This window comes from Rutilus rutilus, assembly GCF_951802725.1.
Source record: "Rutilus rutilus genome assembly, chromosome: 4".
NCBI lineage: Eukaryota > Metazoa > Chordata > Actinopteri > Cypriniformes > Leuciscidae > Rutilus > Rutilus rutilus.
In genome coordinates, this window is record NC_140212.1 from 30,298,295 (window position 1) to 30,442,473 (window position 144,179).

The 144,179-nt window shown below is 39.3% G+C and overlaps 4 protein-coding genes and 1 long non-coding RNA gene across 9 annotated transcripts; 2 read left to right on the plus strand and 3 right to left on the minus strand.

The window, feature by feature from the left end:
* The first annotated feature begins 1,236 nt into the window (after positions 1 to 1,236).
* Positions 1,237 to 120,194, plus strand: LOC311289728 (uncharacterized protein). Of its 4 annotated transcripts, none has more exons than XM_084407965.1 (3): positions 1,237 to 1,293; positions 111,610 to 111,755; positions 119,042 to 120,194. In XM_084407965.1, the coding sequence occupies exons 2-3, from the start codon at positions 111,671 to 111,673 to the stop codon at positions 119,959 to 119,961; spliced, it is 1,005 nt and encodes a 334-aa protein (XP_084264091.1). In that variant the 5' UTR covers positions 1,237 to 1,293; positions 111,610 to 111,670; the 3' UTR covers positions 119,962 to 120,194. The 4 variants fall into 4 exon arrangements, with proteins under 4 accessions (XP_084264091.1, XP_084264092.1, XP_084264090.1 ...); XM_084407966.1 differs by lacking the exons at positions 111,610 to 111,755; positions 119,042 to 120,194 and adding exons at positions 1,959 to 2,101; positions 9,813 to 10,933 and having other exon boundaries at positions 1,266 to 1,293; XM_084407964.1 differs by lacking the exon at positions 1,237 to 1,293 and adding an exon at positions 108,926 to 108,993.
* LOC311289190 (uncharacterized protein) lies at positions 38,005 to 40,560 on the plus strand. The gene is made up of 2 exons (XM_084406994.1): positions 38,005 to 38,371; positions 38,914 to 40,560. The coding sequence occupies exons 1-2, from the start codon at positions 38,131 to 38,133 to the stop codon at positions 40,248 to 40,250; spliced, it is 1,578 nt and encodes a 525-aa protein (XP_084263120.1). The 5' UTR covers positions 38,005 to 38,130; the 3' UTR covers positions 40,251 to 40,560.
* Positions 40,663 to 43,830, minus strand: LOC311289963 (uncharacterized protein). The gene is made up of 2 exons (XM_084408237.1): positions 43,400 to 43,830; positions 40,663 to 42,690 (listed from the first exon to the last, which is right to left on the minus strand). The coding sequence occupies exons 1-2, from the start codon at positions 43,721 to 43,723 to the stop codon at positions 41,167 to 41,169; spliced, it is 1,848 nt and encodes a 615-aa protein (XP_084264363.1). The 5' UTR covers positions 43,724 to 43,830; the 3' UTR covers positions 40,663 to 41,166.
* On the minus strand, positions 71,245 to 73,046 carry LOC311289880 (uncharacterized protein). Its single transcript, XM_084408136.1, has 2 exons — positions 73,035 to 73,046; positions 71,245 to 72,637 (listed from the first exon to the last, which is right to left on the minus strand). Coding segments are annotated over exons 1-2 (1,035 nt in total). The 5' UTR covers positions 73,036 to 73,046; the 3' UTR covers positions 71,245 to 71,603.
* Positions 120,195 to 139,523: 19,329 nt separating the features above from the next.
* LOC311289766 lies at positions 139,524 to 144,054 on the minus strand. 2 transcript variants are annotated; one of them, XR_014627224.1, is made up of 3 exons: positions 143,998 to 144,054; positions 142,348 to 142,504; positions 139,524 to 140,352 (listed from the first exon to the last, which is right to left on the minus strand). It is a non-coding gene; the product is annotated as an uncharacterized lncRNA (long non-coding RNA). The 2 variants fall into 2 exon arrangements; XR_014627225.1 differs by lacking the exon at positions 143,998 to 144,054 and adding an exon at positions 142,615 to 142,745.
* Positions 144,055 to 144,179: the final 125 nt, after the last annotated feature.

Here is a 144,179-nt window from a genome sequence, read left to right on the forward strand (position 1 = left end):
TTAAAATGGAGTTTAGGAAGATGTATGTAACCACAGTCGTTAGCTTCGGTTAACTATTAAAGCCTTTTCTCTTGTCAAAAGGCTCAACGCGACCGCCGACTTTGTTTGCAGATTAATTTCTGCCTATTAGACAGCCAAGTCAGCTTATCGTTTTATTTTGGTATTGCATCACTCATAGCTCTTAAACGTTTAAAATGGAGTTTAGGAAGATGTATGTAACCACACTCATTAGCTTTGATTAGCTCTTAAAGCCTCGTCTCTTGTCAAAAGGCTCAACGTGACCGCAGACTTTGATGAACACTGCCGGCAGCAGCGACGTCTGTGTCGTACCATTCTTATCAATGACAGCGTAACCTCGTATCTCCCTGCTCCCAAGTCATAAATCTCGTATCTCCGATTTAACATGATTTTGGGGAAATGTTGTGTTAATGTTGGTACACAACAGTATATGATAGCAATATAAGGTATAATATCAACTTTAATGATACAATGTTTAATAACTCAAAAAATATGCCGTTTTTTTAATTTCCTGAAAAATGATGGTTTTGGAGATGCGAGGATTCCGCCCGACAGCGACGATTTGTAGGTATGTAATATGTGATCATAACCAGTATGATTAATTATTAATTATATATTCCCTTTTTTGAGCTAATTCGCTACACTAGGTTAGGTTACAGTTAAATTGATTATTTATTTAAATGGGTAGAAAGGCTTCCCATGATGTTTAATCCTGGCTTGAACATAACTGTAGATGAATACTTGCTTGGGGTTGGAAAACCTGCCAGTTGTGCCATCACTAGTACCTTGATAGAGGATCTTAAATTTGCTGAGAACCCCTAGTATTTTATTTCTTTATTCAATATTTACTTAAATGTATTTAATTGTATTTCTTTATATTTTCTTTATTCTTGTGCTATGATGCTTTTCTATTGTCTAATTAAGACATTTCATATTTTATACCAGGACATGTATGGTTGTTTATTTTGTTCAATAAAGTACTTTTATTGATACTGTTAAAAAATACTGTTTTGCTTTTTAGACAAATCTCACACTTTTTTATTTTTCATTAGAGGTTCTTAATATTTTCAACACATCATTGGATAACATTAATTTATGTATTTCACAAATAATTTAACTAAAACATTCTGATATCTCTTTAATTATTTGTTTATTGTATATTAATTTTTTTTTAGATTTTAGACAGCAGCGTCTGAACGGGACTTTTATTTTGGCGATGTGACGTCATAAGTATGCGCCACGCTCCTGTATCTGTTGGGATTCGGCTGAAGAAAGGTTTGTGTTCTTAAACATTCCAAGTGTTTAAATCAGTTCAACCCGTTCAGGCAATCTTAGATTTTATGTAGATTTATTTATTTAGATTTTAGATTTATTTTTTGTAAAATGTAGCAATACTTTATTTACCATTAATGAACGTTATTCTTTATGAGTAAAGTGAATGCACACATGAGTAACAGAAAATGTGCGGCTCATTTAGCTCTCTATGTCAGTTTATGGTAAGCACGAATTCTCTCAATGGCAAGTAGTGATGGAGAAACTGAGCCTTTTGAAACTCCGAGTCAATTGAACCAAATACAATGAAATGATTCATTGATTCAAAGCGCTCGAACTACCGCCGTCTGACGTCACGTGCTGGTCAAAACAGTGTAAATGCAACAAGAAACAAAGCATAATGACAACTGTGATTATTAAAATAGTGTAATATATTAAATGTATTTATTAAAATACCAAATATAAATAATAAATATCAAGTGCCTGTTTAATATAATTCTATAATTTTATTACATTTTAGTGCTAGTAAGTTTTTTTTAGTCTAATCTCTGACTGACTCTCTTACCAGTGCACTGAATTAACTGAACTAGAGCTGATTGAGACACACACACACAGAGATTTAGTTTGGGTTTATTTTTATTTCTGTTACTTATTCTCATCTTAAACAGGACAAACACACAGAAAAACTGATGAAGCGACTGAGATCCACATGCCACTATTATAAAGATGGCGTTTATTAAAGAGGAGAGTGAAGACATTAGGATTGAAGAAGTATTCAGTGTGAAACAAGAAGAAAATGAGGAACAAACAGGTTGGTTTTCTTTTGAACATTTCTTTTGAATAAAGTAAATGTTAGTGATAAACTTTTCAGTTGTTGTCTATAAGGACATTTTTTCTTCTCATTTTTATCAAACCAGTGTTGAAGCACTTGTTATTCATTGAATCAAGCTATAATTTAGTCATATGTCAAAAACATTTGCACACAAACAAAATAATAAAATATTTTTCCCGCTGACACAGCTTGGTAGAGTTAACTTTACAACAAACATAATAACAAACTTCAACATTGTAGATGTTTTAAATCAAACTGTTTGAATTAGGGCTGGGAATCGATTAAAACAAATGAGCTAATTAATCACACAATTTGCTGTGATTAATCGCAATAAATTGCATTTCCCCCAAACTTGTAATCATCAATTTAAACGTAGAATCACTAATTAAATTAAACAACACAAGAAAGAAAAATGTCCACACAAATTGGACAGAAAATAGCCCTAGATTAAAATATTAAACATCAATATATCAATATATTATTCTTCATTCAGTTCTATACAACATACTCAGATTTAACAGATTTATTTTTTGACTAATTATCAAAATAAAGTATAGTCATACAAAGCTATTATTACCAGAGCATGTGATCAGAGCAGGTAATATTACCATTGTTGGCCAGCATGACTATACCAGCTCAGCAAACAGAAGTCTACTACTGAGAAATTTCACGTTATTTGAGCGGACTTTGCTTTTCCAGTGCGTGATCGGCACATGATTGGAGCTTTTGGGCCGTTAACGACAGAGCAGAACGTGCAGCGCAAACATGGAGCGGAACATTGAGCATTGAGCGCAGCGCGCCGACACACACGCACACACACACACAGAACAGAAAAGACCCGCTCGTGAAGTTACTAAACAAGCTGCGCGAGAATGAAACCTTGATCGCCGAACACGGAGGGGCGGGACGTCATATTTTCGTCCTTTTCAATAGCAGCCGCAAAAGGAAGTCATTAAAACGAGGCAAAAAAACATCACAAATTAATCGCAAAGATTAACGCGTTAATTCCCCCAGCCCTAGTTTGAATATTTCAAGGCAACACAAACAGTTCCGATTAAAAACACAAATTGTGCACTAAATAAACATCTGTTGTGACTTTCACATCTTCCGTTAAGCTCAATTGTAAATGTAGCATCTTAAAGGGGACCTGTTATGCTCTCTTTTACAAGATGCAGTATAAGTCTCAGGTGTTCCCAGAATGTGTCTGTGAAGTTTCAGCTCTAAATACCCCATAGATTATTTATTATACCATGCTGTAATTGCTTATTTTTAAGTGGAAGGAAAAACATGCTGTTTTCGCTCATGTAGCTGCTACTCCCTACCCCACTTTTCCAGAAGAGGGCTGTGCCTTTACAGCTCGTGATACTCTGACAAAAACTAACAAAACATCTGTTTGGTTTTAATTATCACCTCTACTACGTTCACGTTGCATTGCAGCTCTTCATCATCATGAAAGTTTATTATATGCATGTGTTTTAAAACCATATCAGTCTAAACTTCGGATATATGGTTTTCTGAGCACATCCGAAGCACGCGCACAGAAAGCTGGATGTCAAACTCTAAGTTAATTGTTGATAACAGTACTGTAAAGTCCTCAGCAAAGACTGGAGAGTATTTTGGAGACCTGTTAATAATAATAAGTAAAATGGGTGGAGCACCTTTTAACACAATACCCAGATATTCGAAAGACGGGTAATTCCCAAATGATATTTGCTTGCATTGATAGACATCTTTAAATAGAGCAGCTACACCCCCATCTCTCCTACCTGCTCTGCAGACACTCATAAAAGTAAAGTAAGGAGGGGATGTTTCATTGAGGACTGTTGCACTGCAGCTGTCTTCTAGCCAGGTTTCATTTAGAAGCATAAAATCCAGGTTGTGGTTATTAAGTCGTTGACTAGAAGTGATTTATTTTTAAGTGAGCGGATGTTTAAAAGTGCTAACTTAACAGTCTTAATTTTTGTCCCCACAGCAATCTTAGTTTGACGTGTAATAGGCACCAGATTGCTATACGGCTATTGAAGGCCTTAGACTTTCTATCATGTAATAGAACATCAATAGAGAAAGATACAGGCACACTGGGTTCCCGCTTGTTCTGTAAACATTTGAGAAAGTTACCGGTATCATAGCGGGGACCCGACACATATCACTGAGAGCTAGTATCAGTTGTTTTTGGTTCACCTCGAGCAGATGGAGGGTGTGGTCCCTGGCGTTGTGGCAGAGGCTTGGGGCTCGCAGCAATAGAGTGGGATAGTTTGGTTCCAGCATACACCAGTTACACACCAGTTCTTCCATTTTCTCTTTGAAATGTAGATGCTGGAGAGAGGAATAACATGTCTGGTGAGAGGGGCTGTTGCTCTGGTGTTATCGGAGGCTGTAATATGCTGTCCTGGTTTTCCTGGCTGTTTTCCAGGAAGTCGTCCTTGGGTGCTGAATCTTGGAGCAGTTCTAATGTGTCACAGTCTGTCGGTGTTGAGCTCTGTGGGCAGGGCTCAGCTGAGATTGTGTCTGTGAGCAGAGGTTGTTGTGGCTGAGTGGTGTTATCATTGTCCTTGTGTCATATGTCAACCGCATGTCTATTCAGGTGCTGAAGTGAAGTCCTGTGGTCATTCATACTGTGTCCAGGTGTGTGTGTGCCATTCAGGTTGAGTGGATTGGCACACACTGCAGAAGGATGATTGAGGGAGAAGTAGATATTGTCCTTTAGCACTCTTGAACCAAGTTTGTTTGGGTGACGGCCATCCCGATGAAACAGTTGTCTCTGACTCCAGAAAAGATTGAAGTTGTCATTGAAGTTCACTACTTTTACTTTTGCAGCCATGTATTAAGCCCAAGTAACCGTGAAAACCAGTTTTTTCCTCTTGCTGGGAGTGGTCCACTGATGAATGTCTGAACTTTCAGTTTAAGTGTTTCAAAAAGTTGTGACTGCTCTTTATGAATATCATTCTTACCCACATGAATAAGTCAATTTGCAGTCTTATGTTTCAACAGAATGTTCTAAAGTTCCCTGTTTACATCAGAAGTTGTTTATTAAAAATTATTATTGTGTACATAAAGATATGGTGGAATCCGGCTTGTGCCGTAGATGGTCTGCTTGCGCGCTTTAACCTCGTGCATGAGCAGATCCATTTCCTCTCTGGAGAAGTTTTCAGTCTTTCCACTTGCAAATTCAGGATTGGCACACACTGCACTGTTGCATGTGGAAGGCAGCACATAGTTGTATCCCTGCTGCTAATGTTTCTGATTATGGAGTCCCCCACTATCAGAGTCCTGTGCTCGGCTGTGCTCTGAGCTGAGTGCCGCTGTTGGCTCGACCTTGAGCACCAGTTAGCATCAGAGTTAGCTACTGGCTGATTCGATCTTTGTTTGATCACATTCATCACGTTTGGGGATTCCTCATCTACATTCATTAATACTTCAAATCTGTTCTCAAGATGTATAGGCGGTGGTAGGAAACCAGTGTTTGCAATCCTTGTCAGAGCCGTACCTGGGGTAGAGGATGCTACTGCGGCAATATGTGATGCTCGTGACAATCTGATGCCTCGAGTGCCTTTGGGTCTTGCTCCCTGTTTGTACCATCAATTTGTATGTCGATCAGTTACGGCTTGTTTCTCTACACTCAGTATGGCCTGTTGAGGAGCACTAGATTCATGGGACTCACCGGCTGTATTCTGAGGGCGTCCATGACGAAGCTCTGTTGTGTGTTCCGTCTGGTTTGGTGGTCCCACAAGTAACTTTGTTCCTAGAACTGCAATCCTTTGTAAAAGTCTGTGGCAGAAGAGGAATTTTCTCTCTTATCCTTTTGAATGTAGGCAGTTGTGTTTTCCCTTCCCCGGAATGTAAGCTGATGGCTTTCAGTGGGAGGCTGGTTGGATAAAATAATTCTGCTTTTTTGTAGTAATAGCATAGCGCGGAGCAGTAAGCAAGAATGTCCGAACAGTAGCTGAGCAGGAAGTCTAAAGGTTCCAAGGTCTAAGCTACGTCCTTGCTTCAGGTTGAATGATTCTCATTGGCTAAAAAATAGATAAACATAGTAATTTCCCACACATAAACAGAAAGACTGAAGCATATCTCTATTGATTATGCAGCTGACACTCGGACCCTGAAGTTAGGCACATCATGACCTTCCAGATCACAAATCCAGTGCCAGCCTGTCCAGAACAACAACTCAGTCAATCTCTAATAATGTCAGTGGTTCCTTAACCTGCAACCAAAAGGACTAACACACACACACACACACACACACACACACACACACACACACACACACACACACACACACACACACACACACACACACACACACACACACAGCTTCTTCCAAGGTTGGATTTGGACAGGCTCTAACTATAAACAGGAGAGTTTACTCAAAACATCAAGATAATACGTTCTTTCTCTCAAGGAGAGCTACACTTTAGTTTAACTGGAAAGCAAGACTTTAACAAAGAGACTGTCATTGACTTCATTGACTCCTGTGACCATAGCTGTCAGAGTACCCTAGAAAAACAGATGTATTTATTGACACATGTTGAAGACATATTTCATTTCTGGAAGCCGGGCTAAATGACCAAACACTGTTACTGCATTCATACGAAATACAGACATTAGAGAATACATGAAAAGAACATTTCAGTGATCACACTGGTAACTTCTATAACAAATTAAAATATCTCAAGCCTAGAGAAGTCATTCAACTCATGTGATATTTAGGAGGAGAAATATTGATTAATACCTTGATTATAATCACTTATTACATGGCTTGGTTGAATTCCAATGTAGAATGCGGTCTGTTATTTCTTGATAACAGACCGCTGCGAAGTATAACACACCGTTGCAATGAAAAACAGAGCGTTGCTATGGACGTGTAACAAACTATTTTCTTTAGCGGAAGCAATACAATCGTTTTTAAATCAATAAACTCCTTTTTAAATCAATATTTTGTCAAATTATTTATTTATTTTGTAGGTAGCCATGTAATAAGCGGGATAATGTATAGCGAGGCGGTTGTTATAGCGAATAACAACCCCTTCAGGCTGATTCAAGACCCGTTCAGCCTGTCGGGGTTGTTATTCGCTCTAACAACCGCCTTGGCTATATATTATCCCTTACTCATTGCATATACATTGAAGTAGCAGTTTATTCCAAAATCCACCCTGTCAGTATTTAATGGAAACTTATTTTACCGTTAGTTATTTAAGGCAAAAGAATGAAGGCTAAACCGAAAGTCACAGCATTTCAACACAACTTCTTCTCACATATTTGAAGGCTTTCCAATTTAAGTAAGAACTTACAAATGGCTGGCATAACGTAGTACTCCAAAGGTGCTAAACAGTTTGTGATCACACCAAGAAAGGTGGACAAGGACTTTTACTTTAAGAAAAGACATTGTGTCTGGTCTGATCTGCAGGTGCAAGTCTGTGTCCATCCTTGTGGCATTGCAACCACTAAAAACGGAGACAACAGTCACGCTTGCCCAGTACAAAGGTGTCCAAAAGCCTGACAAAGCTCACTTAGGCATCTGAGGAGATTTGCAACTCACTGTAAAAGATAACTAATTTTAAAAAAACATAGCCATGCAGTTTATCATTGTTGTCAAAATATACACTCCATAAACAGGGTAAACTTGCAGACACTTTTTGTAGAACTAAGTATTTTGAATAACACCTTAAACTAAAGCTTTCCAGTGTCTTATTTTGTAATCTATCTCAAAGACGTGTGGTCCACGTTATATTTGTATTAGTCTGGTATGTCTTATATGCCTACCACTGCTAGCTAGAACAAGCTTGTAAGGACTACTAGCTTACAAAATTAACTGCTTTTATCAGCCAGATGGTGACTGGTGGATGGTGGATATTAAAGTCAACTTTAATTATTGACTTGGTGAAATGCAGAAGGTTTAATTCATAAAGCTGTTTCAAAAATTACTCTGTCCCGTTATACATGCTAAATAGCTATCGTTAGTTAAGTTACGCTGTTTAATGTTCCCTTTAAAAATTTAGGAGTCAGGCAGGAAAACAAATGAAAATGTTCCTCAAGGAAAGTGTATTTAAGGAGAAAAGCAGAGCACCCAGTACTGAGCCTTGTGGCACTCCACACTTGTTTGATGAGACATCTTCATTGAGACAAATGTATTTAAGGAGAAAAGCAGAGCACCCAGTACTGAGCCTTGTGGCACTCCACACTTGTTTGATGAGACATCTTCATTGAGACAAATGTATTTAAGGAGAAAAGCAGAGCACCCAGTACTGAGCCTTGTGGCACTCCACACTTGTTTGATGAGACATCTTCATTGGGACAAATGTGGTAGCAGTAGAGATGCACCGATTACAATTTTCTAGGCCGATTCCGATTTCCGATTTTTCATTGAGTTTGACCTGCCAATACCAATTTTAGCCGATTCCGATTTAATTTTTTTCTAACCACTTTACAGCACACACAAATATTTATTTTCGATCTTTTCTTTAACCCTTTCACAACCCTTCTTCAAGCCTTTTAAAATATTCTAACTGACCCCCCCACCCCCAGAGTGAGTTTTTTCAAGGCGAACGTTCCCTTTAATGTTTCCATGGCGACGCGTCACGCAATACACCGCAGCCACAATAATACTGTATGACAGATGTGTCGCTTTTATTTCGCTTTTCCTTTTTTATTCAAAATATTCACAAACTTGCTTACCATGTCATCAACTAGCCTATCTGATATTCCGATTCTCAAATACGTGTAAGTGAGTGTGTTTGGTCGTTTAAAAACCTTTATAAATAATCTTGATCTATAACATGAGATGGGCGCCGCAATGTTGTCCTGTCAGTCGGATTTACAGCACGTGAATTCATCAGTTTCTCCCGAAATAAATGCAAGAAAGTGGCCGGTGAACTGAGAAGAATAGAGTAAACTTTATAGTTACTTCCACTATGTTTGTCTGATATGAATAACACATCCGACTCTGGCTCAGCAACAGCCAACGCGCGAAAGCACAGTTTGAATCTGGCAGTTATGTCGTCACTGAACATTCTAAATGTGTCACCGTACTCTCAGGGGCACAGAAATAAAAATCCCATATATGAGACCGTACCGCTCAAAAGGTTAATCATGTGGCGCCCGAGTGCATTTGACTGGCATAAAATCAGCAAATGTCAGACTTTCCGGCCGGTCGTCGTTCATGGCCGATCATGTGAAAATCGGCCAATTCCGGTCACCAGCCGATCAATCGGTGCATCTCTAGGTAGCAGTCAGGCAGATAAGACCTAAACCATGCTAATACTTGTCCACTAATGCCAACATAATTATCAAGGTAAGCAAGAGAATGTTGTGGTCCTGACTGAAGAACAGTTTCTCTTTAAAACTGAACATAGTTGAGAGGACACTATTTTGCGACTATTTTAGACATGAATGGCAGATTGGCCAATAATAAACCAGTTCTATTGGGTTAAGTTGTAAAGGGTTTGATAACCGCCAGCTTTCTTAGACTGTCTTGCTTTTTAGGATGTGTCCTAAAGAAAGCAAACAGTTAACAAATTGAGAAGAGATTCTGAGATAAGATAACTCCACTTTTAGTAGCTTATTAGGTATAGGATCTAGCATTCATGTTGTTGACTTTGATGCTTTAATGCAATATTTTGATGTCTGTTCTTTTGTGCTATTAAACTGGTGTTAATTTGCGTGTTTTTTTTTTTTTTTTTTTTTGCTTTAGACCTAATGGCACTAAAAGAAGAAAGTCAAGAATTGAATGAAAATGATGAGAAAGATCGGTGTGATGAACATCGTGTCATGACTGGAGAAAAATCCACAGAGACTGAAAAGACTTCATCACAAAAAAGAAAAGCTCAGAAAAACATATCTAACAATTTCATCTGCCATCAGTGTGGAAAGAGTTTTACTCAAAAAGCAAATCTTAAAAAACACATGAGAATTCACACTGGAATAAAGGCTTATACCTGCCAACAGTGTGGACAGAGTTTTGGACGCAAAGAAAACCTTAAAGCCCACATGAGAATTCACACTGGAGAGAAGCCTTTCATATGCTCTCAGTGTGGAAAGAGTTTCACTCAAAGAGGAAGCCTTAAAAAACACATGACAATTCACACTGGAGTAAAGGCTTACACCTGCCAACAGTGTGGACAGGGTTTTGTACGCAAAGAAAACCTTAAATCCCACATGAGAATTCACACTGGTGAGAAGCCTTACACCTGCCAACAGTGTGGACAGAGTTTTGCACATAAAGGAAACCTTAATTCCCATATGAGGCTTCACAGTGGAGAGAAGCCTCACACCTGCAAACTGTGTGGGAAGAGCTACTCACAAAAATATCTTAAGAATCACATGAGAGTTCACACTGGAGAGAAGCCTTTCATATGCTCTCAGTGTGGAAAGAGTTTCAGATGTAAAGTAAACCTTAATCAGCACATGCAGATTCACTTGAGAGTAAACAGTTTTACATGCCATCAGTGTGGAAGGAATTTCACAGACAGCAATCGCCTTAAGAATCATGTAATAACTCACACTAGAAAGAAGCCTCACGTGCAATCACTGTGGAAAGACTTTCATAACCGAATCAATCCTTGAGGTTCACATAAGAACTCACACTGGAAAGAAGCCTTTCGCCTGTCCTTATACATGCCTTCAGTGTGAGAAGAGTTTCACAAATCAAAGAGACCTGATACAGCATTTGCAAACTCATTCCTGAAATCAACTGTATAGTTTTATGTATGTGGTAAGATGTTTACTAAATACAGCAGTTTAAAAAAAATCACTTGCATATTCACGCTGGATGATGACTTTTAATTTAGTAAAAAGTGTAATAAAAATCATCAAACTTACAGATTTTGTCATCTCACTTAAATCAAAAGTTATGCAGATGTGAGACCCTTTAATTTACTACATTTTTGATGCTGATAGAATCCCGTAACAAGTCTAACTTTATAGGCACTTTATAGTCCCCCTGTAGTGAATTTTATCCCTTAAAACTCATTTTGATCACCAAAATTACATATTTAAACAATTCCTTGAGAAAAATTCTTCATGCCTTAAAACAGCTTGAATGTTACTCTACTACACTCTTGCCTCATTTTGTATATGTGGTTCTATGAATATGAAAATTAGTCCCACCTCCGCTCACTCACAGCAGCTCAGAGATCCACTTGTTGCAAACACACGTTGACTGATTGATTACATGGTAGTTTGTGATGTCAAAAACACCAGCGATTTCAACCAGTGTTTTTGAGGGGCCGTTTACACGACACCATTTTCAATTAAAAAAGTAAAAAAAAAATTACTTAAAACTTAAAACACTGCAGTTTTAAGGAGAAAATACTCAGCAATGGTGTTGACTTATGACTTTACTCATGGTTTGTCTGAAAGCAAATTAAAAATACCCCATAGATATATAAACAACATTAAAAACTTTATTTTCACTACAGGCGGACTTTAAACATATTTCTGTCATTACAGGTAATAAAATCCCTGTTTTATTTTTTACAAATTACCAATTTTGTTTTTTCATAATACCAAACTCATGTAGTATGAAAGTTACATTGTAAAAGACATTGCGCAGGCTTTCAGAATTGCATAGAAGTCACAACTTAACATGGGCATGATACAAGACAAGAAGTTAATATAAGTGACTTTTATTATTAATATTATTATATAAGTTATTATTATTGTTATTTGCTGCCACCTACTGGCGGTGTTAGTTTAAAAGGATAGTTCACCCAAAACTTGTCCTCATTTACTCAAACTCAAAGGTTTGGAACAAGTGGAAACATTTCTTTCAAATTTTGGTGCTTTCTTAAAAATGTGTCGCTCAAATACACAAGAGAAATATATATATATATAAAAAAACATTTAAAAATATATTAAACTATTTTAAATTGTAATAATCTTAGAATTTTGGATCAAATTATTACAGCATTGGTTAGCATAAGAGACATTTTTGAAAAAGCGTGAAAAAAATAAAAGAATATTCTACATTTTGGCAGCTAGTATATAGCATTAAGGTTTAAGTTTTTGAACCCGTCTGTGGGGCGGTGAAGTTTAAGTATACAGACAACCGCCTTAATGATTGTGTAATAAAATTTATAAAACAATATATACTCATAAAACAATTTTAATATAATGAGCAAATATGAACAATAATGAACATACTTTAAAGGTGAACTAAGTAACTTTTTTTACCTTAACTGAACAGCTTCGGAGTCATTGGAATGGTTATATTACTTATTTCGGGTTGAATGGTGGTCGTTTCGCACCCCCCTGGTGCCCGTGAGCGGAAAATTCGCACTTGCAACTTTGAGCCGGCGTCAGGAAGTATCGCGTGATATCAGGTCTCGCGATGTAAACAATTGCTTTACGGTCAAAAGAAATCTGCTAAAATGCTGTCATTATTGCGCTCCCTCACGCTGTTCGAACCCGAATGAAGAAGACGTTTTAAAGAATGTCCCATCTGCTTTGATGTCGTTGATCTGCTAGCCTCTGGTGTCTGAGAATCGCCAACGAGTTTTTACAACAGTGTTGTCAAATATATATTCCGAAGCTGTGGGGGAGCTCTAGAGAGAAACCTGCGAGCAAAAAGCGAGAATACAGCGAAGAAATCCCGAAACTACTGAGCCCCGCTTTAACATACACAAGAACAAATAACTGCAAAAATGTCAAACAACCATAACTATATACATTTTCAAAACTTAATATTAAACTTATAAATACTTATAATATAAAGCTTAATATTCTGCTTTAAAGCTGACCACTCTACCACTCTATGGTTTATATGAAGCAGGACGACTTTCATTGGCAGCTCCTTGATAATGTCTTCAATGGTACAGCTGCGAGGGAACCCTGTAAGTTTCATCATTGCTGCTTAGTATGTGGCATTTCTGTAACCCCCACAACCTCAATTTTCCCCTCTACAGGCTCAACCTCCTCACTCTGGATTTATAAATAAATAAAATAATATTAACAGATTACTAGTGTGTGTGTGTGTGTGTGTAAGTGTTATCTACAGTGCATCCGGAAAATATTCACAGCGCTTTACTTTTTCCACATTTTGTTATGTTACAGCCTTATTCCAAAATGGATTAAACTAATTATTTTCCTCAAAATTCTACAAATAATACCTCATAATGACAACGTGAAAAATCTCTTGAAAGATATAAGTAAAATACTTATTCCAAGCAGAATAAGTGGAATTTCAATACTTATTCATGTTGTGAAATTAACTTAAAAATAGCTTGCTAATTATTTTTTAACTGTAATCTTCTTTCTTCATTTGTGTGAAAAGATCTTAAAACCAAAGCTACTAAACAAGAGAATCCTTTTTTAATTTAAAATTGTCATCATTAGTTTTTTGTCTTAAAATGAGACTAAGCATTTAGATTTAAAATAAGATTAGTGAACTCTTAAAATCATTGACTTCCTTAAAACTGTATCCAAGCTCCGCCTCCTTAAACACATCCCTAAGTGCCCTAGTATGGCGTTATTTTCCTGTCAAATGTCGAGAGCGCATTATTGTAGCGCGCGGAATATAATGCGCGAGCGCGAATCTCTCTGCTCGCGCGCGGAATATAAATCCTTGAAAAATGACGTAATTGCTCGTTGTTGTGCGCGTTGGGTTCGCAAGACCCAATTTCGCCTGGAGGTGTGCGCGACATTTTTTGTAACAACGCGCGCGGCGCCGCATCCTAAGATGAACGACTTCGAGCCGAATCTGGCCGAGCTCGAACTTCTCACCACACCGGCACCCAGTTTGCACGTCTAAATGAGTTGCTTACATTTAAAAAATGAGCAGACAATAGCATAAAAAAGTATTTTTAATGAACATAAAGGTCCATGTTTAATAAAAATGTTCACGAAACTTAATGAAATGTTTAGTGAAATTAGAAAATATAAGAGATTGTTAATTTATTTATATTGTATACACATTCTCATATCCATATATTTTGTTTTATTGTCACTAGTAATAATCTCAGGGTTTACTGGGTTTTACACAATTCTTTTTTGTAGTGTGGTTTTGGTGGCGGTGTACTAAAATAAACATTGTCACGTGTGTATAGCTTCTTCTTCTAACCGCTGATTCCTGATGGTTTAGAGGACAATTACTCGAGTCGCCCCATATCGTTTCAAAGAATAGTACAACGGCGAGCGCGTCAAGTATAAACGCCTCGTCCGTTTGGGGAGGTGCGCGCGCAGTCTGCGGAGACTCGCTCTGCGGAGCCAGGCGAAAGTATAAACAAGGCTTAATGCATAAAATATATATGTGTATATATGTATGTGTATATGTATATGTATACTGTATATATGTATATGTATATGCTGCTTTGCTTTCTTTATTCCGTTGTATGTAATTTGTACATTTTTGCTATGTAAGTTATATTTTTGATACCTTGGCATTAATAAAAAATAATAATAATAAAAAAAAAGAAATTGAAGAGAAGAGTACTTAGGCATGCGCTAACGCACGGGACACAGTCTAAGCACATACACGCTTACTTTAAGCGAAGAGGAGAGATTCGCGATTGAACTGAACACGTTTTAAGTGCAGGCATATTCTCGAGCGAGCCCAGAGAAAATTCTTACAAGAGCAGCGTGTATCTGAGAGCGCATGCCCAGTTCTCACGCGCGAGCAGAGAGATTCGCACTCGGCACATTACATTCCGCACTCGCGCAGAGAGATTCGCGCTCGCGCATTATATTAATGTACTTTCGCGCTACAATAATGCGCTCTCGACATTTGACAGGAAAATAACGCCATACCCTAGAGACATCCATCTCACGATGGCCCAGATTGGAGAAGTTCAGTTTCATTCATACTCAGAGCAGAGAAAACCTCATGTACACCATAATGTAGCCACATCACATGCAGTGTGCAAGGACACACACTTTTGTCCAAACTGGGTCAGTGTTAAGACAATTTTAATGCTGAGACCTTGCCTGACCTCATCAAAAGTTCTTCTGAAGCAGCATAAATAAAAAGCCCTGGTCACCATCAACAACATTTAGTCTTGACAAATCATAAAGTTTGCCTTCTGGATAGAAGGCCTCTCCATATTCCTGGGTGCCAGGTCACGCAGCAAACGCTTGAACTCTGTGACAACTGAGTTCAATATTTCTGCTGTCTTCACCTGTGCGCATATCGTATTAATGAACATGTCATTCATTTCACAGATGTTTGCGCCAAGGGAGCGCCTTACAGGCTGAGCGACCTGTCAATCTCGCACCTCGGTTTTCGGCTGGATAAAGCCAGCCAGTGTCTAATCAGCAAAGTTTTGATGGATGGGAGTATTAACCAACTAAAACACGATTGCAGTGATTGTCAGTTTGCTTAGTTTACACAAGCAGATTTGTCAAATACAAGTGCGCAAAGTTGTCGCTCGCTCGTGCGCTTTCGCCATTTTACGCACAGAGTGCTCAGGTTAAGCCGCCTTTCCACTACACACGACAGCCGTCGGACCGGAAGTCATTAATTTCCAATGGAGAGTAGTACGGGAGCTGCGTGGAGTTCCGATCATGTGCGGAAATGAAATATCTGAACTTCTGCGGCTAGACCGTATGCGACCGGTCGACCGGATGTGATGTATTCTAATCAAAACTATGAACGCGAAGCTAGAATTATCAATATTTTTATTTTCTGCAAAATGGCTGTTATTAATAATTATGGCAGAAAAAATATTTTATAATTATTAAATCAATATTTATATTGATTAGCTCTATAAAATCGACTGTTTTTATTTTAGATGTATTGAGGGTCATTTGTTTTGTGTGGATATATTCATGCATGCATTACATTCATTAAAATCATACATTTTACCATTGTGAATAGCCGAGGGTAACGGTTGCGGTAACCCTTTATTTTACAGTCCCCTAATTACTAGGTATTTACCTAGTAAATACATGGTAAGTTATCGTTGGTTATTGGTAATTACCACAGGTAACAAGTATGTAAATGCAGAGAAACTACAAACTAATTACTAGGTATTTACCTGGTAAATACATGGTAAGTTATAGTTGGTTATTGGTAATTACCACAGGTAACAAGTATGTAAATGCAGAGAAACTACAAACTAACTACTAAGTATTTACCTGGTAAGCATATGGTAAATTATAGTATTTTAGTGTGTAATTACTTAAGGTGATTAGTATGCAATTAAAGAGAAAAAATACCACTGTTAAATATCAACTCAACAAAGTCCTGTGTACTTGTTACCTGTTTAGGTTGGTAATAACTCCGATTTAATTGTGTACTTCCTCAGAATGTAGGCAGACTATTTTTAGAAACACCTCCAGTATTACCCATCAATTCAAGTTAGGTTTGTAGTTATCCTAGGGTTATGTTGGTAACAGTCCATGTTTATTTATTACTATCTTGAAATTAAGACGTAGTTTCCAATAAATTACCTTGTCTTACATAGTTGTTGTTCATTGCTACACCCATTTATAGAGGGTTTATCAAATAATTTACCTTACACTTACCTGGTAACTACCCCGAAGGAACAGTTTTTCATAATGTCATGGCACATCTTAAATACTGGGTATGTTCTTGCAGATGTTTTTACAATTTACTCAGTAAGTAAAGTGCAACTGTACTGTAAAATGAAGCCTTGTTTATTTCCATGGTATTACCGGAGTTGTACCATATAACTTGATCATTCCCTTTTCCATATAGTCACACTTTTTTTACCTCATATGTCCTGCAACGTTACCAAGGAAAACATGACAATTTACTCAGTAAGTAAAGTGAAACTGTACTGTAAAATGAAGCCTTGTTTATTTCCATGGTATTACCGGAATTGTACCATATCATTCCCTTTTCCATAGTCACATTTTTATTTATTTGTTTTCCTAGTGTGTCCTGCAACGTTACCAAGGAAAACATGACAATTTTCTTGTTAAGTAAAGTGTAACTGTACTGTAAAATGAAGCCTTGTTTATTTCCATGGTATTACCAGAATTGTATAACCTGATCATTCCCCTTTTCCATATAGTCACAATTTTTTACCTCGTATGTCCTGCAACGTTACCAAGGAAAACATGACAATTTACTCAGTAAGTAAAGTGAAACTGTACTGTAAAAGGAAGCCTTTTTATTTCCATGGAATTACTGGGATCTTACCCTATAATCTGTTATAGCTACGTAACTGTACCTATTACAGATTATAGGGTAAGATCCCAGTAATTCCATGGAAATAAAAAGGCTTCCTTTTACAGTAACGTTCCAGTTTCACTTTACTTACGTAAACGTGATCTCATGAGAATACGTGTGTATTTTTATGTAAAGTGTAATTCTACCATACGTACATTTACTTACGTTTTATACACACAGAAACGTATAGTATTTACAGCACTAAAACGTAAAATGTTTGCATTAACAGCACAAAAACATAAATTATTTACGTATGAACAACTCTATACCGACGTATTTGTACGCATTCTTATTTATGCATATTAAAATCGTGGCATTAATGTTTTGACTCTATTGCATTCAAATGTCTTATCAATTACGTTTTCAGTCGCATTTATGCAGTTTACTCAAGAAATAGACTAATAACATTTCGCTCTGTTCGTGCCTTCTGCTGCAAACTTGTTTCGGAGGATTAGCATACATGCAGTTAAACAAGAATACACTTTAAAACCTTAAAAGTACCTTATTTAATCGTTTAACCATTTTAATATTTAGTTTATTTACAGTGAGACACAAAATGCGTTTTTTCCAATAGAACAATAATACACCAAAACCCAACATAAATTCACAAAAGACATCAATTTTATTATAGCCTACTTGATATAATCCAAATCTTTAGAATCCATACGTTTGCAAGAAAGAGATCCAAATTCAGCCCTTTATCCAGTGAGTGATCTTCATCTTCATTCCACAGGCTTTAACAACAGCGCAGTCTGTAACTGTCAAATCCCGCGGACCCGCGCTCGTTGATGAATTCAAATTCAAAAATTGCGCCCTCAAGAAGCGTTACGACATGTTTTACGGCAGTGATATCAAACGCTCATTGGCTCTCGCCTGTTCGTCTATGTTCGTCACAGATTGCGACATGTCGTATTTCAGTCGGTAAACTATATTTGAAATGGAGAAGCGCGCCTTCACACAGAGCGAAGCCGGATTAACATTTTCATGGATTAATCATTTAAATTCTGCTCTGTACCTCATTCAAAACTATTATATACTGAAAGAGAGGACTGTGACTGCAGCACATCGTCATGTGAACGACTTTTGGTACCGGTTTTGACATTTTCGCAATAAATAAATTATTACACGTATGTTGTTTTTCTTCATAACTGTAGCCTATGTAGTTTTCTATCTTTGAAAATGACGTGTTAATACTACGTATTAACAATGAGACCAGGCTGGAATGTTTTAGTTAAGTTGCAGAACACACGGTAAAAGTTTGTGATTTCAAAAATGTTTAAGCAGTAGCAAAGGATGTGGTAAGAGTCTGGTAATACCATGGAAATAAACAAGGCTTCCTTTTACAGTACAGTTGCACTTTACTTACTGAGTAAATTGTCATGTTTTCCTTGGTAACGTTGCAGGACATATGAGGTAAAATAAAAAAAATATGTGACTATGGAAAAGGGAATGATATGGTACAATTCCGGTAATACCATGGAAATAAACAAGGCTTCATTTTACAGTACAGTTTCACTTTACTTACTGAGTAAATTGTCATGTTTTCCTTGGTAACGTTGCAGGACATATGAGGTAAAATAAAAATGTGACTATGGAAAAGGGAATGATATGGTACAATTCCGGTAATACCATGGAAATAAACAAGGCTTCATTTTACAGTACAGTTGCACTTTACTTACTGAGTAAATTGTCATGTTTTCCTTGGTAACGTTGCAGGACATATGAGGTAAAATAAAAATAAAAATGTGACTGGAAAAGGGAATGATATGGTACAATTCCGGTAATACCATGGAAATAAACAAGGCTTCATTTTACAGTACAGTTTCACTTTACTTACTGAGTAAATTGTCATGTTTTCCTTGGTAATGTTGCAGGACATACGAGGTAAAAAAATGTGACTATATGGAAAAGGGAATGATCAAGTTATATGGTACAATTCCGGTAATACCATGGAAGGCTTCATTTTACAGTACAGTTGCACTTTACTTACTGAGTAAATTGTAAAAACATCTGCAAGAACATACCCAGTATTTAAGATGTGCCATGACATTATGAAAAACTGTTCCTGCGGGGTAGTTACCAGGTAAGTGTAAGGTAAATGATTTGATAAACCCTCTATAAATGGGTGTAGCAATGAACAACAACTATGTAAGACAAGGTAATTTATTGGAAACTACGTCTTAATTTCAAGATAGTAATAAATAAACATGGACTGTTACCACCAACATAACCCTAGGATAACTACAAACCTAACTTGAATTGATGGGTAATACTGGAGGTGTTTCTAAAAATTGGCTGCCTACATTCTGAGGAAGTACACAATTAAATCGGAGTTATTACCAACCTAAACAGGTAACAAGTACACAGGACTTTGTTGAGTTGATATTTAACAGTGGTGTTTTTTTCCCTGGTAGTTTCTCTGTAATTGCATACTAATCACCTTAAGTAATTACACACTAAAATACTATAATTTACCATATGCTTACCAGGAAAATACCTAGTAATTAGTTTGTAGTTTCTCTGCATTTACATACTTGTTACCTGTGGTAATTACCAATAAACAACTATAACTTACCATGTATTTACTAGGTAAATACCTAGTAATTAGGGGACTGTAAAATAAAGGGTTACCACGGTTGCTTCACGACCAATTTCAAAGTTCCGTGCGACTGACACTAGAGGGCGAAATGCGACAATTGTATGCGAATGTCATGTGCAGTGGAAAGGGGGCTTAATGGTGCGTTCTATTATTTATCCATGTCAGAGTTCAGACTAGGAAGACAGACGTTGCCTAGCAACACGCACCAACACGCCCCCTTTCCTCGGAAGTCGGACAACCGTGAGGACACCGAGCAAGAATTCCAATACGGAATCCAAGATGGCTGCGCCCTGTGTGACTTCTAAGTATGAATTGTTTTCATTGTTTTTGGACCGCTTTGGTTGTTTAAATGACGATTTTAATTACTCCTATTACTGCAATACCTTACTGCGTCCATATCACTGCCTGTGGGTATGGGAATCGGTCTTGTTGTGAGTGCAGTATTGAATGAAGCCTTGTTTCAAATGGGTGTTACTAATGTGGCCAGCGTTGCTAACAGAAGATAAACTAAAACATGAAATAAAGTGAAAATTTTAGAAGTTCAAATGGCTGCGTTTTGATAAGGTGTAGTCTTATCACAGATTGGCTTGCACCAACTGACAACTTGGAATTTACCTCGGAAGTTGACTCTTCTAGAGTCCACTTCCTAGATATGTGGATAGAGAAGAATGAAGGAAATTTGATTACTACCTTGTTTACGAAAGAGACCGATCGTAACATACTCTTACTCGCTACCAGTGATATTGAATTGCTTTTACAGAGACGTGAACTGTTGTGGATTTTTACCCTTCAGACTTTATCACCTAGGGGTATGAATGATGAAGCATTATTTAATGTGACGTTATGAAGTGCAGATATATTATTTACAATTGTCTGTGCCTGTCTATGATGATGATGTGGTGCTAATTATGTATTTAATCACTGAGCCTAATTGGGTGCAAATTGATCTTTACATTGGTCATGTGATTAGTTTAAATGTGATTGAGTTTGTAATGTTTGTATATATGCCTGAGGAACGTTGCTAATTAAGATTTTTTGATACTTTTTTGCAAGTACGGATAGTGTGCGGGAGTTCCTTTTTTTGTTTATTACTTGACCTACCCACATGGTCTTTTTTCCCACACACCTATTACCTGCAAGTGTGCGATGGTGTTTGCGCTTTGATAGTGTTTATTGATGGAAAGATGGATCTGTACTGGGACCAGAAGACCCTGGGACCCTTTCATGGGCCCTTGTTTCAACAACAAGCCAACCCAGCGGCTGGTTATTACTTGGACCAGGGGCTCATGACCTCGGTTAACTTGGTTAACATTATTCCTAATTGACCTCATGCGGCTGCAAATAGAGGCAGAGGGTAAGGGCCCTCCAAGGTCCCTCCATGACCTGAACCAGCGCCTGAAGCTGGCCAGAAAGTCCAAGAAGCTGCTGTGGGAGTATATTACTGGCAAGCTGAGCCACCATTTCAAGCAGACCTTTGTGCAAGACAAGGTGGCTAGCAAATGGAACACGTTGGTGGAGGCCTACAAAAAAGTAAAGGACAACAATTCGTCCACAGGGAGCGGCCCTAGTAAATTTCAGTTTTTTGCTGAGATGGATGACCTCTTGGGAAGTCACCATGATATTGTCTTCCCTGTTGTGGGAACAACCACAAGCTTGGATGTGCGCAGGCCAGATGCACTACAGACCAGGGATTGATGCCGGCATCGATGCCGGGTTGGAGACCTAGTAACATTGCCGTGTTCAGTCCCAGAAACGTGTGCTGTGTGAACAAAAGCCGTAATAATGCCGTGTCGTAGTGATGACGCTGAAGCCGGGATCGTTCGCCAGCTAGTGAAACGGTACGTAATGCGCAAGTTTATGATCAAATCAGAGAAAAAAAATGCACAAGCGTGGTTTAAGCAAACTTAAGACGCTGCTGAGACATTATAAGTCACATCGATGTTGAGTGTCTTTACGGGATTTTTACGGGTTGTGTCTGAACGCACTCACTGATTCCGGAAAATCACTGGCAGTGTGAATGAACCAAAATCAAACGAACCCGGGTCAAATCCCGGGTCACTTTATCCGTGTATTTTCCGGAATCTCTGTGTGAAAATGGCTTTAGGGAGTCCGAGGCAGCCTCCCAAAAACGCCACGCTGAGACCCTGGCACAAATGAAGGAATCCCAGGAGGGATTCCAGAGGTTGCTTGCCCAGATGGTGGAGAAGATGTAAAATTATTATTTTTATTCTCATGTTAATGTTAATGTATGTTGGTATGGGTTGAATTGTTTACATGCCGTTATACAGTTTATTTATTTATACATTTTTGTCAGTGGCACAGACTACCAGGATGGTGTTTGTGAATGACCACAAAAAAAGGAAACAAAGCACAGTTCTGTGCAATTTAAATTATTTCAATAAAATATTGTTTTAATATTGACCAAGCCTTGTCGTGGTTGAATGTTACCAGTCTTTTCAGCTACAAAAAACACCTCACTGGCCTGTGAAGCATTAAATTAAGGTTTAACACTTTGTATTACAACACCTGGAAATACATGAACATTACATCACATGATGTAGCACCACTTTACTCTACTAATAAAAAATATAAAGTTATGTTAGGAGAGTGTTATCTATCTAGTCTAACGCTGTGGGTTTTAGGTTTAGGACAGTTCTAGGTACGACTTAAAGGGGGAGAAAATTGACACTGAAACTGTTTAAAAGGTGTAAAAAGACAATAGATATTTATTAGATGACAATAGTCACAACTAATCATTGCCATCCTCCTCTCTTGGACATCCCTCTGGGTGTTCATCACAGCCATTCACAGCTCCAAGAGCAAAGTTGTGCAAGAAGCATGCAGCCATGATAATCATTACCACAATGTCCATCCTGGTGTTCTGCAGGTCTCTTAAGCACTTACACTTCATCCTGCCAAATGCCTGCTCAACGATGACCCTCCCCCGACTGATGTTGTAATTTTGCTGGTGGTCAGCATCGGTGAGGGCTCCGTTGTCATGCTTAGGTGTTACAATGAAGGGGAAGGCCTGACCAATATAGGCACTGTCCCTGAGCAGATGATAGTCCCCCATCTTCTCCTGCTATTCAGTGTAAAAAGTGGAGCCCCGCAGCATCCTGGCATCGTGCACCCTGCCTGGTGGTCCAGCAAAGATGTCAATGAAGCGGCCTTCATCATTGACAATTCCCTGGAGGAGGACAGAGTAGTAGGACCTCCTGTTGATGTAATCCCCTCCTCTGATGGGTGGCCTCTGGACCCTGATGTGGCAACCATCTATCGCCCCAATGACTCCATCGAGGGAGCAAGTCAGTACCTACTGTGTCTCTTATCACCTCACAGGAAAGATGACACAATGTGGATGAGGAGGATATTGGACCTTCACAGCCTGTGTTTAGGTCTGCTCGTACACCTGAGCCACAGTTGGTGACAACTGCATCGTACACAGCACTGCAGTTGTTTCATTTTTTTTTTCAATGTCTGTGCTGCAGACCATCGTTCAGCACACCAATGTCTATGGGGGCAAAAATCAGCAAGGAAGAGAAAAGCCATGGAACAACATCTCGGTTGAAGACTTCATGTCCTACCTGGCACTTGTTGTTTACATGGGTCTCGTGAAGGCCTCTGCCCTGACTGATTATTGGAGGAGGTCCCGAATCTACAGTGTTCCCCTTCCTGCTGAGATCATGTCCTGTAGTAAGTTTCTTACCATCACAAACACTCTTCATCTTAGTGATCCTCAGAATGATGAAGAAAACGAAAAGAAGAAGGGAACGACCGCTTGGGGAAGATCAAGCCTCTCTATGACAACATTAGGGATGCCTGCAGGACATTTTCATCCAAATCAGAACATCTCCATAGATTAGAGGATGGTGGCATCCAAGGTGAGGTCTGGACTCAAGCAGTACATGAAGAACAAACCCACTAAATGGGGCTACAAGCTTTTTGTCTTGGCAGACTCCCTGTGTGGCTACACCTGTGAGTTCTTTGTGTATAAGGGTAAGTCCATTCCATCTCTGAATGGGCTGAGCTATGAGTCTGTCATGGCGCTCGTAGATGAAAAGATGTTGGGCACTGGTTACAAGCTATACGTCGACAACCTTTACACTACTTTTCAGAGACCTCCTCTATAAGAAGATTTGGGCATGTGGCACCATTGGTCCGAACAGGATTGGTTTCCCAAAGACGATCACCAACAGACTACCACGGAATGCTCCACGAGGGTCCATGCAAGCTCAGAGAGGATGAGCTGCTGTTTGTGGAATGGAAAGACACCGGGAAGTGCTGATGTGCTCCACATTCCACAAAGCATATAAAGGTGACACAGTGCAAAGGAGGTTGAAGAACAAAGATGGGCAGTGGTCTCAAGTGCATGTGCCTTTTCCTGGTGGTGTGCTGGACTACAACAGGTTAATGGGGGGAGTGGACCTGTCGGATGCCCTCTTTGGATACTACAAAGTGCTCCACAAGACAAGGAAGTGGTACCGAACCTTCTTTTCCACTTTGTGGATATTGCTGTGGTCAATGCCTTCATTTTGCATTACGTTAGCCTCATAGCATAATTGCCTAAGTCATATTTCAATGTCTTTGGAAAACAAGAAGAAACAAAAAATGACTTAGACTAAAAATGAATTGCTATGACTTAGCAATTATGCTATGAGGCTAACGATTAGCATCTGGCCAGAGCTAGGAATGAAAAACCCCTGACCCAGAAAGAATTCAGGGAAACGCTTGTTCTGGAACTCGCAGGCTTAGAATCAAGGACAGCTGCTTCTCGGGCTTCAAATTATGCTTGCCACAACCTGACATACATTACAGACGACAGCACTGCTGGACAGAGAAAGTTTTCCTTCAGAAAACACCAGTCATGTGTGCAACGTGTGAGGTGCCACTGTGCTTTCTGTCTAAGCAAGAGAAGCCATCGCTGGTGTGAGACATTAGCAGTCAGAGGTACACACACACCTACATGACCAAGTTCTCATATTCTATTTGAACTTTGAGTTTGTTCTGCTTGTTTGCTCGCTCTCGCGCTCTCTCTCTCTCTCGCAGTGGGTGTCTTCTGAGTCAGTGCAATTGGAGCAAATGTGACATGCTGGCGTGAGGCAGTACTAGGTAAGTAGGTTCTCACACATACACACATGCATACACAGTGCTGCAAATTTTATTTGTTCTGCTTAGACTCTTTTTTTTTTTTTTTTCCCCTCTTATTTGCAGCGGGTTCTTCTGAGCCGGCACAATTGGAGCAAATGTGACATAATGGCGTGAGGCAGTACTAGGTAAGTACTCACACATACACATATGCAAACACAGTGTTGTGCTTCCACACTTTATCTCTCCTGTCTTTCAGTGGCTTTGGTTTCCAGTTGGTTAGAGAACAAACCTTGGTAGTGACTGTCTTGATCAACATGTTTTCCTACACTTTGTAAACACTGTAAGCGGTTGCTTTCTTTTTGTAATTGGATATTCATTATAATTATCAGTTTATTGTAATTTATTTGAGTAAAAAAACACTGTTGCAATGTTTTTTTTTAAATATATTTTATTCATTAGTTGTAAAACAATCACTTTTGGAATGTATACATGAAGTGAGTTTTTTTTTGTTTCACTGTTTTTGCTATTAGAATTGTTCAAAATAAAGAGTATTTTGTTAAAATGTTGTGCTGAAATCGTTTTTTCTTGTGTGGTTTGATGGGCAGAATAGTTCTGAATTGATATACATGTATGTAGTATGTAGTGTACTCCTTACTGTCTTGATTATTAAATCAATAATCATGTCTTTCGTTTTTAACACATTTATTTGCAGGAACGCATCGTTGCACCAATGAACAAAATCATCTACCACAGGGCCATGGTCACATTCACCAACACCAAGAAGGCTGACAATCGCTGAATCATCTGCAAATTTTACAATAAATCTATTGTCATGCCTGCTTCTACAATCATCAGTGTATAGAATATACAGGAGTGGAGAAAGGACACATACCTGAGGGGACCCTGTGGATGAAAACAATACCTCTGAAAAATATCAGAGTTATGAATGTGGACCATAGGGTTTAAGAGCTACAGACATTTGTATTTGGGTATGTCATTTTCAGAAAATTCTCAACAATACCATTTTTCAAGTTCAAGTCCACCGACGTTAATCTACTGACTGCTTTATTGTCGGATAAAATTGCGGACTCGCCGTTATGATTTGTCAGATCGCCTGTCAATCAAACCCCTGTGGGCAACAAGGCAGGGTGAATTGAAACGTCACGTTTGAATTTGGTATACCAATCTAATGCATTTATTCTATATTTAACCTGTGAACGACCGACCTGCTGCTGCACGTAGGCCTATCAGGTGATCACTGTCTGCGCCTGATTAGAATATAGCATCCACCAATCAATCGCCTCAACTCTTCTTCACTTCATTCTAGTCTATTCTGAAAACTGCCACACAAAAAACAGTCATCATCTTCGATAGGTAAAAATGTCATCTATTCAAAAAAAAAAATGTGAGAGTGGGGCTCAAAAAAGGAAGAATTTTCCTCAGAAACATGAGCTACTCAGTAAAATCCCCAAGCTATCGGGTTATTTTACTAAAGCTGATGATCACGGAGTGGTGGAACAGAAAGTGGGCCATGATGGAGCAGCTAAAATCAGCGTCATCGACCCCACCAATTTTCGGTTAGTTTGATTATTAACTTGATGGATGTACTATATTGCTTTTTGATGAACACCACGGGGCCCTTAATGCAGCCCTGGCTGTAATAGTAAAATCGTGCTAAAAGTTTTCAAGAGAGTTCCATGTGTAATACTAGCTATTTCATATGCAATGATGTAAGCCAATCACAGCAGTGGGTGTTTACATTGAAGTCTCACAGCAGACACGCCCCTTCAAAGAGCGTTCAGAGGTTAAAATCAGGGTAGGAGAAATGCCTTTTATTATTTTTATGTAAAAATCATACTAACATTATAAGGGCACCCCAGGCAACATTATACAATAATCCAGTTCATGACCCCTTTAAAGTGGTGGTATAAGCCCCTTTTTACAAGATGTAAAATAAGTCTCTGATGTCCCCAGAGTATGTGAAGTTTTTGCTCAAAATACCCCACAGATAATTTTTATAGCATGTTAAAATTGTCCCTTTTTAATGGTGAGCAAAAATGTGTCGTTTTGTGTGTCACTTTAAATGCAAATGAGCTGCTGTTGATGAATTTATGTAGTTGATGTGGAGTTGACTATCTTCAAGTCTTAGCATATTCTGTCATGATAATCTATAAAATCGCTCGTGTGGGAACTGTTGTAAGATGCCTACAGAGTGACATGCTGTTGCATTTGTGTTACTTATTGCACGTGAAAAGACGGATGCGACAGCTTCAGCAGACTCTCACAAATGTGCTCTACTACAACTCTTCTTCTTCTCATGGACTCACCCCCTTTGTTGCGTGTTCCAGGGGGTGGGGTAGGGCTGCAGCTATCGATTCTTTTTGTAATCGATTAATCTAGCACTTTATCGATCGATTAATCGAGTAATCGGATAAAAAAAATTAGCGTGTTTTTAAACAACCAAAACAAATAATGCATAACGAAAATGATGTGGCTGTAAAATAATCAAGCATTTGGCTTTTATTTGTCAAAAAAAAAAAAAAAAAAAAACACAACAGAGCTATTTATTCCAACTCCAACATTTGGCTCCAAAACTAAGCCTATTTATTGTACTTTTTACCCATTTAGTGTTTATAAGTGCCAGTGCCAACAATTATATAACAATACAGTTAAGTCAACTTTATACTGTAAAACATGTAACATGTAAAACTATGAATACAAACTTAAATAGTAAAGGCCATTTTGCCTTAGTTTTGTCTTCTTAATACAACATTACAAAAAAAGGATTGCACCTTCTGCAAATTACCCACTGGAGAACAAAAATAAATTAAATGAATATAAAATATCAAGCCAAACAGGTACACAATGTATACAATTTATAAAAAAATAAGTGTAGCTTTAAAAAGGGGAATGTTTTATTGCAAATATGTTAAAAAGAACAGCATTTTGTTTCTCGCTTAGGCTATTTGAAGTATATTAGCACGTTTTGTAGTATTATATTTTTTTGTTAACTGAAAATGTTCTATGCTCAATTACTTTGGTAGCCGATTATGTCTTCCCCAAAAGTACGAGTGGATTTGGAGAAGCAGGCTGGGGAGTTTCATTTTTTGTTGTTGTCTGTAACTATTTGGCAGACGTAACAAACAAGGTCTCGCAAAGACTGCAATGCAATATTTGTTCCTCCATCACGTCCCGGTGTATACAGTGAATGCATGCTGAAATTATTGTTGCGTGGCTACAAAAAGTTTGAGCAAATGTGATGCATTGCCGCAATTGGTCTGACTGGCGCGTGAGAGAGTGTGTGTGTGTGAAGGGGTTCTTTTTTAGGCTATACTCTCTTGCAGTTGTAAAATCAGCGAACATCAATGTATAGGCTTCGGCACGGGCGAAAATATTGGCGCTGGGTTAAAAAAAATGCGGGGGACAGAATCATTACCTTGTTTCAGCGACGCTGGAAGGAAGCGATCCCAAACTTTATGGACATCTTTACTCTCCGCCATCGCGCCAACTAAATTCAAAATGTATCACGCGCTATTGTGCTTCCTGAACACTGAACAACGGTCCGTGTGAAATCAGATCCCTGCGCGTATAGTGCGCGTCATAGGAATTAAACGAGGCTTCGAGGCAGAGTTTTTGCCTCGAGGAATTTTTGTAATCGAGTAAATCGAGTAACTCGATGAATCGTTGCAGCCCTAGGGTGGGGTTTATGTAAATTTTAGGGTTAGTGATGTCACTAACCCGGGAAGAAGCTTGTGTAGTCCCTATCAGCCGTTTGTTGTAGTCCTTAAAAAGCGATTTCTTTTAAAAGAAAACATCTTCCTTTGCTTTGAATTTTGTTGTAATTTTGCAGATGTTGTTTATGTTCAAACAGCAACATTACATACTAACTAAAGTTAGAAAAGTGAAATCATAATCAACCACCCCTTTAAAAACAATAAAAAAAACACTGCATAAAATTATTTGCAAATACATAAATCTAATGTTACACATCCATTCAGTGCCTATCCACCCAGTAACCTATTTTCTTTGAATGTGCAAGACTTCTTATTCATTACTGCCATTATGAGTAAAACATCAGGCTATTCTATGTCCTGCTGTGTTGTATAGTAAGGCTGACTTGAGATTAAGGCTCAATCCAAATTCACCCCTTTCCCTTACCCCCAAGGCATTTCTTGCGCGTTCACGTCTAGGGGTAGGGTGTCCCGATTCTTGTTGCGATAGAGGGGTAGGGCTACATAGCCCTCGAAACGGGAGATTTTTCAGAGGCACACTCCGAACAGAGGGCTAAGAGAAAGTTCCCAGAATGCATAGCGAATCACCGGCGAGATGGCTTCACAAACGGCTAAAGAAAGTCACACATATCACACAATCTAGCTAGGCTAACTGCAACAAAAAATTTTAATATGTTTGCTGTCCATCCTACATACCACAGACGTATCCATCAGCATTCGCAGGCGTTGAAGACGTCTCCGTTTTCTTGTCTGAGTTGCGGCAGACAAGTGTAGAAAGATGCATACAGCCCATACGACAGAGATTGCCACAGCGGAGGACGGCATATTGGTATCGTTGTCAGTCGTTGTCATGGAGAAATCCTGTAAAAACTTGTCGCTTCCGTAACGTCAGAGTCATCGTCGACGACCAGGGCCTGACGTTAACTTTTTTGACCACCAGCCACTGTGGCGGGTGGATTTAAAAATCCACCTGCCACAGTAACTTTTTACCAGCCAGTTTTTTTTTTTTTTTTTTTTCTCATAAAGGTGAAAAATAGAAATCACACAAACATTTTTCTTTAACTTGTAAGAATACATTTAAGTGCTGTCAAGTTATTAACGAAATCATTTTAAGTAATAACAACTCTTAGACTATAATTTTTTTAAATCTTTTTTTTCATTGATTTGCTGTGTCACAGACAGTCATAAATACTGACTGCTGCTAATCTGGCACGCACATACACACACACACACACACACACACACACACACACACACACACACACACACACACACACACACACCGTGCTAACTCAACAGATATAGACCTAAGTTACCCCAGCTCATATGTAAACAAATCACATAGGCTACTGTGTTGATGGCTGATTTATTCAGTAGACAGTTCCTGGCAACTGTTAATTACAGCCTTCAGGAACCGTTAAGCAGAACTAAATTAATATTAATATTACTGATAAAGTTACCAGGTACCGGACATTTTCTCACTGGTTCCCAACTCCCAACATACATTTGCACACACATCTGTGTAACTGTCATTGTACCATAACCAACGTCAGATTTGCTTTATCTATTCTCATCCCATCTCACCAACAGTTTAATACTTAACGTTACTCGCACATCCAAACGTAGAAGGGCCTCATGTTCTTTCCGATCGCGCGAACGTTCCGAAACAGGAGTCGCATCTTCTCAAACTGCGCTGCTTTCATGGACGTCAGTGCCTTGACCGCCTCGTTACATCAGTAATGAAACAAACGAAACGAAACGAACGAAACGAAATTACAAACGAAATGGCGGACAAAAAAAAAAAAAAACAGGCAGGTAGATTGACAGTTTTACCCGCCAATTGCAAAATTCACCCGCATTTGGCGCGTGGTCGGGTGTTAATTTCAGGCCCTGTCGACGACTGATGACGTATCGGGTTCATGAAGGGTTGTTCCATTTCGTAGGGGAATATTTCAACCCCTTGGCCATTGTAACTCTGTTTTAAGGGCCAAGGGGTACACTCGAAAACAAGGGGTAGGGGCAAGGGGTGAATTGGGATTGAGCCTAAAAGTAAGTAAATTTCATGATGGTTCACGTGACAACTGATTTTACATGAGCAGGCTGAAATTTACCCTATAAATGTTTCCATATAAATTTGAAGGTTACACTTTTAATCCATATATTACTCTATTAAGCAAAGAAAACAAATATGTAGTTAATATGCTAACTTTGACAGCCTCAATTATATTGTAACAGTTAATATATTAATAATTAGGATTAACAATTTTAAATTTAACATAGGTTACAGTTAAATGTTTAATCCTGCCTTGAACATAACTGTAGATGAATGCTTGCTTGGGCTCAGGGGCCGGTGCCCGTTCAAGCAAAATATGCAGAGCAAACTAGCTAAACATGGTCTCAAAATCTGGGTAACCTGTGATGTCAAAAGCCGCTACAGCTGGAATATGCAGGTGTACAATGGAAAACCTGCAGAAGCACAACACGAGCAAACATGTAGTGCTTGAAATACTACGTGATCACATATGACAATTTTTTCACCTCTTTATGCTCTTGGCACAAGAGCTCTTACAAAGAAAAATAAGAATGATAGGAACTTTGCAAAAAAATCAAGCCAGAGCTCCCAAGAGCATTGGTCACGAGAAGAAACAGGGCTCGTTTTTCATCTCTGTTTGCATGCACAGAGACACACACCATCGACACGACTACTGCCAAATAAAGAACAAGAATGTGATTGTTATGAGCACCGCACATAAGGTTGCCAACTGTCCCGAATTAGGCGGGACGTCCCGTATTTTGGGCCTAATTTATTTGTCCCGTGCGTGACCTCCCGTGTCCCGTTTTTTGACAAGCTGATAAACCACTGACTGATACAACAGCAACAGCAGCAGTGCTGACCACGACACTTGAGAATGATCACCGACACCTGTCATCATCCAATCACAGCTTTTTTTAATCACTGTTTTGAGACAAATCATTGTTTGATTTGCGAACATCCTCTGCCGTCTGGTCGCTTCCGCTTCAAGCCGGACTCGTCTCGCGCTAACGGTAATTTCCTTTCACTGTCCACGTTTTGATTTCGGCTAATCAATTTTGGCGAATGCAAACAACGTGATTATTGTTCATGAGTCTAACATCCAGCCACGCAAGAAAACATGTAATCTACCTGAGGGAATAATATGCTCAAAAAACATTTCTGATTATTATTAATGTTTTAAAGCTTTTAGAAAGTACATAGGAAGCTTTTGTAACATTATCTTAACTGTCACTTTTGATTAATGTAATGCATCCTTGCTGAATAAAAGTAGGCAATTACTTTCTTTATTTTTTTTTCCCAAAAAATAATCTTACTAACCCCAAACTTTTGAACTGTAAGCCTAGTGTATAATGTTAAAAAAGCTTTCTATTTTAGATAAATGCTGTTATTTTGAACTATGGTTTGTTTGTAATGTGACTTTTTTCATGTATGACATTAAAATTATTTTTAGAATTAAATACATAAATAGGTTAAGCAATACAAATGTGTTTATGTCTGATAACCTTTTAAACACAAACTTAACTGCAGACACTGAAATGACGTACACTGTGTGATACAGTACAAATATTTTGAGTGTCCCTCATTTTCCTATAAATAACCACGATTGTCCCGCATTTTCCTTTTCTGAAGTTGGCAACCCTAACCGCACACAAGTATACAAAAAACTTGTGTTCTTAAAAAACAAAAAGTTATTTAAAAGTCATGTCATCTTAAATAATCTTCTGTGATCTAATTTGGCTTCAGATAAAAAAAATCAGACAGAAAATATATTATTTTATAGTATTCTGCACGATGATAAAGTCTATATCAATTAGCATTACATTATAAATATAATCTATTATTATGAAAATACCTGACATGGCTCGAAGAACACAGGTATATCAAATATCATTGCAATCATGTTTATTGTCTTCAAAACGTCGTTATCTGCATGTTACAGAGATCTCTGTTAGCTTTGTATGTGTCAGGGAGTTCCTGGAATGTCACATGATTATGGCTCTTCTTCATATGTTCCATATGGAATATACTGTGCACATATAGCGCCCTCAGGCTGCTGGTATGAATTGAAAACACAGTACATCAGAGTTTTAAGCGCTCATGATTACATCAACGCATTTGGGTATAAATTCAATAAATATTATTCCTGTCTATAGAAATCTGATGTAAACCCATGAGAATCTATCAATATTTCTCCAAATCTGCACATTTTTGAGCTAAAAGCCCTGAGGGATGTTGTTTTGTCAAGCGCTGTCATGACGACAGCACAGGAGTTTATGAATGAAAGCGGCTGACGGTCATAATTCATATTAAAGGTATCGACGCATTTTTTCATTTCATAACTCCTGACACAAATTAAGACATAACTGTCACTATGAGTTTCTCAGAATACAATAGTGGTCAAATACTGAAACTTGAGTCTTATATCTTTTTAATGATGTATAGTTTGTCAAGGTATAACATTAAATCTGATAGTAACTTTGAACAAAAAAAAAAAAAAAAAAAACGCTTCAGTGCCCTAGTTCCCGCGGCCATGGGTTTCACCGTCGTTGTTTCCTGTTTTCATCTGAGTTCCAGTCTTCACGTCAGAGTATGTGAGCGGTGCAGAGCGAGGAGCGGATTTTTTTTATGTCGGAGCGTTGTGATTTTCTCTCGCTCTGAAAACGCTCCACTATCGCTCAATTTGCTCCGTGCACAAAATGGCGACCGTTGATGTTTCGAACTTGAGTGTGTGGGCCAGTACTTCCGGTGAAAACTTCCGGTGATCTGACAGCGAGAGCGGGAGACAACAGCGACCGAGTTCCATTACCACAGCGATATTTTTCACATTGAGTGTTTTTAGGATTCAAGAGAGGTGACTTGCCTTTCAGAGGGTGACAGCCTCAGCACTTCATTGTTGTGTGCCGTTATGTACCATGTCGTCACGTTATAACAGAGAAGTCAGTTTTCATGCATTCCCCGTTGACGCTGCGGTACGGGCTGAGTGGATACAGAAGATCCGGAGGGAGGACTTCAACCCGACCAAATTTTTAAATGCATATCATTTTCAGTGTATTTCACCTGTGCGTTTCTATGCTTTTTATTACTGCATTTATTTTGTGCAAGTGAGATGAGTTAAGACCATCTGTTTAATAAATAATTATCTGTCTGGTGTTTATATGCAGCACATACAGTACTACGTGTAAAATATACACAAACTTACCCATATTAAATTGTTTGTGGTACCTACAGTTAAAAATGTAAAATATGTGATAATAATATTGATCGAGCAATTGATGTAAGTAAGTAAAAATATATGCGCAGAATTGAGAAAATAGTATTTATGGAGATAAATTGTAGGCAGCCTATCTCAGGGCAAACATCCCAGATAGCACACGCACGTCGCGCAGACATCTGTGTGACGTCGTCGTTTTCATCTGGAAGACGTTTATATTAGGGCGTGTGCTCATATGCTTAACGTCGCCGCGACGTCCTTGCCAGCTGTTAGAACGACGTCTAGGCTATGTAAATAAGACGTAAATAATTTAGAACGTCGGCAATCCGCTCTTTTAAAGATGTTCATCAGATGTCCATACATCTCCAAGACATCTGATTTATGTAGCCCAGACATCATTTACAGATATAATTCCTTCCATTAACAAAATTAATTCCCATAAAACACAGCCACTACAAATTTTCACGCTGTACGAGAACAAACGCAACTTCAGAAGGCGCATACTATGAAGGTAAAATTATGCCATAAAGTATTGCATGCGCAGGGTAAGATTTGTGAAAGTGTACATAAGTTTGCAAGCGTAAATTAAATTTGCATGCGCAAGAGAAGATTTGTAAAGGTGTAAATCGCCTTTCAAGTGTAAGAAAAAAATATTTGCAGCATTTCACTGTTACTCGTAAGTGTAATTCATGTATTGTGAAGCTGCAGCTTCATGCTAACGCAAAATAAATATGATCTGTATTCCTCTGACTTCCATTTTTCCGCGCTTACACTTTTGGCACGGTTTTTACGCTCAAATACGGCCAAAAGTATTGCAGGCCCGTGAACAGCAATTTGCGACCGAAAACAACAGAGTTAGGAACTGCAAAACAGATTCACTGCATAAAATCAAACTTTGTGTAAAAAATAAACTGTTGCAAATGTCTAAATGTGTGCATAGGGCAACAAAGTTCCTGAAATAACCCGATTTGTACAGTTACGTCTTTCTTTTACCTGCGCTTCCAGTTTTGGCACGATTCTCTCACTCACTGAGTTTTGCAAGCGCGAAGAGGAGGGCGGGACCACCTTCATCATTTAGCCAATCAGATGAGCTTCTCGCTGACTCTAGGTTTACTCTTATCTGATTGGTTCAATAAACACGCCAGTCACCAGAACACATCTTTATCTTCATTTGGCTCAGAAACCTTCTGGTTGCCGAAATGGTACTTTTAATGCACACATACATGTTAAATAAATAAATAAATAAATAAATAAATAAATAAGTCATGATTGCTTAATAAGCTGTGCACCATTAGGCTGATTAAAGCTGACTAACATTCATACTGAATTTCAAGCTGGTGTTAACGTTACTGGATTGAAATGTGATATATTATATAGGCTAATCTGTTACACCACTGAGCAGATGTTAAACTTTACAATCAAAACATTTAATACCCATTCTTTATGTAATAATACAATTCTGATGCAGTGTTTTTCACATCATGTCTCTGTTCGTGGGCATTTAACACTCAATTACATATTTAGAAATATTGTCTTGGTAGCACTGTCAATATTGATTCTGACTTAGTGATTACTTTCGTGTGACTGATCAAGCTATTATATGTAGCTAGTATAAATAACAAAATGCTTTCTCTGTGTCCAGATTTGACTGTAATGAAAAACTGATACTAAATCAACATAAACTCAACTTTGACAAAAAGTAACTAATTATGTCTGAATAAAAACCCAGCAACCAGGGAATATACAGCATCTTGATACTTTCATATATAGGGCTATACAGCCATCTAGTGGTTACACGATGTCATTGCAGGTGATAAATGGTGCATAATTTAGAGATGCTCTTAAATACACGAAAAAAATATAATTGTAACATAATAATAGTGGAATCCTCCCAATCAGTAGACAGGTGAAATTATGCATGCAGTAGTTCAGATAAAACATTTTTTTTCTTAACACACCAGCTCGAAATTCATTATGGACTCATATAGTCATCCTAATGGTGCACAGCTTATTAAGCAATCATGACTTATTTGTTTATTTATTTGTTTATCTATTTATTTAACATGTATGTGTGCATTAAAAGTACCATTTCGGCAACCAGAAGGTTTCTGAGCCAAATGAAGATAAAGATGTGTTCTGGTGACTGGCGTGTTTATTGAACCAATCAGATAAGAGTAAACCTAGAGTCAGCGAGAAGCTCATCTGATTGGCTAAATGATGAAGGTGGTCCCGCCCTCCTCTTCGCGCTTGCAAAACTCAGTGAGTGAGAGAATCGTGCCAAAACTGGAAGCGCAGGTAAAAGAAAGACGTAACTGTACAAATCGGGTTATTTCAGGAACTTTGTTGCCCTATGCACACATTTAGACATTTGCAACAGTTTATTTTTTACACAAAGTTTGATTTTATGCAGTGAATCTGTTTTGCAGTTCCTAACTCTGTTGTTTTCGGTCGCAAATTGCTGTTCACGGGCCTGCAATACTTTTGGCCGTATTTGAGCGTAAAAACCGTGCCAAAAGTGTAAGCGCGGAAAAATGGAAGTCAGAGGAATACAGATCATATTTATTTTGCGTTAGCATGAAGCTGCAGCTTCACAATACATGAATTACACTTACGAGTAACAGTGAAATGCTGCAAATATTTTTTTTCTTACACTTGAAAGGCGATTTACACCTTTACAAATCTTCTCTTGCGCATGCAAATTTAATTTAGGTTTGCAAACTTATGTACACTTTCACAAATCTTACCCTGCGCATGCAATTCATTATGGCATAATTTTACCTTCATACTAACCACGTTAAACACTGCAAACAAAACAATGTTTCCTAGCAACGGCAAACAGCGCTAAAATCTAATGAGAAAACAAAACTTACAATCTGCTGTCCTCTTCTGTTGCTCGACTGCTTCTTCTAAAAAAATACTTGCAAACACGGTAAATATGTACTTTTACCTGGCTTGGAAAATACTCTTCCTGCGTGAGTCTACATTAAACCATGTGCTGCTGATGCTGCGTGGAGAAGACGTGCTGACGAGTTGTGAGGAAACATGTGCTTGAGGTAACTGTTATGTATAAAACAAATATATTTTTAATACTAATTTTGTGTGACGTTTGTGATCGGTTATATCTTTAAAATTACGTTATGTTGATTGGGTTAGATATGATAATCACCTGTTAATTATAGCAAGTTGTTTTGTGTAGCTACGTGAAGTAACCACGCTTTCCTGAACCTAGAATAAAACACGCAATTTGCTGTCGTTTTTAGAAATACATTTATTATAGGCAACATATTTATAATTAATCATTTATATTCATTTTTAATTAATTATAAAAGGCCACATTAACAGAACGCCATATTAACGTAGGCCATTCAAATAAAACAATACACTCTATATTCCTACAATACACAAATATTAATAACATAAATTACACCCTCCCTGGGGCCAAGCGTAGGAAATCTTTCTCTGCCTCTGCTTCCGTTGGCGACAGCAGGACGGGATTCCTCATGGCTGAAGCTGCATAAAAAAGAAAAAAGACACTTTAATTATTTTTTTATCCAATATCCAATAGCCTATCCAATAAATTGGTCAAAGATATCAAACGTGCAGATCGAGTTCATGCGTCAAGCTCTTCCTGAGTGAGTCTACGTAAAACTGCTGAAGCTGCGTGGAGAATGTCCTGACGAGTTGTGAGGAAAGAATTGGCTTATAAATCAAATATTTTTTTATACTAATTGCGTTTGTGGTCGGTTATGTAATAACTTTGAAATTACGTTATGTTAATTTAAATCACCTGTTAGGTAGTGAGCACGTTGTTTCGTGCACGTTTCTGTGGTTGGCCAATAGGCTACTTATTTAACTGAACGTTTAAACCTCATTAAAGTTCTTAACAAGCTATTATAATTGCTAACTATTTTTGAAAACGGCACGATGCTGTTGGTATTACATGTTTGATTACCTCATATGAACATGTTAGCAAGTAACTACCTGACTGACTAACTTCCCGCCATCAAATCTAATGCATATCTGTACAACATTTGAACTTGCCTATAGAGCGCGGGATCGTGACGTCAGCGCGTCACAGTCACGCAAGGCATTGTGGGACTTTAGGACACGGAGGTTACGGGAGAACTTGAAGCGTAGAGTAGCAGTAATATTAGTATTTGCGGTAGTATATTGGTATATTTTAGAAGTAGGCTAATTCAGTTTAGAAAAACGACAGAATGGTGAACGCATGTTGCATTGTAAACTGTCATAATCGTTCTCACGATCGGCGTGGGAAACGTACAACAAATGGAGTACGATTTTTCAGCGTTCCCGCTTGGAAGAAAAACAATGGAAATCAAGTCGCAGAGCTAACAAAAAGGCGTCGTATGGCATGGGTAGCGGCTGTAAGACGGACAAACATCACCTTCACCAACATTTCCCGACACATGTTTGTGTGTTCACGGCATTTTCACACAGGTAAGTTATCATTACAACACCAACTGTTATGTGGTTACCGCTAGCTGCCCATAAAAACTTATTTTTGTAGCTAACGTTATGCAGCCAGCACTCGGTTGTGCAAAGTTAGCTAGTTAAACTAGTTACAACCCAACAACCGTACAAGGTAGGGCTGTAACCATAGACAGTATATGAAGGCTGTAACTATAACTACTTTAGCTTAGTTGAGTTTAATTTTATAGTTATGCAGCCAGCTAACTTAATGTTAGTTGTGCAAATTTAGCTAACAACGTTAGTTAAAACTAGTAACAACACAACAACCGTAACATTAACTTAAATTACGAAAGAGTAACTAGATAACTTTGCAAAACTAAGTTAGCTGGCTGCATAGCTATAAAATTAAGCTATAAAGGAAGGAATCTCTATAACGTATGTAACTGTTACATTATGTATCTGTAACCGTTCATCCAATCAACTTTACGATTGAATGTGGAGTTATGTGGATGAGCAGGTATTCAGACAACTGCAAGCACAGACTAAGAAATTCTGTTTTGTTTTTTCAGGCAAACCAGCCTATGAAATGCTGGAGTGTCATCCCGACTGGGTACCGTCATTACACCTTGGCCACACAGAAGTCAAAACAACACACACACAGCGTTTCAACCGGAGGACGAAGAGACAGCAAGCTGCACAGAGGTCACAGGAGGATGAAGCTGCACCTCCAGATGAAGCTGCACAGAGGTCACAAGAGGATGAAGCTGCACAGAGGTCACAGGAGGATGAAGCTGCACAGAGGTCACAGGAGGATGAAGCTGCACAGAGGTCACAGGAGGATGAAGCTGCACAGAGGTCACAGGAGGATGAAGCTGCACAGAGGTCACAGGAGGATGACAACAGAGAACAACAGGAATGCAGTTTTTGTAGCCACAGGCGTGCTGAAATTAACCGCTTGCTGAAGGAGAACAGGATACTGAAGAAAGAGCTCTCCCAAAAGAAGATGGATGAGCATTTCTTTAAAGATGATGATGTGAAGGTAAAGTACTACACTGGGCTTCCATGTTTTGCTGTTTTGATGGGCGTTCTGCAGCAGCTTCTTCTTTGCCTGCCACAGACTGTCCGAAAACTTTCGCCTTTTCAGATGCTCGTCTTAACTCTGATGCGCCTGAGGCTGAATCTGCCAATCCAGCACATTGCACACATCTTCTGCATAGACCGAAAGACTGTTTCCACCACGTTCAGAGACACCATAGCTACAATGTTTACACACCTTAGCCCTTTGGTGCACTGGCCTGAGCGACATTGCTTGCAAGGTAGTATGCCACATCAGTTTGTTGAGGCTTTTGGCAGTCGTGTTTCAGTTATTGTGGACTGCTTTGAAATTAACATTGAGAGAGCATCAAATCTGAAAGCTAGAGCACAGACATTTTCTCATTACAAACACAGGCACACCCTCAAGTATCTTATTGGCATTACACCACAGGGAGCTATCTCTTTCATTTCCAAAGGATGGGGAGGTCGTGTCAGTGACAAGCATGTGACTGAGAACAGTGGCCTTCTAAATAAATTATTACCCGGAGACTTGGTGTTGGCGGATCGGGGATTTGACATCAGGGACAGCGTCGGATTTATGTGTGCAGAAGTGAAAGTCCCTGCATTCACAAGAGGACGCTGCCAGTTGGATGCAAAAGATGTAGAGGAGACAAGGCAGATAGCTCACCTCAGGGTCCATGTGGAGAGGGTGATTGGATGTGTACGCAACAAGTACACCATACTAAATGAGACCATACCTGTGAGCATGGTGCTCCCATGTGAAGACGAGGACATTATTTTCCTTGACAAGATTGTGACTGTGTGCTGTGCCTTGACTAATATGTGCCCTAGTGTTGTCATGAAACCATAAAACATGCCATAAACCTTATGAACTGCATATGTTAATAAAGTTAACCATGTGTTATTAAAGTTAATAGTTATTTAGCCTACCCCACATAACTTCACCTTCAAACGGCTTCATGTTTAACTGCTTCTTTTTTCTCTATTTTATTTTTTCTTATTCTTTACAGAGTCTTGTTTTTTTTATTGTATTGCCTCCTTGAAATGTATTTTAACTTTTAATTCAAGGTGTCCTTGAGTGCTAAGAAAGGCGCCCACAAATAAAATGTATTATTATTATTATTATTATTATAAATGATGGAATAAATGATGGAAAACTATGTCAATTCTAAATCTTTTTATTTGTGTCACATAACATGAACTTAGTGCAATGCTGAAGTAAATATGGTAAGTAAATAAGTACTTATAACATGACCTGCACGGTAACAATGTAGTGCAAATATAACAGGTAAAATAAATAACAGGCACTTATAACAGGACCTGCACGGTAACAATGTAGTGCAAATATAACAGGTAAAATAAATAACAGGCACTTATAACAGGACCTGCACGGTAACAATGTAGTGCAAATATAACAGGTAAAATAAATAACAGGCACTTATAACAGGACCTGCACGGTAACAATGTAGTGCAAATATAACAGGTAAAATAAATAACAGCCACTTATAACAGGACCTGCACGGTAACAATGTAGTGCAAATATAACAGGTAAAATAAATAACAACTTGAGCTTAGTGCAATGCTGAAGTAAATATGGTAAGTAAATAAGTAATTATAACAGGACCTGCACAGTAACAATGTAGTGCAAATATAACAGTATATAACAAATATAACTTCAAGAAATGACAACATGTCATAATAAAAAAGGCACTATGTACAAACTATTCACAATCTATTGAACAACGAAGTGTTTGTTCAGTATTCAATCAGTTCTGTGTGCATGAGGCACAGAGCCACGGCTCACTAGCTGAAGGGGCCTGACTGAGTCCGACGCAGCTGAGGTGGAACCACTTTATTGCACAGTTTTCATTGTCGCAAGCCACCATGTCGTCCTGGTCTTCAGGGCCTCTGCAAACGCACCAGAGTTGGTTTGTATTCTGCAGTGTCTGTGTTCTTGCCCTTTTTGTGTGAGCTTGCTGTAACACGGTTGAAGGATGCAGAGTTGTGGAGGCTGCTCGGGTGTAGTGGCAAGCCACAAGCTCAGGTAGAGAAACCTTGAGGAAAAACTCCTGTGCCTTTGCCAGAAGTGTTGTCCAGAACTCCACATCTGGTAAGATCCGAACCACAGCACAGTCTCGCTGCGTCCACACAACAAAGTCACAAAACCCTGACTCAGTGACGAAAATCTGAGTTTGCACCTGACTGTAGTACTTGTGTGTCTTCTTCAAGTTTAACTTCCCATCAGTTAGCTGAAGACAAAAGTCGCTGTCATCTGTACAGGCCTGCAGGATGGAGTTGTTTTGGTGCTTATATGTGCATTTGATTTCCAGACAGCCTTTCCCACAACATGTGCAGTGAATGAGCCCATCAGGTGATGCCCCAACCTCCGGAAATGATGGATTTATGATAAACCCACATTGCTCCACTTTCTGGTTATCATGCTGGGAAGCTGTCAGTGTGATATAGGTCTGCCTTGCTTCTTCCTCATGGTCTATCCCCCATCTGATGGCAGCAGTGGATGCTGTTTTTCTGGGGCAGCACACCCTCCTCACAGTTGACAAAGCTGGTCTGGCAACACTGGTGGACACAACAGCATGGATGTTGGAAGCTGTTATTCTTCCTGCTCTTGATGTGAACCAGGCAGGGGATCGATGCTGCTGTCTTGTCAGAGCTTCCACCGCAACCACCTGTGCCTCTGTTACCGCTGCCATGTGTGTGAGGCCCTCACAATGCTGCTGCAGGACAGACAGTTCAGATCCATCCTTCCCCGGGTCACGAAGGTGCTGTAGGGACTTTGGGACTACACATGGCTTAACAGGGTCTGCATAATTTTGGTAGTAGCCCTCCATTCCAGAAAGGCAAACAGCCTTACTTTTAGTATGTAAAATTTCAAGTAGAGGTGACAAGTCTGAAAGTGTTGTTGTGTGTCCACACGGACTTGTGCAGCCAATACGAGTCCGTATCCCTGGCATTGTGCTCTCTCCACTGATACACTTGTCGAGTGCCCTCTTCTTAGCTGCGCCAGAGGAGAAGTCAATCTTGTAGCCCACCTCTGCTTGGACCTTGTCGACACTACTTGGCATCATCCAGTAGGCTGGAACATCAGTGACTGTCTTGGTACCCCGTATCCGCACTGCTACTTCAATCTTAAACAGAAGGGCCCCGACATGTGTGCAAGACTCCGCTATGCCAGCCATGCATGTGCAGTGTGCACACTCCACTTGCCCACTGGTATTGAGGATCACCCATGGCTTGAGTGGAGGTTCATTGAGGCGTTGAGAGTGCAAAACCTAAGACATAAATAACACTGATAAGCATAAAATGAATTATATGTATGTATATGTATGTATATATATATATATGAAGAGTTCAGATGCAAAAGCCTCTAAATGCCATCTGAAATTTTCTTCTAGAATGATCATTTTTATCAAGCTCATATATTTAAGTTCAGTAATTTCACTTAAATGCCAATGCAAATTACCTATTAATTGTCATTTAAGTGAAATTACTGAACTTAAATATACAAGCTTGATAAAAATGATCATTCTAGAAGAAAATTTCAGATGGCATTTAGAGGCTTTTGCATCTGAACTCTTCATATATAGCCTATATATATATATTAAAATAGCCTTCACTTAACATTTACACACCAGTGAAAAATTCAGTTAAACACAGTTGTAAATTCATAGTCAAATCTCCAGTGTATTTTTTGTAGATATGTATTTTTGATCTCTTTACTAGTTCTTTATTTGTGTTTATATAATAAACCTGATTCTGATTTAATACAGAAACTAGTCTAGAACAGTGCAAAAACAACAACAACGACAACAACAACAGCGTTTCGCCTGTAAATTACATTTAATAAAAGTAAACAACTTAACCAAAATGTTTGCTAAGTAAAAAAAGAAAATATATACGATACAGAATTTAACTTGCAGTGTTGTTGTTACGTTTAGTATGGTGACAGAGAGGTGTGTCTGGTGCGTGGTGATTACCTACCTTTGTGCGAACGACGATTTTCTGGTCGTTGAGTTTGTAAATCTCCAGGTCCTGAACCCAACCATTAGTAAACTGGTGATGGGCCTCAAGAGATTTATAATTTCGGAACTGCTCAAATGTGTATGCGCTCACACCACAAACGAGGTAAGAAAACACGTCAGGAAATGTTGTCTGAGGTAGCTTGTTCAGATCAGTCGACCACTCTTTGTGTTCGTACGGATCGAGCCCGTTAATTGCCTTTATTTTCTCTAAGTATCGCTCCTTTGCTTCCTTGTTCAGTTTCTCTCGGTAGATAACCTTGAGCTTGATCTTCGCACGGTCCATGTGTGTTTGTTTACGTTTTTTCTTCTACTCTAGACAACCTCGTTTGGAAAACTAAGAATTACCGCCACCAACTGCCTCTTGGAGTTACAACAGCCGTGTCCTAAAAGATGGCCGCCGCTACTCAGAATGCACTGCGCTATGACGTATTGCCCATTCTCTATTAAGAGTGAGCCGACGTTTGATGACTTTATTCCCCGCTTGTCTCCTCTCCCGCACCAGTTCAGTTCCCGGGCGACGTTCGTGGTGAAAACCTTGAAGCAGATTCTCCACACGGTCTTCTTCATTGTTGGCCCGCCACTGATGGATAATCTGCTCACCTTCAACAGGTACATTTTAAGTAATATTAGAGAGCATAAGATGGACCTCTTCTGCACTTTTCTTAGTATCCGTCAAAAGTTTGGAATAATTCTTATTTTGTAATGTTTTTGAAAGTCTGTTCATTGACTATAAGAACTCCCTGCAAACATGCCCCTGTGGGGCCCATGCTGGCTTTTTGCGGGCACAGTGGGCTAGGGCCAGCCCACACCAAACCTAAACAGGCCCAGTGCGGGCTTGCCCAGGCGAGGCCCACAGCTTTGGGCTCACCGCGGGCTATCTGTGAGCAGCCCACACTAGCGGGCTGCCCACATTAAGCCCATGATGGCCCATTGTGGGCCAGCCCGTTCGGGCCCATAGCAGATTTTGTACCTTTGGGCCAATGCAGGTTTTGTTTAGGTAGGCCACTTTCATTACGTTTTGGCTGCTTTTAAAAATTGAATGTGAAATTCAATAACACCTAACATTTATAACTCTGCTCAGAAGGAATAAAAAGAAAAAAATCCATTATTTGCATTGGATTGTGTCTACAAGACAACACATGATCCCTTTAAAAACTCTAAGAACAAATCTACTATTTTTACTAGATATGATGATTTTAATGTAATCCAAAATTAACAGTGTACATTTGGTGGTAAAAAATCTGGCTGCCTCGTAATTTAAAAAAAAATCTACCAACCTAGTTCATTTTGAATTTTATAACACAGTATATTATATTTATAACACATTATATAACAAGTAATAACACAGGATTTTTATTTTTGTCATCTTAATTCATTAAATCTCTTAGGGTATAAAAAGGATGTGCACATTTTATTACTATTTTATTTTATTTTATTACGAGTGTGAGAATTAAACAAATAATAATAATAATACATACGTTATTTAGGCTTTTCAAAACACTTTGCCCTCGTTGTTTAAATAAAGTTTAAATACGCTATCTACTGATTTAAAATCACAGAATAATTTGTCTAATGAAATATCTATTTAAGTATCTATTTTTCTATCCTTAACTTGGCATTACAGTTTAAATTATTAAATAAAAGATTAATACATGCGTGTTAAAAGTATCCAATTACGCGCATGCGTCGAACGTATTTGATTAATCAACGTCATCGCGCTACAGGCTGCAGTCGTCACTTGCCGCCTTCCCGCCTTCATAACGGTTGTTTCTGCCTTCACAGTGGAATACTCCTGATGCTGAGGTGAGTTTTAACTGTAAATTGAGTATTATCTTTAACAGTAAATATTTGCCATAGTGTGTGTGTTCTGCTCTTATTGTATTTCAGTACCATATTGTTTTTGTTTTTTGTTAATCCAGACCATATGTTTTTGTCGAACGACAACGGAGTAACGTTAGTTAGCTTATATAGGCTAATTATGGTCCTTTTCACCCCGTTTACCATATTATGTATGTTGCCACGTCAGATTGTCACAGTAAACTGCTAAAGTCTAAGGAAAAAAGTTATAACTACGTTCGTCTAACGGCGATTTGATTGTGCACGATTAAAATGGCTCCACGATCTGCTTTTGAAGAAATATCGTAGTATCCTGCTACAGTGCATTCAGTAGTTGGTTATGTGTTGGTTATGTGATATGTCTAAAGTGAAATTAAACATTTGAGAGAAAACTACTCGGTTACTATCGTCACCTCAGTTCCCTGTGAGTAGGGAACAGCAGTGGGGAAACTCCTTTTCCTCGATTTACTGAAGCCTGTTATAATGTAAAACGCAGTGAACGTCTGGCTCACTCATTGGCTGTGCTGCGGCAACTGCACATCCAATGGCGCGGGCGCCTCTGACGTGTGCGCCAATGAGCTAGCATCACGCCATTACACGTCAGAGCCCGCCAAGAGGCCTTAGCCTATATTAGTCATAGACAGGGCTTGACATTAACACCCGCCAAATGCGGGTGGATTTTGCTCGTGGCGGGTAACACAGTCACTCCAACTAGCCACTTTGGCGGGTTGAATAATTGTAGTCTTTTCAAAAGGCATCTGAAATAAGTGTGACACTACGACACTACAACTCCCATAGGGCTGTCAACGAATATTCTAAATTCGAATATATATTCGAATAGTTTTAAAAAACAGAATTTCGAAGGTGAAAATTAATATTCGAATGTGGAAAAACGCCCGCGGTAGCAGAGGCGCGGCTGTCTGCTTTGCGAGTTGGCGCGCTGCCTGAGGGGTCATTTTATTTAACGTTAAACAGAAACATTTCTGAAGTGTAGGCTACTGTACTGACTGAATAGATATTGCATGAATAAGGTAGATACAGCAGTTTCATGCACTGCAGGCTTCCACTGGTTTGATTATTTACCGTTTCATGTCAAGGAAAAGTTCCATGTTTACCACAGCACAGCTCGCTCGGAGCGTTCAATGTCGGTTCTATCTACTGTAAAACTTCAATTAATGTTAATAATATTTGTTTCAATCAGGCTTGTGCACAATTCAGAATTGAATTGAGAATGACTCCTTAATTCCAATTCAATTCTTGAATTTGAATTGAATTTGAATTGATGTCAAAAACAGGATCTAGAATTACAATTCGAATTTGAATTAAAGGAAGCAGAATTGCAATTCAACAAAAATTCAAAGAAATTCATATACATATTTTAAGTGAAGTGTTTAACAATGAAGCTTTACAGTATATGTCAGATATGATTGCATTATAAATTATATTAGTTTGTACAGATTACTTTAAAAGGATATGTTTTCCCCTAGCAATGAATGTTAAAAGCACTAGTCACAGAACAAATAATTAAGTTTGATTTATTGTAATTGTAATTTTGTGGAACATGATGGAACATGACTCCATTTCCCAGAATGCTTTACTTTAACCAAATATTTAAAATGGTTGCTAAATAATTTGAGGTGGACATTTGTTTGAAAGCACAATTTGATGGGCAACACTGGACTTTTTAAGTTTCAGAAGTCCCTTACAACTTCACTCTGCACCTGTTGAGAGAATCTTTAGTGTTGCAGGAAAGATATTCAGACCAGAACGGTGCAGACTCAATGAAAAAACATTTGAGGAGCTATTGAGAATGAGATGCAACAGTGTTGCTCAGTAATTTTTTTGCATTTGGAATAAATGATAACTGCATTTACAACAACTTTGTGTTTGTGTGATTACTTTGAAATGAAATGAAAATTACATTGGAACAAAACTAATTAAACAACATTGAGGGGGTAATTTATTTCAAGAATTTGATCAATATCTATTTTAGAACAAAATGTATGCAGGGTTGAGGAGTAAATAGTTACGTGAAATGAAATTTCTGTTATTAAATTACAAAATTAATGTAATTGTATTTAGTTGTATTACTGACGTAAAATGTTTAATTCAATTAGTTACTAATCAACTTAAAACGAAATTGCTTTGCATTGATAAAGTTGTCCAAATAAAGTAATCCAAACCACATCTATAATGGGTAACTAATAACAGTAAGCAATAACATTTCCAGAGTAACCTTCCTAACACTGAATGCATGCAAGACTCAATACATTCTTTCTGTTGTGTGACTGTGTGGAATTGCTTTGAATTGCCATGAATTTAATTCCACTTCCTGTCATTCCAATTCAAATTCAATTCAATGTCCTGTGGGGCGGAGTAAATTCAATTCAAATTCCAATTCATGAATTGAATGGAGGCCAATTCTGAAATTCTGAATTTTGCACAAGCCTGGTTTCAATCACTGAATGAAGCCTGCTATATAAGAGTCGCGACCTTAAATTGCTTGCACAAAACTCTTGATCAGCACTCAACATTTGCTTATTGTAGTTGTTCATTTAAACTGTTATGCATAGAGCGCGTGACGTCTCATTCACGCCGCAAGACCTCCAGACGCGCGTAAACGCGTCTTTACACTCGCGCCAGACGCTCTATTCGCGTTTGGTGCTGAGGGTGAGGGCGAGAGAGAGAAAGAGTGCCTGCGAGTGAGCGAGCGAGAGTGAGTGAGGTCTGTGGTCTTGGCCATTAGTTGATTTACTTGTTTTCGTGTAGGTAATACGTTGTCAAATATGTTTAAACTTAAATAAACTACCTATACAAGTAGTTATGTCTCTTTGTATTAATTTGTCCTGTTATTGACGTAATGCGCGTCATTGACAAAATGCGCAACCAGATGTTCGAATAGTTCGAATATAAGCTATGTGTTTTTTTTAGAGGGAATATTCGAAGGTCATTTTTGAGCAATTTTGACAGCCCTAATGAGTATTGTCGCTAGTGACCGACAACAAAGAATCGAAGAGACAGCTAGCTGCCCTGCTGGAGTTATGTCGTATGCCGGTGGAGCAATGTGGCGACATATCATACATAATACATGGTTTTATTTAAAAAAAGGAGCTTTACACACAACCTTATCAGAGCTAATGAAAATGACCTGTATTGTTATATATTTATGTAGTCTTGATTTGGGTGTGTACAGTGGTTTTACATTTAAAAGGGTTGTAAATCTAGTTCAAGTAAATTTTAGCACGCCATAGTCCACTTTTATCAGGTAATTTCTCAACAACAAAAATGTGGCTAGTAAAAATGCTGTGTGGCTAGTAACTTTGGAAAACCACTAGCCACATTGGCTAGTGAGCAAAAAAGTTAATGTCAAGCCCTGGTCATAGATATTAGTCCCCGAAAAACGCCATTTTAGCAGAAAACATTTGAGAGAAAACGGGATGCGTGGCTGTATATAGAGCAGCATACAGGTCTTAAAATGACAGCATCCTAATATTATACATGCTGCCGCTTGTCCTTAAAGGGATAGTTCACCCCAAAAAAGTCAAATGTCATTATTTACTCACTGTAATGTTGTTTCAAACCTGTATTCATTTCTTTATTGTGCAGAACACAAAATAAGATATTTTGAAGAATGTGGATAACCAAACAGTTGCTGGTCCCCATTGACTTCCAATGTAGAAAAAACATACTAGTCACTGTGGACCAGCAACTGTCTGGTTACCCACATTCTTCAAAATAACTTTTTTTTCAACAGAAGAAAATCATTAGGGTTTAAAACAACTTTAGAGAGTAAATGATAACAGATGTTTTGGGGTAACAGTTAACTATCCCTAATATAACAAAACACAAAGAGAAAAATCACCCACTGCTCTTGACTAAGAAATTAGTAGCTTTATTAAGAATCAATGTATAATTTATCCAGTGAAGTTTTTTGTTTTATTGTTATATTTGTTCATTTAATTTTGTACTTGAATGCTACTGTTAAATACACATAAGGTAGCTGAAAAAAATAAAGCACTGTTGATTTCAGTTGTATAATGTGTAGCCAGGGTTTTATAATTATAGAGGTCCCAAATTTGAGGTGGTTGGAGGGTTTTTAAGACATTTGAAGGCCACAATTTTTTTTAAGAAATAGCTTCAAAACCATGTCAGTTGGGAGTAGAGTTTTGTCAATATCTGCTTTCTCATCTCCACCACACTTTACAAGAATCGTGTATTTGACAGTTTAGAAACAACAAAAAATGTGATCGAAGTTACTCACAATGACAGCCAGTTTTTTTGTGTGTGTGTGCGTGCGTGCATGCGTGTGCATGCTTCAGATAAGTGCACTCAGAAAACGATCTATTAGAAGTTTAAACGTAGCTTTAAAACGTGTGAATATAATAAACTTTAATGATGAAAGAAGAACTATGAAAATAATAATTGAGACGCAATATTATTATTATTATTATTATTATTATTTTGTCAGCTTTTTATGAATAGCCTATTCATGTTTTAACCAAGAGAGATAAAGAGCTTACACTGAGACATCTATTGTTTGAATTTTGTTATAAAATAGACTGAATTAGAAAGTTAAGACCTTTTTCATATTAAAACTAACAAATCACAAAGATTATTGCGGTCATGATTTATGAGGTGTCTGTAACGGTTACGCCAGGGCTCCAGACTAACTTTTTTCACCGCCGTCCTGGAACCGTCCTGAAAAACGATTTGAACCGTCCTAAAGTGAATGTCAACCGTCTCAAAATAAACATGTTGTCTCTTTACTTTGTTATTTTCATCTATAGTTGTTAGCTGTTAGTCACATAATAAAAACACCATTAAAATGTTTGATATATATTATTATATTTATTTAGCTCCATTCAAAGTAGTTATCTGTAAACAGGTAAAAAACAGATTTTATAAAAAATAACAGGAGTTAAATGCTTTTTTTGTATTCATGCAGAACAAATCTCTTTTTTTTCCTTTTTCTTTTTTCACATATACGAATATAAGATAAAAATACATACAGCTCAAAACGTTTTTTTTTGAGTTGGTTGGATTAAAAAATAACAAATAAATACTGGTGACTTGCCTACATATCTCAAAAATATCATCATTCTTTATTCTTTCAAGCAGCAGACATATTTATTTGTATGAATTAAATATAATGAATCATTATTAAAGCTATTAACGAGCAGTGAATGCTTTTCTCTTTTTCTTTTGTTGCTTGATCAATATTAAGGACACAGACCGCATTAGGTTTATTACCCACTGTCACTTTAAGACATCGGATCATGTCCATGACATGCGGATCCAATTTCACTGATGCACATCCAATACACTCAAAACTGTTAAGACATAACCGACATAGTTTACGTGAATACTCTCCAAAACGGACATTTCGACATAATGTTGTGTGTATTTGTCCATTCAGACACGAAAGAGAGCTCAATTCAGTACTCGTGCGCTGTATAACTTAGGTGTCTATGTGCATGGCTGCACGCTTCGGGTCGGGTGTGTGTGCACAGAAAACCGTACCGAATAGAGCTCTTATTTTGCGTCGTCACTCTTATTCAGATCTATATCTGTCTGCTCGACTCATTCTCCCAGACGTTTACATTTTTTAACGTTTTATGAGACATGCAGCGCATGTCAACCCGTGTGCCGCTGCACGTTACAGTACAAATGTGCGCATCTACTACAAACGCAGGACATCAGTTCTGACTGGATCGCTTCCCAAATCGTCACTATCTAACATTTTTGTCTAGTTTTTATTCGCTGACGAAAATGTCAATAGATTTTCGTCATGGTTTTTGTCATTCAAAACTAGTTTTTATTTAGTTATCGTCTCGTTTTTGTCTGTGAAAATAAGCCATGTGATAGATGTACCGCGAAACAAGTCTCCGGGTGAGTAGCCGGCCAGTGATAGTAACTATAGTAACAGCATGAGAAGACGCGCTCCGTTGTAGTCAGCGCTTGGTCAGTTAGTTTTTACATTTAAGTAAGATTACCCTAATGGTAATAAATGAACACACATACAAAAATGTCTTTCGTCCTGTAGGCGTCCTGGAGAATATTTCTGTTCGTCCTAAACACATTTTCTGTCGTCCCCAGGACGATAGGACGCCGTTAGTCTCGAGCCCTGGGTTACGTCCATAACGCATTATTATGGTTGTTCAGCGCAAGTAGTGAGATGAATTGTCGATCCTAATATGCATTTAAACATAATTTAGCTTTGTATGTAAAGTTTCAAGTTATTTCAATTTGTAATTGTTATATTATATAAACTTATATAAAACTTATATTGTGATCTCTTTATTATAGCCCTTATTAATTGCTAAAAAAAAAACAGGCAGTGCTGTTATGACAAAATTTGTCTATTTTCATTTTAAAATGGAAAAATTAGACAAAAGTTTATTAGTTTGCCTGATTATTTTAACAGATTTATTTGACTCGGCAAGCGAATGTCTGCCCAAGAAAGTGAAAGTCCTATATATTTTATCACAGGTTACGAGGATATGGCTTCCAGGAGTTATTGGACTAAACGCCGGCAGACATTAAGAATCCTGAATTCTTTTGATTCATCATCTTCAGTTCAGGAGATTAATGGAGGTGAAAGTTTGGGAGAAGTAAATCCTGAATCCCAATCTGGATGTCAATGATGAGGAAGATGATATTTTCATGGATTGCCTAAATTCATTTGATGACTGTGGCAACAGTAGTGATGAGAGTGATGCAGTTGAAGATGGTGATACAGACTGTAGTGATGAGAGTGAAACAGTGGAAGATGTTGACAGTAGTGATGAGGGTGATACAGTGGAAGATGAATGTGCAAAACTATCAAAGGTGCTGTGTGAGTGGGCTCTGAGGAATGATGTGCCACAGAACACCCTCTCAGACCTTCTTTGTGCACTACAGGAGTTCCATCCAAATTTACCAAAGCAAGCTCGCACCCTGCTACAAACCGCAAAAATAGCAGCCAGTGTTAAAAATATAAAAGGAGGTGAATATATACATTTTGGCATTCTCACTTACCTGCGGACAATTTCAACTCTCATCAACGATGTTATCAACACTATTGGCCTCCAAATTAATGTTGATGGCTTGCCCTTGTACAAGAGCTCTGCTTTGCAGTTGTGGCCAATTTTGGGCAAAGTGTCATTTGCAGACGAACCTTTTGTTATTGGAATTTTTTGTGGCAATAGCAAGCCTCTGGATTTGGAGCAGTATTTGTCTGACTTTGTGCAGGAGGTAGCTAGCCTTGAGCAAGGCTTTGAGGTAGCAGGAAAGAACTTTACTTTAAAGATTGACTGCTTCATTTGCGATGCTCCTGCAAGATCGTTTGTTAAAAACATTAAGGGACACAATGGGTACTTTGGGTGTGAGCGCTGCAATCAAGAAGGAGTCTATGTTAAGAACCACATGACTTTCCCAGAGAAGACGGCTACACTCCGCACAGATGATCAGTTCTCTAGACAGGAGAATGAGGATCACCACAGGGGCAACTCTCCCCTTGCACGGATTAACATAGGCATGGTTACAATGTTCATTCTGGACTACATGCACCTTGTTTGCCTCGGAGTGACTCGAAAATTGACACGTTTTTGGATGAAGAGGGATTTTTCTTGTAGGTTGGGCTCTCATTCAGTGATGGCTATCTCTGCGAGATTGCAGCAGCTAAGGCAGTATATGCCAATTGAGTTTCAGAGAAAGCCAAGAAGATTAGCAGACATTGACCGGTGGAAAGCCACTGAATTCCGCCAGTTCTTACTTTATACGGGTCCAATTGTTTTACAAGACATCCTTTCCTCTTCCCACTACAGAAATTTCATGAATCTCTCAATTGCCATGTACTTGATGCTCTGTCCTGCCTTGTGTAATTATTACTGTGACTACGCTGATGCTCTCATTAAACATTTCTTAAGCGAATTTGAGCAGTTGTATGGTGCTGATGAATTGGTGTATATTGTGCACAGTTTGACTCATTTGGCTGATGATGTTAGGAGGTATGGAGCTTTAGATGGAGTGTCAGCTTTTCCATTCGAAAACTATATGAGGAAATTAAAAAAAGCTTCCCGGAAACCACAGTTTGTTCTTAAACAAATATTTAACCAAATTACACTTGAAAGGACATTTATTACATCAAAAAAAGCAAAGCAGACAGACAGCAAGACACCTTTGCTGAAAATGAAACACTCATGTGGTCCATCAATACCTAACCTGCCTCACTGCACCCAGTATAAAAAGGCAATCTTTCAACAGTTCTGCGTTGCCACAACTACTGGGGACAACTGCGTGATGGTTCAAGGGAATTTGGGACTGGTACAGAACATACTATGTGATGAAAAGACCAACACAAAGTACATCATTTTCAAGAGGTTTTCGAAGCTAGATTCCCTTTACTCCAGTCCTCTAGATTCAAAAGACATCGGTGTTTATAAAGCAAGTCATCTAGAAAGTACAGACCAAATAAACTACCTGTCAGATATAACAAGAAAATATGTTTTGATCCACACAGACACAGAATGGGCAGCCATTCCATTTCTCCACAGCTACTGAGTTTTTTTTTCTTCTTTCTTTTTTTGTATATGTAAATGTCTTCCACCAGCGAACCACCCTCCATCAGCGAACTACCCTCCACCAGCGAGCCACCTTGCACAAGCGAGCCACCTTCCACCAGCGAACCACCTTCCACCAGCGAGCCACCCTCCACCAGCGAGCCACCCTCCACCAGCGAGCCACCCTCCACCAGCGAGCCACCCTCCACCAGCGAGCCACCCTCCACCAGCGAGCCACCTTCCACCAGAGAGTCACTTTCCACCAGCGAGCCGCCTTCCACCAGCGAGCCACCTTCCACCAGAGAGTCACTTTCAACAAGTGAGTCACCTTCCACCAGCGAGTCAACTTTCACCTGAGGGCCACCTTCCACCTGCAAGCCGCCCTTCAACTGCAGCATTCCCCCTTCCTGTGAGGCACTCTCTATCAGCAGGTATGTTTAGATGTGAAGATGATCAATCTAGAGTGATGTCAGTGTCGCATTAATTCCAATTCGACTGTCCAGACTGAGGTCGCTTTTTTTTTAAATCTGAACTGTAACGGAATTGGACCTCATATGTAAGTGGCCCAAATCCGACCTGGAAAAGAGTGTATTCCATGTGACTAGTGCTGTTCGGATTTGGATCACTTTGACCTGCAATCTGAACGTAGCCAAAATGCTGTACAATACTGGACTCTAGGGGCACACTGTTTTTTAGACCCCTATTGTGAGTTTATAGTTGGCCTATTATTCTGCTAAAACGGTCTCTGTGCTCAGTTTTAATTGTTTTCTTCCTTTTCAGGTATAGATAGATATTTAGTCAGTACACTAGAGGAGATTAAGGACAGGCTGACTACTTTGGAGAGAACAGTAGCAAATATCTCTCGATCGAGCACAAAAGAGGTCACGTTGCCTGATGACGTCATATTACCCCTCCAAAGCTACCAGGACATGGATAACTTGGAGCAAAAAATGGAAGATCATCAATGTCGGAAAGATTTGGTATGTCAACAGTAGCTCTTCTCAAGACACAAATTACATACACTATATGGACAAAAGTATGCTATTACACCCTCAAGAACTTCAATGGCATGCAATTAAAATCCATATGCATTAACATGGACTTGGTCCCCCCTTTGCAGTTGCAACAACTTTCACTCTTCTGGGAAGGATTTTCACAAGATTGATCAACCATCCACAAGAGTATTTGTGAAAGTTGTTGCAACTGCAAAGGGGGAACCAAGTCAATTGTCCACATACTTTGTCCTGATCAACTAGTGGCGCTGTTCTACAGGGTAGCCGCGGGGTCTTGAAGGAGAACTCCGGTCAATTTTAACATTGAGCTAATTTTTTTGTAAATTTGGAGTGCTGTCAGTACAGAGAACAACGACAAAAATCGGTGTTGCTTACACCGTGTTATCCTCTTTTTAAAATTTGCACCCTGTTGACATCAATGGGCAAGTTTTAAACCTGCTTTTAGCCTCTTAACATCCTTGATTCTTGATATGTCATTACAAGTGCACAGGTCATGTGAGTGATTCCTTCGGAGTGAACGCGGGTGAATCTGACTGCAGTAGATGTGAAAGATATGAATAAAAATTGTTAATTCAGCCAGCGCACATACCTGTATTTACTTCCTGTTTTCGGTCGAAGTCCACAGTAGTCGATTGTGGAGTTCACACGCATAGGTTATCACGCGCGTGAACTCGACAATCGAGAAATAGTCACCAGGGGGTCCTGAAGTAAGAGAACCAAACTGGCAACAGTGCAATTTCACCTGACTTTCTGCCATAACTAGAACTGTACTTTTCACTGACTGAAAGCTTTTAAATGGGTGGTTGATTATGATTTCTCTTTTCTAACTTTAGTTAGTGTGTAATGTTGTTTGAGCATAAAGAACATCTGCAAAGTTACAACGCTCAAAGCAAATAAAGATATTTGCTTTTAAAGAAATCATTTTTTAAGGACTACAGCAAACGGCTGGTAGGGACTACACGAGCTTCCTCCTAGTGACATCACTAACCCTGTAATTTACATAAACCCCGCCCCCAGGAATGAGATTTATAGATTATCATGACAGAATATGCTAATCAGTGACTAGAATATACACATAAGCTACCTAAATTCATCAACTAACCATTCAGAAAGGTCCTGTTGCATTCTACATATTGTCACTTCTTCTTGAGTCTCCATCATTGTCTGACTCCACTTTGAACATAAACATTGACATTTCCAGTGCATGTGTGTGTGAGGTAAAAGGACACAAGCTCCGCCCCCTGTGCTGAGAGCAGTAGCTCATTTGCATTTAAAGGGACACACACAAAAATGGTGCGTTTTTGCTCACCCTCAAAAAGTGACAATTTTAACATATTTTGAGCTAAAACTTCACACACACACTCTGAGGACATCAGAGACTTATTTTACATCTTGTGAAAAAGGCATTATACCACCCCTTTAAAAATGTTTTGTCCTGAACCTAATTTATTACCAATGCAAATCACTTTTTAATTTGTGTATTTTCCTTCCTGTTAGACTGCCTATCTAGGAACCGTTGGTGGGTGTAATGTCCAAGTTGCAACAAGGAGAATACTGACAACATTGATTGGCCATTCTTTAGCCACTCAATTGAACTGGAATGGCTCAAACCAAAAGAGACCTTTTCAGAACCTAAGGCTAAGGAGGGTTGTAACAGGTAAGCTAGCATGTGGTATTAGAAATGGCATATATTAATTACTTCCCACACACTGTGTTGTTTCATGCCTATTTGCTTTTCAGAGGCTGTAAGAAAATGTTCATTTCATCCAAGTCCTCCTGATTCTGAAATTGAGAGTGAAATAAAGGTGTGGCTGCGGAATTCAAGAGACAGAGCGGGTGGACGAAAGGAGCGCTACCACCGTCTGCTGACTAGTCAAGAGACTTCGGGGGAAGAGTGACCTTCATTGTCAAAGCTCAAAGTAATATTTAAAAAATTTTTTTTTTTTTTAATGTTTATTTGAATTAATTTTATATTTGTATAGAGAATTTTTTGTCCCTTTCAGAGTGATTAGTTCACTTCAAAATGAACATTTCCTGATAATTCACTCACCCCAATGCCATCCAAGATGTTCATGTCTTTCTTTCTTCAGTGGAAAAGAAATTAAGTTTGAGGAAAACATTTCAGGATCTTTCTCCACACAATTGGCTTCAACGACAACCAGAATGTTGAAGTTCAAATCAATGCAGTTTCAAAGGGCTCTGAAGTGCTTCAAAGGGCTCTGCATGATCCCAGCTGAGGAAAACGATCGGATGTACATACACATCATATATATATATATATATATACTTTTTAACCACAATTGTTCGTCTTGTGCTGGTCTGCGATGCGCCACGTATTACGTCATCACGTTGGAAAGGTAAAAAAAAAAAGAAGAAAATAATAATAAATTAAAACAAAGATGTCGGACGATTTTGAAGTTGGAAGAGAAAATGAGATAGAATTTTTCGTCCTTCCCTACCTTTTTGAACCGGAGTACACAGACAAATAACTTAGATGATGTAACGCGTGATCTTTACAACGTGATGATGGTGGCCAATATGTGGCGCATCGCAGACCAGCACAAGACGAACAATTGTGGTTAAAAGTGTGTATATATATATATATATGTGTGTATTTTTTTGTTGTTGAAAATGTCCGATCGTTTCGCCAGATAAGACCCCATTCCTCAGCTGGGATCATGCAGAGCCCTTTGAAGCACTTCAGAGCCCTTTGAAACAGCATTGGTTTGAACTTCAACATTCTGGTTGTCGTTGAAGCCAATTGTGTGGAGAAAGATCCTGAAATGTTTTCCTCAAACTTAATTTCTTTTCCACTGAAGAAAGAAAGACATGAACATCTTGGATGGCATTGGGGTGAGTGAATTATCAGGAAATGTTCATTTTGAGGTGAACTAATCCTTTAACCTTTAACCTGAATCGAATGTTTTATATTTTGGAATTAATAAATACATTCATTTGAAATCCCTTTGACTACTGTACATTTTTGACAATAAAGACATTAGTTAAGTGGTATATAATAATTGTTTTTCCCAAAGATAGTTATAGTAGCTAAAAAGTATATATAGTGAAACAGATTTATTGTTGTAGATTAATAGTGCGGGCCCTGTGTGGGCTTAGTGAGGGCTTCCTGGGGGCTAAGTGAGGGCTGCCCGTGCAGGGCCAGCGCTAAGGGGCCAACGTTTTGCCAATGAGCAAATTCTCATGGGCCCTGCGCTGGCAGCCCGCTGGGGGCCCTTAGGCTAGCCCTAAGGGCCAGTGCAGGCTTGTTTGCAGGGCTGTTTTCTATTTTGAAAAGCAATTCCTGCTTTGCAAAGCTGAATTTTCAGCAGCACTTGAAATCATTATGCTGATTTGTTGCTCAATAAACCTTTCTGATTATTATCAATATTGAAAACAGTTATGCTGTTTCATAGTTTTGTGGAAACTGTGATGAACTACCATTCAAAAGTTTAGGTAAGTAACCATTTTAATCAGCAATGTTAAAAAATGACAAACACATTTATTACATTTCAGAAGATTCACATTTCAAATAAATTGAACTTTCATTTGAACTTTCTGTTCATTAAATAATGACCTGTTCATCAAATAATCCTAAAAACAGGATTTAACTGTTTCCTCAAAAATATGAAGCAGCAAAAACTATTTTAACATTGATAATAACCATTATCAATGATTGAGCACCAATAATAATGGCTATTAACCAATGAGAAAAACAGAATATTAGAATATAATGTAACACTGAAGACTGGAGTAATGATGCTGAAAATTCAGATTTGATGAGAAAAAAATACATTTGACAATATATTAAAATGGAAAGGTTTAATCATATTTAACTGTTACTGGTTTCACTGCATTTCTGATCAAGTAAATTGCAGCCTTGCTGAGCAGAAGAAACTTCTTTTATTATTATTTTTTTTTTTTTACAATCTTGATCTTAATCTTGATAATCTCAGACTTTTGACAAGCGTGTAAACATGCACAGTACATTTCATTATTAGTTGTAGGTTGAAAATTCAGTTGAAAACCCTCTGTCAACTAAACTTTGTTCCAGCCGGTCTAGGTCTTCAATAGATGTGAGTGGAAAGACGTCATCCTCTTCATCATTCTGCATCTGCGGAAGAATGCGTCTGTTTCCCACTAGAGACTGGACGGTTGTGAAGTCAGGTGGTTGATCTTCATGTCCATTTTCTCTAGTGTTTCCAGAATTGCCCTTGCTGCAATACAGAAGATCATTTAAATTGATAAATGACGTACATGGTACGGTCTAGATTTTGGTAACTAAAAACTTAAATGCTGCTGATGATTTTAATAACAGCATAAAACAATATACGTATATAATTTGTAGGAAACATACTCTCCTCTCTTCCTTGGTGGTTCCCTGAAGGTCTCAGGACAGAAAAGGTTTGCACTATTGATTGAACAGATAATGTAATTATATGTATGTACATATGTGTGTGTGTATGTATGTATATATATTGTTTTTAAAGGGATACTTCACTTTAAAATGAAAATTCTGTCATCATTTACTCACCTTCAAGTTGTTTCAAACCTGTATGAGTTTCTTTCTTCTGCTGCACAGAAAGATAGATATTTTGAAGAATGTCAGTAACCAAACAGTTTCTGGGTCCCAGAAACACGCCGACATCCGGGTACTTTAGCCAATAGAAAAAAAAATGTACTATGGAAGTCAATGGTTCCAGTTAACTGTTTGGTTAGTTACTGACATTCTTCAAAATATCTTCCTTTCTGTGCAGCAGAAGAAAGAAATTCATACAGGTTTGAAACAACTTGAAGGTGAGTAAATGATGACAGAATTTTCATTTTAAAGTGAAGTATCCCTTTAAATGTTGTGAATGTGTTGATTTCCTCATGCCTGATGAATGCTCTTGTACCTAGTGTGTTCGGTGGATCAACACCCCAGCCGGCCCCATGATGCTCTGCCTGAGAGCTGAGGAAGGTGGAGTAGGTAAGATTCACTTGTTACCAACCATCAATATAATATCGAAAAGCATAAAACAGATTTTTGTTCACTTCTTATAAGAACAGTATGGTTAATTTATTCATTATTACACTGGCATTACCAACAATCTCCAGTCAGTACATCAGTGCTCTTTTGAGTACAGTTAGGACTCTAATATTTCCAAATTTGAGTGTGACTATTCCTGGCACCCCCTGCAGCATTGGTCTGGTCACTTGATTCTGTCAAATCCATTTGAAACAAGTATAATGTTTATACTTTTACCTGGCTCTTCACTGCTGACTGCGCACGCACCTCCCAAAATGGATGAGGCGTTTCTACTTGACATACTCTCTATTGTACAAATCTTTGAAATTACAGGGGGTGACTTGGAGTAGTTGCTCTCCAAAATAGGGATAAACTGATATGAAAATTTTGTCCGAAACCGATAACCATTAATTCTTTATATCTGAAAGCCGATAACGATATATTGGACGATAAATCTAAATCCAAAATTTGATATACTTAGAGAGCCTAATTATAAAAACAAAATGCTCTTCATTAAAAGCTTTGTCCCAAACACAACATAAATCAAACATATACAGTACAGAAGCTTAGTTTGAACCAGTGTAAGATTCCTTCACATAAATTTTACACTCATATGGCCAACAAAAAATTGACAACACTTTAGAAATCCAATCAGTTATCCAGATACAGTGGCCACTTAATGTGAACAAATGTAAATGTGCCATGTCCTAATTGGCTAATGATCCAATCTGCTTGATCGGATCACTGTGAAAGCATGTTAAAGGGATAGTTCACCCAAAAATGAAAATGCTGTCATCATTTACTCTCCCTCAAGTTGTTCCAAACCTGTATGACTTTCTTTCTTCTGCTGAACAAAAAAGAAGATATTTTAAAGAAGGTTGGTAATTAAACAGTTGCTGGTCCCCATTGACTTCCATAGTATATATTTTTTTCCTACTATGGAAGTCAATGGGGTCCATCAGTTGTTTGGTTACAGACTTTCTTCAAAATATCTTCTTTTGTGTTCAGCAGAAGAAAGAAAGTCATACAGGTTTGGAACAACTTGAAGAAGAGTAAATGATGACAGCATTTTCATTTTTGGGTGAACTATCCCTTTAATGCCAAGTGTAAACGCAGCCTGTGTCTGACACTGTCAGTTATTTGTTGTTTTTATTTATTTTCATTATTTCTTATCTTACTCTGTGATCTTCCTTGGCGGTCACAATCACCTGAGGGTCTCAGGACAGAGAATGTGTGCTCTATGGAATGGAAAGGATCATGAAATATACCGTTTTAGATTTTGTGCTGTGCTGTGAATAAGATTTTTTTTTCCCTTTTCTATTGTAATTAATGCAATTTTACCTTGTGTGTTCGGTGGATCAACACCCCAGCCGGCTCCATGATGCTCTGCCTGAGAGACACCCACTGGAGCTGAGAAAGGTGGAGTAGTTAAGATTCACTTGTTTCTAACACAAGTTAACACACACTAAAATGTGTAAATGTGTAGTTAATTTAAGTATCAGAAAATAATAAAATAATAAAACACTGGAGTTGGACAATGATGGAGAGATTCAAAAAGAAGTGACAACATGTAGAGCAACAGGACTTTTCTGAATGGTCACAGTTGATTCATTTATGTTGCTGATGTGGAGTTAACTATCTTCAATAAGCATATTCTGTCATGATAATCTATAAATCGGTTGTGTGGGAACTGTTGTAAGATGCCTACAGAGTGACATGCTATTGCATTTGTGTTATGTACTGTATTGCATGTGAAAAGACGAATGCGACAGCTTGAGCAGACTCACAAATGTGCTCTACTACAACAACTTTCCTATTCTCAACATGGACTGTGTGTTCCCGGGATCAGGGTTTATGTCGTTTTTAGGGTTAGTGATGTCACTAACCCAGGAGGAAGCTTGTGTATTGCCTACCAGCCGTTTTTTACAAGCCTGTCTTGTTTCCTCCTACTTATTGTAACTAATGCTCTTTTACCTAGTGTGTTCGGTGGATCAACACCCCAGCCGGCTCCATGATGCTCTGCCTGAGAGACGCCCACTGGAGCTGAGAAAGGTGGAGTAGTTAAGATTCACTTGTTAAATTTGCAAAATAACACACTAAGGCCTGCTTCACACTCAGCGGGAGTTGAGAATTCATTTCAGAATCTATCTTAACAAGGGTGGATAATGTTGAGTCGTCCCAGTGCCTTGAGTCTGGCTACATTTGTCCAAAAATAATTTTGCAGTTATTTTAAAGTGCATTTCAATTGCAATTTGAACTGTGATCTGTTAACTGACTCTATTTGGGTGAGGGGTGTCAGATTGTAAAATGTACTTAAGTGGGACTTATGTGCAGTAATCTTACTCCGTGTTCTTCCTTGGTTGTCCCCTGATGTTCTCAGGACAGAAAATGTGTGCTCTATGGATTGAACAAAAATATGATGTTATTCAGTTTTATATTGCATTTAAATTCTGTGAATGTGTTTCTGATTTACTCATCGCTGATTATGCTCTTGTACCTTGTGTGTTCGGTGGATCATCACTCCAGCCGTCTCCGTAATGCTCTGCCTCAGACACACACACTGGAGCTGAGAAAGGTAGAGTGGGTAGGTTGCACTTGTAATATGTGTAATTGCGACAGGGCATAACTTACAAACTTCAAAAAAGCATTTTCACTTGAGCATACCCAACAGCCAGATACAACTAATAATGTACCTTGAAAGCTGGGGAGACTCTCACCCCAGGTCTGCTGTTGCTCTTCCGTTTCCCTTTGTTGCTGATTGACAAATACTGTTGACAGTTTATTTGGTCATTAGCAATGTTCATTTTGATATATTTGTGCAGCTGCATGTTTCAACAATTACATAGTTCCAAGGAACAGGATGAAGAACCGCTGACATAGTTGTAGCTTTGAGTAATCATTGTAGATTTGGATAAAAAAAATGTAAAAAGATAAAAGAGAAACTTAAGACTTACAGTTGCTTAAAGGGTTAACAGCTTTGCTCTGGAAAACCTCAGTTTGCACAACAGGACCTAATAATAAGGACATTTCGTTTATTGTAATCTGGCTGTTATGCACTTTTAATCTTACTTATTTCATCAATCATCAAATCAACCAAATTTCAGAAAATAAAAAAATAGTATAATATTGAATGTCATGGATGAATTTGTTTTGGAACTGTCACCATTGACACATGCAGCAAAAGATTGCTGAAGTCAACAGATTTTTACTAATAGACTACAAATCTCTCTGTAAAAATAAATACATTATCTTTCTAAACCCAAAGATTTTGTTTTGGCCCAAAATCTCAGGTCAAAATCATAATTTTAACCCCCCTACCCCCACACACCCTCTGCAGAATCGTAGATATATTTTTTCGACCTTTGGTTGAGTCGACATGAAAAGTGTATTGTTATTCATAGCATTCATTTCATTAACATTCATTTTTTTAAAGTTATTTTCCATTACCTTTTTTTTGGTGCGTTTTGGAAGTGCTGGAGGTTTCGGTGCTGGAGGAACACTTTCTTTGTCTGCGGTTTTTCTTTTTTTAAGGGGTGGTGGTTCTGGTGCCTCATCATCTGATGAGTAGATGCTATCAAAACATGTTTTCTTTCTAGGGAAACAAAGAAAAAGTACAATTGGATGCTCTTCACTGTTTAAAGTCATGTGAATGGCCAGAAAGCTCAGAGATTTCATCAAAAATATCTTAATTATTGGATTTTCATGTGTTGAACCATTTATTTTGTCTTGTTACTTACTTGGGAATCCTTTTTCTGGCAATTTCAGGCTCTGAATTTATGTCAGATGTGTAGCTGGCCTTCTTCCAGTTTTTTGCCACATTTTGAAAAGATGCTGACAAATGAAATACAGTTTTGGAGCTTTTACATGTTGTTTATTAGAGCTATGTGAGATCACATTTTACAGTATAGAAAAAAAAAATATTAAGATTCTGAACAATGAAATACAGGTATTGTATTCTTGCTGTACTTGCAAGTCTGTACAGCAATACTTGCTGGGCAAGATCATGTTTAATTTACAGTATAATCTCCTCTTACCTGACTCATGCAGGATTCTGGTTCTGTGACGGGTCCACCCTTTCTCTGGCTGTGGTTCCTCCATGGTTCTGACGCTCTTCAACACCTTGTCAAGGTCTTTATATGGAGGCCACCAGGAGTAGCCGTCTGCGTACCATGACTTGGCAATTGGTCCAGTTGTACCTTCTCCCTCAAACTCCACTATTAGGTACATTTTTTTTTTGTCTTTTTTTTTTTTTGAAACCAATTTTATTTTATTACTCCGATAAAATTTTCAACTATGTAATTCAAATGCATAAACTATGTAACAAAAAGCACTGATAAAGAATTAATTTGTATGTAAAAGAGGAATTGCAACAAAATGATGTTGGTATGGGATAAGAAAAATTTTGTTCTCTATTTCCTCAAACTCAAAGAAAGATTCCTGGTTGTTGAAGGTACTGTAGGCAACATAAACTTCATCCTTGAATGAAATTATGTTCTGGAGCTTAGAAGCTTTGCCGCCGATGTAGACGTGACTGTTTGCCTGGTCTAGTTTAAGAGTGTAAGGGCTTGTCCTCAACTCTTTATATTGTGTCGCCTCATGAAAGGATGCAGGGAGAGGACCATTCACATGCTGTTTTTTGAGCAGATGTGGCCTGGTTTTCTCCGTTTTTTTGCCGCTTCTTCGCATCTCTGAGAATCTTTTTATTATTTGACTCAGAGGGCATGTTGGTTTCCTCAGAAGTCTTGATTTTGTTCAGGTGATTCTCATACTTAAAAGCACTGAAGTTGTCAAGAATGCCATGCTTTTTTGCATCATCTGCAAGATGTACGAGGGAGTGTGCATTATACGACAAGAACTGTGGACCATACAGTTGCCCAAAGTGATTGACAAAAAGAACTAGCATTTCATTTGCATAATCACCGTAATCTTCTATGAAACTGTTGTTGCACAGGATGAAGATTCCCACAAAAAGCAGCATGAAGTTTTTGTACACCCCTGTGGTGAGGAGATCCTTCATCATGACCGGTCCCGTATACAGTAAAAACTGCCTGAACTCTGTTGCCTTCCACCTATCAATTTCCCTCAGTGCCCTTGGTTTCCGTGCAAACTCCATGGGCACATATCTTCGCGCATTCACCAACCTTTCTGATAATGTGTTTATGTGAAAACCCGACAGTCTACAAGTGAGAGGACCCAACTTCAGCCACAAGTGGAGAAGCCGTCTCATGACTCCGAGGCACACGAGGTGCATGTAGTCGAGGGGGAAGCCAGACACCATATCCAGGGATGTTTCTTCAAGGGGTGAGATACCACGGTGATGATCAGAATCGGTCTTGTTTCTGAAGCTCTCATTGGTTCTTCGAGGCAAGTCACTTCTTGGAAATGTCATCCTGTTTTCCAGGTACACGCCATCCTCTGTGCATTTTTCACATCCATGATAGCCCGTGTGACCTTTAACATTTTTCAGGAATGCACGAGCAGGTGCGTCGCAAACCATTGATGACAGATGTAAAGTTAACCTCACTCCTTCAAATTCGAATCCATTGGCCAATTCATTTACTTCAGCGATGAAGTCTTCAAGATACTCAGTTAGCGAGGTAGGTTTACATGTGCCACAAAATAAACCTATTGTCACTGGTTCCTCTTGTCTGATATTTTGCAGTGTTCCTAGAATGGGCCAGAACTGTGTTGCTGAGCTCTTGAAGAGGGGCAAACCATCAATGCTGGCCTGAAGCTCCAGTGTGTGAATGCTGCTCAGAATGTCGATGTTCTGATGTAGCACCTCTGTAATGGATTTCAGCAATCCGAAATGGTAATATTGACCACCAGCCTTGACTTGTATTTCAGGGTTCAAACGCATTGTTCCCAGCAATGTCCTTGAGTCTTTTGGCAGATTTAAACTGTGCTGACGCAGTATATCTAATAATGCATTCAATGCAACATGTGTGATTTTTTTTGTTGCCAAATCGTCTTCCAGGGAAGTTGGATCAGATTCGGACTCTGTGTCTGATTCACTGTCGTCAAGAGCACTTGCCATATTGACACCTTCATTCTCATCAATATGAGAGACACAGTCCATAAATGTGTCTTCATCTTCAGTTTGACATTGACAGGTATTGTCACTGTGCGTGCAGCCCAACTCCTCTCCCCAAGCTGTAGTTTGTATTGTCCGCAGTTGTTGATCCACCTTGTCCTTTGCTCTTCTTCTCAGTGTCCAATAGGATGGTTCATTGCAAGCCATAGTTTTAAGACCTTAACAGAAACAAACCCTTTTTTGTAGTTTGTTTACTGGCCTACCAAGACTAGACTAATTAACACAATTGATGTCTGAATTGAAATGTCTGATAAAAATGCTTTTTTTATAAGAAATTGTCAGACGGCCCTTAGAGGCTTTTGCATATAAAGTCTACACAGGCACAAAAGTTTAAGACTGGTAAGAAGGATGTGTATATAGCGTTTGAAATAAGTATCTTATAACATTTTTTATTTTTTTTACAATTTAAAATAATTGTATGTAAATATCTAAAAAAAAATATTTATTCCAGGGATGATGGTGATAATCCTTTGATAATAAAAAATGTTACTTGGGCATTTAATCATATTAGAATGATTTCCAAAGAATAATGTGACACTGGAGCAATGATGCTGAAAATTCAGCTTTGCGTCCCAGGAGTAAATAGCATTTTAAAATTAAAAGTTATTTTAATTTGTTATACATTTTTACGTTTTTACTGCATTTGTTTATTTTTATTTTTTATATAATTTTTTTATTATAGTCTTTAGTTAGTTTATGTTGAGTATAAATAAGACAAACAAATATTCTTGTTATAGCAAGATATTTTCTTCTTGCTGTCTAAATGCGTTTATTAATACTACAAAAAACAGCTGCGAAACCTTTTGTTAGAATTTTTTAGGGTTAGGTGTTTTTTTTCCATATATGCAGCCGCCTATATGTATTTTATATTCTTCACTCGAATCTTCAGATGAGAGTATTGAATAGCGCTTAAGTCTCTCGCGAGAAGTGAATAGGCTCCGTGCACAAAATGGCGACCGTTGACGTTTCGAACTTGAGTGTGTGGGCCAGTACTTCCGGTGAAAACTTCCGGTGATCTGACAACTAGAGCGGGAGACTAGACAACTAGAGCGGGAGACAACGAAACAACAGCGATTTTTTTTTTTATTATTTTTATTTTTATTTTTTCAGAATGAGTGTTTTCAGTATTCAAAAGAGGCAGCTTACAACAAAGAGGTCAGCTTTCATGCGTTCCCCGTTGACGCTGCGATACGGGCTGAGTGGATGCAGAAGATCCGGAGGGATGACTTCAACCCGACCAAAAACAACCGTGTCTGTAGTCGGCATTTTAAGCAGACTGATCATAATGTGACTGCCGGGGGGTTGAGGAGGCTGAAGAAGGGAGCCGTACCGGTTTACTTTTCATGGAATGGGTACAAACTACCTGTGCCCAGACCGAGCGTCTGGGAACGGCGTCCGCGACCTGAGAGTCCCGCACCAGAGTCAGACTCGGACTCGGACTCGGAGATGGAGACCGAAATGGCTCTAGATCACGACTACTGTGTACTCCCTCAAACAGGAGCGAGGGCGAGTAATTTGGCCGATGAGAACGAAGCTCTACGTCGCCATATTAGGGAGCTACAACAGCAGTTGGAAGTCTTCAAACTTCGCCAGCGTTTTGGGATAGATCGCCTGTCTGCATCAGATGAGGACGTGCGCTTTTATACCAGGTTTGCGTCCTACAGGAGTTTCAAGGCTTTTTGGAGTTTAATTGAACCTGCTGTGATCAACAAGATGGTGCGTATAACCAGCGCCAAGACAGCCTCTGCCAGCATCAGCACAGTCCATCACCCAACAACGGTAGGTAACATGATGTGCATAGAGTTGTAGGCCTAATGTAACTGAAATTGGATACAAACTGTTTTATTCTGTAATTGCCCCTGTTGGTTTGTGGAGTTAATTACATCTAACTAAAAAGTAAAAGCTAAAAAGCTGATGTTGATATTATTTTCTGATTTATTCTTTGTAATAACGATATTAATGTCAAGGTAACTAAACAGAGACTTTTGTTTATATATCTCAACAGAAACTGAGACCCATTGACGAGTTTCTGCTGTTCCTGATGTACCTGTCAGTGGGTTTTCCTCTCAGGGACCTTGCAGAGAGGTTCAGCATTCACCGCACTACTGCAAGTCGGATCATCTCCACGTGGACTCATTTCCTGTACTGCCTACTGGGAAGCCAGCGCCTTTGGATTCCTCCAGAGATAGTGAGAGCTCACCTGCCACCTGAGTTTGCAGCTTTTTCTGATACACAGGTGGTCCTTGATTGTACAGAGATATTCTGTCAGACGCCATCCTCTCTGCTCCTTCAGAGTGAGGTTTTCTCAACCTACAAATCACACACTACATTCAAGGCCATGATTGGCATGGCGCCCCATGGTGCTGTCACCTTTGTGTCTGGACTGTATGCAGGCTCTATGAGTGATCGTGAGATCTTCAAGCAGTCCGGGATTGTAAAGCTTCTGAAGCCAGGTATGGCGATCATGGTGGACAAAGGGTTTGTTGTGGACAACCTTGCTCCTTGTAAGGTGTACCGGCCAGCCTTTCTCAGCAACAAACGACAAATGAGTCGAGAGGATGTCAGACAGACACAGTCAATTGCACGTCTGAGAGTGCATGTGGAGAGGTGCATAAGGAGAGTGAAAGAGAACAAACTGTTCGACAAGGACATACCACTGTCTATATGTGGGAACATTGATGAATTGTTCAGTGTGGCCTGCTTCCTGGTCAATTATCAGAATGGGCCATTAGTGAAGGCATGGGCAACTCAGCAATGAATTAAAGATCCATCTTGTTTCTTAAAAAGATTATTTGTGTCATTGTCTTCATTACATTAGCTTTGTGTTTTTACTGCCTTGAAATGAAAATAAAAACGCAACAGAAATTACATTAGAATGTAGAATTTAATAAGAAAATATTGAACAACACTTATTCAACAATCCAATATCAACAATCCACATAGCTTTTTACACTCTGGCTCTCATTTCAATCAGTACAAAAGGTATGGTTTTGTATAGATTTAATATATAATTTAATATAGATTTTGTATAGATTTGTAAAGATGAACAATAAAACCTAATATTAGTTCAGGCTTTGTATAGATTTGTAAAGATATATATATTTTGTATAGATTTGTAAAGATGAACAATAAAACCTAATATTAGTTCAGGCTTTGTATAGATTTGTAAAGATATATATATTTTGTATAGAAACCTTTATGAACAATAAAACCTAATGTAAAAGATGAACAAATGAAACCAGAACAAGAACATTTATCAACTGATTGAAACAGAACTGATTGAACGAACCATTGATTTTTAAAAGATCTGGGGCCGTATTCACAAAGAATTTTAAGGCTAAAAGTAGCTCCTAACTGGCGAATTTAGGAGCAACTCCTAAAAATAATGGGCGTGTCACTCGTAACTTTAGGACTCCTAATTTTTTTGACTAAGAGTAATTAACGAAGCATTTTAGCCCTAAAAGTAGCACCTAAGCCTGGGACAGCTTAAAAGAAGTCGAGAGGACTCCTAACTCACTAAGACCTATTCACAAACCGCTTTTTGTGGCATTTCACGTCGCGATGTTTTGAAATGCGTACGCAGCGGCTACAGGAGCTTCCAATCGCGAGGGAACAATTTTGCATTGTAGGCATAACTAGGGATGCAATAACGCCACCAACAACAACCAAAACTAGGCTACTCATTGCATGTAAACTAATTGTAATGTTGCATTGTGAATCAAATTAAAATGTTCTTCTCTTTGCAAACGTAGGCAGAGGCATATAGTGACAGATTAATTCAATAATGTTGCAAAGATATTGCATCAATCCATATGTTTCATTAGGCTACTAGGCTATTTGTTTTGCCTTACTCTTTGTTCATTTAGGCTATTTATTCAGTTATTCATCATCTTCCGTCATTCGCACTACTTGTGTAGCGCACGCATTCTCAGACCTGTCACCTGTCACTCATCATCGTAGGGGAGGTGTTTGGCATCATTCCCGCGTTACAATCATCAGCCAATCAAGGTGGTCACTTCAGTCAAGCTCGTGCATGAGTACTGACGTCATCCATAGCAACGAAGACTCACTCTTAGTTTAGGAGTTGTCATTTTTCTTTACTAAGAGTAGGTCTGAAAGGCGTTGTGAATAACTTTTAAGAGAAAACTCCTAGCTAAAATCTTTTAGTGCGATTTAGGAGTACTCCTAGTGGTAAGATAAAATGCTTTGTGAATACGGCCCCAGATCAAGTAATGATAGAAAAAGAAATAATCACCCCTCTCCCTTATAACCCTAGCGACCTCCGCATCCTTGTAAATTCTTTGCACAAGAAGGTCCTCCTCTGCAAAAACCACAAAATCGCACCACTGCATTCCGGTGATGAGCAGCTGGCCTTGCACCTGCCAATTGTAGCTGTGGCCTGACTTCAGGCGCAAGGCGCCATTCTGCATGTGCAGGTACCTGCAGTTCACATAGCTCTTCACGTTGGGGCACTTCACCTCCACCAGCCCGAATGGGGGTGCCTCCGTCGGATCAAAAACGACACCATCTGGAGAGGATCCGAGCCAGGGAGCATCTGGATGGATGACAAATCCTGATGGCCAGTAGTTGACATTTTTAATGTGGGTATATTCCTGAATAGCTACTGGCTCCAGTGCCAGCCCCCTCTTCATCAAGGCTGTCTGAACCCCACCTTTGCGGATGCGTTCTGCAAGGTTCTCTGCAGAGCTGTGACCTCGGACATGGCACACCTCCCGGAACCTGGAGGAGGTGAGCCTCATCTTCCTCAGGCTGTGCCACTCTGCGCTGCCACTCTGTTCCCTCGTGGACATCTCGATGGATCTTGCCATGTCGAAAGTGATGTTAAGCGACATTACATTTAGGTGTTGTTGGTGAGTGCACACAAAGGAACATGTGGTTGGGTCCAGCCTGTGACCATCTAACAGCAGGGGTGGTGGAGGGGGTGCGTCTGGGTGGTGGATGATTACCCTACTCACTGGCACTGGGTGCTGGTATGAAATAGGGCTGCCTTCTTGAACGGTCCCAAAGGCTGAATCGACGAGGGGGACATCACTACTTATGGAGAGTGTGGTAATTAATGGAGCAAGGTCTGCCGTGAAGTCCTGGTATGCCTCGTCGACCTTCAGGACATCTGGGTCTGGCAAGTCCCCCCGCACTGCTTTGTAGCGCTTGCTCCTTTGAAAACAGTTAAGTCATAATTAGAAAAAAATAAACAATAACTCAAAACAAAAAGAATCTGACAAGACTGCAGAATACATTATTACTTGACAGTAGTGTCACGATCCGCTCAAGAAAGACAGCGAGGAGGATCCAAGTGCAGTTGAGGTGAGGTTTATTAAAAGGGTAATCCAAAGAATGGTCAAAACAGGCAGAGTTCAAAATCCAGTGAAGCAATCCAAAACAGTAAACAATAAACAGGCTCAGGGAACACGGGAAACCAAACGCGGTGTGACAACAACAACGATACACACAGGACATGGAACAAACAGGGCTTTAAATACAGGAACAAACTAGATGACAACGAGAGACAGCTGGAAACAGATAACAAACACCTGTGCAATCACACAGACTGGAATTGTGGGAAAGGTAGTTCCTGTGAATGACACCGTGGGGAAATGAGGACATCTAGTGGATACCAGGGGAACACAACCAGACACTGTGACATAACCCCCCCTCTACGGAGTGGCTCCCAGACACTCCAAGACCAGACACGGAACAAAACAAAAACTCAGGAGGGAGGTGGCAAGGTGGAGGATCAGGGGGAGGGACGGGGGGCCAGGTCCATGAAGGGAAACAGAAACAGGGGGTAACAGACTCAAAGGGAGCCAGGGTGACACAGACAGTACATTGGGGAAACAGTGCGAAGCAAACAGTTCATCCGGTGGCCGGGGCGAAGCGAACAGTCCCTCGGGCGGCCGGGGCGAAGCGAACAGTCCCTCGGGCGGCCGGGACGGAGACGACAGTCCCTCGGGCGGCCGGGACGGAGACGACAGTCCCTCGGGCGGCCGGGACGGAGACGACAGTCCATTGGGCGGCCACGGCGGTGAAGACCCCTCGGGCGGCCAGGGCGGTGAAGACCCCTCGGGCGGCCAGGGCGGTGAAGACCCCTCGGGCGGCCAGGGCGGAGAAGACCCCTTGGGCGGCCAGGGCGGAGAAGACCCCTCGGGCGGCCAGGGCGGAGAAGACCCCTCGGGTGGCCAGGGCGGAGAAGACCCCTCGGGCGGCCAGGGCAGACACTTTCCCTCGGGCGGCCAGGGCGGAGACTCTCCCTCGGGCGGCCAGGACGGAGACTTTCCCTCGGGCGGCCAGGGCGGAGACATTCCCTCGGGCGGCCAGGGCGGAGACGACCCCTCGGGCGGCCAGGGCGGAGACGACCCCTCGGATGGTGGAACTGGCACCACCGGCTCAAGCACTGGAACTGGCACCACCGGCTCAAGCACTGGAACTGGCACCACCGGAACTGGCACTGGAACTGGCACCACCGGCTCGGGCACTGGAACTGGCACCACCGGCTCGGGCACTGGAACTGGCACCACCGGCTCAGGCACTGGAACTGGCACCACCGGAACTGGCACTGGAACTGGCACCACCGGCTCGGGCACTGGAACTGGCACCACCGGCTCAAGCACTGGAACTGGCACCACCAGAACTGGCACTGGAACTGGCACCACCGGCTCGGGCACTGGAACTGGCACCACCGGCTCGGGCACTGGAACTGGCACCACCGGCTCAGGCACTGGAACTGGCACCACCGACTCAGGCACTGGAACTGGCACCACCGGCTCGGGCACTGGAACCACCGGCTCAGGCACCATCGGCTCGGGCATTGGAACTGGCACCACCGGCTCGGGCACTGGAACTGGCACCACCGGCCCTGGAACAGACACCACCGGTCCAAGCGTGCGCGCAGCCCACACACACCACATGGCTGTGGCCATAATGGCCAGTGTCGCGGTCACTGAGGGCTCAGGAATAGATGTCACCGGCTCTGGAACAGGAACAGACACAGACACAGGAACCGACACAGGAACAGAGACTGGCTCCGACTCAGGAACAGACACTGGCTCCGGCCCAGAGACTGGAACAGACACCACTGGCTTAGGAACTGGAACAGACACAGACACAGGAACAGACACTGGCTCCGGCACAGGAACTGGCACCACCGGCTCAGGCACTGGAACTGGCACCACCGGCTCGGGCTCAGGCACTGGAACTGGCACCACCGGCTCGGACACTGGAACTGGCACCACCGGCTCGGACACTGGAACTGGCACCACTGGAACTGAGACCACCGGCACTGGGACCACCGGCTCGGACACTGGAACTGGCACCACTGGAACTGAGACCATCGGCACTGGGACCACCGGCACTGGGACCACCGGCACTGGGACCACCGGAACAGTCATGGAGGGAGTCTTCCTTCTCCTCCGTTTAGGGACCACCAGACTCGGAATCACCGTACTCGGGACCACCGGACTCGGGCTGGGCAGCGGCGATGCATTCTCTCGGCTGGGCAGCGGCGATGCATTCTCTCGGCTGGGCAGCGGCGATGCATTGTCTCGGCTGGGCAGCGGTGATGCATTGTCTCGGCTGGGCAGCGGTGAAGCATTCTCACGGCCGGCAGACTTGCGTCTCCTATCCCCTCTCTGTCCACGACGGCGAGATGGGGGCTCCGACCCGTCCCTCAGCAACCCGAATTCGAAGAGGGGGCATGGTGGAGGGTATTGTTGGATTCCCTCTCGACCCACCATTCCTCTGCGAGCTCCCCGGGTCCCACGGAAAATGACCAGACGGGTACCCTCGAAACACTCTCTCCTCTCCCGCTCAGTGGTAGGAGGAGGGATACGAAACCCCAAATTGCTAGATCCATACATTGGTGTATCGTTCTGTCACGATCCGCTCAAGAAAGACAGCGAGGAGGATCCAAGTGCAGTTGAGGTGAGGTTTATTAAAAGGGTAATCCAAAGAATGGTCAAAACAGGCAGGGTTCAAAATCCAGTGAAGCAATCCAAAACAGTAAACAATAAACAGGCTCAGGGAACACGGGAAACCAAACGCGGTGTGACAACAACAACGATACACACAGGACATGGAACAAACAGGGCTTTAAATACAGGAACAAACTAGATGACAACGAGAGACAGCTGGAAACAGATAACAAACACCTGTGCAATCACACAGACTGGAATTGTGGGAAAGGTAGTTCCTGTGAATGACACCGTGGGGAAATGAGGACATCTAGTGGATACCAGGGGAACACAACCAGACACTGTGACAAGTAGTACATTAATATTGACGATAATCGTCTAGAAACAGACTGTTATAATCGACATCGTGATACTGGTGAGACAACGTCTATATTCGATAATATCGTCACATTGCCCAGCCTTGACAGTGAATATTACCTTACACCATCAGCAGCTGTGTACTGTCTTGACTTGGGTTTTGTTGAGATGAATACCATGTTACCCACTCTGCCTGGTTTCACACCCTATCAAGTAAACAAACAAATAAACAAACAAATAATGTAATGATGCGCTTGTTTTGTTTTCATTGTGCTTTTTAAACAAGGTGGGTAGAGTTTATATCCAATTTCAAAAATAGATGAAACATCAACAATTTGTGATTAGCCTAAGTTCTTAATACTTACCAGTCTTCGTGGTTTATGCCATCGCTGCTCAGTTTCTGTGCAGCTGAGGACAGGCGGTACTGCTTTCAGTTGCAACGTAGAGTATTTTGTAGTCTGATACAGTAGTGCAACACTGTGGTTGCAGAGAGCGGTTCCAGCCACACAGGAACACTCAGCCAAAGCAATTTGAATTGGTGAGCTGTCCTCAAAAGTAATCTATGAATAAAACACAATTTTAGTATTAAAATTAGACTAAGTCTGTCATTAGATAACAACTATAAAAAACAACAACAACAAACCAGAACAAATAAGCCAGCCTCACTAATCTCTTAAAAGATTTTCTTGGTATTATAATACAGTTTGAATAACAGCGTTAGTAAAGCGTTAAACAGGTTAGTATAGCCCAGATTGAGGGTACAAAATCAGCTCTTACCTCACACTGAATAATGTACCCATAATGAACAGGCCTACTTAAACTTATGCTCCAAAGAACGGGAGCAGTAACAACCAGTTTCTGGGGTGTCCATGAAAGTATAGTTCAGGTTTAAATCAAATAAAGAGACTTAAGTTTTATTATTGTTATACTACACCACCAACTATAGCCACATAAATACCCCAGAATCTGACTTGAACTGGTTTAACACATTTTTCCCCCCTACTCGGTCGTGAGGTCGTGAGGCTTCTCATGCTTCCTCATGGACCTATAACAAACAGCCCTGACGGTCACCCTCCCTGCAGGGTCTTTGTTTGACACTGTGGGAATTCAACATCATTCATGTAATGTTAGACAAAACACACTGGACTTCTTTTCAACATTGTACAGATTTTTTTTTGGTAATTGTTCTACACATTGTCAAATAAATAGCCTGAAAATACTGTAGTTTATTAAAGTTGAATATTGCTAACTTATCTTCCTAAAAAAAAAATGGGGTAAACACGCTTACATTCTCATTTTAAGAGGTGTTCTGAGTAAATGTGATTTGATATGTTTACATTAGTTAATATATTAGGCTAACTAACATGAACCATGAGCAATAGGCCTACATTTGTTACTGTGTTTATTAATCTGTGTTAATCTTAGTTCATAAAAATACAGCTGTTCAATATGCAAAGTCTGTTCATGTTACTTCACAGAGCATTAGGCGAACTAACCGGGTGCAACACAGAATCGTGTAAATTCTCAATTGATGTTGGTTAAATATGCGCAAGCAAGACCGTTTGAAGACGACGAGAGTGCGCACGGGCCGGGTCTCTCTCTCTCTCTCTCTCTGATCATTCTTTCAGTAACATGCACACTTTTTCAGGGTGCTGAGTTTTTGTTTTGGTCATATGCACCTCAACTAAAAAACTTTTTAAAACAATTGATAATTCTACAAAATCTAAAATCTCTACAGGACAGCTGACCTAAATGTTAGCTTCTGCTAGCTAGTTAGCGATACTACAATGTGAATGTGTTTTGCTGTCAATTTCAAACTTACCTTCATAGTTGACAATAAAACTTGAAAGGTACATCTTGTACCCCTTTTCCCGTTTACTCCGGGAGGCAGAGCATTCCTTTCGGACGAGTCTGTGGACGTCTGATATGGTTAGATTGGGCAGGTCTTGGAGACATCTGGTATAAAACATTGCCATCTTGCCGGAAGTACTGACCCACACACTCGAGGGAGCGGAAGTAGAACGGTCGCCATTTTGTGCACGGAGCGAATTACGATGCTCTTGTTTCAGGGCATGCGATTGGCTGTTCGCTGCTGATGTCACTCTTTCGTGTGTGTGTGTTTGTGGGGAGGAGTCAGGAGAGGAGTTCGAGACGAGTCGACGACGGAGAGCGTTGAGCGACACTCATCGTCATGAAGGTAATCGTGTTTAACATGACATGTTAACAAATAGTGTGTCATGCATAATGACCATCATATATGTTTAGTGCTTGTGTAACTTAATTCGTGCACGCTTGTGTTTACGGGCCGCTCTCTCCCTCGTGCACACATCGTCTTTATATTGGGCCACTAATGGCGCTTCTCCACTGCATGGTACGTATGGCTCACTTAACACAGTTAACGTTAATGTGGAGGAGTGAAAGAAAACGAGTAAGAGATTTCGGACAGCCGTTGAGTAAAATGTGAGTGATTGTACACTCGATAACGTCCACTAAGGTTTCGGAAACCAGTGTTAAGTAGAACAGCGCTTCACATTTGTACGTTAACCTTTCTCATCGTCTAACCAGGGGCGTACAATTTTGCTCCTGTTGAGCCGTTGTCCTGAAGAATTAAGTTTCAACCCCAATTAAACACCTGAACCACCTAATCAAGCTTTTATTAGGTGTGTTGAGACAAGTAAGAGCTAAACTCAACGGGACAGCGGCCTTCTAGGACCGAGTTTGGACGCCCCGGTCTAAACCAATCAGAGCAGCTTTTTTTTTTCCGCTCCGTGTTGTCGTCACTCAGCTGTTTTGTGAGGAAAGGAAAAAAACGCACCCTAATCTTTTCCGGTATTTGTTTGTATTTGTGGTTTATTGTGACTGTGTGTTATATTAATGTATAATCATTCTTTATAATAAACTTCAACATATCAAAAGGCTGCTTAATTCATACTTACCAACAATTTGACGAACTGACGACAAACTAAACAAACTTAATACCGGCTAGTAGTAATGAATAAAACAAGAAGTAAAAACACGTATAACAAATGAACAGATACAAAATATATACAGTTAATTGCTAATTACGGGTTATTAATGTGGGTAAATTGATCAAAATGTTGAGTGTGCAGTAGGCTGAGGAAATTAGATTAGATTAGATTAGATTCAACTTTATTGTCATTACACAAGTACAGGTACAAGGCAACGAAATGCAGTTTAGGTCTAACCAGAAGTGCAATAGCAGCAAGTGCAGGATATACAGTGGTTCCATAAGTGCAGAACATGGATATGTACTGAATAAATATAGAGTTGAATACTATTATAAACAAAAATGTACAGATAGATTGTCCTATGAATATAATATACAGATAACTATTACTGTGAACAGAATTTACAGCTAGATATGTACTGAATATAATATACAGATGGCTATTACTATAAACAGAATGTTTACAGATAGATATGTACTGAATATAATATACAGATGGCTGTTACTATAAACAGAATTTTACAGATAGATATGTACTATGAATATATATACAGATGGCTGTTACTATAAACAGAATGTGAGCATAATATACAGATGGCTATTACTATAAACAGAATTTTACAAATAGATATATGTATAAGTTAGGCTAATGAGCAGTATAACAATGGATTTAAAGTAGTGCAAATAAAGTTTGGACAGAAGCTATCCGAGTGAAAGTGCAGTGGAAAGTAATTGCATATTACAGTTAAGGTACGATATTGCAATGTAAACAGTCGGTACTGTAAATAAACAGTCGGCAGTGCAAATTGAGCATATTCCAGTCAAGGTAGTAGTGCAAGATGCATATGTAAACAGTTGTTACTGTAATAACAGTCAGCAGTGCAAATGAACATTATAGTATTGCAAATAACAAAATGGAGGCAGGTGTGAGGAGGGAGAGGAGAGTCAATCAGTATAGAGGGGAGTGGGATCAATGAGGGTTAGAGTTTAATAAAGAGACAGCTCTGGGGAAAAAACTGTTCTTTAGTCTGCTGGTCCTGGTCCGGAGGCACCTGAAACGCCTGCCGGAGGGCAGGAGAGAAAACAGTCTGTGGGCTGGGTGAGAGGAGTCCTTAAGGATGCTGCGAGCTCGATGCAGACAGCGTTTCCTCTGGATGTGCTCGATGGCAGGTAGTGGAGTCCCAGTGATGCGCTGGGCGGTTTTCACCACCCGCTGCAGTGCCTTGCGCTCTGCAACAGAACAGCTCCCATACCACACTGTAGCACAGTTGGTCAGGATGCTTTCTATTGCACAGCGATAGAAGTTCACCAGGATAGTGGAGGAAAGCTGATTCTTCCTCAGTGTCCTCAGGAAGAAAAGGCGCTGGTGAGCCTTCTTGACCAGGCTGGAGGTGTTGGTTGTCCAGGTCATGTCCGCCGAGATGTGGATCCCCAGGAACTTGAAACTGGAGACACGCTCAACAGCCATTCCATTGATGTGGATGGTGTCGTGTGTGCCTCTTGACACTTTCCTGAAGTCCACGATGAGCTCCTTCGTTTTGGTGGTGTTGAGGAGCTGGTTATTTTCGGTGCACCATGTGGCCAGGTGCTTGATCTCCTCCCTATAGGCAGTCTCATCGTTGTTGCTGATGAGACCAATCACCGTAGTGTCGTCCGCAAACTTGACGATGGAATTAGATCCGTACACAGGCTTGCAGTCGGAGGTGAAGAGGGAGTAGAGGAACGGGCTTAGCACACAGCCCTGTGGTACACCAGTGTAGAGTGTGATGGATGTGGAGCAGTTGGAGCCTGATCGAACATTCTGGGGTCTGTTGGTCAAGAAGTCCAAAATCCAGTTGCACATGGAGGTGTTGAAGCCCAGGTCTCCAAGTTTGGCTATTAATTTAGTTGGGATGACAGTGTTGAATGCTGAGCTGAAGTCAACAAACAGCATGCGTGCATAAGTGTTCTTATTGTCCAGATGTGTGAGCACAGAGTGCAGTGCCATGGAGACTGCATCCTCTGTGCTCCTATTGCTACGGTAGGCAAACTGGTGTGAGTCCAATGTGGATGGTAGAGAGTCTTTTAGGTGTGCCAGGACCAGCCGCTCAAAGCACTTCATTACGATGGGTGTGAGTGCTACAGGGCGGTAGTCATTAAGGCACTTCGGGCTGGAGTGTTTTGGCACTGGCACAATGGAAGTGCATTTAAAGCATGTTGGTACAGCTGCTTGGGCAAGAGACAGGTTGAAAATGTCTGTAAAAACCCCAGCGAGCTGCTCCGCACATGCCCTGAGTACGCGTCCAGGGATGTTGTCTGGTCCAGCAGCCTTGTGCGCGCTGATCCTGCTCAGTGCATTGCAGACATCTGTGGAGGAGAGTGTGATCGGTGGGTGGTCAGCTGAGGATTTGAGCTTGGTGGCAGTTTCTCTGTTGTCTCTTTCAAAGCGAGCATAAAAGTCATTTAGCTCGTTCAGGAAGTTGACATCAGTGGCTGCGGGGGTGGAGTGAGAGGGTTTGTAGTCACTGATGGCCTGAATGCCCTGCCACATGCGCCGAGGGTCAGCGTTGGAAAAGTGTCCCTCTATCTTAAGCTTGTAGCAGTGCTTGGCCTCTTTGATGCCCCTTTTCAGATTTGCTCTGGATGTGCTATAGGCTTGTGCATCTCCTGATCTGAAGGCAGTATTGCGTGTCTTCAATAGGAGTCGCACTTCCCTGTTCATCCATGGCTTCTGATTTGGGTATGTGGTGATCTGCTTCTGGGTTGTAACACTGTCAATGGTGGTATTAATATAATCCAGTACAGAGGAGGTGTAGCAGTCAATGTCCGTGTGAGAGCCACTGGTGGCTTGAGAAGCAAACATACTCCAGTCTGTGTGTAGAAACCTTTCCTGGAGTGAGAAATCTGCCCCCGCAGGCCACACCTTGATGGTCTTCACTGATGGCTTCACGCGATTGATCAGAGGTGCATATTTGGGGGTGAGGAACAAAGAAAGGTGATCTGACTGTCCCAAGTGGGGGAGGGGTGTCGCGACGTAAGCTTCAGCCATGTTTGTGTAAACATGGTCTAATGTTTTGTTTCCTCTGGTGTGACAGGAAACATGCTGGTGAAATTTCGGTAGCACTGACTTTAAGTTTGAATGATTAAAATCACCCGCAACAATAAATAGAAACGTCATCTGATGCAAATTATGATGGTCATGGTATATATAGCCTAAGTGTCATGACGCACTGGAAAAAGGAAGCAAATGCAGGCGATCTCAAGAATGTATGTTTATTAAACACTTAAACACAGAAGTGCAGACTCAGGCAGATGGTGAGGGTCAGACGGCTGAAGCAGGGTGGCGCAGGGACTAGATGGCCGCGATGAATCCGGCGGTGAAACGGCGTGAAGGTGAAGACAGGATCCAGACACGAAGAACACACAGCACAGGACTCCAGGAAGAAACCAACTCACGGGAAACAGGAAACACAGCACAAACATCGACCAACGATCTGACAATGAGAGAAGAATTCAGTGAGTCTTTAAAGGAACTGGAGATGAGTGGCAGCTGGCGCCGAGCTGATTACAGATGAGATGATTGACTGATAATTGATACGGTGACACCCACACACACACGCACATGGCACACAGACAACAATAACAAATGCACGAGACAAGCAGGAAGCAGCGCACTCATGAACCGTGACAGTACCCCCCCTCCTAGGGACGCCTCCTGGCGTCCCCAGACTCCCTTACCTGTCGATGGAATTCATCAATAAGGGAGTGATCTAGTATGTCTCTCGCAGGAACCCAACTTCTCGCCTCCGGACCGTAACCTTCCCAGTCCACCAAATACTGGAATCCTCGTCCCCTCCGCCTGGTGTCCAGAATACGGTTAACCGAATACGTCGGTTCCCCATCTACAAGACGCGGCGGTGGGGGAACCGGTACAGGCGGGTTAATTGCTGATCGAAACACAGGCTTAATTTTGGAGACATGGAACACGGGGTGTATCCTCCTGTACGCTGGAGGAAGGTTGAGGCGGACTGCCACCGGACTAATAATCTTGGTGACAGTGAACGGGCCAATGAATTTGGGTGCTAACTTATTCGAGACGGAACGGAGAGGAATGTTCTTAGTAGAAAGCCACACTTTTTGACCGACGACGTAAACGGGAGGCTTAGACCGGTGGCGATCGGCGTTAGCCTTAGTGCCCGCCCCCACCTGGAGTAGAGTCTCACGGGCTCTAGTCCAGGTGCGGTGGCACCTCTGGACAAAAGCGTGTGCGGAGGGAACCGCGACTTCGGATTCCAGACTGGGAAAAACAGGTGGCTGGTATCCTACACTACCTTCAAACGGAGAAAGGCCCGTGGATGACACTGGTAACGTATTGTGGGCGTACTCCACCATAGACAGTTGTTGACACCAGGAAGTCGGATTCTTGGAAACCAAACACCGTAACATTCTCTCTAAATCCTGGTTGGCTCTCTCGGTCTGGCCATTGCTCTGAGGGTGAAACCCAGAGGACAGGCTAACAGTCGCGCCCAGTAATTTACAGAACTCTTGCCAGAATTTGGACACAAACTGGGGACCCCTGTCAGAGACCACGTCAATCGGAAGAAGCTTGAGAGAACTTTGGTGCCGGTCTGGTCGGATGAATCGGTGATGGATTTACAAGAATGTTTTGCAGACACTGACTGGGACGTTTTTAAGAACATCTCTACAGATATAAATGAACTAACAGAAACTGTTTCTAGTTATATTTCCTTTTGTGAGAACATAATTGTTCCCAAGCGATCCCGTTTGATTTATGCTAATAATAAACAATGGGTTACAAAATCCGTTAAGCAACTAATTAACCAAAGGAATATTGCTTTTAATCAAGGAGACATGCTAAAATACAGGGAGCTCTCTAAGCAAGTTAAGAGAGAACTTAAACTTGCAAAGTTTGCTTATAAAGATAAAGTTGTAAACTTATTGAGTGCAGGGAATGCATGCCCTGCTTGGGAAGGGGTAAAAAATATGATGGGTATGCCAACAAAGAAGAGCGTAGTTTCACTTAATGGGACAAATGACCTTCAACTTTCAAATGAATTTAATGTTTTTTTTAATCGTTATGATGAGCATACATTTTGTAATGAGGTGTCTGTTTTTAATGACTCTGCTTGTATTTCCCCTAATGTCCATATTGACAAATGTGCTGTTATCAAAGTATTTAGATCAGTTAAAGAGCGGAAAAGCCCTGGTCCTGATCTTATTGGAGGACGACTTCTTAAAAACTGTGCTGTGCAGCTGGCTGAAATTTTTACTTATATCTTTCAATTATCATTACAGTTGCATATGGTCCCCCGTCTCTGGAAGGACTCTATAATCGTTCCAGTCCCAAAAATAAAAGCCCCCAAGCTATTGAACGACTTTAGACCTATAGCACTCACTTCTTTGGTGATGAAATCATTTGAAAAACTTGTGAAGACTGCCATAATGAACTCTGTGCAGGACAAATTAGACCCTTTACAGTTTGCGTATAGGCCAGGTCGGGGTGTGGATGATGCTACAGGAACACTTTTAAACTTGGTTTTAAAACATCTTGAGGGGGCAGGTTCTCTGGTCCGTTTGCTCTTTGTTGATTTTTCTTCCGCGTTCAACTGTATTAAGCCTTATGTTTTAGCTGATAAACTAAAACAAAACTTTAATATCGATCCTGGCCTGATCAGTTGGCTGATGGACTTTTTAACAGAGCGGCCCCAGCGTGTTAGGGTGAACGGGGTCCATTCGGATGTTCTTTCATCATCAGTCGGATCTCCACAGGGCTGTGTCCTGTCACCGCTTTTATTTATTTTATACACTAATGACTGTCAGAGTAGCTACCCAGGTCATCATGTTGTTAAATTTGCAGATGACTCTGTCATCGTTTCACTTTTAAGTCAGAAAAACTTTGAGCACGGCCCTGTTTTATCAGACTTTGTTGAATGGTGTGAATCTTCCTTTCTCAAAATAAATGTAAACAAAACTAAAGAAATGCTTATTAACTTTGGTAGGTCATCTGTGCCTCTTACTCCAGCTCTTATTAACAGTCAAGTTGTGGAGCAGGTAGAGACCTACAAATACCTGGGGATAGTCATTGATAACAAGCTGCGCTTTGAGTCACAAGTAGATGCAGTTTGCAAAAAGGCTCATCAACGTATGTATTTTTTCCGTAAACTTAGAAATTTTAACTTGGATACTGTTTTTATGAAAATGTTCTACTCTTGTTTTATTGAATCAATTCTTACTTTTTCATTTATTTGTTGGTATGGTTCCCTCTTGGAGAAGCAAAAGAATAGCCTGACTGCTGTAGTCAAAGTGTGTAGGAAAATAGCTGGAACTGCCTTAAACGACCTCAGTGAGGTGTACAAGGTTAGATGTGTGAAGAAGGCTAAGGCTATTATCGCTGATCCTTCCCACCCCTTGTGTCAAGAGTTTTTAATGCTCAATTCTGGGCGCCGCTATAATGTTCCACGGTGTAAGACTAACAGATTTAAAAAGTCTATGATCCCAAGAGCAATTAGTTTTTTAAATGATTGAGTAAACATATTGTATTATTATGTGTTCTGTATGTTTTATGTAACTGCTGCTGTAAACCAAATTGCCCCATGGGGGACAATAAAGTTAAACGAACGAACGAAGGCCATGTAAACGAAAGACGTGGTCTATGACGGCAACCGCTGTCTCCTTGGCTGACGGCAATTTGGGCAAGGGAATGAAATGAGCCGCCTTCGAGAACCGGTCCACCACGGTCAAAACAACCGTGTTGCCCTGGGAGGGCGGGAGGGCGGTAATAAAATCTAGAGCGATGTGGGACCAGGGTCTCGAAGGGACTGGCAGCGGTTGGAGTAACCCATCTGGCGCGCGATTGGAAGTCTTACCAGTGGCACATACCGAGCAAGCCAATACAAAATCGTGAATGTCGCGGGCCATCCGTGGCCACCAGAATCGCTGCTTAACCAAAAACCTTGTGCGATTGATTCCTGGGTGACAGGCTATGTTGGAACAATGACCCCACTGAATAACCTCAGACCGTAGTTCCTCCGGCACGAATAAACGGTTCGGCGGGCACCCGACCGGGGGCGTTACCCCTTCTAAGGTCTTCTTGACCTTCGATTCGACCTCCCATACGAGTGTGGAGACAAATAGACTCTCCGGTAAAATGCACTCGGGAGTAACCAGGCGTTCGGAACGATCAAAAAGACGCGATAAAGAATCGGGTTTAATATTCTTGGAACCCGGGCGGTACGAGAGAGTAAAATCAAAACGACCGAAAAAAAGTGCCCACCGAGCCTGCCTGGAGTTTAACCTTTTAGCAGTACGAATGTATTCCAGATTCTTATGATCGGTCCAGACAATAAAAGGTACCCCCGACCCTTCCAACCAGTGGCGCCACTCCTCCAACGCTAGTTTGACGGCCAACAACTCTCTGTTACCAATGTCATAATTACGTTCGGCAGGAGACAGACGGTGTGAAAAATACGCGCAAGGATGCATCCTCTCGTCCGTGGGGGAACGCTGGGACAACACTGCTCCTACCCCCACCTCTGACGCGTCGACCTCCACCACGAACTGACGTGAGGAATCAGGGGCGATGAGAATTGGGGCCGAAACAAAGCGGTCCTTGAGTTTGGCAAATGCGGAGCCAGCCGCGTCTGTCCACCTGAACGTAGTTCGGGAGGAGGTCAAGGCGGTCAGAGGTGCGGCTAGTTGGCTGAAATTACGGATGAAACGTCTATAGAAGTTGGCAAATCCCAGAAACCTCTGCAGGGCCTTGCGGGAATCTGGAATTGGCCACTCTATCACAGCCTTAACCTTGTCAGGGTCCATGCGAATCCCCTCGGACGAGATAACGTACCCCAAAAATTGAACCGACTGTGCGTGGAATTCGCATTTCTCCGCCTTGACAAAAAGCCCATTCTCTAGCAACCGCTGAAGCACTCGTCGGACGTGCTGCACGTGTTCCTGGAGAGATGAAGAAAAAATCAATATGTCATCCAGGTAAACATATATGAACTGATCTACCATATCTCGCAGCACGTCGTTGACGAGTGCCTGGAAGACCGCTGGACTGTTGGAAAGCCCGAAGGGCATAACCAAATATTCAAAGTGTCCCCGGGGGGTATTAAAGGCGGTCTTCCATTCATCACCCTCCCTGATGCGGACCAAATGATAAGCATTGCGTAAATCCAGTTTCGTGAAGAGAGTCGCTCCCTGCAACCTCTCGAAGGCTGAAGACATCAACGGCAAAGGATAAGTATTCTTTACCGTGATGTTGTTCAGTCCTCGGTAATCAATGCAAGGTCGCAGGGATCCGTCCTTCTTCCCCACGAAAAAGAACCCCGCCCCTGCAGGAGAAGAGGAAGGGCGAATGAACTTGGTTGCCAGAGAATCAGAAATATATTTCTCCATGGCCTCCCTTTCTGGAGCAGAAAGTGAATACAACTTGCCCTTAGGCGGAGATTTACCTGGCAGTAGATCTATAGCACAGTCGTAGGGACGATGAGGAGGAAGAGAAGCAGCTCGAGACTTACTAAACACCTCCTTCAGGTCGTGGTACTCCTCGGGCACGGTTGACAAGTCCGCTGCTTTCTCCTGTAAGACAGACACGGAAACAGACGAACAGGCAGACAAAAGACAAGACTTATGACATTCAGTGCTCCACTCATTGATAGTTCTGTGTTGCCAGTCTATTTTGGGATTGTGTTGAGTGAGCCAGGGGTGTCCAAGTACTATGGGGGCCAGGGGGGAGTCCATGATGTAGAAGGTGATGGTTTCAGTGTGGTTTCCGGAGGTGGTGAGTGTGAGGGGAGCAGTGGACAGGGTGATAACGGGGAGGTCTTGGCCGTTGAGTGCGTGGACAGAGATGCGTTGGGTGAGTGGTTGTAGAGGAATGTGGTGTTTGATGGCGAAGTGATGATCCAGAAAATTACCTTCGGCCCCTGAGTCCAAGAGTGCATGACAGTGGTGTTGGTGATGCGACCATCTAAGTCTAACCGGGAGGAGAGTAGATGTCGCTGATGGTGTTCCTGAGGTCTTAGCAGCGGAGATCCCACCCGACAGTAGCCTCATAGTTACTGCCGGGCTGGGCCTTTTAACGGACACGTGTTCAGAAAATGTCCAGATCCTCCACAGTACAAACAAAGGCCCAGGGATCTCCGCCTCTCCTTCTCCTCCCGGGAAAGCCGAGCTCTTCCCACCTGCATGGGTTCGGTGTCGTGGATGGGGCTGACCGCGTCGGTGCCGCTGGACCTCGGGAAGTCGAGGAAGTGGACTGGACGTTCGGTTGGCGCGCGTCGACTCATCCGGCCAAGCCTGGAGTCCACCCGCAACGCCAGCTCTATCAGACCATGGAGGGTCGTCGGGAGGTCCAGGGCGTAGATCTCCTGATGTACGCGGTCAGCCAGCCCATGCAGGAACATGTCCCACTGCGCCGTGTCGTTCCATTGGCACTCGGCGGCCAGGGTGCGGAACTCAATGGCGTAGTCCGATACAGAGCGATTACCCTGTCTGAGTTCCGCCAGCCTCCTAGCAGCCTCCTTCCCGGCCGCCGCGCGGTCGAAGACGCTCCTCATGGCTTCCGCGAGTGCCTGGAACGACATGCAGCAAGGGTCTCTATTCGCCCACACCGCCGTGCCCCAAAGGGCCGCCCTCCCAGTCAGGAGAGTGAGGACAAATGCCACCTTAGAAGTTTCCGTGGCAAACGTGCGTGGCTGTAGGGCGAAATGCATCTCACAACGGGTAATGAAAGCACGACAATAATCAGGTTCTCCAGCATACCTCTCAGGAACTGGCATACGAGGCTCGGACTGGGAGGGCGGATCAGCAGGAACGGGGGGCACGAACGGCGTGGGTGGCGCAGTGGGCATGCGCAGATGTTGAATTTGCTGGGTTAGCTCGGACACCTGCGCCACCAGTGCCTGTATGGCACGTCCGTTGTTGTTAAGCCCCTCCTCTTGAGCGTCCATTCGTTGAATGCTCGTGCCGATGAAAGCTTCCATCGATATCTGGGTCTCGCCTGCTGCTTCCATCGATTGGTCAGATCGTTCTGTCATGACGCACTGGAAAAAGGAAGCAAATGCAGGCGATCTCAAGAATGTATGTTTATTAAACACTTAAACACAGAAGTGCAGACTCAGGCAGATGGTGAGGGTCAGACGGCTGAAGCAGGGTGGCGCAGGGACTAGATGGCCGCGATGAATCCGGCGGTGAAACGGCGTGAAGGTGAAGACAGGATCCAGACACGAAGAACACACAGCACAGGACTCCAGGAAGAAACCAACTCACGGGAAACAGGAAACACAGCACAAACATCGACCAACGATCTGACAATGAGAGAAGAATTCAGTGAGTCTTTAAAGGAACTGGAGATGAGTGGCAGCTGGCGCCGAGCTGATTACAGATGAGATGATTGACTGATAATTGATACGGTGACACCCACACACACACGCACATGGCACACAGACAACAATAACAAATGCACGAGACAAGCAGGAAGCAGCGCACTCATGAACCGTGACACTAAGGTCACGTGACATTCATTCAGTTTATTTTATTTATTTATTTATTCTGAGCTACAGACAGAAAATACAATGTGCTCATGATTAGAGCGTTTATTAATTTTGCTACATTGTAATGTATTGCTTAGTAGAGAATTAAATTGTTTTATTTTTGTCCTTGCTTATATACCCTTTTCAGTTGGTAAACATGGTGACTATTTGTGTGGGCGGAGCTTAGGTGGAGGCAGAACGATCCCTATGGCCGCTTCACTAACGTTAGTGTGCAAGTTTTGTTAGCATTTGTTAGCTTGTTTTTTAACAATGCAGGGCTCAACATTAAGCCTTTTCATGTGCTTGTCCTTTGGACAAGTAAATCTGTCATTCACTTGTCCAAGTAAAAAAAATTGCTTGTCTGGAATTTGTGTGTGTTGTAAATATAATTTATTCTGAAGACATATTCTCATCTGGGTTCAATCAGCTCTGATGTGTTAAAATCTGCATATTGTTATATCTGCACCTTTAAAGGGCTTATTAAATCTTATTAAATGTATGCTTCATCTTTTGTTTAAAATTTTTAAACTATGTATTTGATTACACTTTCTTACCAGGTTCTTCCAAAAAGACTAGTCACAATCAATCACAACAATGTAACGTTATACAATCTTAGATGATTCACAAATAATCACAATAATTTAGAAAACAATTCAAATTGGAGCCTGTACTCCATCGATTCTTGCACCCAACAACACAACAAGATGACATTTAATAACAATAATAATGATTTAAGCTCTTATTATGTAGCCGAATCTGTGCTTGTTTGTATTGGCCGCCTCCAGTTTCCCGTTTGTTTTGCTTCCAGCTAACGCTGTGACGGCGACACAAAAGGGGTCTATAGATGAGGTTGATAGAAGTTAGCCACTTTCGTTCAGACAGAGGATGAAATGTGTCAAAAATCGCAATGCATATCGTATCTGGACATATCGTGATAGTATCGAATCGGGAGATGTATCGCCCCACCCCAAGTAGTTATTAATTGTTACTAGCATAACATTTTATTCAACAACTAATCCTGAAAAACATATAATATGATAATGTAATTTAATTTAGGGAAGCATTAAGCCATGGAAGGTCATGTACTAGTGACTTTACCTTTTGTTTTAATACAGTTTATTTACAGTGTATTTCATTCTGCTTACCTGACTCAGAACTGCAGAACTCCTGTCCTGATTGGCTGTGGCACCTCCATCGGCGACTGGTCTTTGTATGGAGCCACCGTGAGAGGCCATCATTTTACTATAGATCTTGTCTCTTCTCCCACAAACTCCAATTTCAGGTACTTTATTTTAATTTTATTTTTTTGCTGCAGTAACGTTGATGTATTTAATCTACAGATTTTCTCTATTAACAACGCCTCTTGCAGTTCAAAACGCTTCTGCTACGTCATGCATTTTTGTCAGTTATGCTTTCAAATTTAATACGTAAGGCAGTCTGTCAGAAGTAGGGATGCACCGATACCATTTTTTCAGAATCGAGTTTTTCGCAGTTTTTTTTTTATCAAGTAGAATTTCTACAAATTAAGTACAATATAACTGTGTTGAACTGATAATAAGAACTGAAAAAAAGAAAAACAGCAACAAAATATATATGATCATAATCTGACATAACTGCTGTTATAAACTAGATTAGTGGATAATTCGGCAGTAAAATTTAGTAGTTTGTTTATGTATGGATCCAACATGACAGACGTGAAAATATATGCATATTTTTAGGAACACATCTACAAAAATGTCTATTTCAAGTTGATAAAATAATTTAAAATCCACATCAGTTTATTTGTGACGCCACGCTCTCCCAGGATCTATAACGTTACCTAGGCTACTTCTACTAAAAAGTCATCATAACCGCGTGCGCGATCTGCTTGCAGTCGTCGAGATGGATGCTGAGGAGTTGAAGAAAAGAATAGCTAGTGGAGATTGTAAAGTTGTCGACAATACGTCATCAAAAATCAAGTCCCGTGTGTGGGAGAAATTTGGAGTTATCTGAAGGAAATATTGTGGAAGGCTTTGCTGCAAACATTTTCGTGTTGGATAGCCGCAAATGTGGAACTTCATCCCTGAGGAAGCACGCAGAAACTGTGGTAACAAAGCAGTTCTATCGAACAGTATTTTTCATATTTAACACTGTTAAGTATGTGTGGTGTGCAGGGCGTGTTTGAACCCAGAATGGTCAGATGTAGGCTAGACGAAATTACGTGGCATATAGTGTTGTAGCCGCGTCTGTTCAATTGGTGAAATGTTATAAGGCTAACTCAGTTTTGTGGTAACGTTAGCCATGTTCTTCATGTACCGGCCTTTTGACAGCTTCGGCTGAAGTTGTCCTTGTGTTAATTGTCGTGTAATAACTTCTGTATGACCTGGCAATAAACATTTTTGTAAGTGTGTCTATAATGTGATAGTCTAAACTGATTTTATGTCGGGTGTCGGTTCTATTTTAAGCGGGTCGGGTGCAGATTTTAATTAGTGCTTCTGTCGGAAAACGGGTCGGGTGCTGTTTTAAGCACTGCGGGTACGGGCGGGTGCGGATTTACAAAATCGGACCCGTGCAGGACTCTGGTGTACACATAAATCTCTGACCCATCGTCGTCTTCTTCGAATATCTGTCGCTCTACATACGCCATCTGGTATAACTGAAACGATTGGCTATGAGCTACGTACAGGCGCATTTGATAGACATTTGTAGCGCCCAATAAACGGCTCTGGGCATTCGTAAACCACGCCTCAAATACGAGAAAATGAACATGTGGTTCCCAGACCACGTCTCAAAGAGAAAGAGGTCTGACGTTAGCCAGGCTAACGCTTTGTAGTAGTATTTTTTTTTGTTGTTGTTGTTAATTGAAAATGTTCTATGCTCAATTACTTTGGTAGCCGATTATGTCTTCCCCAAAAGTACGAGTGGATTGGAGAAGCAGGCTGGGGAGTTTCATTTTTTGTTGTTGTCTGTAACTATCTGGCAGACGTGACGTAGCTTACAAAAAAGGTCTCGAAAAGACTGCAATACAATATTTGTTCCTCCAAAACCCCTTTACTGTTAAAATTACAAGATATCGCAGCGGACATTCAAATGGACTCTTTATTATGAATATAGGACTGACCTGAAGAAAAATGCTATATCTACTGTAAATGCAGGTACACTCGCTTTCTCGACCTCTCACAATACTTGACTCTAGCTTCAATGAACAATATCAATGAGATCAAAACATGTTTAAGTTGCAATGAGTGGTTGCTAGGGGTGTTGTTTAGTGATACATAGAACCGTTGGGTGAAGCGGTCACATCGTGAATAAAACACAGCTATTGACCAATCAGAATCAAGGATTGGAACTAACTGTTTTATAAATTGTAGGTCAAACCTTGGGTGTGGACCTTCCTACATTTTCAACATCATTTATAAACAAGTTGTAAAGCAGAAGCCAGTTTAACCCAATAATTATGTTAAAAAAAAAGTAAGAAAAAACTTATGACTCATATGTAGGCTCTGTTTTACAATAGTGTTTTGAATGCTGTCTGGATGAACAAGTAAGCAAAGTCAAGCATGTATTCTATTTGTGACCATCACCTATAATTATAGCGACGGTGAGTAAGGTATCAAAGATGACGACATCCATACAACAAAAGAAATGTTGTATCATAATTGACGTGACAAGAGTCCAATCAAAGCGTGACTTCATCTGTCACATCTGAACTAGCAGCATATTTTATGAGTGGAGAAGAGAGGATTATTTGAGTCAGGCATAGACCACAAAACTGACAGTAGCAGAGAAAGTGCTTCAAATACCCAAGCATGTAGTTTATCGTGGTTTGCCCTGTCAGATAATTTGACAGATGCGTGTGGACTTGAGGCGCGTTTCTCCAGTGTATAACTTCTATTTGATGGTTGTGTGTTGATGGAAGTGCAGTAATTCTGACTAAAACATAAGTTTTGCTAAAATATTTATATGAAATGTAGGTTTAATATTCTACATGTATTTATGAGCCGTAACTGTAAACGGGGTATACGTGTAATTACCACAATTGTTACATGTAATACAATGTTCATTTACTTATTTCAGATGAGTGAATGTGTAACCAGACTATTTCTGCGATGTCACCGCTATATGTTAGTGTTGGGCGATATGCTCCATTTTCATTTTGTCATATCGTCAGCCTGTGAGATCGGCGATACATGATATTATCGTGAGGGGGCGGGGCTTACTTATTTTTATTTTTTTTTTCAAATCTTTTTTTTTTAATTCTCAAGTATTTCAGCAGACAATTCTTTTAACAGAGGGTTTTCACAGAAGTAAATTACAGAACAAAGAAATTTAAGAATTACAGAGAATTCCCCCCCACCCCCACCCCCACATATCAACAGGAAGGGTATACTTAACATAAGCATCTGAATAGATATGCATCTACACAACCGCTGCATGCATATACATACATACTCTCACATACCGCACATACATATGCACACGCACACATATGTGTACACACACATCCATTTGTACACATCAAAATATACATATACACATAAAAAAAAAAATAAAAAAAAAAATAATAATAAATCAATTTAACCGTCAGAGTTTCTCATTAGAAGAATAAATTTTCCCCATACCTCGTCAAAAGCCATCGAGTTCTTTTTCAAATTATACATGATTCTTTCCGGTGGAATATAGGACAAGATTTCATTCAACCACATATTGAAGCAAGGGGGTGTAACACTTTTCCATTTCAGTGCGATACACTTGTTAACAGCCATCAAAGCCATTTTAACAAATCTAATATTGTAGAAAGAATATAGAGGTAACATAGATTCATCTCCAAGTAGAACCAGTCTTGGATTTAAAGCCAAGTCAGAACCAATAACTTTTTCAATAGTATCTTTAACAGCTTTCCAAAGGTCATCCAAATGGGAGCATGACCAAAACATATGAATAAGAGACCCAGTCTGTGTTTTACATCGGGGACATAATGCTGAAAGGTCAGGGTTCATTTTATTTAGACGCTGCGGTGTATAATACACTCGATGAATCAAATTGAATTGCTGCAGTCTATGACGACTGTTAAATGAGAATGTCTGACTCTTTTGACAGATTGCTTCCCATTGTTCCTCTTTAAAATCAACCCCCAGGTCTTGCTCCCATTTCAGCTTGGCCCCCACTGGGCCACAAACCGAAAGCTTCAGCAACATTTTATACATAGTTGAAACAAATTTCTTTATATCTTTACCCACAATAAAGGTGTCTAGTTCCAAAGGATAAAAAGATAACAATTTACCTCCTTGCTGAACTCTAATATAATCTCTAACCTGTAGATACTTAAAAAAGTGCTTGGGTTCCAGAGAAAATTTTAACTTTAACTGTTCAAAGGGTAATAATGACCCTTTGTCAAATAGGTCACCAAATACACAAATCCCTTTTCTATACCATAACAAACACAATTCATCTTTTAATATCTTGGGTAATGCCGGATTAGCGTAAAAAGGGGTATCTGTGTATATTTTTTGAAGGTTTTTAGTCCTTTTCCTAATATCAGACCAAACTTTACACCCCTGTAGAACAAAGGGATTATTAAGAGTTCTTTTAAAGGTATGCACATAAGGGATATAAGGTAAGCTAGAAAGAGTAATATCTGCTAATTGATGTTGCTCTATTTGTCTCCAAGAAGGGGGGTTGTGTCTATTAATTTGCCAAGCCCATATGACCATTGATTGTGCTGCTAAATAATATAAATAGAAGTCAGGGAGACCGAGTCCTCCCTCACATGGGTTCAAACAGAGGACTTTCAATTTTATTCTTGCTGGCTTACCCTGCCATAGAAATTTTGTTATTAAGCTATTTAAGTGCTTAAAAAAAGATTGAGGGACATGACAAGGGAGAGTCCTAATTAAATAAAGAAACCTGGGGAGTACACTCATTTTAATACAGTTTACTCTACCTATTAGTGAAATGGGCAGTGTTTTCCATCTATCTAACTCTTGCCCCATCACCTTCATCAAAGGGACATAGTTTAGCACAAATATCTGGTCTAACTTATTTGAAATTTGTAGGCCAAGATATGTTAAGCTAGTATCATTCCATGAAAATGGTACATTTAATTGAGGCATAACGTCTGCAAAGGAATTAAGAGGCATAATAATACTCTTTGTACTGTTTACCTTATACCCCGAGATAGAACCATATGCCTCTAGTATATCGGCCAATGCAGGGAGAGATGACTCAGGCCTGGTTAGAAAAAGCATTATGTCATCAGCATATAATGAAATGGTATGTTCATCATTTCCGACTACAACTCCATGGATCTGTGGGTTTGATCGTATTGCAATAGCTAACAGTTCAATTACCAAAGTAAAAAGAAGAGGCGAGAGGGGACACCCTTGTCGGGTTCCTCTTGTAAGTGGGAATTGAGAAGAGGTATCGAAATTTGTAAGAATTGATGCCTTTGGATATTGATACAGAGTTTTAATCAACGCCATAAATCTGGGACCAAAATTCATTTTCTCTAGAACACAGAATAAAAAACTCCATTCGACATGGTCAAAAGCTTTTTCCGCGTCCAAAGAGACAGCTAAGACGGGTACATTAATTTTTTTTGAAAAATGAATAATATTGTAGAACCTTCGGATATTATCATAAGGAGAACGGTTAACGACAAACCCAGTTTGATCCATAGCCACCAGTTCAGGTATAAGGGAAGCCAATCTATTTGCAATAACTTTAGCTAAAATTTTATAGTCCGTATTTAATAAAGAAATTGGTCTATAGGAGCCACATAGATTAACTTCCTTCCCTGGTTTGGGTAACATGATAATCAGTGCTTGTTCTAATGTGTCAGGTAATTTCCCATTATATAAAGTCTCCTTATACATTTCTACCAAGGGACATAGAAGCTTTGGTAGAAACTTTCTATAAAAATCAATAGGGAATCCATCCTGCCCAGGGGCTTTACCACCTGACAGACTACAAAGTGCCCTTTGAACCTCCTCCTCAGTAATATCAACTTCTAAGCTTACCTTATCCTCCTCCGATATAACAGGTACGGATAAGGAGTTTAAGAACATTTTTATTGAAGCTAAATTACTCCCCTGAGAGGAGTATAGGGACCTATAGAACTCTGCAAAGGCAATATTAATTAGCTGTGGGTCCCTAGTTATCGAACCATCTTTTTGTTTAATTGAGGGGATTAATTTACTAGCATCATCCCTTCTAATCTGCCAGGCAAGTAAAGAACCAGACTTTTCTCCATGTTCATAATATTGCGCTTTAGTTCTTAAAAGAGCATTCTCTGCTTTGTGGCTAATAATGATATCATATTCAAGTCTTTTAGTTTTTAACTGTAGTAAATATTTATCATCCTGAGTTTCTATGTGTTTTTTTTCCAGGGTAGAAATAGCCAACTCTAAGGAACTTAATTTCCAATCATTCTGTTTACGTTTCCTCGATGTATATGAAATAGTTAAGCCTCTTAAAAATGCTTTCAAACAGTCCCAGATAACTAATATGGAGGCAGTGTTTTTATTCAGTTCTAAAAAGATCTCAATGTTGGTATTAATAATGTCAATATATTCTAAATCATTGAGAAGGTAGTTACTGAATCTCCACCGCTTCTTCCCAGCAGTTTGTCCATACTTAACAAGCATCACTAGCGGAGAGTGGTCAGTGATTACTCTTGGTAAGTAATCACAAAATGATACAAGATGTTGCTTCCCAGAGTATATATAGAATAGGTCTATTCTAGAGTAGCTATTATACTTGTGAGAGTAAAAAGAGTATTTCCTTTCATTTTCATTACGAGCCCTCCAAATATCAATAAGATTATGGTAGGCCATTTCTTGTATTAATACCTTAGCTGCAGCTGTATGTGAAAACCTATTAGTAGGCGATCTATCTAATATACCCAGGGTCAAATTCAGATCACCACCAATTATAAGTTCGGAGGAGGGGTAATTTAAATTCAAGAACAAATTGTAGAAAAATTGTGGTTCATCAAAATTTGGTCCATAAACATTTACCAAAACTATTGGTTCTGAGGCTACATAACCCCCTTACTATAACAAAGCGGCCCGCTTTATCTTTAATTACTCTGTCCTGTTGAAATTGTACTTTATTACTAATCAGTGTAGCAACCCCTCTTGCTTGAGAAGAAAATGAAGAAAAGAAAATCTGCCCTTTCCATTGGCACCCTAATTTAACATGGTCTGCTACTGTTAAGTGAGTCTCTTGTAGGAAAATGAAATCAACACTCTGCTTATACAGAAAATTAAGAATTTTTTTCCTTTTCAAAGCTTGATTTAACCAATTAACATTCCATGTCATATATTTATACTGTATAGAGCTATTCATAGCTTAATTGTGGTCCTATAGCCAAACTCAAGTAAAATAAAATATCACCATTCAACAACAGTAAACACAGAGAAACAAAAAAAAAAAAAAAAAAAAACCCTTATCAAAACCAAAAAAGTTACCCTGATATTTCATTAACAGCAACCCTATCCTGATCTATGTGTCTGCCTTCCTAAAGAAATGCAGATCGATCAAACACTTCACGTACTGGTGATATCGTCACCTTCCCAACCCAGCAACTGCTCCATTGCAGGGACTTAATTCATATGAATAATTATAATAAGAATGAAATAAAAATTAATATAAATAAAGAAAAAGGTTAGTCATTATATGCATAATATTTCATTTTATTTCTTAGAATCCCTCATTTTCAATTTAATCTAAACTGCCCAGTAGGCTAAATCCAAACATATAATAGCCTATACAAAAATATATCACTTATAGTTGTCCAGCAGAAAAAAAGAAACTAAAAAAAAAGAAGAAAGGAGAAGAGAAAAAAAAAGGAGGAGAAAAAAAATGCGTACCTTGAGGGTTAGCGTGATCAAAAGTATTCCACTGTAGAGTAACAATAATCTGTGCCCACACAAACAGAAACAAAACGATAAATAAATAAATAAATGTAAGTCTGTATATGGCACCTGTAAGTCAGATGGCCCTTGTCCTTGTCCCGCTGTTGCGGTGAAGCGAGCCTGGGGATAGTTATTAAGTTGACCCGGCCTCAAAAATATTCAGGATGATGTTGTCGCAGATATGTCTCAGCTGATTTTGGAGAGGTAAAGGATCGACGTCCTCCTGACAAGTCGATCCGTAGCGTTGCCGGGTAAAGCAGGCTGTATTTTATGTCACATCTCTGTAGCAGTTTCTTCAGATCAGTGAACGCTTTGCGTCTTTTGTACAGTGCCGTAGAAACATCTCTAAAGACCATAATAGTAGAATTGCCGTATTCCAGCTTCTTTAGTTGTCGGGCGGCTGCAAGAATTTTCTCCGTGTCGCTACTGCGCAGCAGACGAATAACCAGCGCCCGTGGTCTATCATGTTCAGCTGGACGACGGTGCAGAGTGCGGTGGCAGGTCTCAATTTCAAAAGAAATGCTTACTTTCAAGATCTTTGGTAGCCATTCCTGTATGAAACCTACGCCATCACTGCCTTCAACTCCTTCAGGGAAACCCACCAAGCGGAGGTTATTCCGCCGGGCTCTATTTTCCATATCATCAAGTTTTCCTCGGAGCTCTTCAATTGCAGCATTAGTCTCTTTCTTAGAGTCGGCAATATCTGCACGCAAATCCACAGCGGTTGCTTCATATTCTGACTGTTTGGCCGAAAGATCCGCCAACTTTTTATTAATAGCAGAGTGTTCGTTGTGAATTTTCTCTACTACCTTGTTTATTTTACTCAAACGGTCCTCGACCATGTCGTGTATTCTTGAGAAACCCTTTTCCATCTCGAGAGAAACCAAGCAGGTGGCGTGTCCTCACAGGACTGTGATTGCGTGGTATTATCCACAGGTGCATCTGCCGGCGTGCCATCGTCTCCTCGCCTCAGGCCCTTCCTGGAACTCATTCCGAAGTAGTAGTAATAGTAGGAGAAAAATCAATAATAACCAGTCCAGACCCAATATAAGACGGCTTATAACTTAACTCGTTTCAAGACTCCAACAATAAGCTATATACTGAATTTAGAGGGATTTATATTTTCAATGGAGCAGAGCAAGTTGCGACGTGTGCGCCGCCTATGCCGCCATCTTGCCATCTGGCTTACTTATTTGATTATTTCCTGGTATAGTGAGGTAAAAAAAAAGATCCTAATCATTCTTGTATCTGACTCAGAGTATTTCGACATGTCAGTGGGACATCCTTATCCTCTCATGCCGTTACAGATGCATCATTTTGACTGTACTTCTGCACGAGATGAGAACACGTTTTAATAATTTCTTGGGTCAAGAAAGAGTCGGACTCTGCGATATATGTCCTCCTACCAGTGCTCTCTCTGTCTGTATGACCTTCACATATGCGCACCGCACTTCAATAAGCCAAATAACGCAGGTTGTGTTTTAAATGCCGGGAGAAATCAAAGGCAAAAATCTAAAAGTCGATCGGTTATACTTAAACTTAAGATAAACTCTGATAAAGGAAAAGGGGTTAATGCGTTTACATGACCACATGCATTGTCAGTTTATTCAGCATAATCGAGTTAATAACATGCATGTAAACGTGCTCATTCCCTGAAAGTGAAAGCAGAAACGGACTGAGCTTTCACTGCATTACCGGCGCGTTCTCTCAAGCCCCTTTCACACAGCGCGATGATCCCGGCAAATTGCCGGGAAATTGCCAGAACGCCTTCTGTGTGAACGCAAACACGACCCGGGATTGATGCCGGCTTCGATGCCGGGGTGGAGACCTAGTAACATTACCGTGTTCAGTCCCGGAACGCGCGCTGTGTGAACAAAAGCCGTAATAATGCCGTGTCGTAGTGATGACGCTGAAGGGCGGGATCGTTCGCCAGCTGTGAAACGGTACGTAATGCGCAAGTTTATGATCGAATGATTCGAATCAGAGAAAAAAAATGCAGAAGTGTTAAGTGCAGAAGAGAGAAATCGCAGCTCATAAGCAAACTTAAAGGGATAGTTCACTTAAAATTCTGTCATTATATACTACTCATCCTCATGTTGTTTCAAACCTGTATGAATTTCTTTCTTCTGCTGAACTCAAAGGAAGATATTTAGAAGAATGTCAGTAACCAGACATTTTCTGGGTCCCATTGACTTCCATAATAGGAAAAAAAAATACTGTGGAAGTCAATGGGACCCAGAAACTGTCTGGTTACTGACATTCTTCTAAATATCTTCCTTTGAGTTCAGCAGAAGAAAGAAATTCATACAGGTTTGAAACAACATGAGGGTGAGTATATGATGACAGAATTTTCATTTTAAAGTGGAGTATCCCTTTAAGACGCTGCTGAGACATTACAAGTCACATCGATGTCACGTGTCCTTACGGGATTTTTACGAGTTGTGTGTGAACGCACTCTCTGATTCCGGAAAATCACTGGCAGTGTGAATGAACCAAAATCAAATGAAAAATCGCGGGTCACTTTATCCGTGTATTTTCCGGAATCTCTGTGTGAAAGGGGCTTCAGAGACGACGGTGGATATAACGGTATAGCAACTATCTTAATTTACTGGCTTAATATTTCTCTGGTGGACTTACATTATTGACAGTGAAAAAATTAGAAGAATATTTCTTGTTAAACAAGTGTTTGAAGTTGCTTTTGATTTTCACAGATGGCAGAGTTGTGCTGCGTTCGTGAACTAAAGACTTTTATTAGGCCTAGCCTAGGCCTATATAATTTTATTGATATTATTATTATTATTATCATTCATATTTTGTAATTGTATTGTTTTTAGTGTTATTAGTGTCATTAAATGTTTTGTTAATGTGCTATGGAAAAAATACTGACGAACAACGATGCCGTCTTCATCTGTTAAATTAAGCACTCTTGACAGTTTTTGAATGGATCACCTTGCAATTAAATTTTGTTGTGGGATGTAGTTTTTAGTCGGTTTTAAAAACATTTTCTTCGAGGAGTCCTCATACGCGCGTGTCAGTAATGTCGCAAGTGTGGTTATGTGGTGATGTCGTTATGAATTTAGGCAAGGCAAATTAATTGTAGTTCCTAATTAATTAATTAAACAATACTAGCTTCATAATAATAATAATAATAATGATTTAATACATTAATGGGAAAACGAGCCAATTATCGTATTGATATCGTCAAAGGCTGCCAGCAGCGATATCTCTGACTTTGGTCGATACACGATACTATCGTCTATCGGCACAACCCTAGTATATGTGCTTTATTTAATGTTAAAAGAGTGTGCAAGTTTGAAAATCATTTTGTTTGTCTTTTATAGCCGTACTGAAAGCAACTCACCTCAGATCTTAAAAGTGAACAAGAATGTTCAAACTGTTTGTTAACAGACAATTGTTTCAGTAACTATGTATGTTTAATAATGTTAAAAAAAAATTGTGTAATATTCATGAATTTGTGTAATTATCCATTTCGTTGAGAGTGCTTGGAGCTTGCCGAGCGTGCGCTCTTCTGATTAGCTGTGATTTTTACCACTGTGACAAATTTTTGTCGCTAGAATCTTATCGTGTCTGGTTAGGACACGATGTTACTCCTACCAGTTAACATTTGATCTCAGCAATACTGGTAAATGAGCAAAACAAAGTTTTTTTTTGTTTTTTTTTAAGGTGCTCAAAGTGATTTTGGATGACTTCACTTCTTGTTGACGTTGAAAGTTTTGTCAAACAAAACGGAGGCTAGCTAGACCCTCCCTCCTCCTCCGCACACTAACCCCCCAAACCACACCCCCAAATCCTTCTTGTCAGTTATTGGCTGGAACAGTTTGTTGGGTTTCGTGGTGCGGGTGAGCCCAGTCTGTTTTTCTTGCCGTTTGTGGAGCCTGGGCTGTCTACAGAGACTGCGTTTCTTTACAGTGTTCAGGGGACAGGCAGCTAGCGGATAGTGAGGAGATGTTTGCTGTATGTGACAAATGTTTTGGCCTAAAAAACGTGGCATTGCTTAGAGCACCTTTAATTTTTAAATTAAATACTGTGAGAATCATGTTCAAACTGATTCAATCTGATTTCAATTCCACAGCTATTATCTATTAAGGAGGTTGTTGACAGTATTGTGTTCATGTTTCTTCATTTCACATGGTGTTCACTGCCCATTGTTGTTTGTGAGAAATAAGTATTTTAACCCACTGTAACTTTCCTTATAGAATGCTCTAACATCTTTTTCATTTTCTTTTCTCTACCAAACAGCTTAGGAGAGAGTTCATCCTCAGATGCAGATCTACCTCTAGTCCACCTTCATTCCCACACCCACATGGCCATCAATGTTTCATTAAATAATAAATATGCAATAAAATAATAAATATGCAGTCCATAACCAGTGTCTGCCATGCACGATCTGTTCATTGCAAATGTTTTAGATTGTTCTATTAAAGCTCATTATAATCTTTGAGACCGGTATTATGGTAGCTGCAACACTTCCTAGGGAAGGGATCTTTCGTGTAGGTGTTCTGACAGAACTCGTCCAGCAGGAGTAAGAACTTAGTGGGTCATATTGCTCCAAGATCCTCCAATCAGCACCAGGTCATCAGCAGAAGCCAGAGTCGCTACTGGACCTTATTTGTGACTATATTCACCTTTATGCTCTCAGCAGTTACTACATTACATTGTGTACTTAATTTTTTAAATATATTTAAAGTTGAATCATTTGGAAAGTAAATGGCATTAAATATGTGAGGTAATATGAATCAAATTAACATTTGTATATTGTTTCCTCCTAAGGCTTCTTCCTCATACATCTACAAGGGTTTTCTTTACCATTGCCAGCTTTGCCTTGCTCATTGGGAGTTTGTAAGCATCATTATTTTGAACAAAATATGAAAATGGCTTGGTGTGTGTTTAACTATTTCCGTGCATGGCATAGTCAAAGAACCACCTGACACAAAGCCATGGATCATGGAATAAATTAAATTGTTAATGAAATTATCAAGCTTATGCTACACTTTACATGCTAAGCAGCAGCCAGGTATGGTAGTCTAAGGGTCTAATTTATGCTTTCTGCAAAATACAAGAAATGACGTGAACCACACCTATAATCAGCATCTAGACTTTTCATTTGACTTGCAAGGAGGTTAACCTCAAATGTACAACTTGGCTGGCTTTTTTTGCATGGCTTTTTTTATCCAGTAAGACGATAAAGTTGCCCTTAAATCATTGAAAGCATTATTTAAATAAATCCCTGTGTGTAATGCTTATATTTTATTCTGTACTGAAAAAAAAAAGCTACGTGTACCTCGTAAATATATGTAGTAAGACAAAATGGATCGGTGAAACTGCATAAGCCAACACAAAATCTCTTAGGTAGCCTAAAACTGTCAGTTTTGTTTTCACATGTACTGGTAAGGGAAAAATGCAACAATGTTTTTAATGCTTGTCAAATTTTATGCTGTTCAACGATGAACAATGAGCCATCAATGTATGTATTTTATATAATTATTTAAAAATATATATATTCTGTGTTGTGGATGCGAGTGGCACAATACGAAGCCCCACCCGCTGCGTCTGCGGATCAGGGGTGCGTTTCCCGAAAGCATCGTTGGCCAACTATGGTCGCAAGTTCATCGCAATGTCCATTGAACTCTATTGGTAACGACGGAACTTGCGACCATAGTTGGCCAACGATGCTTTCGGGAAACGCACCCCTGCTCGATTCGCGTGGCAGTATGCAATTTAAAATATTTAAGATTCATCGTCTAGACATTAATATTAAAAAACGGTCGTTCGAATGCGATGTTTACCAGACGCTACGATCTTTCAAAGACGTCTCCGCGATGTACGTGTGCTATCTGGGATGTGAATGTTCACGGTGCATTTTATGCAAACAACTCTAATCGTAGTTATAACTCTATATTTGGGTCATTGACGAATAAGGTTTTTAAAAGTAAAAAAATAGAATGGAGATATAACTATATTTGAAACCATTTTTTAGTTTACTTAGTTTTTTTTAGTTTAAGATTTTGTGGTTTGTACAATCAATTAAGTTTTTTGTCATTTTTTACAAGATGGAAAAAATGTCACCAAAAAAGTCGTTCGGTTTAACCACTGATTTGAAAGTTAAAAACTGATTTGACATTGATGTTGAGATGGTATATAGTGTGTACCACAGAATAAATATTAAAACAAAATATCACTGATCTCATAAATGTAATCATTTATTGGACTACTCTAAACACTCCAACATATAGGAGAGGGGAAGGAGAAAGGGGAAGGAGCCTTATCTGCTTTATATTTGTATTATTGTAGTTCCTTTAGTTATTAAAAGCAATATTATTCCATTTAAATATTTACTATATCGGTTTTACCGAATGACTTTTTGACACTTCAAAATCTTTAAAATACCTTTATATGTAGTTTAATATAATTAAAACCTTTTGGATTCAGTAAAAGAGATCAAGTTGTACTACCTTACATACTTTGGATGTTATATATTTGTTTTTTTTATTATTATTAAGGCTTTTGGACAAAAAAAAAAGACCCGTCACGTCATTGACCCATTTACAGTAGGCATAATTGTTATTGCGTATGCAGCATGAGTCAAATACAATCTTCTGTTCGTGAACAGTTGTATTTCATTCATTAATCTGACTACTGTTTTTACTTACATCAATTGCTCGATCAATATTATTATCACATATTTTACATTTTTAACTGTAGGTACCACAAACAATTTAATATGGGTAAGTTTGTGTATATTTTACACGTAGTACTGTATGTGCTGCATATAAACACCAGACAGATAATTATTTATTAAACAGATGGTCTTAACTCATCTCACTTGCACAAAATAAATGCAGTAATAAAAAGCATAGAAACGCACAGGTGAAATACACTGAAAATGATATGCATTTAAAAATTTGGTCGGGTTGAAGTCCTCCCTCCGGATCTTCTGTATCCACTCAGCCCGTACCGCAGCGTCAACGGGGAATGCATGAAAACTGACTTCTCTGTTATAACTTGACGAAACTGTACATAACGGCACACAACAATGAAGTGCTGAGGCTGTCACCCTCTGAAAGGCAAGTCACCTCTCTTGAATCCTAAAAACACTCAATGTGAAAAATATCGCTGTGGTAATGGAACTCGGTCGCTGTTGTCTCCCGCTCTCGCTGTCAGATCACCGGAAGTTTTCACCGGAAGTACTGGCCCACACACTCAAGTTCGAAACGTCAACGGTCGCCATTTTGTGCACGGAGCGAATTACGAATCAGGAGCCAGGACCAAACCACTGTGAGGCATCGGAGGGGGACTCAAAATGTTTCTAATCATATTTTGCATTTGTTTGCATTTGTATTGTTTTACTAGTACTTTCACAAACATTTATATAAAGTATATCATGTAATTAATTTTACACATGCTTTTAATCATATTTTTACCGACCCCCTCGCGATCGAGCGCAAAAAATTCAAGTCAATGTTCCAGTCATATGCAACTGTGACCCGTTCGTCTTCTACAACACTAGACGTAAAAGGAGAAGTCGAGCAATACCTTGGAATGCCCATAGACAGTATATAAACTGGACACAGCGACCCCATAGGTTTCAACGGAGAGAAGTGAAGCAAATTAGAAGCCCTCACTTCCTGATGGCTGAGCGGACTGCGCAGACTCAAACTGAGCTTGACCACGTGGATGTGACGTGAGCAGCCTGTCTAACAGTTGTAAGTCTTCTAGTAGCTGTGCCAAGCGAAATCTGAACCATTCCCTTCCGAATCTCGCAGAGATGGAGAGTGTGAGTAGGAGCTGTCCATGAGCTAGAAGCAGGAGCAACGTCATGACTCTCTATGGGCTTCTCCCTTGACTTTATCGGACTTTATGCCTCCACGTCCCCCCGATTGACTGCGAGCTTCTCTTCCTGTCTCTACGGTAATTTCCAGAGAGTCGCGTGGTTATGACGCAATCGTTAGCCTACTTTTACAAAAACTGCTTCTACGGGGCCATAACGTAAGATACAAGGTAATGGAGCCTTTTATACATTGTCGTGTTTCTTTAGAAATAAACCATGGACAAATGGAGTCTTCAAACGCCTCAGATGTAAAGTTATTCGCTGTCAAAGTGACACCAAAATGAATGGGAGTCAATGGGATGCTAACAGCAGGTGAAGGCTTGTTAGCCAATGGCGGCTCCCGGGGGTGGTACGGAAATCGAGCGCTCAGTTACCCCCCTGGGAATGCCAAGATTGAACACCGAAGTTGACGTCCTTCACTTCTGGAAAGAAAACTCTAACATACTGCCACAACTTTCACAAATATGCAAGACGCATATTTAGCATTCCCAGGGGCTCGGCCAGCGTGGAAAGGGTGTTTTCTATTGCTGGTCTGATGTCCAGCAATAATCGCATGTGCTTGGCACCTGCCACTCTGCAAAAGCTCGTTTTTCTGAAAGTTAACGCAGCTCTGGAGATATAGCTTTGCTAATAAAAAAATATGTTCAACCAGCCAGCATTTTTTCTGTTCATAGTATTTCTCAATAGTAATATAAAAGTTGGCTTAAAGAGATCTATATTTTTTCGTTTGGCAATTTGTTTAACTTCATGTTTTAGTTTGTGATTGATTTATTTTATTTAATGTAATGGTTTTCGTTTGATAATTTATTTAATATAATGTTTTTCATTTGATGATTTATTTAATTTAGCCTCATTCAACACTTATTTTTTTATTTTGCTTTGTTTAAAAGTGAGCTAAAGGATAGCCTAATTTATTGTTTTGGGGCTGTTCAAAATTCCAATAAAGTATGTGGATGTTCTTCTCTTAGTACTGCGTATTTGTTTTACAGTACATGCATCTTCTGATCAGAGGTTGGTGTTATTTAAAAAAAAAAAAAGAATAAAAATTTACCGTGGAGCGAGACGTATTAAGGACGGCGTGGGGAGGGAGCGAGGAGCGGAAAATTGTACACCCAGAGCGGAGCTTGAGCGGAGTAATTAATGCTTTGAGCTCCGCTCCGCTCACATACTCTGCCTTACGTCAGCTTCATCACTCCGGGATTATTACTTCACTCTTCTGACTCTTCGGACGACCGAGTTGCTCATTTGCAAACCTGCGCTACCTATCTGACTGTTCCAGTGTTTCTCCCATTGAGTCTGGTTACTGTTTATCGCTCCAATAAACCAGTTTTACTTGCTATTGCCTCTTCTGTTCTCTTTCCCGTGACACTTTTGTACAAAAAGTATTTTTTAACAGGTTACACATTACACTGTGTCACTATGTCATTGTATTACTGTCATACCCAAATTGTCAAGAAAAGACCATGTGAATTGAGCAGAGACATTACAGTACAAAATGTTAAGTATCAAATGTGTATTCACATTGCATTACACTGTGCATCAAGCTCCAGTGTTATATTTAACGCACCCTTGAAAATCACAGAGAAACGCTGACAAAAATTGGCCATGCAGTATGACGGCTAATTCTTTATTATAACCTATAAATGTCAGAAAATATAGATTTAAAAATTAATGCAGTAATAAAAAAAGTCATCCTTTGTACGGTGTATTACACATAATCTCTTTCATTTACCTGGTCTAGAACTTATGATTACTCATATTTTTTGTTGTTATTCATATTTATTGTTGAGTTCAAAGGTCCATATAAAAATATTGGCAAAATAAAGTTGCCAAAAAATGGATTTTGTTATACAATTAGACTGTTTATAAATCTTCAGTATTGAACAAACACTAGGGGTCTCATTTATAAAACTGTGCGTAGGATCCTTACTAAAAGTGTACGTGCGCCCGAAAGCCAAAAATGGCGTACGCAAAAAATATTCAGACTTATAAAACCGTTCGTACGCCAGTACCTGCGCAGAATTCACTTTATAAATCCCAGTCAGCGGAAGATTGTGCGCACATGCGTCTCCACCCGAAATAACCATATATGGAGTTTACAACGCCTAGTTTTACTATGCAGATCCTCATCTGCATATCATTTGCATATGATTATTCATCCACGTGATAACGTTTAACGGTACAAGACACATACATTAATAAAAAATCAAGTAGTTGCCTATCCTTGCCTTGTGTTTGAATACATAAATCAAATAGTGTAAAAAACATTTCAGAGAAAGTTTTTCTCAATCTTTTCCACTTGCCGAATTGTATTTTTAATTGATTTATATTTTTAATGGAAACAGATAGGCCTTGGGCATTATTTGCACCAAACTATTTCCTCAGACAATCTGGTATTATCATGATAAGCAATTATCTCTGTGGTTATAACATTAAAACACAGCACGCCACTGGAAAAGTGTTCAAAAACATCGCATCCACAACAAATATTTCTATTGATTGAATATAAAAAAAATGTTGTAACTTCTCAGTAATGATTTCATGTTTAAGTATTAAACTCCATTAATTTGAATGGCATATTTAATCTAAATGTTTATATCAGAAGTAAAACATAGTTTAAATCATTATTTTATTTATTTAAACTGTTATTTGCGTCAGTTTCACTTAAACGGCCCAACGCGCTCACTGGCACGGACATTTAAGAAGGGATGGATATTTGCTTCAAGTGATAGGCTTGGTGAGTGAAATTATATTTTGCATTATCTTTCTGTCTTTAGATTTTCTGTCTAAAAGTGACCAAAAAGACATTTAACTCCAGCTCACCATCGGTGTCGCCAAACTGCTCCATCTCCAAAACGTTCGTACGCATGGGTCAGAGTTTGCGTGCGGGTGCGCAAATTTTCCCGTCGAGTTTGTTTTTATAAATCACAACTGTGGCGTACGCCTCTTTCAGGGCCTGTTTTGTGCGTACGCAACGGTTATAAATGAGGCCCCTGAATATGGCCTAGAAGCCAACCCGAAATGGCAAACTATGGACAATATTTCAGCTCATTCTGATTTATGTCAAGTTCAAAGAACCAAAAAGATTTGTAGGCATACAGTAAAAATGTTACAAGTTTGGATTTATTACATGGACGGAGCAAGAACATAATGTTAGTGTCTAACATGAATGTGACCAGTTCAGCTGAATGGTACTGACCCTCTTTAATTTATACTGAATGTACAAAGCAAACTATTTGCTGAAATAACTACAACATTAACAACATAAGCATCGCTCTGTCAATCAGATGCGTGCAAAAGTTTTCTTTGTTACAGCATAACAATAGACTCGGTTTATTCCAGTGATGACAAAGCTGAATTATCAGCATCATTACTCCAGTCTTCAATGATCCATTTGTAACATCATACACTACCATTCAAAAGTTTGGAGACAGTAAGATTTTTTTTTTTTAAAGAAATTAATACTTATATTTTAGCAAGGATGCTTTAAATTGATCAAAAATGACAGTTAAGACATTTAGAGAGAGCAAGCGCGGGTTCACACAAATGTATTTGGAGGTTATGTTTTGCTATTGCTCAGCAAATATATTTTTGAACAGCTTTCTTAAGTTTAAAATCACGATCATTGGTTAGTGCTTACTGCTTATTGTTTTGCACGCAATAAAGCGTAACATTGGGAGAGTAGCATCAAGTTTGGAGAGAGTTTACCTGATTAATTATTCTAATATAAATAAGTTAATATCGTCAAAATGTCAAAAAGACAGTCAAGCATGTTTTTAATTTACCATATCCATGAGTAAAGCTGGTAGTGTTTCTGATCAAAAGAGATCCCGAAGATGGAACTGCTAATAACAATCATGATAGCAGGAAACTCTCTCACTAGTGACGTCATTGTATGTTCCGTATGGTCGGTCTCGGTCACAGTGCCTTTTAATTTCTGTTTTTGATCCGGCAATTATTTATTTACAAATTTAGCACCGGATGTAACAGAAGTCAAATTAAAAGAGTCAGGAACAGTCTCAGTCAAAAGACAATTGTTTATGATATTCACTTATACTGGGCATATAGATTTGTTTAACGTCATATGGAGAAAGGTTGGCTTTAATTTTAGGGTGATTTCTCTACAAGTCTGTAGACTAACTCAAAATCAATTAGTCATATATCTTTAAGTCCATATTCATATTACTCAGTATTGATTTAAATGTTCCCAAGTAGCCTAAAATTGATTAGCTACAGTAAGCCTATACAGTATGCCATTTTGCTTTTTATACACATCTCACACTTTTTTTTCTTTTTCATTAGAGGTTCTAAATATTTAGTCTAAATATATCATTGGACAACATTATGTATTTCACAAATAATTAAACTGAAATATTCTGACATCTCTTTAATTATTTGTTTATTGTATGTTAATTTCTATCCACTTTTGTGATTTTAGACAGCAGCGTCTGAACGGGACTTTTATTTTGGCGATGTGACATCATAAGTATGCGCCGCGCTCCTGTATCTGTTGGGATTTGGCTGAAGAAAGGTTTGTGTTCTGAAACATTTAGTGTTTAAATCAATGCAACCCGGTCAGGCAATCTTAGATTTAATTTTTTTTTGTAAAATGGCTTAATAGTTGGTGAATGTAACGGTGTATGAACGTTATTTTTAATGAGTAAAGTGAATCTACACATGAGTAACAGAAAATGTGCAGCTCATTTAGCTCGTGGGACTGTTTCTGGGGGACGAGTCTGAGGGATGAACAGGAGACAATGGTAAGGAGAATGCAGAAGACAAAAGGTAAGTAAAATAAAAAGTGAATCCCCAGAAACATTCCCATCCCACGGACCCAGCCCCAAACCCCATGGGCTCTGCAATAATAATTAATAAGGCTGGTTTCTAAAGTACTTCTTCCTGCCTCTATGTATTAATGCTCATGGGTAGCCTAAATGGGTTCCATTCAGACCTTAACATTAAGGATTTTACTGTTATATGTCAACAAGATTCAACAATTCATTTTCACCTGGCTAGACCAAATGTTTAGATCTGTTGTGGTATTTATGCAAATTAGCACATTCGTAATTAGATTATGCACCGTTTGTCCATGTTAACAAACAATTTAAAAAAACTTGTAATACATAATTTATTCTTCGGGACTTTTTTTTTTCATATTGAGGATACAAAATCAGTTGAGTTTGCTTCTGTTGCAATTTGTTCAACCTTTTTTCATAAAATGACTGGACTATGTAATAACAAATAATAATAACAACAACATAAAATGACTGTAAAAATATAATTAGGCCTACATCATTCTTGCCTAATGATTGCAAATAACATCTTTTGAATGTGAATATATATATATATATATCCACTATCCAGCCTCTTATGAAGATGAAACCTACCCCTGCAAGGACTCCAGAACATCAAACATGGATGATTATTTAAAAATGATCATTTTATCATTGCTTTAAACTGCACACTAATTTTGCTTAAATGCATGTATGATATTTGTAAATACTAATTTGTGCTATCTTATAATTGTACTTTCTGATATCTCATAAAATCCTATTGTGGGTTTGTAATAGAAACCTGCATTTTCTGTAAAGCTGCATACAAATGAATGTATTATGAATTAAATTGAATTGACTTGAAAGAGCCATTGCATGGTTACTGTACATTTTAAAGTTATGGACCCAATCTGACAATACAGAAGAGTTATCACATTGTTGGCCCATTTGGGGGCGTTTCACTGATGCTTTATACCCTTCATCTGTGCTTGAATATAATCATGCACAATTGCAGATATTTTTACTGTAGAATTTTGAAATTATGGACTCATGAACTTGACAAACATAGTACAGTTAGAAGAGCCATTGCATTGTTGGCGCAATTGGGGGCTCTATACCTCAGCTGCCTTTGCGTTAAAAGTTGCACTGGGGCCTTATACCCAGTGTGCTTGACTGTAGACTGCACCCATGAATTTCAAGTATACATTTTCTGTCGCTATAACAATAATAAAATACTATAATAAAACTATTAACAATTGGATTTGAAGAACTAAAAAATAGTTCCACAGTAATAATTGCTCAAAATTTGGATTTCATAACAGTAGTAGCTCTACTATAATGGGGCTCATGTCCACTTCAACGCACCCTCTGAGGCGGCCGAGAAAGGTTTTCAAACCTTCCTTAAAAAAATTATTCTACAGTAAAAAGTGCTTAGAGTTTGTATAGCATTTTATGAGATGATATCAGAAAGTACAGTTATAAGATACCACAAATTATAGTATTTGCAAATATCATACATGCATTTAAGCAAAATTTATGTGCATGTTAAAGCAATGATAAAATGATAATTTTGTATAATCATCCATGTTTGATGTTCTGGAGTCCTTGCAGGGTAGGTTTCATCTATTCAAAGGTGCTGGGTCATCTGAAGTCTTCATAAGAGGCTGGATCCAAGCTGGACATAAATCTCTAGTTACATCGTGAAATTGAATCTGTAATTATTGTTTTAATTCTTTATTGATTTATAAATGCATTCAAGTGATGTTATTTGCAATAATTAATGAATGATGTAGGTCTAATTATATTTTTACAGTCATTTTATGAGTTATTATTATTTACCTTTCAAATAGTTTATTATTCTTTTCTGAAAATATAAACAATACAAATAGGGTCTCTAAAAAGTGTGAATAAGTGAAAAACCACACGGTCCCTAAATTGAGCTGATGACATGTACAATAATTAAAGAATACTGTAGCCTAATTATATTTATGTGCCTTTATATTTTTACAGTCCATTTTCACTGATATATCAGTATTATTTGCATTTAAACATTTTTTTTTATTCTTTTATTCTGAAAATAGACACAAAAGTAACACAATCCCTTTAAAAACGCGAAAAACCGCACGTGTAACGACAATTGTAGTTATTAAAGTAGTGTAATATATTAAATGTATTTATTAAAATTCCAAATAATAAATATTAAGTGCCTGTGTAATACAGTATGTATTATTTTATTACATTTTAGTCTAATCAGGTTTAAGTCTATTAACTGGACCAGTGCACTGAACTACTGAACTAGAGCTGATTGAGATTTAAACCCAGAGATTTAGTGTGGATTTATTTTTCTTTCTGTTACTTATTCTCATCTTAAACAGGACAAACACACAGAAAAACTCCTGGTGAAGCGACTGAGATCCACATGACACTATTATAAAGATGGCGTTTATTAAAGAGGAGAGTGAAGACATTAGGATTGAAGAAGTATTCAGTGTGAAACAAGAAGAAAATGAGGAACAAACAGGTTGGTTTTCTTTTGAACATTTCTGAATAAAGTAAAATGTTAGTAATCACCTTTTCAGTTGTTGTCTATAAGGGATTTTTGTCTTGGAGCACTTGTTATTCATTGAATCAAGCTATAATTTAGCAAAAAAACATTAGCATATAAACAAAATAATATAAAAAAAAATCCCGCTGACACAGCTTGGTAGAGTTACATTAACTTTACAACCAACATAATAACAGACTTCAACATAATAGATGTTTTAAATCAAACTGTTTGAATATTTCAAAGCAACACAAACAGTTTCGATCAAAACCACAAATTGTGCACTAAATAAACATCTGTTGTGACTTTCACATCTTCCATTAAGCTCAGTTGTAAATGTAGCATCTTAAAGGGGACCTGTTATGCCCCTTTTTACAAGATGCAGTATAAGTCTCAGGTGTTCCCAGAATGTGTCTGTGAAGTTTCAGCTCTAAATACCCCATAGATCATTTATTATACCATGCTGTAATTGCCTATTTTTAAGTGGAAGGAAAAACATGCTGTTTTCACTCATGTATCTTTAAATGCAAATGAGCTGCTGCTCTCTACCCCACTTTTCCAGAAGAGGGATGTGCCTTTACAGCTTGTGCCTCAGATACTCTGACAAAAACTAACTATCGAGAAAATTCCATAGCAAGATCGGAATATAGCCTATAGAAGCCCTGAACCGCAACGAAAAAATAAAGAAAATCTAGCATTTCGAGATTAAAGTCGAAACATTTCGAGATTAAAGCCGAAACATTTCGAGAATAAAGTCGAAAGAGTACGAGAATACAGTCTTCCGTAGAAGTTGCGTGTGTGCTTGCCGTTGTTTCACATTGCTGCTCAGGCATTCATAATGCACGTCCACTGGCACAGATCGAGTGTTTCCAATTCATAGCGCGCGTGTAAAGAAATGCGCTTGTTAAGTCCAACTGCCTCGGACATGGATCTACACAAAATAATAGCTTTTTACTTTTATCTGGGCTTTCAACAAAAGGAAATTATACAGGTGCCAATCTACCAACATGGCATTAGGCTACCATTATAGGACGTTATAAAATATAATATAATATAATATATAGGACGTATGCACTGTATTTCATTAAATGTACATAAATTATGTCACTGTGTTTGTGTGTGTGTGTGTGGTGTGGTGTGGTGTGGTGTGGTGTGGTGTGGTGTGGGGGTGGGTCATGGTAGGTGCGCTGTATATTTTCCTGCTTTTTTGTCCTTTGCCAATCACACCTATGGATATTCTTCACAGTAAACCAAACAGCGTAAATGTGAATGTCAGCGCCTGCAGCTTTCTCTATTTTCTTTTCTGAAAGCTTTTCTGAAAGCTTGAATTCAGATTTATTTTTGTAGGATAATTAAAAGATTAGACACTAACCCTAAAAGTCTTAAGCTATTCCCAGACTAAAGGCGGGCATACACTGTGCGATGTCTGTGCGATTTCAGCAAGGAACCTACTCACACTGAGTATATCGCATGCGATGTAAAGCCAAAGCTCAGGACTTCTGTGCTCACACTGTACGGTCCGAACGTCGAGCTGCGACTTGACTGCTCACACTATACGTGTGAAATATGCGCGAATCAGCGCGATAAATCCTCGTGCCGGGTTGCGCCTATGGACGATATCAGCCTATCCAGAGATATTGTCAAAACAAGCATCAGCTATCAATATCAAGAAGATTTAGCATTTCCAATTTATATATTAAATTATTAGTAGACTAGTATTATTATTATTATTATTATTATTATTAGGGAAGGCCTATAGGCTACTTTTATTATTAAAGTGATAGGCTATTATAATTAAATTGTCACGCAACAATTTCATAGCGCATCACCGCATAACCAACGTGCTGTGAGGATAATAAAATATTACATAGAAGCTTACTTCTCCTCATTGAAAATTGTCTAAAACATTTAGGTCGATTACAATGAATTTTATACATATAATTAATTATTAACAGTCTATGTCCGACCACTGCAATAATTCATCAATGAAAATTAAAAACAGCTTTATTTCAAAAACATTTTTTAACAATAAAAGAGGCAAAGTGTACATCACAGGTGGCTTGGAAGAAGTGGGTAATGGTTAATCCATTTTGCAACACGAACTGGAGGTAAGCAACAGTTATTTGTAGCTTTGAACCACATAACTTAAATAGGCCTATCTCCCTTTTCTTTCTTTTTTTTTTTTTTTTTGTTGTTGCTGCAGATGAAACCGTTTTCGCGCAGGCGCAGTGAGGGAAAAAACACTGCGTTTAGGGCAATCGGTTCGTAGCTCTGCTTCAACTGCGCGATATAGTCACGAGGAGCGACCAAAATTTCTAACATGCCAGAAATTCATCCGACCATCCGATTGCCGGTCGTGAGAGGTTAATCGCCTCTCGTTTCCCCCTGTACACTGCACGAACACTGCACGACAAACGACGCACGACAAAGCTGAAAATCGGCGATTTTCGCACGATCAGAATTCGGCTCAAAATCGGACGAAAATCGCACAGTGTATGCCCGCCTTAATATGCATGTTTGAGCTGTTTTAACTAAAAGCAACTTGCACTGACTCGTTGTAAAATATGTCAGTGCCATTGTTTTGCCTCAAGATGCACACCAGTAAAAAAATTAAATGGCACATTTATAAAAGCTACTTAAATGTCTAATTTAACTAACCGAAAGTCACAGCATTTCAACACAACTTCTGCTCACATGTTTAAAGGCTGCTATTGGATCATTGAGGTTAAACGTCATATTATGCGACTACGCCTTACTTTACAGAGAGCTTGTGAGCTGCGATCTGCCCTAAGAACAAATGGTGCAAAAAAACACATTTGTGAGGTAGTTACAAAATTACTATGCACATGCACAAAAATGCAAAATGCACATTTTAGAGTGGCCAGCCTAAGGCACACCTGTGCAATAATTATGCTGTCTAATCAGCATCTTGATATGCCACACCTGTGAGGTGGATGGATCATCTCGGCAAAGGAGAAGTGCTCACTAACACAGATTTAGACAGATTTGTGAACAATATTTGAGAGAAATAGGCCTTTTGTGTACATAGAAAAAGTCTTAGATGTTTGAGTTCAGCTCATGAAAAATGGGGGCAAAAACAAAAGTGTTACGTTTATAATTTTGTTCAGTGTAAATAGCTATCGTTAGTTACATTACACTGTTTAATGTCAGGCAGGCAGGCAAACAATCCACCCACTTTTGTGGACTGTCATATGTTGAAAGGAAATATCAAATTGAGGATCATTGCCATAACAGTAAAAACTAATGAAAATGTCCCTCAAGGAAAGTGTATATAAGGAGAAAAGCAGAGGACCCAATACTGAGCCTTGTGGCACTCCACACTTGTTTGAAGACGTCTTCATTCAGACAAATGTGGTAGCAGTCAAGCAGATAATACCTAAACCATGCTAATGCTTGTCCACTAATGCCAACATAATTCTCAAGCTATGCAAGATAATGTTGTCTATCCTGACTGAAGAACAGTGTCTCAACATAGTTGAGAGGACATTATTTTTTGAAAAATGTAGATATGAATGGCAGATTTGGGATTGGCCCATAATAAACCAGGGGTGCGTTCTCCGAAACTACCTTAACGCTACGTCGTTCTTAAGTTGTACCTTAAGAAGTACCTTTTCGTTAATACGTGGTTTCCGAAACCTTCTTAGTTAAGTATACCTTCTGTAAGTCATACGTTCGTAAGGTTGGTCTGGACCACTCTTAGCTTTATCTTATCACTGTTGCAGGTCTATATGAATATAATTCAGAAGTTTTAATACACCCAGACAGTGTTCAGTTAGGCTAATTCAATTGTTTTCATGCAAAGAATAAAATTGTCATTACAATGATTGTTGTTAGAATTTTAATTATATTATTATATAATACAATTTTATAAATTTATTTTAATTAAAGTGCGCTTTTAAAGGCCAGTGAAAGCATATGCTAGCCTACTGTTAAGTCCTATTCGGACGCTAATATTGTTTCTCATGGGCTCGTTAGGTATTTTAAACATTTACAGGGGTAAGTCGGTTATTTTAGTGCCGTCCGAATCCATAATATCAGGGTTTTTTCTCACCCAACCTGTGTAAAAATCCCTGTCCAAATTAGTACCTACTGTTTTTTTGACAAACAGGTCGTGTGGTAATTTAATTGCCGTCTGAATCCACATCTCCGAGTTTACAAAAAGAGATTCAAAATCCACTGTTTAAATCCTTTTTGATCACTGCCGAGCACCGTACGTGACGTACACTTTTATTTACTGAAATGCTGGAAAGTATTTACAAGAACAATATTTCATCGCAGCTCCACCTCAGCGAACAAAAATGGGAAAGAGAAGAAAGCACATAAAAAATTAAAATGGTTATTATGGCAGCAATATATAATAGCCTATAATTTTAAAATATGTAGGCAAGTATAGGCTAGTATAGTTTGGATTTTTTTTTTAAATATCCCATGAGTCCTAATAAATGCAATTTAAACTATTTCTGAAGGGATTATTTTATAAAGAACACCACTTTCTAGCTTAACGCAGTGAAACAGCCCCTGCACGAGAGAATAATTGATTCTTGAGCAATCGATTTCAACCAATTCAGCACCATCGCCACGGACAGCGCCGGGTAACGTCGCACGTAAGAAGGTATATCTTAAGCAGCTTCCTAAGGTATGGTTCGGGGAACACACCTAGAAATGGTATACCTTCAGTTAAGTTATACCTTAAGAGTCTTCGTAGCGCGCTAAGAGACAACGTTATCGGAGAACGCACCCCAGTTCTCTTGGGTCAAGTGGTAAGGGATTTCATTACTGCCAGCTCTCTTAGACTGTCTTGCTTTTTTGGATGTGTCCTAAAGAATACAGTTTCTTATTGAGAAAAGATTCTGAGATAAGGTAACTCCACTTTCATTAGCTTATTAGGTATAGGATCTAGCACACATGTTGTTGGCTTCGATGCGTTAATGCAGTATTTTGATTAGGGATGTCCCGATCCGATCCACGGCATCGGTATCGTGCCGATACTGGCCCAAAATGCTAGATCGGATATCGGAGGGGAGAAAAAAAATTATCCGATACCTATGATCCGATACCCATTAGGATTGCATGGATTTACACAGAGAATACACGGTATAAAAATAAATAAATCTTGCGTGCACATTAATTAATGTAATACGGAACTAACGTTACTGTTAGATCCGCGCATATGCGGGTTCTTTAGGGACACCTAATCTGTAGCCCGCCTTAGCTCTGAACGCGCGTCTATATCGCTTCAAACGCTCACTTTATCATTATACGCGCGCGGCGCGTCCTATTCGCTTTGGACGCGCGAATGGATTCAAACTGTTCAAGCATCGAACTAGACACGATAGACGCAAATTTGACGCTCTATTCGCGTTTGGTGTGAACGCAGCAAAATGAACAGGCTGCGATGTCAAGATTGCAATGCTGGAGTGTGTGTGTGTCAGAGAGAGAGAGGCACGGGCGCGATCGAACAGTGGAAACATAAAAACATACTCCGTCATTTTCATACAGGACATCATTAAAACTGCAAAAAGTGTTTAGCCAACTTATATTTGTGTAAAACACAACATTGTGCTTTTGTCAAACTGTAAACTCTTGTCAAACTGTAACTGACACACACACACACACACACACACACACACACACACACACACACACTGTTTAAAAGCAAAAATGATCTCATCTTTTGGACATTCATCATTGCATTGGTTTTCATTTCTTGTCCTAAAACAGAGCACTAATCTGGGGTGCGTTCTCCGAAACTACCTTAACGCTACGTCGTTCTTAAGTTGTACCTTAAGAAGTACCTTATCGTTAATACGTGGTTTCCGAAACCTTCTTAGTTAAGTATACCTTCTGTAAGTCATACGTTCGTAAGGTTGGTCTGGAGCGCTCTTAGCTATACCTTATCGCTGCTGACGGTTCATACCGCTAGTGGCCACCACTACGCAAAAAGCTTTTTTACATCGCAGTTTAATTACACATAGAAATTTTTATATGAACATTTAATATAAAATCTGATTTAGTATTAAAATTACATTTTTACATTACTTTAAAATTTTACACATAAAATACTTAAGTTGTTATAGCCTACACCCAGTGTAAGTGTTTTCATTATTAAAGTTTCCATACACTAATGGTTGTTAGCTTTTTTAATTACAATCCTATGGCACATCAGCTGGCGAACCATTTGACAGAAAAGGCTTAGGAGTCTATAAAGAAAGATGAGTTTACACAAACTTTATAGTTTTAAATCAAAGACGGCGCCGTCCGCGGAGCCAGTTAGTGTATGTCAACTACATGGCTGGTGGATAATCAGCATACGTTGTGGAGAAAATTAACACACTTATGGCCGTAAGGGTTTGGGATTGCACACTTGCTAAATTATAAACACATACTCATATTTATTTCTGCATGTACATATTTCAATGAGCCCCGATAAATGCAGTTTGTACTATTTCTTTATAAAGAACATTGTTTTCTCAATACTTTACCTATACCGCTGTGAAGGAAAGAGCGCACAATCGATCATCGAGGCATTGATATCAACCTATTCAGCGCCTCCACCATGGACAGCGCCTGCTAAGGTCGAACTTAAGAAGGTTTACCTTAAGCAACATCCTAAGGTATAGTTCGGAGAACACACGTAGGAAAGGTATACCTGTAGTTAAGGTGTACCTTTTGAGTCTTCGTAGCGCGCTAAGAGACAACGTTATCGGAGAACGCACCCCTGTTTATTTTGAAGTTACACATTCTACATTGAATAAAAAAGAAAATCAAATGTGTTTTTAAAAGTAGTATTATTTTATACAGAAATAAATTATTTATAATTCAGATGATAATAAAGTTAAAGTTAATTAAAATTTTAAGGAAACAAATATATTGATCTGAAATATAGCAAATTAATTTTAAATTCATTCAGGTACAATTACCAAACATATCTCAAGGTCTTTTGAATAAAGGGTGGCAGTCTTTCATTATCAGCTGAAGTATTTGTTCTCCATTTGAGTGAGATGTTTTTATGCGGCTAATTGAGCAAAGTGCTTCCATTATATTTTATTATTATTAGTATTAGTTCAAGAATAAAATAAAAATATCGGATTGATATCGGTATCGGCAAATAGCCAAAGCTACGGCATCGGTATCGGTATCGGAAGTGAAAAAGTGGTATCGGGACATCCCTAATTTTGATGTCTGTTCTTTTGTGCTATTAAACTGGTGTTAATTTGCATTTTTTTTTTTTTTTGCTTTAGACCTCATGACACTGAAAGAAGAAAGTCAAGAATTTAATGAAAATGATGAGAAAGATCAGTGTGATGAACATCATGATGTCATGACTAGAGAAAAATCCACAGAGACAGAAAAGACTTCATCACAAAAAAGAAAAGGTCCGAAAAACGTATCTAAGAATTATTGCATCTGCCATCAGTGTGGAAAGAGTTTAACTAAAAAAGGAAGCCTTAAAAAACATATGAGAATTCACACTGGAGAGAAGCCTTTCACCTGCCACCAGTGTGGAAAGAGTTTCACTCAAAAAGGAAACCTTAAAAAACACATGAGAATTCACACTGGAGTGAAGGCTTACACCTGCAAACAGTGTGGACAGAGTTTTGCATGCAAAGAAAACCTTAAAGGCCACATGAGCATTCACACTGGAGAGACGCCTTACACCTGCAAACAGTGTGGACAGAGTTTCACTCAAAAAGGAAACCTTAAAAAACACATGAGAATTCACACTGGAGAGAAGCCTTACATATGCTCTCAGTGTGGAAAGAGTTTTATAAATAAAAAAGGCCTTGATTTACACATGAAAGCTCACACTGGAGAGAAGCCTCACACCTGCAAACTGTGTGGGAAGAGCTACTCACAAAAAGAATATCTTAAGAATCACATGAGAGTTCACACTGGAGAGAAGCCTTTCATATGCTCTCAGTGTGGAAAGAGTTTTATAAACAAATCAGTCCTTGAGGTTCACATAAGAACTCACACTGGAGAGAAGCCTTTCACCTGTCCTCACTGTGGAAAAAGTTTATTTTGCAAAGGAAACCTTAAGATTCACATGAGACTTCACACTGGAGAGAAGCCTTATACATGTCTTCAGTGTGAGAAGAGTTTCAGATATCAAAGAGACCTGAACCGTCATTTGCAATCTCATTCCTCAAATCAACTGTAGTGTTCTGTATGTGGTAAGAGGTTTACTAAATACAGCAGTTTCAGAAATCACTTGCATATTAAGTCTGGATGATGACATTTAATTTTGTTAAAAGTGTAATAAAAATATGCGCTTTTAACATAGTAACATTAATCATCTATAAACCTACGCCTATACAGGAGAATACATCAATATTTTTCTAAATATTCAAACTGTTCATTCATTGCATCTTAAAAATAAAAGTTTAAACCCTCATGAGTTTGCGTGTTTTGATGTCCACATGTTATTGTTCAAGAAATTACAGTAGCTGTAACATTTCGATCGTAAAGAAGTGGCCAAATATTAAAGGGATGATCTTCCATGGGTCTGCCATTAACGAAGTGGAAAGAGCAAATGTACAGAAATTTTGGCGGTTTCTCACAAATGTGTCGCTCAAATACACAAATGAGAAATACATAAACTACTGCTGCATTAAGAACATTAATAACGTAATTTAACATACACCATTTAACCTTTACTGCATCGTGTCATACATTAAGAATGTGCGTGCAAAGAACTCAAAATGGCGATTGGACGGTTAATGCAACAGATACACGGTTAACTATTTGACTAAAACATAAAAATAACAAGCAACTCGCATTGACAGCGTGTTCACACATTACAATAATGCTTTTAACCAAAGCCGACGAGCTTCTTGCAGCGTGCAGATCTAGGGTGCCCCACATCCATATTCAGTTCTGGAGCATGGATTATGGTCAAAACAAATATATTTCAGGTGTTTTTTTTACGCTTGAACCAGCTTTTATGGCAAACCCTAACTGCGCAAAGGACGCCAGTCTGTCTGTAGTCCATATTAAAAGTTGGCTTGCCAGTCAAAACTACACAGTCGACGCAAAACTACGGGTTCACAATACTAGGATTACCGGAAGTGGCTTACCAGAAATCTAGCACATTATTCACTTAAGAGCGGGCGCCGCCATTTTTTTAACATAATAAGGTGAGTAGTTTGAACAGCAACAAGTAATACTCATGATCAGGCTAAAATGGGTGTATTTTTAATCCAATTAATTAATTCACCACTATTTTGATGATTTTTACAAATTTAAAAATGTTAGATATTTTTATTAGATTAGATACATTTTATATTTCTCAGAAATGTAATATGCTTACCTGACGGAAGCAATGAGCTCATGGGTGGGAGAACCGGATGATATCAGATGGATGACTGATCATTAGCTACGGAAAGTTCCAGCAGTCTCATTGGTTATAATTAATCACGTGCTGAAGAGCTGATAACGGTCATCTTATTTGTGTAGGTTTACCTTTTTCATTAATTTTCCCCCTCATTTTATAAACATTTAATGAATAATACATAAATAAAGAATACAAACAATTAATAATAATTCACTATCAATAATTAAAAAAATATACAATTCATTAAAATAAGTTCCTTAAAATACATTATATTAATAAATAAAATTAATTAAAATAAGTTCATTTAAATACATTATTATAATAAATACAATTCATTAAAAACAAAATTCATTAAAAAACATACATAATAAAAATACTTTAAATCAGGAACATTTTTTTTTTTCTCAACAATGTGAATGTCTCAGCAGTTTGTATTCGGTGTATTTCACTGTGGATTATTTGGTAAATTTCGAGGCAGGCTTTGCAAACAGACTTTTGATATGGATCAGCCAGCAACGCCACAAACATGTAAGTAACCATGTTTATTCTAATGCCGGATCTGTTCAGATAGATTATCTTTCTCTCAAAATCGTTCAATACTGTTTACTGTTCAATCACTTAATTCACGCGATCAACAGACTGTCTTTCATCTGTTCAATGCTCATCACTGCAATCAACACGATTCGTTATTCTCAATAGCTGTAATAGTAAAATCGTAGTTAAAGTTTTTGAGAGAGTTCCACTTGTAATAGTAGCTATTTCATATGCAAAGATGTCAGCCAATCACAGCAGTGGGCGTTTACACTGAAGTCTCACAGCAGACACACCCTTTTAAACAGAGCATTCAAATCAGAGGACTAAAATCAGGCTAGGAAAATGCCTTTTATTTCGAAATTATTTTTTGATGTAAATATGGTCAGTTTCTGGCTAGATCACCACATATACGTTTGGATCCAGAAGGACCCTTCTAATGCTCCAGATTAACCCTTCCTCCAATCGAACACAGAGGTCCACATAATGAAGAACAGACGTTGCCAGTACATTCCTACAGAACAAAGAAACCTTTTCTGTTATATACTGCATGCTGAATTTCTAACAGAAAATATTTAGGAGAAGAATATATACAAATGAGAAGAATGGGAGAGAAGTGTTCACTTTAAGTCACACAGGTCTTTATACTGACCCCGTATTAGAAGTTAATTAGGGATTGAATGCACCTGTTGCCCAGCTAATGTCTGCACTGTGTAGCAGAGCCAGCAGGGGAAAAACAGGCAGGTGTAACATTGTTAAAAAAAACAACACAATAAATTTCAGCAAAGATGTGTCTATTAACTTTCTTAGGCCAGCGACACACTGGCTGCGTGGCGTGAGTGCAGTGTTTCTGTTGCGTGTCAGCTGCGTGACGGTTGCGTGGCGTTTTCTGTGTCTTTGCGCTGCTGCCGCTAGGTGACGTAGAGGGAGGGCGCCGACAGACCAGTGTACATTTGGATTCGCGGTGTGTTGCTCTTGCCTTTATGACAATAATTTCAACTGTTATCACACATCTTTCAAAATCTGAAAAATGGTTAAGTGGGCTGTCTTTTTATTTCAATAACATTAACAAATTTGTGTTATTTGTTATTTGTGTAGCTTTAAAGAGCCTACCTGATGTTGGATCGTCACTCAGAAGACACACTGCATTGTTATTGTAGCCTATCCCGTCTTTCTATTATACATTTATTATTAACTATTATACATAGTTTTTTTATTTTTTTGAAAGTAGTGATGGCTTTGTGCATCCTGCACAACTTCCTCACCAACCCATCGCAAAACCAGAGATAGCAGGACGAGTCAGAACAAACTGGAGACAGGCTGCCTATTATAAGGAACATGGGAGGGAACAGGGGCAGCAAGGATGCCTATGAAGTGCGTGAGAAATTAAGCACATTCTTCAATTCTCTGGAAGGGAGCCTGTGATCACATCACAACATAGCTATGGATCCATGCCATGCCAGACTTCGATGTGGGAAAGTTTTAGTTTTTTTGTCATTTAAAATGTTCAGTTAATGACCTGCAAATATCCTTTCTCTGTTCCTAATTGTAAGAATGATCTTAAATAAAGAATGACATGTTGATCTCTACAAAACAACTTATTTTATTTATATTATCACAGTCAACAGGCCTGCACTGAAAACAGCTGTGTTTCATAGTCTGTTGGGTGACTTGTGTTTTGAAAGGTAGGGAAGATTTTTTCTGTGGTATGTGGCAGATGAACACATCACTTCAAACAAACTTTTGAAATGCTAATTATATTGTTAGGACAATGTAATAGTGACAAAAATAACACAAAAATAACAACTTGACGTTGACATACTCCAACGAACAAATAAAGCTTTGTAGGTCAATTAGTTAACCAATTACGTGGTGAATGGATTTATGAATTTATGAAATGCAAGTGCAAGCAGGAGACAGCAGTAAAGTGTGTGCTGGTTGACAAATAATAAAGGAGGGATAGATAACGGACCTGAAAAGATTAGTAGGCTATAGACGTTTTTTCTACACCCTGTACCCTCAAACTTCAATCGGAGCTGAAAGACCACATGTAGGCTACCGGTAAGTTGCCTATGACAAAACATGCACATGTAGGCTATATATTGTAAACCTACCATTACAATCAATAGCTGTGGCAACTGAGTCCCATGCCTTCTCCTTTTTTCGTGGATCTTTATAGCAAGGATCCTGTGGATCGTACAGTTGTCGGTGTTTCTCCACCTCTTTAATTAATCTGCCGTCGTCCATCGTTGCAAACTCAAAGTGTACTTGAAAATGTCAAGTCATGTGATTTGGATCACCCTTGTTCGACATATGGGGAGAGAGTTGTGGAAGGCCTATACTTCATGTTAAACATAAATATAAAGCCTACTGATAAAGACACCTCGGCAGTATTGACGGCAAAATAGACTACAGAATATTTCGTTCTGTATTGACAGGTGCAATATTTGAAAATCGATAATTATTTTTTATTTATTTTTTAAATTGCATTTATATCTGAATTTATGTCAAAACCTAGAGACTTTCAAACATCAAAATGTCATTTATTAATATGTATTCGTGTCAAAATAACATATAAACATATTTTCCTATTCTATTTTGCCTGGAAACGCTTCCAACACGCTTACATGTTGCGTGAAAAATAGGTGTCGGTTCTATTTCTAGCATGCACGCGTTTTCTACACGGCACGAGCCGCGCAGGCAGTGTGCAAGCTCTAACCTGTTAACATGGGAGCCGAAATAAAAACGGACACGCCACGCAGCTGAAACGCTCACGCCACGCAGCCAGTGTGTCGCCGGCCTTACTTTTTTTTTTATGTTGGATGGGAGATACCTTCCCCAGCAGACCCATTTTCTTCAGAATTGTCCTAAAACAGCAGAAAAAGGTACTTATGAAAAATATTAAGACATGGATGCAATCTTAACATTAGTACAATGTTAACACTGCAAAATATGACACAGCAGGATTGTTTATTGTTGTGGGCTTTTTTTATAGGGAGAGGGGTATTTGTTCTAAAACACAAGTGAGACTAGTGCAAATATAACAAATATGTTGTTGTCTTACCTCCAAACCACGCTGGCTGAGTTTTTTGCCCCCATAAATATATGGTCATTTTCCGACCACATTTTAATAAATTGAGCTGCTGCTCCTTGCTCCGTAAAACAAAACAAAATATTAACACAAGTTTTGCCTCAAACCACCTGACAAATGAAGCCACGCAGTGGTAACAAAGGAGTTAAGTTCAAGTTTTTAAGAAAGAAAAACATATGGCTTTTAACTCTTGTTTCGCTTGCTATTTGAGTAAATTAAAACACTATACTTACATTTACAGTGGGGAGAACAAGTATTTGATACACTGCCGATTTTGCAGTTCTTCCCACTAACAAAGCATGTAGGAGTCTGTAATTTTTATCATAGGTACTCTTCAACTGTGAGTGACGGAATCTAAAACAAAAATCCAGAAATTCACATTGTATGATTTTTAAGTAAATAATTTGCATTTTATTGCATGACATAAGTATTTGATACATCAGGGGCCTGTTTCAGAAAGGAGGTTAAGTGAGTATGTTAACCCTGAAATGAGGGAAACTCTTGAGTTTTCTGTTTCAGAATGGGAGGTATGTCAAACCTGAGAAAGCAGAGTAAGTCAAGCCCGTTTCTGAAAGAGAGGTAACTTATACTCAGAGTCAGTTACCATGGTAACTTGCTCTGTGAACCTAACCTGGTCGGGAGCAGGTTTTCTTCAGTAAACCCAGAGTTTCATTCGGTCTCCTCCCCTTTTTTAAAGAGGAAGCGGTGTTTAAACACCTGATTCATTCTTTCAGTACATTTTTATTAATAAAATTAATCGTTTATTAATAAATAAAATATTGCTATTTTTAATGCAGTTTTTTTTTCTATTTTTTTTAATAAGATGAAGTCTATATAACTCCTTAACTGGCAACTGAAAATACAGTAGTAGATTAGAGTTACATAATGTAGTTGTAAACAAATTCTACAGAATTAAACTGTGGCATTTACTGACAATCACTGAACTGTGTTCATCTGTGCACCAGAAGTTGATGGACCGTCCTCCTGCTGTTCTTCCACACTCTTAGGGTGGGGGGAGAGATAAGAATACCCGTTTATACTTATATTTAAACTTTGATTCTATCGGCTACTCCACATAAAGATGTGAAATAATCAGAATGTGTAGCTTGTTTGATGTGTAGACACATAATATTAACATTACCTCTGTAGGCCTCTAAAATAGCCTATATAAAAAAATAACACATATGTAAAACCTCTTACATTTTATGAGGCCCTTGGATCTTCGGGAGTGACTGGCTCTGAAGTCCCTCCAGGAATTCCCTCAGCCGAAAATGCTGCTGCATTGCTAGACACTGGATGCTATTTAGGTATTTAATATGTCAAATGTAAAGTCAGGTAGCCTACACCCATGATATGCTCAAGCCTTACTTGACTGAATTATGTTTTTATATTTAATTTTCAGCTGCTGCCATGTTCTTTTAATGCCTGCAGGATTGTACCTACATTAAAATTAAAATTAGGTTGAATAACATACTGTTCTTCCAGTTTCACCTCTGATATTATAACAGTTGGGTAAGCTACTTGTATTACTAACTACAAATGACATCTTCAACAGTGTAATTAGATTAATGTAATAATGACTATCTTTAGAAATTATTGGTCTACTTATTACTAAATCCCATATCAACCTCAACCATTTGAACAATACAAGGAGAGACAAGAACTGCACTTTTAATGCTTTCAAATAAACAATATTGCATGAATTATTCTTGAATTGACCAAAGTATGTAGATGGAGAAGGTTACATTAAAAATATACCTTTTAAAAATGTATGTTAAATATACAGAATTGTTCTATAGTCTAATGCAATTACATCAGATTTTACTTTAAATTACAGAAGAATTAAGAGTAATCCCTTTAATTAAATTACAGTATTAATGTTCTACACTGTAAGAAATGATTCTGTGGTCATGTAGATTTGAATTAATGTTTTTGGTTAAAATGTATTCAATATAATTGTGTTTTTGATTTTGAGGCAAATATTTAATTAAATTTCAAATAAAAATGTTTGGAATAAAATCTACCCAAAGTAGTTAAATAAAACTTAAGCATTATATTTATCTAATCCCAAATGGAGAGAATATTGAGTGAATTCAAATTAATGTAATCAGGCCAATTTTAATTGAAAAGCACTTCCTGTCAAAGTGCGCTTAAAAAAAAAAAATGCAGCTGGCTAACTAGCCACAAGACATTTGAAGAGAGTAGGCTACATTCAGTGAATGTTCATCTTCTTCCACATCGCTCATCTTGCAAAATTTAACTGGTTGACTAAGGTAAGAAAACTTCTTTTGTTATCACTGGGCTAGTAAGAAGAACGCATGTAGTGGTATATTACAATATAAAATGAGTTATCACAGAAAAAGAGACCCCGCAGCAACAGAAAGTTGGCTTCTGTTGGAAGGCTATATTTTAATGTAGTAGTGTGATTTTGTTGTGCTATAATATGAACACAGCATTATACATTTTGGAAGAATTCATTATGTATCGAAGTCAAACTTTTATTTTGAAGGAAGTGGGTTAGCATTTCCACTATCATGATTCCTAGGTCCGTTGCGTGTTAATATCATCATGTTTTTATGAAATTGCGTAAATAAGTACATTGGGTTTAATTTTAAGGTTCCATAAAGAGAAATATTTGGGGTTATCGCTGGAAGAGCATCTTATATTTCAGACGGCACTTGACGCACTTCCGTTGGCTTTACTTCCCGTGTGTGGAGCTCGTCTTCCCGAGGCAGGTTGTTTCACTGTTTTGTTGCAACTTGCAAATGTGAAGGTAACTTAGCTAAATCCACGTGAAGTCAGTCTATTAATAGTGTTACGTTTTAGAGCCGCAATTTTATTTCTTTTCATGCACAAATCTGTTCATTTTAGTGTGGTAATGTCCTCCATAGCGGCTAGCACTTAAGTTAGTTAGCTAACGTAACTTTAGCAGGAGGGGAGGACGCTTAACATGGCACAAACTCTCTCATTTTACAGCTAAACCGTACACTAAAAGTTTCTGAAAACATTTTAGTAACAGAATACTGTTTCATATCTGATTAGCGGTGTTTAGTTTGATATTTGGAGTTTCGTGAGCCGGCCGCCGAACTCCATTGGAAAAAATGGCCTTGAACATAAAGATGACTGGTGATTAATGTATTTTTAACTAGCTAGCTAGCTAGCTAGTCATTTAAGTTACATTTTTACCTAAATATGTCCACATTTAACCACAAAATAGTTGTTGAATCAAACAGTGGCCCCTACCGTCACTTTATTATTTAAAATATCATCATTTTACTTGTCCTGAAGGCTTATTTCAATTTGTGTATTTTTATTGGGGAGTTCTGCATGACTTTAGGCTTAGAGGCTGAACTTCTGTGCTTTCGGCGCCTTCAGTGGACTCACCCTCAGTGTCTCAGAGCACTCTGCCACCTTTTTTTTTTTTAAGACTACTTGGAATAATAATTTGTCTGATATGGATTTCCACAAAATAAGTTAAATTATATCATTGAAATCTTTAAAGGATTAGTTCACCTCAAAATGAAAATTTCCTAATAATTCACTCACCCCAATGCCATCCAAGATATCCATGTATTTATTTCCTCAGTGGAAGAGAAATTAAGCTTTTTGAGGAAATCATTTCTGGATGTTTCTTCGAATAATGGACTTCAATGGGCTCCAACGTTTTGAAGTCCAAATCAGTGCGGTTTCAAAGGTCTTTGAAGTGCTTCAATGGGCTGTGCAGGATCCCAGCTGAGGATTAGGGTCTCATCTAGCGAAATGATCGGTCATTTTCAAAAAAATTTTTTTATTTATATACTTTAAGCACAATTATTTGTCTTGAGCCGGTATAGGAAGCACCGGGAACTATATCTTCACTGAAAGGTCACGCTCGACGGTGCAGGCACTGGCGGAAGTACCGCCCCACTGTTTACAAACGGTGAGCCCCTAATTCTCAGCTGTGATCGTCCACAGCCCGTTGAAGCACTTCAAAGACCTTTGAAACCGCATTGATTTGGACTTCAAAACGTTGGAGCCCATTGAAGTCCATTATTCGAAGAAAGATCCAGAAATGTTTTCCTCAACTTAACTTAATTTTCCTTAACTTAAAACTCTTCCACTGAGGAAAGAAACACATGGATATCTTGGATGGCATTGGGGTGAGTAAATTATTAGGAAATTTTCATTTTGAGTTGAACTAATCCTTTAAAATGACATCAACTCCTTTTCCACAATTAAAAAATCCAGGATCTATCTAAATATGTACATATTTTGCATGAATTCATTTAATTTTTCACACAGGGATTATTTTTATCTGTAGAAATGTGAAACTGAAAGGCACTTCTCATATCTAAAACTTTGTGTTTTCCTTAGGTGCCGCCAAATGAGATGGCAGTGTAAAGTCTGTGGATTCAGAGCGACAACAAGGGGTGATCTTCTGCAGCATTACAGACTACAGCACAGGACGTTTGAGATTGGAAATTCGGTACCTTGTCTTGATTATTATTGTCCATGCACCTTTAAAACATTAAGTGCCCTCCGCACACATTTGTCAAGATATCATGCAGAGGATGAAGCTCAGGGGCCAGGAGTAGTCCTCTCTTTCACATGTGTTATTTGCTCAGCTAAATATCCCACTGAAAAATAATATTTCCAACACCTCGGCAATTACCTAAGGAGTCATGAAACCGTAGAGTGTGTTTTTGTTGGATGTACATTTAAGACCAATATATATGGAAAAAAATTTGTGCACAAAAGCAGAAAGCACAACCCTCATTCACTTGAAGACTTAAAGCCAGATGTCACTGGTAAACACCAAACTTTACCAAATGAAACTGATCCTTTAGTCCCAGGTGATAGTGATCATGATGATAGTGATACCAGTATAAATCCTCCAGTGGATATATCAAATGAAATTCACCAAAGAATTGGCTCACTTCTCTTGAAGTTGGAAAGTGTGCACAACGTTTCTGGAAAATGTATTGATGATTTGGTGGAGGAGCTTTATTTTATATATACCGCTTCTGCTCCAGTAATCCACCAACTTGTCGATGCAAGTTTGAAAAAGTATAATTGTGCAGTGGAGGAGGACCTTGTTAATGAATTGGTGGTGGAAATATGCAAGTCACACCCTACAAGCAAGGCACTGGGAGAAGATGGGCCCTTTGGTTCTGTGTATAAGAGAAGACAGTATTTCAAGAAACAGTTTGAATTTGTCCAGCCAGTAGAGTACATCTTTGATTCGCAGGAGAATCTCAGCTTTCAATATGTGCCCCTTCTTCAGACCTTGGAGCATATATTGACCAATACAGATATTGCACATGAGGTTTTGAAAAAAACAATCTCATCCACTCAGTATGAATCATTTCAAGATGGGAAAAATTTCAAACAAAATCCATTTTTTGCTGTAGATGAACCAAGAATAGCGTTAATTCTCTATGCTGATGATTTTGAAGTTTGCAACCCTTTAGGGACGTCACGTAAGAAACACAAGATCACTGCAGTTTATTGGATCCTGGCAAATGTACCACCTGGACTGCGCTCTACTCTTTCTGCAATAAACTTGGCCATTCTCTGCAAAGCCGTTGACATTAAACGATTCGGCTATGATACTGTTTTAGAGCCTTTCTTGAAAGATCTGTCTGTTTTGGAACAAGAAGGAGTTTTTGTTGCCTGTGCTGGAAAGAACATAAAAGGCACAGTATATTGTGTGGCAGCAGACAATCTTGGTGCACACTCTCTTGGTGGACTTGTTGAAAACTTCACTGGTCCTTACATTTGCAGGTTCTGCTTAGGATCTCAATCTGAATACTCTCAAAAGGAGGTACGCTGTGGGGAATTTCTACCCCGGACTGAGGAAACCCATAACTTGCATCTCAAAACTGTAGAAGATGACCCCACCTTGCCTCATTGCTATGGAGTCAAGAAAGCTTGCCCACTGACTAAGAAGCTGAGTCACTTCAGTTTTGTTAGAGGTTACCCTCCTGATATACTCCACGACCTATTTGAAGGCATTGTCCCTAAAGAATAAGCACACTGTCTGAATACTTTCATTAAGAACAAATACTTCACATTATCAGAAGTTAATGACTTAATAAAGCAATTTCCGTTTGAGTTTACAGACAATCTTGACCGCCCTCAACCCATCCCAGAAAATTTTGGTAGTCGTGGTACTATAGGAGGAAATGGTCATGAGAACTGGGCACTCATAAGGTCACTGCCACTAATCATTGGCCCAAGGATACCCTCTGATGATCCAGCGTGGCAAATTCTCATGACCCTTAAGGACATTGTAGAGCTCTCTGTGGCCCCTCTCCACTCCGTTGAAAGTGTTGCCACCCAAACACCATTTTTTGGAGCACTATCCTGCGCTCATAGAAGCCTTTGGTCCTCTAGTTGGACTGTGGACTATGCACTTTGAGGCCAAGCATAAGTTCTTCAAGCGTGTTGTGAGGTTCTCAAGCAATTTCAGGAATGTCTTGGCGTCACTTTCAACAAAACATCAGCTGATGATGGCTTACAATTGGCAAAGAAATATGGCTAAGCCTGCCCTAGTAACCAGTAAAGTGTCATCTTTGCCTTTGGAAGTACTACATGTTGACATCCAGGAGTCTGTAAAGAAACTGTTCCCTCAGCTAACAAGTGTACAGTTGTCAAACACTTTGACATACCATGGAACAAGGTATTCAGCTGGGATGATCTTGACGTATGGTTCTACAGGAGGGCTCCCAGACTTTGTAGAGATCATACAGATGTTGATCTTGGAAAGCAGTCTTTACTTCATTGTCAAGAAACTCAATGCTTGGTACCTGGAGCACCTCAGATCTTTTCTGTTGGAAACCTGTAATGAAGTGAATCTTGTTCATCACCTCAGCCTTCAAGATGTCTATCCACTTGCAGCTTACAGACTTGCAGGAATGCGTGTGGTTACACAGAAGCTACAATGTACAACAAATGTAACGTTTCAATCTTTTCCCTCAATCTTAAACTGTAGGGTGTTGGTGATTTTGTGATTTGGCTTATTTACAAAAAACGGATGCCCACACATCACTTGTTTTTGAGGGTTTGAGTAATTTTGGTGCTTAATGGAGGTATAACTTTTATTTTTTTTAAAACACTATTTTCTTCTCACTAGGCCACCGGACATGGGTTCAGCAATGCTCCGGGTCCTCTTTGGTCACAGAATAGAGAAACTGACTCTTCCATCCGGAATACCAGAGACAATGGAGGAGCTGAACTTGGCAATCAAGCAGACATTAAGTATACCCGATGACTTCAGCCTGCAGTATTTAGATCCAGATTTTGATTACTTTTTTACTCTCAACTCCACTGCTGAAATTACACACAAAGCCACAATTAAGGTTGTGACAATCAATCCAGTTGTTCTCAATTTGTACCCATTACCACTCAATGACAGCTACGATGAAAGTTTCACCTCAGAGCAATCCCATGATCCTGCCTCCACAAGTTCCACTGTACAAGACTCCTGTGGCTCATGTGATTCATCATCTGAAAGCTCAGCCATCATGTCAGCAAGCAGCAGCCTACAAAAGAAACCATGGCCAACTGATTTCATTATTCCACGATTCTCTGTTGAAACCGAAATGATTCTTGAAAGAGCAAATGAAGTTTATAGAAAAGAGGGCACACTGCTGACTATGCCAAACATCAAGTCAGACATACTTGAAAAGCTAGCTCAGGCCATTTATACATACACTCCCTATCCATCACTCCAGAATCGTCTTTCTGTCGCTGAAGCACTTATCAAGGCACACCCATGTCTGAAGGATCCGGGGAGCTCTTCAGGCGTCATTGGTTGGCAGAATAGTATTAAATACAAGATGGCTAACTACAGAACCAAGTTAAGAGGCTTTGGTATTCCAGATGTTACATGCAATGCTCTAAAACATAAATTGCCTGCTGATAGGAAGTCTGCAAAAAATGTGAAAAAGGCAAAAAGAGCAGAGGTCAATTATCTGCCACCCTACCCAGCTGGTGAAAATGAGCAGAGCTTGGAGAAAATAAGGGAAGAGCTGGTCACAGAGTCAAAAAAGAAGAACAACAAAAATGTAGTCAAAGACCAAATGAGCAAAACATTTGCCCTCAGACGACATGAAATCATCAATTTGTGTCCAACTGTTCGAGCCATGAAGGACCGCTGGCCTGCCCTGTTTGACCCTTCTCAAGTAAGTTGGAATTTGTAATTCCTGTTAAGAAACAATGAAAATGTGAAACTGACGACCCTGTAAGGGATTGCTTCCAAATAATTTTGTCAAATTGACTTCAAGATGTAAAAAAAATACTCTTACTTTGAATAATAATTTGTCTAACATGTTTTTTTTCCAAAAAGTTTCAATAATGTCATTAAAATCCTTAAAATTACATCTAACTCTCCCTTATTTACAATTCCAGAATGGTTAAATATGCAAATATTGTGGAGGGGGACTTCAGTACTCTGACAGTGGCAAAAAGTATTGAATGTTAGACAATTTATATGAAAGAGGTTTAAGAGGCTAAGAACTGATGTGATACCTTTGATCTGAAACACAAAGGCAACAAAAGAGACAATGCAGAATTTCAAAGAACAACTACTGTACTTATGGAACCGAAATTTATGTCTGCGTTAGACCGTCACACTCCCAAGCTACTGATGCTATTTCGTGCTAAAGGTGGAGCACTTGGAAGAAGACTGGAGATCATAATGGAACTACTGCAGGTACATTAATTTTCAAAATTAGAAGTAGCTTTGTTCCATAAGATTTCCAAATTACATGAATAAGGACATCAAACTGAATGATAGACAATTGTCCTCCAGAGCTGCTGCCCTATTTTAGAAAAGGAAAAAATAATAACAGCTCATGCCTTTAAGATGCTGTTTTTTGTTTTGTTTTTTACAAATTGATCAGAGGCAAGGCAATTTTATTTGTATAGCCCATTTTACAAACATTTTGTCTCAAAGGCCTTTACATAGCATCATGACAACAGCCTCTGCCCTTAGACCCTCACATTGACTGAGGAAAAACTCCCAATAAAACCCTTTTTAACAGGGTTAACCCTTTTTAATACCTCCAGTCGCTCACTGTGAATCCTCCGGATAATTCACTGTTGTATTCACACATAGGGTAATTCAGAAATGACAGAGACTTTACTATAGAGCTGTCCGGGTTAAATCCATTTAATGTCAGATTCGAAAATTTGTGTTCACACATTCATCTCCTTCAGGTGATGTCTTTATAATTTCAGGCTTGCAGTGCATGTGTGGAAGGGGCTAATGGATTATCACGAAATCATATACTGTACATTTTCTACTTTAAAGCCATTATGAAGCTCTGCCTTGTGGTCTGACGAAGCTTTATACATTAAGTAAAGCAGGCATGTAAAGTACGATCAGAATTGATAGGTGTCATGTGTTTACATTTCTAAATTACAGAAACATCCAGTATATATATATATATATATACACTGTATATATTTTTTTTTAGTGATTGACTTATCAGTTGTTGCATTCCTCCCCAGGACTCAGTGCACTCTTCGATTGAGAGGACCGGAGAGGTTGTTCTTCGGTGTCTTATAGAATACCTTGGAGAACAAGGAGGACATCTTATCAAAGAATTCAACGTAAGTGAACTTAATTTACATTAACTTAATTCAAGGACCATATTTCCTTAATTTCTCAAGTAGGTGCTTGATGTAGATATGTGACCTTTGTTTTTTGTAGTATCTTTTTTTTTTTTAATAGCTTCAGTGCTTCTTGACATATATTCTCTAAATCTCTGAACTCCACTCGAGGGATGAAGATACTGTACATAGAGAGGGATATAATAGTAGAACAGCATAAATCCCTCATTACAATGGAAGAACATTTGTAGACTACAAAAACATCAAAATAGAGAAGAAAACAAAACAAAGAACAATTTGACACTAAGGCCTGCGAGAAAATAAAATCTAATAAAATAGATTTATAAGCTATGAAAACAATAATGAATGTATTTTCTAGTAATGTGATATGCTTGCAATATATTTCTGACAGTTTTATACTAAGACAATAACAATTTCATGTTGCAGGACACTGAGAACTTGGAGGAACTTGAACAGGTCATAATGGCCATTACTGTGACCCCAAAGCCTGGAGCTTCTACAAGCAACAGCCTAAAGAACATTGGGATCGTCACAGAGGGCGTGGAAGTAATCACAGGACTTGGAGATATTGCAAGGGCTTGCTCTGTCCTCCTTGGCTTGACCTACGCGCTGAATCTCGATTATCCCAGACAGCTGAAGTCACCTTTGAGGTGAAAAAAACTTTTCTTGGAACTGGATGATTCAAAGCTTTCAAACAAAGTCCAGTCCCTCAAGAGCAAACTTCAGGCTTGAAATGAGACTGTATTGCAGTGCAGACTTTTGTGCTACACAATGTCCATCTTCTATAGAGCTTGAGAATTGCACATTTGAAAGTGCTATGTTTGTAAGTTGGCACTGATTTGTCCCACGAATGTCGTGACATTTCAATTGTTGTAAGTTCAAAGTACAAATGTATTTTACTCTTGTTCAATTTGCACTTTTATGATTTATGTTTTGGCACATGCCATTATGGAGTATTTTTCTTTAAGATCTTTATTGCTCTTTTTTTTGTTTTAAATAGTTGAAGTCAGCATTTTGTCCTTTTCAAAGTTATGGTTTGAAATGCGTGAGCAAACTTCTGGCTTGAAAATGAGACTGTAGTTGCAGTGTACATGTTTTGCTACACAATGTTTAGCTTCTACAGAGCTTGGGAATTGCACATCTGAAAGTGCTATGTTTGTAAGTTAGCACTGATTTGGACTCTTATCCCACGAATGTCCGTGAGATTTCTAGGTCAAAGTATGAAATGTTTTTTACTCCGTACAAATGACACTTTTCTGCTTTTGTTTTGGTACATGCACCTCTGGAGGATTTTTCTTTAAGATCATTATTGACCCAATTTAGTGGCTAAGTGAGGTGAGAAAGCATGGAAACAGGTTTATGGACACATCACCATTCTGTATGGCATTTGTTTTTCAGCATTCTGTCCTTTTCAAATGTCTGGTTTGAAATGCAAGATCCAACTTCTGTCTTGAAATGAGACTGTGGTTGCAGTGTACAATGATGTGCTACAATGTGTTGAAAGCACAAAAGTGAATTGTTAATAAAATTCTTATTTAAGTTCTGTACTTTCTGGGCCATATTATTCATAAGAAAGTAATATTTAGATTTAATTAATTGCATTGATTAAATTCAAATCAATGTGCAGATTAATGTAGATGATGATTAATCAATTATGATATGTAGAATTAAATAAATTTTTATTAGTACTATTTACACTTTAGGGAGTTTATCTTTTTCAAATCAACTCAATATTTTTGATTAGGTTATAATTAATTCTATACTGTTTTCCTATTCAAATCTACTCGTATTAAATGGTTAACTATTAAGGGTCTCATTTAATTAATATTTACTCAATACCAAACCTTGTGAAATTTAATTAATAATATTGCTTGTAATCTGTTGCCTCATTTTTATTGAGTAGATATGGTGTATCTTTTCTTACAGTGTAATACTGTAAAATTACAGTAATGTTCGTACTGGTGAGAAATATGAAGACCTCTTTTTGTCTGGCGCTGTTGCCATGGTGACTCATAATATCTGCGCTCCATTGATAATGGCTTTTTATAGTTGTGGTGCACACGCTTAACTCAGAGTAGGTCAACTCAGAGTTGATTGAACTAACTCATTTCAGCTGTTCTGAAACCAAAAACTCAGAGTGTAAGTCAACTCAGAGTTAAAGTTTTAGTTACTTAGAGTTGGTTGAACCTCCTTTCTGAAAACAGGCCTCAGAAAAGCAGAACTTAATATTTGGTACAGAAACCTTTGTTTGCAATTACAGAGATCATACATTTCCTGTAGTTCTTGACCAGGTTTTCACACACTGCAGCAGGGATTTTGGCCCACTCCTCCATACAGACCTTCTCCATATCCTTCAGATTTCGGGGCTATCGCTGGGCAATACAGACTTTCAGCTCCCTCCAAAGATTTTCTATTGGGTTCAGGTCTGGAGACTGGCTAGGCCACTCCAGGACCTTGAGATGCTTCTTACGGAGCCACTCCTTAATTGCCCTGGCTGTGTGTTTCAGGTCGTTGTCATGCTGGAAGACCCAGCCACGACCCATCTTCAATGCTCTTACTGAGGGAAGGAGGTTGTTGGCCAAGATCTCGCGATACATGGCCCCATCCATCCTCCCCTCAATACGGTGCAGTTGTCCTGTCCCCTTTGCAGAAAAGCATCCCCAAAGAATGATGTTTCCACCTCCATGCTTCACGGTTGGGATGGTGTTCTTGGGGTTGTACTCATCCTTCTTCTTCCTCCAAACACGGCGAGTGGAGTTTAGACCAAAAAGCTCTATTTTTGTCTCATCAGACCACATGACCTTCTCCCATTCCTCCTCTGGATCATCCAGATGGTTATTGGCAAACTTCAGATGGGCCTGGACATGCGCTGGCTTGAGCAGGGGGACCTTGCATGCGCTGCAGGATTTTAATCGATGACGGTGTAGTGTGTTACTAATGGTTTTCTTTGAGACTGTGGTCCCAGCTCTCTTCAGGTCATTGACCAGGTCCTGCCGTGTAGTTCCGGGCCTTCACCTTCCTCTGATCTCTCACCTTCCTCATGATCACTGATGCCCCACGAGGTGAGATCTTGCATGGTGCCCCAGACCGAAGGAGATTGACCGTCATCTTGAACTTCTTCCATTTTCTAATAATTACGCCAACAGTTGTTGCCTTCTCACCAATCTGCTTACCTATTGTCCTGTATCCCATCCCAGCCTTGTGCAGGTCTACAATTTTATCCCTGACGTCCTTACACAGCTCTCTGGTCTTGGCCATTGTGGAGAGGTTGGAGTCTGTTTGATTGAGTGTGTGGACAGGTGTCTTTTATACAGGTAACGAGTGGAGAACAGGAGGATTTCTTAAAGAAAAACTAACAGGTCTGTGAGAGCCGGAATTCTTACTGGTCGGTAGGCGATCAAATACTTATGTCAATGCAATAAAATGCAAATTAATTATTTAAAAATCATACAATGTGAATTTTCTGGATTTTTGTTTTAGATTCCGTCTCTCACAGTTGAAGTGTACCTATGATAAAAATTACAGACCTCTACATGCTTTGTAAGTAGGAAAACCTGCAAAATCGGCAGTGTACCAAATACTTGTTCTCCTCACTGTATATGCGAATTTGTCGGCCGCCACAAAACTCTCACCCGCCATTTTTTTTAAATAAAAATCCTGTTGCCACCAGCGCGCAATGAATTATGGGGTAGGGTAGGCCACTAAGGATCCTTTTGATGTATTCTTCATTTCAAGGGGAAACGAAGGGTGCATTTGAAGTCGCTTTTGAATAGCGGGTCTCTTGAGTAGCCTTCATCACACCGCAATGATGCAATCGACTTTCGAAGGGTGCAGCTTTGAATTGGGACAACCTTGTCACGCCGCTATGACTCAATCGGCCATCAAAAGCGCCCTCCAGAGGACGCAGCCTCCGAATTTGGACACACCTTATCACTTGGGAATAAGGTCTCTAGTGTTCCACTAACCTACTGCACAGCATTAACTAAACAGACTCCAGACAATGCCTTCGAATATGCTTTAATCACGGCTTTAATAAACCTTTTTTTAAAGGAGTCATAATGTAGAAATTTCACTTTTCCACGAGAATCAATGTATGTTATGATTGCATAATGATTATACACTGGCCGGGAAGCCGATATTTAAAAGTGAAGCGTTTGTTTACCTCGGGGTTTGTAAAATAGGCCACGTGCACGCGCACGAAAAAACGAGATTTTGATTTCTTCCCCTTCTTGACGTCAAGACAGGGGAGGATATACCAAATATGGACACCGCAAACCTATGCCGCGGGAAGCCCGCCCCTCTCCCCCTGTCCCCCTCAGACACTGCACACCTGAGATGCTCTGTGGGTGACTGCCACAAACAACATGCAAATGTGTTTTATCTACCAAAAACGGACGAAACTATCAGGGAACAGTGGATGAAATTCATTTTTAATGACGCTGTCCCAACAACTCTTTCAAGTGGCGTATCGTTAGGTGTGTGTGCTAAACATTTTACACCGGAATCTTTTACAAATTTGGGGCAGTATCAGGCGAACTTGGCCTCGAAGCTCCGTTTGGGAAAAGGTGCCATCCCAACCATCAGGGACTTGCCAGAAATTGAAAAGGTAAGACTGTGTTTTTATTGCTCTACTGTGGTTAACAAATAGCAGCTAACTGCTAATGCGGCTATTGTATGTAACGTTACCTTCGAGGTAAACACGGGGAATGGACTCTACGAATGCTAGCCACATCTTTCGACTTTGTTTTACACTAGCAGCTACAGTAGTGACGGTACAGGAGTCCATGCTCAGTGGCTAAAACTGTTTAAATGCAAGTATGAAAACAATATACCACTAAACATTATTAGCCAAACTCATGCAAAACATGCAGTTTGAAAATCAACCCCCCTCCTTCCTGCAAACAATCAACGCGCCCCTCATTTGCATTATTATAATGACCGTCCACGACAGCCAAAACATCGCATCAGATCTCGCAAGACAATAATGCCTTTAGAAATAAGGGTCTGAGGGGCTCTGTGTTGATTTTTTTTCCACTTTTCTTTTTTAGAAGTGCCTAAAATACTATAATAGAGCATTTTGGGTATCCAAGGTAACACAACATTATGACTCCTTTAAAAACAATAATAAAAAGAAAGAATACCAGGAGTTAAGTGTAAAGACTTTATTTATGTTATTCTCCTGGACCCTAGACCTGGGAACTAAAACTCGTTACACACTAATGACATTTAATTGTTCTTTCTCGAGTGAATCCTCGTGTGGACTTCAAGGTGTCCTTTTTGAGTGAAACTCTTTCCACACTGAGAGCATGTGTAAGGCTTTTCTCCAGTGTGAACTCTCATGTGGACCTTAAGGTTTCCATGTTGTTCGAAACTCTTTCCACACTGTTGGCATGTGTAAGGCTTCTCTCCAGTGTGAACTCTCATGTGGACCTTAAGGTTTCCATGATGATCAAAACTCTTTCCACAATGTTGGCATGTGTAAGGCTTTTCTCCAGTGTGAATTCTCATGTGGACTTTAAGGTTTCCATGTCGAGCAAAACTCCCTTCACACTGTTGGCATTTGTAAGGCTTTTCTCCAGTGTGAATTCTCATGTGCCTGTTAAGACTTCCTCTATGAGTGAAACTTATTCCACACTGTTTGCAGGTGAAAGGGCTCTCTCTAGTGTGAACTCTCATGTGGTAATTAAGGTTTCCTTTTCTGTTGAAACTTTTTCCACACTGTTGGCAGGTGAAAGGTTTCTCTCCAGTGTGAATTCTCATGTGTCCTTTAAGGTTTCCTTGTTGATTAAAACTAGTTCCACATTGAATGCAAGTAAAATAACTTCGAGTTCCTGTCTTTTGAGCTTTTTTTCGTGTGAAAGTCTTTTCAGTCTGTGAGCATTTAAAAGATTTTTCTCCAGGAATAAAATCATGAAGATTCACATATTGATCTTTCTCTGCATTGAGTTCTTCCCTCTCCCCTTTCAGCGCCATTAGGTCTAAGGTGAAAAAAAACACACAAAATAAGTCAACCCCAGATTAATCGCACAAAGAAACAGACAACAAAACATTTAGATATATAATGCAACAACATATATGCTAGATCCTGTCCTACAGAGTTTAGCTCCAATTTTAGCTCCTGGTTCAGGTGTGTTTAATTAAATTTGGAGCTAGACTTTGCAAGACTGTGGCCCTCCAGAAGCAGGATTAGACATCCCTGTCCTATACCTATGCTACTGAAAGAGGTGTTACATGTAATCTGAGAACCTCTTTACCAGGGGTTCTCAACTCTGGCCCTCAAGATCCAGTTTTCAGCAGAGTTTACCTCCAACCCTAATTAAACCCATATGAACAAGCTAATCAATGTCTTTAGGATTACTAGAAAGCTACAGGCAGGTGAGTTTGATCAATGTTGGAGATAAACTCTGCAGGAAAGGGGACCTTGAGGGCCAGAGTTGAGAACTGCTGCTCTTCACAATCCTGCCAACTCTGAACTGTCTTTAGGACATGTCCTAAAAAACTTAAAGCTGGCAGTTAAACCCTTTATTAAAAAAGCAAAGTTTGACCCCAGGAGTTCTAGTTAATTATAGACTGATCTAAATTACCATTTGTTATGTCTCCTAGGGAATAAAACACAACAAATTTAAAGAGGAAGAACCCTTTCCCCATTCCACCGCCTGAGCAAAAGTTAATCTCATGGATTTTTCTACGTAATGATTTCTATATAATGCATCAAAAGGGCAATAAGAAAATAAGTGCAAACAGAAGTGGAATGCAACACAAAAGCCAAATGCTTTCTGACATACATCAGAGCAAACAAAATATATCTGTATTTGTAAAGCAGGTTAAAGGCAGAACAACATCATCAGACAAATTATGGCAGCACCTATGATAATGTCCCACCATATCCAGGAGTTTCCATTAGGTTTGGGGGGTGGGAAACGATGGGGTGAATTAGGCCCTGTACCACCTGCTTCCACAGATATGTAACAGTGGACTTACCGAACTTGCACCAAGCATTGCTTAGACAACATAAACACAACACAGAGAGTTTTTAAATGATCTGCCCAACTTGAGGAATACACAATGCCATCTAGATATAGTTCACAGAGGGAAATTCCTGTTAGAAAAGTGTTTATAAGTTGTTGGAAAGTTGCCGGAGCATTATGAAGCCCAAAAGCCAAGACTGTATATTAAAGAAACTAACTGGGAGTAACAAATGTACAAATTCGGTTAAGATTTTAACCCCATCGTAGTACAGAAACTGTGCCTAATAAAGTTTTTGGAATCTGATCATTGTTACAACCAGGGTCACTCACAAAGTTACTTGTCTGTAAATAATTTTTATTTGTAATTGTTGTAAATGTAATTTATTCTGAAGAAATATTTTCATCAGTGTTCTATCAGCTCTTTCTTAAACATATTTGTAATATTTGCCCCCCTTAAATTGATTTCCAGGGCATATTTGGTCCCCATCGGTCCATGTCCCCTCTTGGGCAACATAAAGCATGTTGGCATTTGTGGACAAGCACTAGCACGGTTTTAACTTTGTGTAAAGTTATTACTTAGTGTGACTGATTATTAAATGTCATAAAAATGAATGCCCATTTGTAAGTAGGATCTTCTCAGGTTCACTTGAAGGCAGCATTATTATTTAGGTGTGTTCTACTTTAAGTGCTGTGCAGATCAATCGGTGAATGACATCAAATGTACAGCAAGAGTGATTAAAAAGCATGCGCATACTCCAATCCCTCTCACTTTGATGTCATACACAGATCAGTCTGCACAGCACCACTTCAAGTCGAGCATACCTTTTGTCTGGTCATGTGATCTCAACGTGTCTGTCCACATGAGGCGACCCGCTCCATGTCAAATAAAACCACTTAAATTAGGACACTTATTTGACATTCTTCAAAAATGTCATTCATTTCTGTAGCGCTGGACATTTTAATAAGGATCAAATGACTGAGTTCACCTTTGAGAATGAAACAAACCTGTTTGTTCCTCAGTTTCTTCTTGTTTCACACTGAAGACTTCTTCAATCTTCATGTCTTCACTCTCCTCTTTAATAAACGCCATCTTTATAATAGTGTTTTACGTGGATCTCAGTCGCTTCACCAGGAGTTTTTCGGTGTGTTTGGACAATATGTCCTGTTTAGGATGAGAATAATTAAGAAATTATTCACTATAGGGAGTCAGTCAGAATGAGAGTTAAAGGATTAGTTCACACAAAATTGAAAATTCTGTCATTAAGTACTTACCCTCATGTGATTCCAAAGTCACATGGATTACTTTATTGATGTCTTTCCTATCGTTCTGGACCATGAATGTGTAAATTGCGTTACTCCCAATGGAGAGACAGAAATCCCTCAGATTTAATCAAAAATATCTTCATTTGTGGTACGACATGGTATGACATGAGGGTGAGTAAATGACAGAATTGTCATGTTTGGGTGGACTATCCATTTAACTGACCTAATTATCAAAAAAAAAAAAAAAAAAACACACACACAAACCTAGCACTACAAATTAATAAAAGAACAGCATTTATTTTGAAAGTTCCTTTTTAGGTACTTATGACTTATATGTGACCCTGGACCACAAAACCAGTCACAAGTCGCACGGGTATAGGTGTGGCAATAGCCAACAATACATTGTATGGGTCAAAATTATTGATCTTTCTTTTATGCCAAAAATCATTAGGATATTAAGTAAAGATCATGTTCCATGAAGATATTTAGTAAATTTATAAAACATTTATTTTTGTGAGTTTCGATTTTTTTGCACCCTCAGATTCCAAGTGTTCAAATAGTTGTATCTCAGCCAAATATTGTCCTATCCTAACAAACCATTCATCAATGGAAAGCTTATTTATTCAGCTTTCAGATAATGTATACATCTCAATTTCAGAAAATTGACCCATGTGACTGGTTTTGTGATCCAGGGTCACATATGTGGTATTTAATGATTTGTGGATCACGTTTAATCGATTAGCCATTGATGAAAACATTTGTGATTTGTTTTGTAAAAGTTGTAATTTGTTTTGACCAGCGTGTGTCGTTAGCGAGCGGTGGGAAACAATTGGTTCAGTTAACTCTTTGAGTTATGAAAAGTTCTGTTTCTCCATCACCACTTTCCATTGACCGAATTCGTGTTTACGATAAACTGATTCATGAGACAGGGAGAGAAATGACACGCACCTTTTCTGTTACTCATGTGCTTACTTATGTTTGATTAATGCATTACAATGTTACATTCAATAATATTGGTAACACTTTACAATAAGGTCTCATTTGTTAACATTAGTTAATGTATTAACTATCATGAACTAACAATGAGCTACTGTATTTATTCATCTTTGTTAATGTTTGTAAAAATACAGTTGTTCATTGTTTGGTCATGCTAGTTCACAGTGCATTAACTAATGTTAACCAGTAAATGATTTTAATAATGTATTAGTAAATGTTGAAACTGACATTAAATAAGATTAATAAATGCTATAGAACTATTGTTCATTGTTCTTGTTAACTAATGTAAACTTATTAACTCTTACCATATTTAATACATTTTACATCCCTTGTAAAACTGTAAAATAGACTGAATGCTTTGTGTTGATTTAAACCCTTTAAATGCTTAAAACAAACCTTTCTTCAGCCAAATCACAGACACTGGAGTGTGGCGCAGCCTTATGACATCACACCACCAGACCAAAATAAAAGTCCTGTATAGTGCATGAAAAATTTAACTGGAAAGAAATGTACATACAGAAAACAAAGATAAAGTTTTAGGATGTCATAGGTCAATATCAAGTGAGTGTGAAGTTATA

Coding starts and splice junctions, on each gene's coding strand:
- LOC311289963 (XM_084408237.1), bottom strand. CDS start 43,723: ATGGACCGTGCGAAGATCAAGCTCAAGGTTATCTACCGAGAGAAACTG. Junction 42,691..43,399: donor AAATCGTCGTTCGCACAAAG/GTAGGTAATCAC, acceptor TTTATGTCTTAG/GTTTTGCACTCTCAACGCCT.
- LOC311289190 (XM_084406994.1), top strand. CDS start 38,131: ATGGTGAACGCATGTTGCATTGTAAACTGTCATAATCGTTCTCACGAT. Junction 38,372..38,913: donor TTCACGGCATTTTCACACAG/GTAAGTTATCAT, acceptor TTGTTTTTTCAG/GCAAACCAGCCTATGAAATG.
- LOC311289728 (XM_084407965.1), top strand. CDS start 111,671: ATGGCGTTTATTAAAGAGGAGAGTGAAGACATTAGGATTGAAGAAGTA. Junction 111,756..119,041: donor AGAAAATGAGGAACAAACAG/GTTGGTTTTCTT, acceptor TTTTTGCTTTAG/ACCTCATGACACTGAAAGAA.